The sequence below is a fragment of the Micromys minutus genome, assembly GCF_963924665.1.
Source record: "Micromys minutus genome assembly, chromosome: 18".
Lineage (NCBI taxonomy): Eukaryota > Metazoa > Chordata > Mammalia > Rodentia > Muridae > Micromys > Micromys minutus.
In genome coordinates this window covers 951,447-1,095,625 of record NC_137953.1, presented here as the reverse complement: position 1 = coordinate 1,095,625, position 144,179 = coordinate 951,447, and the positions used below count along the sequence as shown (strand labels likewise).

The following is a 144,179-nucleotide window of genomic DNA, read 5'->3' as shown; positions in this document are numbered from 1 at the left end:
GGCTACCAGGGCTCCTGTTAGTTCTCCGTGCTAATCTTGAGTGCATAACTCATACCTGGAGAGGCATGAGAAAATCTTGTTTGTTGTATAGTTACATGTGTGTTGTGTGTGTTTATGTGTCTGTGTTGTGTGTCTGTGTGTGCTGTAGTGTGTGTGTGGTGTAGTATGTGTGTGTATATTTGTGGTGTGGTGTGTCTGTGTATGTGCGTGTTGTGGTGTAGTATGTGTGTGTGGTATGAGTGTTTGTGGTGTGGTATGTGTGTGTATAGTGTGATATGTATGTGTGGTGTAGTATATATGTGTGGTGTGGTATGTGTGTGTGTGTGTGTGTGTGTGGTATGTGTGTGTGTGGTGTGGTATGTCTGTGTGGTGTAGTGTAGTATGTGTGTGTGTGTGTGTGTGGTATGTGTGTGTATAGTGTGATATGTATGTGTGGTGTGGTATATATGTGTGGTGTGGTGTGTGTGTGTGTGTGTGTGTGTGTGTGTGTGTGGTGTGGTATGTGTGTGTGTGATGTGGTATGTCTGTGTGTGATATGGTATGTCTGTGTGGTGTAGTGTAGTATGTGTGTGGTATGTGTGTGCTGTGGTATGTGTGTGTCTGGTGTGGTATGTATTTGTGGGTCATGTGTGGCATGTGGAGTACATGTGTGTGCATGAGTCTATGTGCATGCTTACAGGTATGCATGCATGTAGAGCATGCAGAGACCAGCCATGAATATCAGGCATCATCATCATTTTTCTCATTTTTTTTCAGACAGAAAGTGTCACTGTGCCCGGAACTCACCAATTGGACCAGACTCACTGGCGGGTGAGCTGCCTGCCAGCGCTGTGGTTATAAGCTGTCCTTCTGTAGGTGCTTGTCTGGAAGTTTCTTTACCAACCATCTCCACAGCCTTGACACAAAGCCTTACTCCAGAGTGTGACCTCGTTGTCATTGGTCCCCTCAGTCTGACAGCTCTGGATTCCTCATAACACCATGCACACGTTTTAATTATCCACCCCCCGTTTCTTGAAGTCAAAGGCCGGCTTCATCTGCGTTTGCACCATACGGGTCTGCTGTAAGACTTGGGGTTCACTGCTTGTGCCGTATCAAGCCAGGTCTTGTCACCCATCCTCAATAAACCAATTACAGGAGCCAAATTAATAGTGAAAAAGCAGGAAAAGGACACTCAATGCCTGGGCACTGGGAAGAGAAACAAGAGATCTGGCAGCCCCCACCCCACCCCATCCCAAGCTTGATTTTGTAAATCTTTCCCCAGGAGAGAAATCCCACCTCTGAGTGTCTCAGGGAACCAGCTGTTTTCTCTCCCAACTGGAGATTCTAGAGAAAATTCTGTTTCTTGGGGTTCCCTCGTTCAAATAGTCTGATAGCCAGATGGTGGAGGCCAAGCATTCCTCTAGGGTAGATTCAGTCAGGACACACAGGCTGGTCCTGATGTAGCAAGCGTGGGTGAGTAAAGGCAGTCCTGAATGGCCCTGCCCTCACAGGGCCTCTCTTTGGAGAAACCAGATAATGCCAAGTCCCAGAACGACGTGTATTCCTACGGCTGGTGCACTGGAAAGGCTTCCTTCCCAGCCCTCATACAAAGCCCCAGTGATAAGCAGAGGAAGTGTCTGGCCTCTGGAATCTCAGCTGCTCTGGAAGGAGCCTGGTATGCCCTTGGGATGCGGCAGCCACGGAGGAGGCTGCCACGGGCTCGAAGGAACGCATGTCCAGTGTTTGGTGCTGAAAGGCCGGAAAGAGAAGCAGAACCCAGGAAGTGTCAGGGCAGCCGATTCTCGGAGATGAAAGGGTCTACACCTCCATGGACTACGGGATGGCTGGGGCAAGAATGCAGGGGCATCTGACTGGCTCTCCATTTTTGAAGGAATTAGAAAACCTGCTGTCCTCTTAACCTGTCCTATCTGATTCCCTTTAAACTTTCACAAACGCCCATGAAAACAAATGTAAAGCTTGAATGGAGTGTCAGTCCTTTGGAGACACTGAGACCTTAGAGATAGCAGGCAAGGAGCCCACCTGTTACAGCTTAGCAGGGATTGGACTGGAAGAGCAAACTCCCAGAAGCAAAGAGCTGGCTTGTCTCCTATCCTACGAGAAGGAAAGGAAAATGTAGAGCAATAACTGAAAATGCCCTGACAAGCCTGCTGTCTATCCTTCCTGATCACGTGATAGTAGAGAGTCCCAGACCAGCTGGCGGAAGCTCTGGGGGCATTGCCTAAACCTTGCCTTGGTCTTGTCTAAAGAAAGAGCTGTTCACCCCACCCCCACCCGAAGGTTCAGCTTCTCTGTCCGATAACGAACATTCAAACATGAGGCCACCATGCAGAATTCAGGGACTGTGCAAAAGACAAAGGTGGAAAATAGGCAGTGTTATCAACCTCTCTAAAAACCTAGGGTTTGGGGCCAGAGAAATGGCTCAGTGCCTAAGATCACTGGCTCCCGGACTATTCTTCCAGAGGAGCCAGGTTCAATTCCCAACACCTCCATGGTACCTCACAACCATCTGTAGCTCCATCTGGGGGACCCTGCACCCTTTTCTGACACATAAAAGCAAACCACCCCCACACATTAAAAATGATCAAATGAACGCCATTGTCAGGTGCTAATTGCACTAGTCTGCCCCAGTTCCCAAGAAGCAGTGGAGAAATTGGAACTTGGTTTTAGGACAACCTTAAACAAGTTGAGAGGAAGATGGATTCTCACTGGGCAGCTGTCAGGCAGGTGGCACAGAAAAGGGACTGTGGGCCCTCCCCCAGGTGGAGGCGCTCCAGCCTTACTGAGCTCTGCTAGAGAACATCATCTACAGAGGTGAGCCGATGTTGATTCTTGTTTTGTTTCCAAGGCACTGTTTCGCTGGGCAGCCTTGGAAGTCCTGGGACTTTGTAGACCAGGCTGGCTCACAGAGATCACAGAGATCTCCCCGCCCCCACCTCTGCCACCTGAGTGCCAGAATTAGAGTCTTTCACTGTCACCTCCCAGTTACGATGTTGACTCTTACTGGAACCACCAACCGTGTGTAAGGTTACCAGAGATTTTCTCTGCTACATTTTCTTCTTTAGTGTTTTAAGAAACAATTCAGATATTTAATAATAAAAGTCTGGCTAAGGGCCAGATGGAGTGGTGAAGGAGATTGAAGAGTCTGATTTTTTTTTTTCCACCTGAGTTGTTGTCCTTTGCTGGAAGTAAACAAAAATTGCAAAGAACGGAGCAAAAGAATGCCAAGTGACTCCTAAGCATACCTACGGGCAGCCATTCCCAGGGACCTGCAGGATGCAGGGGCAGAAGTGAAGACTTTAGTTCTAGCATACTAATTACTGTGCTTTGGGGGAACCTACCAGAATTTTTCAAAACAGCATGGCCACAAATTAGCAAGGTGTGGCCCGCTGGGTGAGGTCAGTATCCTCAGCAGGGGACTCCCCAGGAAATGAAAGGTCAGTAAGGAGGAAGGAAAAAAAAGAACAAGCTACTCAAGTCAGTGGAGTATTTTGTGTGTGTGTGTGGGGGGGGAACATCTGCAAGGGGCAGGGTCCGTGTCTGTAAGAGCAAGAGCCTGCCACCTGCTTACCTGCCCACACTGTTACTGGATGGAAGTGGCAAGATGGGGAAAGAGGTTGAAAAGTTTCATCTTTTAGCCAGAGTTGGGCCTTTGCTGGGGGTGAGCAAGGAATGGTGAGCAGCAAGTCTAAGAAGGTCAGGTGAGCCAAAACCATATCTTAAGGTCGGCTGTTTCCAGGGCCCTGCAGGGGGTGGCCTGGAAGATTCTAGGCAGGCCATTACGGGGTCTCTGGCAGGTGTACAGCAGGAATCTAGCTAATCCCTAGGAACAATCACAGAATGCTAATTACTGTGCTGTCTAGTGGGGTAGGGTAGGGGAGGGCTGGAACTTCTCAAAGTAAGACAGCCATGACTAACATCCCTGACTTTTACACAGGAAAAGGAACAAGGGAGGGGGGTAGATTGGTCAGCTTTTGAGCTGGTTGGTACTTAATGTCAACTGGACACAACCCAGAGTTATTGGGAAGAGGGAACCTTGGTGGAAGAATTTCCCAAGTCAGACTTGTCTGTGAGGCATTTTTCTTGATTGCTAATTGGGAGCAAGGCAATAAGCAGCCAGCATTCCCCCACAGTTTCTGCTTCAGCTCTTGCTCCAGCCTTTGCCCTGCCTTTCTCAACAATGGACTGTGACCTGGAGAAGGAAGTCAAATAAACTCTTTCCTCTCCAAAGATGCATTTGCTAGTAGTGTTCGTTACAGCAGTAGAGACACAAACTAGAACTGTTCTTTCTGGCTGGACAGGAGTGGCTTCCCTTGTTGGGGAGGGGTGAGTCGGGACAGTCTCTGGTATTTGTCATTTTGGAGGAGGAGGATACTTTGAAGGGCTCCTTCCTCTTTAGCCACTAGGCCGGCTACTCTCTGTCTACCTAACGCTCTCCACTCAAGAGTTGAAACCGTACAATCACTTAGGAGATGGGCACTGAATCAGTCTGATCACTTCTGGTTGATATTAGGGACTGAGAGATTTACTCTTGTGACACCCAAGCAGTGGAGAGCAATCAAAGTGATCCAGACAGATAGAGCTGGATTGTGACAGAATCAGCCTAGTGTGACCGACTATAAACAAGAGGAAGAGACAAAATTAAAACTGCAGTTGAATAAATTATACCAGATTTGACCTACTTCTCTATAAAGGTCCAGAAATCCAGGTTTAAAGCTGCCCCCCCTCCCTTGATTGATAATGCTGTTTAGTCAGATTCTGTAGACTTTGTAAAGCAAAGAATTTTCAGAAACATACAAATAACAGTATATTTATAGTTATGAAAGGCATAGAAATCCCTTAATTTGATTAAAGCTGTGGTGACTATGTTTACTCCACTGAGCATGTTCAGAGCCATGTATAGTCAGGGGCCTGTATAGCCAGGTCAATTGTCTGATAGTTTTATATTGAGTTATATTGATAAATTATTTTGAGTTTGATTATACATTCTTGCTGGCATTTAAAACCATGTAGGTAGCTAAAATTAATCACTTTAAAAAATCATGAGCCAAGTAAAGGTCTGGTTTTCAGGGGAGGACACTCTGGGGCCTTTAGCCTTTTTTTCCTCTTAAACCAGAAGTTCCATCTTGTAAGGAGAAGCCAAAAGCCTTTGTTTGACTGCGGCTTCCCTTGAAAGAATGGAAGAATGTTTTCTTCAATGCTGATGTTCATGTTTTTAGAATGAACACCGATTAATGTCCCCCCACCCCCAGTGGGATCTTCTTGGCCTTGTTGAACAAGGGGACAAGTGACTCAACATAGCTATGCCCCACAGATCCATGGGAATTATTTAACCTTGGAGGGCAAAGGGCAAACCATTTAACCCCTCTCTCCAAGCATAGTGATTAAATGCCCGTGGCATGAGTTACATTAGTCTGGTAGTTTGAAGTCATGCATAATATCTAGATAAAGTTGGACAGAAATAAAAACATTTTTGAATAGATCCTGGTGAGAACTATGTGTCTGTTCTTGCGAGTGCTGCCTACTAAGAGTAGATCAATAGCTTATGATAACTCAGTTCATTTAAATTGATGCCGAATTAAATTTTGACCTTCAGAATGCTTCCATTGCTTGCTCAGGGTTTGCAGCTCTCCATCCCACCCTGCAAAACCATGAAGGCATCTTCCTACAAACATCTTCATGTTTATACGCCCTCAGGGTTCCCTTCTACTCACTGCTTCACTTGAATTTTGTTTCCTTTCTTGATACCCAGAGACATAGTAACAGCCTTAAAGACATTTAACATTATCATTAAAAGAGAACTGAATCCAAACACACCATAAATGTAATAAATTAAATGAGTCTTTGTACATTCCTGAGGGGGGGGCACAGAAAACAGAATACACATACACAAACACACACACATATTTTTGTTCTATCCAGTCTGAAGAATAATTTACCACATCTGTAAAGTTGAATTTATTTAAAATGAATATAAGTAGCAGATAGAGAGAAAGCATCTGTTCAAGAGCAAAACATATCAAACTGTTGTTTACAACATCCAACAGAATCAACCAACCCTTACCACGTGATGATGCTAGCTTAGGGTCTTGATTAAAGACATAGGCAGTTCCCTCCATGTGGAGGCTTTCTATGAGCCTCAGCATAGCATTTTATACCACCGAGATAATCAGTAACAACCTCCCTTGGAAACATTGTACATTTGGTGCCTCTTTAAAGGCACAATGGTTTTACTTTGTGCTATTTTCTTGTTCTCTTCCCAGTGACAGAATTGGGAGCCTCCTGACCCTGGGACTGGGGAGACTGGAGAACACTTTGAGATACAAACACCTGGACATGATATGGGAGGGTCAAATCATAGTTCCTGAAACAGCTTCTCTGTGAGTCACAGGTACATGATAATTTACCGGTAGAATAACTATACAAAAGATCTACTTCTCTGTGTAACAGATAAACAAGAGGTTACTTTTCCCCTAAAGGATTAGACAAGAGGAGGAATCCAGTGGTGTGGGCTGGAAAAGAGATGCTATTGAGTCCAGTGATGGACCCAGAATATTTAGCAGAAGCAGACAAAAACTGTAGCAAAGAGACTTAGAGTTGGGGGGAGAGAAAATTCTGTGTTAGACAGAAAAGGAACAGGCCTGGAGATGCTGGGCAGAGAGAGAAGCACTGGACCTGTGGGTCTGACATCTCCAGTGGCTCACCTGAAGAGGCTGCATGTGGCGGGTGGGTTCTGTGTTTCTTTAATAGTCCAGTAGAACCATCTTAGAAAACTGAAGGTGGTTTGGTAATCTGTCATGGAGGTCTTGTCTGACATAGGAAATGTATTGGCCTTGTTATGTGGTGTCTTACTCAGTGCTCTATCACTGTGAAGAGACAGCATGACCATGGTAACTCTTATAAGGAAAGTATTTCATTGGGGCCTGCTTACCATTTCACAAGTTTAGTCCATTATCAGCATGACAGGACGCATGACATCATGCAGGTAGACATGATGATGCAGAGTTCCAAGTTCTACATCTGGATCTTCAGGTAACAAGAAGAGAGAGGCACTTGGGCTGGTTTGGGCTTCTGAAACCTCAAACCTCACTCCAGTGACACACTTCCTCCCAAAAGGCCAGACCTGCTCCCAACAAGGCCTAATCCCTCTCTAGTAGTGCCACATTCTAATGACCAAGCATTCAAATATTTGAGTCTTTGGAAGCCATCCCTAGTCAACATACCACACACTGGAATAGAGACACCAGGAAAACATCACATACATGTAGAAAAAGACCACCAAGGAAGGTCCTTGGATGGCAAGACCGAGTGGTGCCCACTGGGGTATTTGGTAAGTTAAATGGATCCAGCAAAGGGAGAGAGCGCAGACAAATGGCTTTGAGCCCTGGTTCACCTTCTGGAAATGGGTTTGCTCACCAAGCAACAGAGAGAATAGTGAACAGGAGTCCAGAAGAAGTCAGAAGCTTGTCAGGGTGCAGGAAGAACAGAACTCCCGGTGAGGACATGAGCACAGAGAAGAGGGAGTCAGAATGCTGAGAGCAGGGTTAAAGGCTCAGCGAGGAGAGAAGGGGCCATCAGAACTCCAATAGTAGGGCATAATTCCAGAGGGGTTGCTAAAACGTGGGGAGTTGAGCATAGCCTAGAGGAGTAGCCAAAACACAGGCAGAGCAAAGTTGTAAGAATGCCATATGAGGGTGAGGAGACACAGCTGTAGATGGGCACATCTAAGCATCTCTGGGGATCAAAGGGAAGGTCTTACACAAATGTGGTCGCATACACAAAGAGGTAATATGTTTTATATTTAAAAGACGAAGATAGTTCGAGATGATTTTGGCTTTGGGTCTGTAACTGTTTAACACGTTGCACTTGTCACCAACGTTTTGACCACCCAGGATTGTTGGTGTTTTAACGTAGATGGAACATGGGGCATTCTGTCTGATAGTGAACTTATAAAGAGCAGTATGTTCCAAAGAAGCAAAGGCGGCCGACGAAGGAGAGAGACTTGGTCATTTGGATTAGAGAAGACATTGAATCAGGTGTCCCGCAAATGGCTTAACTAACACAGAGAGTCTGGGTAAACAGCTGTATCAGAAAGGCCCAGGGCTGTCTTTATTTGTAGTCTCAGGAAAATCAAAATTAGACTTTTTTTTTAAATCACTGAGGAATAACCCAGTAAAATTTTAACATCTTGCAAACATAACAGTATCCAAGAAATACACAAGTCTGGGCCTTTCTGTGTAAGCTGGAAGGTACCACAGTTTATTAGTGCAGTTGTTTAGGATTACTTTAGAGGGTGAAGGTCATAGGCATGATTTTTTTTTTATAATGGGTCAGATTCCTACATAGACATAAGTGTTGTCCAGTAAAAAAGATCTATGATTAGACTATGTGACTTAGTGATAAAACAAAAAACAATATTTAAAGAAATCTATTATAGGCTTTAAATATCTCATTTAGTAAAAGTCCTAGGGTTTTGTTGTTGTTTTGGGGGTTTTAAAAATGATTTATCTATTTAATGTATATGAGTATCGCATGTACACCTGCATGCCAGAAAAGGAGATCGAATCATTATAGTTGGTTGCAGGCCACCATCTGGTTGCTGGATTTGAACTCATGACCTCTGGAAGAGCAGTCTCTTAACTGCTGAGCCATCTCTCCAGTCCCCTAAATCCTAGTTTTTATAAGTCAGTTTTTGTAAACATCACTGAGATTCGGTAAACATTATTAAGACGAGATCAATACTTAAAGAAATTCTTATTATTATACATAACTTTTCTGTGGATGTAACAGAATTATGACTTTGAGTGTTAAGATTAATTAAGCTAAAACTAATTGTAAGCATTCTTCATAAATTTTCACATAAAATATTTTACAAAAACCATTTTCTTATCTTTAACCATTTATCAACTATGTGCCTTATATCTTTTAAATTTTAATGTTTTGATTTTTGCATACAATTATATATATATGTATATAAAGTAGTTGGCTTAAAGACCAATCATATTTTAAAACAGTAATCTTATTAAATTAATTTATTATTAAATATTAAAATATATTAAAACTTAATAAAGCTTATTTGAAACATATTTATGCTTAACAGTCATAACCCCAGACCAAAGTAGTCAATAAATATACCAAAAAACTAAATCACCTTCAAATGTTTGTATACATTTTTATATATACCAACCCATGTACATCCACATACATGTGCTGGAATATTTTTGTCATGTTTTTTCATTTTTTTATTGTATGTACATTTCAAATGCTATCTGCTTTTCCCCCCTCTCCCCTAACCCTCCCCCATCTCCCATCCTCCTCCCCCCTCCCCTTGCTTCCAGGCAGATGCTCCCTCTCCCAACCACCCACTCCCACGTCAGCACCTTGGCATTCCCCTACACTGGGAAAACTTACCTTCCCTGGACCAAAGGCCTCTCTTCCCATTGATGCCAGACACTGCTATCTTCTGCTACATATGCAACTGGAGCCATGGGTCTCTCCATGTGTGTACAAAGGTTGGTGTTTTAGTCCCTGGGAGCTCTGGAGGGTTTGGTTGGTTGATAATGTTGTTCTTCCCATGGGTTGCAAACCCTTTCAGTTCCATCAATCCTTTCTGTAGCTCCTTCATTAGGGTCCCCATGATCAGTCCGATGGTTTGCTGTAAGCATCCTCCTCTGTCTTGGTATGGTTCCGGCAGAGCCTCTGAGGAGGCATCCATATCAGGCTCCTGACAGTTAAGAGCGCTCTATGATCTTAACAGCTGCCACAGGCTTGCAGCACATACAGTTTACATATATGTTAACATTTGGCTGTAGCACATCATTGATAACACATTGAAATAACATGATCCTGTTTAACCAGTTAAAGAGTGAAGGCAGGTGTGACATGAAGCAGCATGTGGGTCCTGGGCCAGAGTTTCACTGTATAGCCACCTCTGAAGCAAGGGTGGGGTCAGGAAGACAGAAACGTGGCTGAAGGCATTCCCGCAGGCTGAGAAGCAGGCAGTTAAGAACTCTGCAGACTGTATGTAAATTAGTTTTTTAAAAATAAATACATGGAAGTCATGGGGTTAGCAGTGACAGGGGCTTCCTGTGTGCTTATCATGGCGCCCCCCTGGGTGGGTGGAAATGGACTGAGAGAAGCTGAGAGTGGCTTTGATCTAAAATTCAGGCTGGGGAAACTGCACCAGAGGTGCTGAGTTTCTCCAAGGGAGACCTGCTTTGACAGAACTGGTCTGATGACCTTGATCTAAGCTGTCACCCCTCAACGTTCTCTCCCGTGACCCCAACTAGAGGCCAGTAGTGCACCAATAGTGACCTGGGTGGTATCTTAGGGTTGCTGTGGCTATGATGAAGCTCCAAACCCAAAAGGAATTTGAGGAGGGAGGGGCAGCCCCTCCCACTAATTAAGGAAAGCCCCGCAGCCTGATCTTAAGGAGGCATTTTCTCAATTAAGGTTCCCTCCTCTCAAGATGAATCTAACTTGTGTGGAGATGACATAAAACTAGCCAGCACAGGTGGGTCTGAAGCTGAATGGTGGTGTGGGTTTGTGTGGCTTAGTTTTGGAGATTTCGGGTATCTTTCCAGGTTGACTCAAGTCATGAACACTGGATGTGCACTGGTTTGTAAATGATTTTGCTAAGGTGGTTATGAAGCTCAGAAAGTGAGTTTTGTAACTAAAAAAAAATTTTTTTTTAAGTAGTGCCAACTTTTGTAAAGTTTGAAATTCTTATTATTGTTTTAAACCATTTCTTTTTTAAGAATCATTTATTTACACATATGTAGCTATCTTCAGATGTACCCGAAGAGGGTATCAGAACTCATCACAGATGGTTGTGAGCCACCATGCGGTTGCTGAGAATTGAACTCAGGGCCTCTAGGAAGAGCAGTCAGTGCTCTTAACCTCTGAGCTATCTCTGCAGCCCAAATGTCTTATGAACTTAGTACTATGTGCTTACCACTCCCTGCAGAAGAGGCACACCAGCCGAACCGGCTTTATCCAGGAGAGGCGCACATTCATCACCTGTGAAGTGCAACATCTCTCACTGGGCCTGGTGCTGGTCTGTTTTTAGAAATTCTGGGAAGATGTCAGCCCCCTGCCCCCCCCCACTCCCCTTCAGCCTGATTTCCACCTGGAGCCTATGGCTTGTTGAACAAATCTTTCAGTACCCTACCATATTCCTTCTTTGTGATAGGCCCTCTTAGTGCCCTATCCAACCATCAGCCACTGAAGGTACGAAATTTAAAAATAAATTGGTAAGAAGCATAGGTAGGGGAATATGAAATATGAATATGAAATGAAATATGAAATAGGTATAGGTCTCATGCTGATACGTTCCAGTAGATGTTCTTACTGTGCGTCTGTCCAGCCAGTCTTTGTAAGGAGATCCATCTGGTAGGATCCCTTGGGTTTACTAACAACAGTCACCATGTGATAAAATACCTGAGTGTGACCACTTGACCGCATCCTGCGACCAGTAATACCCTTACCAAAGTCCTGACTTTCTACCTTATCACGCTACAAGGTTTGCATGGAAAATGTGTGCTGGCAACCGCTTTGGAAGCTATCTTGGAATTCTGGCATTTGCCCTTGCTCTTTTTTCAACAGTACGAATCATTCTTGTTGGTCATGGGTACTGAAGGGTGATGCTAAGTCCTTCCAAAGCACTCTGGAAGAGCACCACGAAGCCGCCCATCGCTGCTATCAGACACCGCGTGCCCTGTGAGAGGAGATAGAGGGAGTGTGACAGGGACCGGCATGCTCACAGTGACTAAAATTAGTTGCCAATCTGAGATCTCATTTCTGCCTTCTTTGGAATCATACACAGTTTTTCCCATACATGGTTCATTCTAAAAGAATCCCCAACCAGAGGTCTAAATGTCAACTATGCTGAAATTCTGATGGTGAATGAAACTCTCCAAACAGACACTGTGGAATCTTGTCACCACTACCAGAAAGAAGCCAAGGAGAGCCATGGCCATATATTGGAGAACAACCTGAGGTCTGGCCTTGTAAAGTGATGTTGCAAATGCTCAGGCATGCTCTGCAAGCTGATTTCCACCTCGACTTGGAGTCCTCCGACTATCACGTGTCAGCAGCCCCGTTTCCTTGGAGGTCAGAGTTTAGTGTTAGAAGCAAAATGTAGAACTCTCTGCCAGCCACTGCTCAGAGGTCCAGATGAAGGCAGGGTCCCCACACATTTCATGCCTAAGGCTTTATAAGGTCCCTGCTCTGCTGGGGTGCTGTTCTAATAACACTCTTTTCCCCACTAAGTGTCAATAACCTCGATAAATGTTTATTGATGTCCAGCTATTTTTATGATAAGAAAAAAAGAAGATACAAGTTAAGACCCTATTTTACAACTATTTCTGACAGTGTCATGTTTCCTGACCCAAGGACCCAATGTTGCCCCTCTCCCTCTAAAAACCTTCCAAGAATCACTTCAAAAATCAGTGGGATAGATGGTTGCCTTAGGTGGATCACAGTTCCATTTGGAAATAAATGGGACTTACTGTTACTGAGTTAATACAGAAGTGCCAAATGTTACAAGTGTATATAACATTACCACCCACTTTTATTTTCCTTTTAAAAGCAAGGTCCCCCTGCATAGCCCAGGTTAGCTTTGAACTCATGGCAATCCTCCTCTAGCTTCTGCCTCTTGGGTGCTGAGATTACAGGCAAGAGACACTATACCTAGCTTTGCTGGAGCTGTTGATTTCAAATTTTCAAACTACCAGCAAACACTGTATATTAGAATCAACACTCACCATCTGAAACTGTTACTTAAAGATTTTGTGCATTATTTTTATCTTATGTGTATGAGTTTTGCCCAAGTGCACCATGTATATGCAGTTGCCCTCAGAGGCCAGAAGAGGGCATCGTATCCTCTGAGACTGGTCTTACAAATGGTTGTAAGCTACCATGTGGGTGCTGGGAACTGAACTTGGGTCCTCTACATGAGCAGCCAGTGCTCTCAAGTTGCTGAGCCATTTCTCTAGCCCAAAGAACCAGAAAGTATTAAAACCATTAACCAACTACTAGATTTACCATGATAGTGCTACCCATGACTTTTGTCACTTGAAAACAACTCCTTGCGTGGACTCCTCACTGACTGAAATCTGGTTTATCTGTTAGACATCAGCCACGTTCTCCAACCACTAGAAGGAGTAACTGCTAATCTTATCTGGGCACAATTATCTCACCTTGTGGGATCTGGGGACTGGGCAGTTTGCAATCTCCTGTCATCAGTGTTATGAATGTCTGAGGCCCTTCCCCAATTTTCTGTCGATACTGGCTGTTTTACTCACGTCTCGTATTCAGGAAAAGACAGGCAGGTGGGGGCAGTGTTTCTCCAAGTTCCTGAGACTTTCATTTCCATGACATCCCCCTCGAGAACACAGCTGATAAGGATTCACTGGAGCTATGGCTTGCCTCTCTCTCACAGGTACACGGCCAGCGTAAGTGAGACCCTTATTAAGTGATACTTGACTTGTCTATATGGTCAGTTGGTCATAGTTTTTTTTTTAACGTTCTAAGTGGTTTTCAAAGGCATCCAACTCATAATTTAAAGCCTGACAAAAGGTCTAGAAGACATTCAGTTTAAAACAAAACTTCTCGTGCCGGGAAAATGTTTTCAAAACTCAAAACTGAGCAGATTTCTATTCTCAGCCAGAGTGTTCAGAATTAAGCCATATCAGAAGTAGTGTTACTCCTCTTTCTAGGTGACAGAAGCTACAAGAAATCACTTGAATGGATCAAGGATCCAGGATTCTGACAATGGGTGTCACAATCTGAACAATGAGGAGACCTAGGTGGGGCTGTCAGGTTCTGACAACGGGTTTTCTGTAATACTGTCAAACTGGCTTCGTGTTTGTTTGTGTTCATTTCCTGGGGGGTGAGTGAATAATAATGTATCTGGAGATTCAATTTCCAGATAAAGTAGGGATAGCCCTTTGCCACCTGAACAGCCAATATTAAAGATATTCCAGACAACCTCCCCTGGCCCCAGAGTGAACTCTCATTGGGATGCCAGGGATCCAGTCCTTATAGACATGTCTTTCTGTGGAATATGAATGTGTGTCCTGTGAGTACACAGCCAGACCCCCAATTGTATTTGACTGGAACCCTGAAGAGAAACTGCTAGATCCTGGGAAACACTAAAGACAGAAGATGCTGTTACAAACATTGACCAAGGATTGTGAGGTAGACATTGTACTGGCTGGTTTTGTGTCAACTTGACACAAGCCGGAGTTATCACAGAGCAAGGAGCCTCAGTTGAGGAAATGCCTCCATGAGATCCAGCTGTAAGGCATTTTCTCAACTAGTGATCAATGGGGGAGGGCCCAGCCCACTGTGGGTGGTGCCATCCCTGGGCTGGCAGACCTGGGTTCTATAAGAAAGCAGGCTGAGCAAGCCAGGGGAAGCAAGCCAGTAAGCAACATCCCTCCATGGCCTCTGCATCGGCTCCTGCTTCCTGACCTGCTTGAGTTCCAGTCCTGACTTCCTTTGGTGATGAACAGCACCGTGGAAGTGTAAGCTGAATAAACCCTTTCCTCCCCAACTTGCTTCTTGGTCATGGTGTTTGTGCAGGAATAGAAACGCTGAGTCAGTCATCGACCATGAAACATCTGTGTATAGGCTGTTGTCATTCATAGCACATCAGCAGCTAAAGGAAGACACTCCTTTTCTGGAGATCTCTCTCTCTCTCTCTCTCTCTCTCTCTCTGGTGTGATGCAAGAGGAGTGAGAAAAGTAGCTCTGAGGGAAACAGACACCGATCTTCTGAGAAGAAACCCTACTTTTCCTGGGCCTTCACTTCCTTCTCCCATGTTCATAGTCTGCTCCTGAGCATGGAGTGCTCAGCTTCCATACTGAGCAGACAAGATACTTGGCACCACCCCTGTGGTTTGCAGGGCCCACATTTGCTACTGTGCTTCCTAGTTGCTGAAATCCAATGTTAGAACTTCAGTGACTGTAGGGAAAGCTCTTACACACACACACACACACACACACACACACACTTACATACATAGATAGAAGGGGGAAGCTTCTGACAGGGAGTACTTAATTTTTTCCCTATATATTAAATTTACTTGGGGGACGTTATGCTTTAAGACTCTAACCCTAACCCTAATCCAAAAGTGTTAGAAGTTCTACATATCTTGAGTTTGTTTTTCACTAAGTTGGTAATTATTTTTATTGCTCGAAACTTCCCCACCAACCACTTTTTAGACCACAGGTTTTCCAATTTTTATCTGTTAGAAGTCAGTTAGGGGCCGTGTTTCTATATTTACAAGCACCTTCTCAGCCTTCAGCAAGCCCTTGGTCTCTGAGTCAGAATCCAACCCCTATTATGTATCCACTAGTGAATGTCTTACGGCTCTTCATTGAACCATGGTTCCTCTGGGTGCAGAATAATATCGCCTTCAAGAAACCATGAGAATTAAGAGGCCATGCATGTAAATAGTCCAATGCACAGCCAAGCACATGCAGTTGGTGCTTAATTCAGCACAGCCAAGCACATGGAGCTGATGCTTTCTGTTAACATTGTAGCATCTCCACTGTTCCTTCTCCACCTGTTTTCACTTGCTTTTCTCAATAGTTTTACTTCCTACACCAAGCCCTGAGTACTAGAAATGAGGTTTCTCAGCTTCTCTTATTGCTTCAAAAGGTGCAATAGTTACCTCCTATATTCCCCCTCCACTGAGTCAACTTCACTAGGGTACAGAGCATGTGTAGCAGTGTTTGGGCTTTAGGGTTGATGAGATGGGCTCAATCATTTATCTTCCTCTCCCTGGCTTTTCTATAGCCTCCCCTCCTGATTTGTGGAGATGACCGCAATCCTGAGGTCACAGGTTTGGAGGAGACAACAAAACACAAAGCCTGGATGGCGGTGTGTGCCACAGAGCAGGACTTGAATGAACAGAAGCCTTCTACTGTAAGGTTGGCTGGCACTGGATCATCTTTCCTGGCATCCCTGTGCCACTGTGCACAACATAGTGCAGGTGCTTGAAGAACATTTGTTTGAATGGTGGTTAGTGAATGGCAAACTGTTGACTATGATAAGGTTGCCTCTGGCTGAGGCTCAAGATTCCTGGCCTTCTTGAGGCTGTTTAACCTCATCAAGGTTCCATAGAAGACACATTATGAAGAAGCGGGTGCCCTGGGCAGTCATTCTGTTTCTGTGAAGGTTTTCCCCAAACATAATGTGGTCTGCTGATATCCTGAACCAGGCCATACAGTGAAATACCTATACTCTGGTTGGAAGCAGCTTCAAAGCTCAACGCCAGGGGACAGAAGATGTCTCAATGGTTTTTTTCCCCCTGAAATAGTGCTTCTGTCCACTTAAGAAGACAGAGTTAAAGAAAGCACAGAAAGAAAACTAAGAGATTCACCATAACTGTCTTTGGATGGGGGGGGTGTTCCTTTCTAACTGTAGGAAGGTCTACCCTTGTTGTCACATCTGCTACTTGAATGACCAGGATTTGAAGAAGACAAGTATTGGCCAGTATTCCTAAACACCATCTTAAAGAGAAACAGCCAGAAATGGAACACTGGTAGTTTCAAAGGTACACTACCAAACAAATAGTAGACCAACAACTGACTGGACTGTTGGATCACAACGCCTGTGTTTGCTGACCCCAGAGCATCCACTGGGTACCAGCCTCCTCCCTGGGTTTCAGGGGTACATGAATGGAGCACAGGCCTGCCCTCAAGCATTCTGTGTCATTTGAGAAGACGGACATTCTAACCTTATCGCATGGAAGCTGATGCAACTCAGAACTATGTCAACCATGCAACAGAGAAGGGTCACTCTTGTGTCTGGAATAATAGATTGAGAGTAAATTTTGGAATCTTTTTTTTTAATCACATATTTGGTCACTTGGCTCTATCACACACTGGGCTGGGAGGTTTCATCTTACTAATCCAATGACCTCGGAGTAACACCTTAGAAGACTCAAGCAACTGCTGAAACCTCCATGAATAAAGTCGACCCCTCCCTCCCACACACACATGATGGAACGGCTGGGGCATGGCTTCACTCTCTGGCTGCCTATTTAAGGAATTCTGCTGTTATCATTCACAGGAATTCCTCTTGGGCGTTGTTATCAAGGCCAGCCCTTCCAAGTGCTCAGCAATAATTAATGACGAGTCTTAAACATAACCATGAAAGACCATTTGCTAATAATTCGGAGGCACTTGTGGAGGATCAAATACATGATCCTCTGGACACATGTAATGAGTTAGACCAAAACAAGGTGACTTGAAGACTCTTCTTTAAAATCTACCTCGTCACTTCCAGATCTGCATTCACGCTGCTGCATAATCTGAACCATTGCCTTGTAAGTCATGTTAGAGCAGACCCTGACCTTCTTAGCTCACTTTGGGAGGAAGGGGGATAAACTGCTTGGAAGACATTAATGATTTCTTTTAAACCCAGAAAGCTGTTCTATAAAAGGATCTGTCATCCCAATGTTACTATGAAATTATATATATATATATATATATATATATATATATATATATATATATGTATGTATGTATGTATATTTAAGCCATAATTTCAAGAAACTTTCCCCCTCTATGCACAGCATTTAACAAAGATGAGTCAGATTTCATTTTGATTTGACACACAGTGCTCTTCAGCTCCTGGTTGATTAAGACCTTCCCCGAGAATCCTTTCTTTTAAAATGTGTCCAGTGAAAGTCATCAGGAACTCAGCTGCCCACAGATAAGACAGGTCCCATTTATTTCTCCGCTCGTTTCTCTCTTCCTGTGCAGTGTTAGAGGCTAGCCAGACTGACCTCTAAGCCAGCTTTCAGAGGCTAATGCTTTTTAATTATAACAGTTGCCCCAGTGAATTGTGGGAATGGATAACAGGTTAATCTGTGCAGCCCACTGTGGTGATACCACCTTGGGATGTGGTATAGATCTACTTGAACTGAATCTTTCCACGAGGATGCTAGTCTCTCAGAGTTGCCCATCCTATAACACATGCAGCTTGACTTGACCTCGTAGCTCTGTTGACAGGAACCACTGCTGACCCCCCTAAGTCAAGATGTCCATTGTTCTTCCAAAACTTGTATTCGATGAATGCTATGGGCAATGTGGTTTTATGCTGTAAGAAAGAAAGGAAAGAAAGGGAGGTGAGGAAGGAAAGTGGCCTCCTATCTGGCTTGTTCTCAGGTGGAAATGGTATACTTGGAAACTTATTCTGCATGAGGAAATAGAACAGTCCAGCGTCCATTCAGCCTGGGGAAATCACCTTAGCGGACAGTACAGAGAGTGCTCTAACTCACATTATCACCCAGTTTTATTCCCTTAGAGCCCAACCCTGTGAACTATCAGCTTAACATGAGTGGTTTAGAGACCTGGGAAGAATTGGTGGTAAGGGTGTGACCCCAACATTCTACAACTATAGATAACCCAGGCATGTCATCTAACCTCAGAACTCAGGTGTTTCCAGAAAAAAGAAAGAAAGAGAGAGAGAGAGAGAGAGAGAGAGAGAGAGAGAGAGAGAGAGAGAGAGAGAGAGAAAGAGAGAGAGAGAAAGAAAGAAAAAGAAAGAAAGAAAAAAGAGAAAGAAAGAAAGGAGAGAGAGAAAAGAAAAAAGAAAGAAAGAAAAGAAAGAAAGAGAAAGAAAGAAAGAAAAAGAAAGAAAGAAAGAAAGAAAGAGAAAGAAAGAAAGAGAAAGAAAGAAAGAAAGAAAGAAAAAGAAAGAAAGAAAGAAAGAAAGAAAGAAATTGCACTTCAAACACTGGGGCTCGGATTGCATACGCAGAGCACCTGGCAGGCCCTGCGAGGCCCTGCGGTGATGGTGTGCTTTAAAAATCTCGTCATTCTCAAGTGTAGGCTCTCGACAGATCCTCGAGAAACTAATATCAAAACAACTCGAAGCTTGCTCATTTCCATCCCTAAAATGACTGCCCGTGCCTAGCTGAATCCTTCAGATTTTCTCTCAGCTGCTTTTGTGATCTGGGTGTGTGCCTCAAAGCTGAATGGCAGCTTATCTCTCTGGGAGTGTGGAATAAGTCCTTAGCAGCCCCCGGTGTTAAAGGACTTGACTTATCTTGGTGGTGGCAGAACGCCCTGGCAGCGTATGCATCCCTGTCGTTGCTCTGTGTGCCGTTGCTTAGCGCAGCTGTCAAACACCTCCAGTGTGCTAAGAGCTCACTGATGGGCTGTCTACTCCAGCCCTGGGATATCCTGGTCAGTGGGCACTTTCATTCTTAGCATTTTTTTTTTTTTACTTAAATTAAGAAGCATATTTGAAGGGAAAAAAAAGAGTGCTTCCTCTAACAAACAAGGATGTCCGTTAAACTGCAGGCAGTGCCTTCTCCTGCTCCATCCCTGGCTGAGCATGCGCTCCTGAATGAACGCCAAGCATAATCAACTTGATGTAAAGCACGTCCCTGCACACCATTCCAAGGGACGGCTCCATTAATGGGTGTTTGGAATTCAGGCATACATTCCCCCCACCCCGAGATGTGACCTTCCTTTTTCCTTCCCTCCTTTTCCTTTTGAGAAAGAGGGCGAGGAAAGTCATTCCTGTCTTTGCCGTCCTCTAGGGTTGAAGCAGCGCCAGATGTGAGGACAAAAGAGACGTTCTCCTGGGACTTCTTAATATTCAGTTTATCGTTTATAAAAGCTATTGATCTGAATTTGCTATTTGGTGTAAAGAATGGCATGGGCAATTGATATTTCCATTAAGTGATTCCTTATTGTTTATCAAATGTTCATTGTTCTCTCATTGAGCCATGGTATCAGCTACATTTTAACCATTTTTTTAACCTGTAAATCTTTCCCCAGGCTCTTTCTTTCTGTCTTTTGATCTATACCTTCAATGTGGTGTTGTTGTGAATGTCACTGAGTTTTGATAGATCTCAATATTTGGCTTGACTCTCCCACCTAATTTTCTCACATCTACCCAGCTGTTTTTAATCTTGTTCTTCAATTTCTCCTCCCTCAGGAGTCTTGGGGGTTGAAATGGGAGGGTGGGATGGGAGCAGAGATATTCACCCGGAGTCCCCAAGTCAGCTAACACTTGCTGGTAAGGACATTTGTCAATAAAACCTTTGTTAGGAAGAAAAGGCACCGGAAATCTAGTCACAAAAACAATTGGACACTGTATAAAATTGGGAGTTTTACCTACTAGCCAATAACTGTATTCCTATGTTTGTTTGTTTTTTTTTTAATTTTTATTAGATACTCTGTATTCCTGTTTGTTTTTGTAGAATGTAATGCAACATGGCAGCTACTAGCTGCACAGATTGAATAATATTAAATGGTTAAAATATTTAATAGTGTAGCTATTGAAATACCAACAGTTGAAGTACAGTAAAAATTAGATTAACAAGATTAAAATACAATTCTGGCACTCTAGCTGTGGTTCAGAATCCAGTATCTGGGCATCTCAGGGACTGCACTGATAGATAGAAAGTTCTAGTAGACAGAAATCCTAAAGAAGGTCTTGAGCAGAATAGCAGACCGTTCATGATAGAACTGGGTAGAACATAGAAAAAGGAGCTCTGCTAACAGTGAGCAAGTAAAACCTCATGTTTATAAAACTGGCAACAATTTAATAGTGAAAATCAATAAATAGCAGTCATATCTGGGCATCCAACTGTGTGTGTGTGTGACAATATTTGCTGGAAACAAGCGAAACACATAAAAATGAAATATTTCAGCTGCTATATGCTAAAATAGACAAACCCACCATATATCTTTTTAAATGTCTTTATTATTACAGGACATTTGAGATGTATCTCAAAGTCTTAATCATATCTGAGTAAATAGTCAGGCTAATGTCTCGCTCTTAAGGTGTGATTCGAGAAAGAATGGCTCCAAGAACCTCGAGTCATCATTAGAGGGCTGACTCCCTTGGCCTCATGTCTATCAGGGGATATTTACCGTATTTACCAGCTGTGTTGTTTACAGTCTGAGCACGATTCACAGGGATGGCAGAACTCGTAAGGATGTTGTCCAGTGTAGCTAGTCTTGGACTAAACAAGTTCTTTAAAACAATAAAGTTCCACACCAGATCCTTTGGACTCGTAAACGTGTGAAACTAAATGCAGAAGATGTTGCATCAGCTTAAAAGCAGGAATTTTAATTGGTACTTGATTTCCTTAGACTACTATAATTTTATGGCTGGCTTAGCAGAAGTGATATTCAGCTCATGATGAATGAAATATAACACACTCCGAAAGTTTGAGACCCAAAATGATAAGAATCAGTTCATAATAGAAAAAATAATCAAGACAGTGGATCTGTGGAGATATTCAGCTCCTTTGGAGTCATGAGAATCATGGGGAAGAGATTTCTAGAGAAACTTACCTGATAAAGAGACACTACAACAAAACTAAATGCATTACAGGTGCAGAAGACAGAGGTGATTTCTTTCTGCGTGCATGAAGCCCTGCCTCTTCCTCATCCACGCATCATGGGCATGGAGTGTAAGAAAGAACCTTCACTGAGCCTGTAATTCAAGATGGCATAGGTAGTGGGGTGGAGCTGGGCTCATTTTCCTAGTATATCAATCAAGCAGCTGAAGATATAACCGTTGGAGAAACCGTCAAAACCGTTGGCTTATTACCTTCTCTGTTACCAAATGAAGGGAAGCCAGTGAAATTCCTACTGCATGTTTTTCTGCCTGGGTTGTGATGGGCTCTGAATTGTGGTGTGTGTATCCTCTGACCTCTGACCTTTGAAATCAGTGCACCCAGGAACTGGAGTGCAGCCACGTGTTCCCGGGTCCTGTGGCCATTGCATGTGTGTGCCTGCCCTTCAGAATTGTGGAGTGTGCGTTGACATGTGTGTATGTGTGTGAAGACAGACAGGTGCTTGTCCTGATCAGCACATGATACAGGAGAATTGCTGCAGTACTTTCGGGAACCTCATGCTACAACTCATCAGCGGTAGAGCGGGCTGAGGGTCTGAGACTCAACATTTGTGCACCTCCTCAGGTTCATTTCCAAGTTCCTGTTTCCAATCTGCAATCACCATTTTGCTATGTGAGCAGAAACAGCCATTGAAGCATTATATTTCAAACAACTGCCTAACAAATGGGCAATCGGCAGTGACTCAAGATATGATCCTTCCTAAGACAGCTTAAAATTAACTGTAAAAATCTAGGAAAGAGGAGAAAGAATCCAAGGGTGACTAGAAACTTGGGGAGGTAGTGAGGATGGTAAATGGGGATACATTAGCTAGTGTATTAGGAAGAGTGTAGAAAAGCTTAACCAAGGGTCTAAGCAGGTATTCTAGCACACCAACAGTGTAGATGCTGTCCTCAGAACACACAGAAGGTTGCCTGAAGGCAACGCACTGAACAAGCAGAAGAGATTCCATTATAATTGTCGCTGCAGGAAATAACCCCTTGGAGCTGTCTACAGAGTCACTGTGACAGCACCTTGCCTCCTGCTGCCACCAATTAGCGTGGCCTCAACAGTCAGCCTGGTTGTTACTCCTAAACTGGACACACACTCAATTATACCAGCCCCACAGCCCACCCCTTACCAAGATGCTTGGCATTTTTTATCTGTTTAGTAATGCCATTTGCTAAGCCGATGAAGCTTTGGACTTAGTCTTAAAGGTGAACTTGGCAGAGGTTTGGGTCTTGTAAATAACCAGTATCAGAAGCATAAGACCTGAATCACACGCAGGTACCTGCGTCCTTGCTGACGACCCTGTACAAGTGGGCTGGGGTCTGGTTGCTATTTCTATCTGTTCCTGGTCTAATCAAATCCTGGTTACGAGGTCCAGAATTTTTTGTTCTACAATAATTAGACTGCCTGGGCTTAACTTGAGGCTTCATGACTGCACAGGTTCTGACCAGCCATGGGACCTCAGGAGTCTGTGCACCTGACAAGGATGGAAACAGGGCTGTCAGACAAAGCACATTAGGTGGTTTCTGAAAAGTTCTTCACTACAACATTCTCCAAAACTGATTGTAATCAGGCCCTGGCTAACTTCAGACTGACCGTATCTGTTAAAAAAACAAAAACAACAACAACAACAAAAAACAACGAAAAGCCCCACGACATTCGTTTTTTTCCTTTTTCTAAAAACAAATGCTTCAAAATTTGTTTATGAGTCATTGATGTCTACTTAACTTGAAGCTATTGACTATTTAGTTCATCTTTGGACAGGTAAGCCCCCATCACTTGAACCAGCATGCTTCACTAATAATACGAATTCTGTTGATTCTTAACATCTGTCGCGCACACACACGTGCAAAACTGAATCCCATAATCCCAGAATCCAGACATTCCTACCAAAGGAAGTCAGATGGAAAGAAAAGTAGCAGAGCCTTTGCAAAGACAAAATTGTCCTATCTCTCACCAGTGTCAGAATGTCGAAATGTTTACAAAATGCTCATTAAAAGAAAAAGGGGTTGCAAGATAAAAATTAAATCTGGTGTACAAGTTTACACTGGGGAGATAAGGGAGGCCCTATAGGGGATTTTGCTATCCAATTACTGCAACCTGACTTTTGGTGGGGGGAGGGGGAAGGTTGGGAGGAGGGGGGAGGAGGGGGAGGGGAAGGCTGAGGAAGAGTTTCCATAGTTGTGTCGTGTTCAGTGACACAAGACATTTACACTCCGCTAGATAAAACTGCCAGTCACAGCCCAGGGGAGTTAAGCCTTTCTAGGTTGGACAGGGGAGCTGAGCAGAGTCATGGGTTCCCTGGTTCTGCCGCTGAGTGCTGTCTTCCTTCTGGTGGCTCATTTGGCTTCTGGCAGCCCCATCATGGGCCTTGAGCAGTCGCCTCTGGAAGAAGACATGCCCTTCTTTGATGATATCTTCACAGAGCAAGACGGCATCGACTTCAACACGCTGCTGCAAAGCATGAAGGACGAGTTTCTCAAGACGCTGAACCTGTCGGACATCCCTGTGCAGGACACTGGCAGAGTGGATCCCCCAGAGTACATGCTGGAGCTCTACAACAAATTCGCCACAGACCGGACCTCCATGCCGTCTGCCAACATCATCCGGAGCTTCAAGAATGAAGGTAGGCGGGCTGCCATTTACACCTATGAGACTTTGGCTTTGCATTTTCTCGGGAAGAAATGAGGGAAGTGTCCATGTGGGATGATGCGGGAGAGGGTGCATTCGTGGAAAAGCACGGCTCAGACATGGTGCAGCGAGTGTACCACACAATCCTCATGGAACTCCAAAAGATGCCGTAAAATATCTACTGGTGAAAGCTCACAAAATGCTCATCAGGTTCTTGATGTCATTTTACTCTGAACACCACATATCAAAAAACAAAAACAAAAACAAAAAACAAACAAAACAAAAAAAACCCATAAATGTTGATCTGTTGTTTCATCTTTTCTGCCACTTTCTAGACAGGACTTGGTTTCCATCTGGTGTTGATGAGATTTAGTCAACTATTCTTTAGATTACAAAATGATGGTTTGTTCCCGCTCTGGGTGAGTTTCCATTTCTGACTTCATTTGGTCAGTGTCCTGACAGAACAGAACTGTGTTTGTGTTGTGTTGGTTAAGCCAGGTTCCCATATGAAGCATTGCTTATCATAAGACTCCAGGAAGTATGCAGGTCCCGCTGATTGTGGCTGTGTCCTCATGGAGAGCAATATACATCTTTCAAATTATTTATTCCCCTCAGATCTTTAAGTGAGCCATCAATCTAATCCTAGGCTTATGCATCATACACAGAAAAACATAACATTGATGGTGGAGACTGGATAAAAGAAAATGGTTCTTTCTTATTTACTAATTATGCTCTTATAGTCACCGGATGAGCAGAAAGGAGATTTGAGCAGTTTTTGCCAGACACTCTTGGAAGCAGAAGGCAGTGGCTCAAAATGGACTGCTGAGAGCCAGCTGCTTTGGGGAGTGGTGAATAACTAATCTAAGTGATTGGAGCCCCCACTTCCACCTGTAAAGCAGAAGCTGCTTGGCCCAGATGAGGGAATCACAGGCGGCCATAGGTAAGAGAGGGCTCATGGTTAGAAAATGCTGGACAAACCATGGTGACATTCAATGAACTACTTAATGTTCTAGGTGCTGGAGTGAACACTGAGTGCTTGTCCCTCAGACACCAAGACAGTATTTGCCATTAAAATTCAACCTATGGCTGCCATTTCTATTTAGCAAAGCATTTCTGGTAGAAACAGCTAACTGAAATTTCAGATTCCTTTGGAGGGAAGTCTGGAAGAAAAAGAACAACCTCCTAAGGAGCCTGCCTCAGATTCCTCCTCTGAGCCATGGTCTAGCTCAGGCACGGTAGGAATGTGGTCTAGCTCAGGCACGGTGGGAATGCATTATTCCACTTTTGTTTCGTGCTTCATCCATGAAAGAGCAAGTGATAAAGATGGGGATGTAACCTGGTCTACCATTGCTGGAGATCCACGGGAAAGGATCAGACTTGGAGACAGGCAGCCACTCACTTCTTGCAACTCTGCCAGTCTAGAGGAAGCCTCACATGGCAGAGGACCTGTGTTCCCTCAGCAGGCTCTCCCTGCTGGCTGAAGTCACATGCTCAACTTCTATGTTTGTGCTCTGGAAGGTGAAGGCCCAGAGGACTCCAGACCTGATCTGTCTTTGAACTAGTGTCACATGCAAGGTGGAAAATGTGACTTCAGTTCTTGTCCTGGCTCTATCCCCATAATTGTCCAGGAAGTCAGATATGCATGCTGTGGTTTGATTTCTTCTGGTGCAAAACTAGTGTAGATCCACGTGTGCACTGTGGGGGTCATTGTAACAGTCATACAATTTACAGAACATCTGGCATGTGAAATCTGTCGAGGACATTATTTTTCTTGCCCTGAAATGTGACTCCTCCATGATCTATTGTCACTTGTGCAAAGAATTGTGGGCAGTTTTAGTTAGTTAAGGCTTGACTTGTTTGTGTGTGTTGTGCTCTATTGTCTTATTTTAAGCTGGCCTTGAACTCACCGTGTGGCCCAGGTTGGCCTGGAAATACTCCTACTTAATTTTTTTTAATTGTAAACTATTAATTTATTTTGAGACACTATTTTACTGTGTAGACCAGGTTGGGCTCGAACTTGCAATCCTCCTGTTCAAGCCTCCTGAATGTGAGCTTATTTTTTTAAAAAGTGTATCTTCACTGAAGGATGGTATATAGATGTATGCATATATTTAACATGTATCATTTAAATGCTTCTGAGTGAAAACATCCACGGAAGCCCCCACCTCAGCCAAGACAGTGAGCATGCCCACTTCCCCCAAGGCTTCCTCCATTCCAGAGGGGAACTGCCTCTCTCATGGCGGAGTAATGAGCCTGTTCTCCCACTTTTGAACTTTTATGACAGCAAGTGCGTAATGGGAGAGAGACTTTCAGAGAGAGAGACTTGAAGGCATCAATGTCTCAAGGGGGAGGCCAAAGGTAGAGATTGGAAATGAAGCAAGATGTCTTTCTTTTCAGGAATCAAAAAATGTCCTCAAAGTTCATCATTCAGAGAAAGATGGCGTTTTTTGGTTTTATTTAAGTGGCAAAGTTACTAATCAAATGGGATGAAATATTCATTCAGTTGATCAATAAATATCCCCTGAGCAGCTGTGGCATTCAGGATACTGTGGGAAATGGACAGGAGCCATGGCTTGATTAGGATGTTAAGTAGTGGTTCCAGTTGCCCTGACCACACCTGTGAAGTTAGAGCGATCCCATAAGCCAGTAACCCCAGCAGCACTGTGAGCATACTTCTAGTTAGCACCCAGAGGAAGCTATGAACTATGTAAAATAACTACATATTTTATCTATGTAAGTTTAAAAGCCCATATGACTGTCAGCTTAAGGGCAAACCCTTCAGCTCTCTTGAGAGTGGGGTATAAAGTAATCAGCTGAAGAAAGATGTCAAGCACAACATGGATCAGAGACCACTGAGGTCACGAGTTGGAAGTACAGTTAGGAAAAGGCTGCCGAGGACGACAGAGGACGCTCCATTGCAGGTCTCAGGCATCGTTGGTGTCACAACCCTCAAATACTCTGATGTCAAACGCATCAGTGCTTGTAAAGGTAAACGACCTGGAGCACATTGCACAGGAGCTTTGGGTTTTTCTGCAAAATCCTCACGTCAGTTAAAATGTTAGTATCAGGCCAGGCATGGGGACACATGCCTGCAATGTCTCCCAGGAAACAGAAGCTAAAGGATTGGTTTGCAAGTTCGAGGCCAGCACTGCTCTACATAGTGAATTACAGACTAGCCAAGGCCACGCAGTGAGATCTTGTTTTAAAAACAAAAAGTCAATATAGAAGTATTTGAAGATATGGTTCTGGTATAAAGGACCTTTAACAAGCTATTGTGTGAAGATCTCAGGTGGTTTGTGTGTGCTGAATTGCACACTGCCTGCTAGTGAATGTCACTAAGGTAACGTGTCTACCCTAAAACTCACTTTCTCTCTCTCATTCTCAGAGAGGACTACACACCCCAGAACCAATCACTAAGACTCCGTCTCGTTGTTCTGTTGACCTTGCTAAACTTTGTTATGTAGGGGAAGGGTCAGCAAACTTCCTCTCTAAAAGTCAGAGAGCTCATATCTAAGTCTGCTTCTGCTGGGTAAAGTGAGCCAGAGACACTGAAGTCATACCAGAGCAGGACTGGGCTCTGGCGGAGTTTTCTTTCCAAAGCGTGTGACAGTCCCAGTTTGGCCTGTGGGTCAAAGTTTAACAACCCCTGGTCTGTGGAGATCTGTGAAGACCAAAGTCCAGCCAACTTCATGGAGTTCACCACCTGTTACAAAAATAAGCTGTGAAGTCTTTAATCATGAATAGTTTGAGAGAACAATCTCCATGATCCATTTCATGGCTTGTTACTGGCTGGAAAAGCAGAGGGCTTGTCCACAGCTCCAAGATTCCTTCCAGTCCTGTCCCTGTGTGGCAGCTCATCTGGTGTCTTAGTGACGGTTTTCCTGCTGTGAACAGACACCATGACCAAGGCAGCTCTTATAAGGACAACATTTAGTTTGGGCTTACAGGTTCAGAGGGTCAGTCCATTATTGTCAAGGCAGGAGCATGGCCACATCCAGGCAGATATGGAGGCATGGTGCAGGAGTCACTGAGAGCTCTACATCTTCCTCTGAAGGATGTTAGCAGAATACTGACTCCCAGGCAGCTAGTATGAGGGTCTCAGTGTCACAGTGACACACCTACTCCAACAAGGCCACACCCTCTAATTGTGCCACTCCCTGGGCCGAGCATATACAAACCATCACATGGAGGCAAGTTTATTTCCTTTTACTATTTAAATAAGCGACTGCTTTATTATGAAGCATACTGCAATCCCGTTTTCTCATAAGTATCTTTCTTTTTTAGATCTGTTTTCTCAACCAGTCAGTTTTAATGGGCTCCGGAAATATCCTCTCCTCTTCAATGTGTCCATCCCTCACCACGAAGAGGTCGTCATGGCTGAACTGAGGCTGTATACGCTGGTGCAGAGAGACCGCATGATGTATGACGGTGTGGACCGCAAAATTACCATTTTTGAGGTACTAGAGAGTGCAGATGGTAGCGAGGACCAGAGGAGCATGCTGGTCTTAGTATCAACAGAGATCTACGGAACCAACAGTGAGTGGGAGACATTTGACATCACAGATGCCACCAGACGTTGGCAAAAGTCAGGCCCATCAACCCATCAGCTGGAGATCCACATCGAAAGCAGACAAAGCCACACTGAGGACACGGGAAGGGGACAACTGGAAATAGATGTGAGCGCCCAGAATAAGCACGATCCTCTGCTTGTTGTGTTTTCTGACGACCAGAGCAACGACAAGGAGCAGAAAGAAGAACTGAATGAATTGATCTCCCACGAGCAGGGCCTGGACCTGGTCACTGACGGTCTCTTCGGCGGGCCCGATGAAGAGGCTCTGCTGCAGATGAGGTCAAACATGATCGATGACTCCACCGCTCGGATCAGGAGGAATGCCAAGGGCAACTACTGCAAGAAGACTCCACTGTATATCGACTTCAAGGAGATTGGCTGGGACTCCTGGATCATTGCTCCTCCTGGGTACGAGGCCTACGAATGCCGCGGCGTGTGTAACTACCCTCTGGCGGAGCACCTCACGCCTACGAAACACGCAATTATCCAGGCCTTGGTCCACCTCAAGAATTCCCAGAAAGCTTCCAAAGCCTGCTGCGTGCCCACAAAGCTGGATCCCATTTCCATCCTCTATTTAGATAAAGGTGTTGTCACCTACAAGTTTAAGTATGAAGGAATGGCTGTTTCTGAATGTGGCTGTAGATAGGAGAAGAGAGGCGCCTCGTGGCTTATTTAATAACTGCGAATGTGTATATTTTGTGTTCTATTTAATGAGACTATTTAATGAAGGTGTACAGATAACAGAGGTTGCCACCTTAGGGAACCGGGCAGGTCAGTGCACTGTAGGAAATTTGTATTTTGCTGTGCAATCCAGCCCCACCCAATTATCTTCTTTGGACTCTCTTTACCCAATGATACCATCTCTAACCACAAAACACAGGCCCGAACCACTTGCCCTTTCTGTCAGCTTGGAATGAGCCAGCCCAACAGGAAATAGCATCAACACACAGATATTTTTGCACGCTCATGCAGGTGCACGTGAACTTAGGAAAATCTTTTTTGCTCAACAGAAGCAGACTCTGTTCGTACATGTGAGTGGCTTCCTCCAGTATGTATGTATTATAGGGTATGGAATTTAGGCCAAGAAAGTTCATATCGGGAGTTTAACCATCTAGCAAAGTATAATTTTCCAAATGTTCTGGGAATATAAATGTAGTTCTTTTCCATTGTATCTGCCATGGCTCAGAGCAGCAGGCTTGATGAACCCGCTGCAGGTTCAAGATGTGAATGGGGTTGTCAAATAGACAAAACAAAATGCCTTGATAAGCAATGGTTCCAGAGATACCCTTGCAAAGTACGGGCCCTGAGCCATGTACTCCTGAGGTCAGTAAGATGGGGGGAGAGGGTCTTTAAGGGCTGTTGTTCCCTTAGTCAACAGGACGCAAGGCCCCATGTGCCAGTCCTTAGTACTACAAAGGGTTATGGAGGTGGGGGAAAGGAGGGTGCAGATGTCCTCAGGTGTGGTGGTAAAGCCGTCACAATTCTAATGGAATCATTACATCTTTTTGGACAAAATAAAAAGATCCTAGGCTAAGAAGACTCGAGAAGGAAGCTGTTTGAAAATATTTCTCACTTTATGATTTCCTTCCTTAGCTGGCCTCCTCTGCCTTTTCCTCTGTCCTCTTCCTTTTGTTTAATTTTCTTCCCATCATGCCTCTTGTCTTCTTGTCTTTTTCTCCTTCCTTACCCACGATGTGGGCCAGGAGGAGGCACCAGACTTGATACGACAGAGGTACCTGAAAACATTTTTCCTCAGTGTGAAGTCAGCTAGCAATCTGACTTCTAGACTTACTTTGGAAATTTAACTTGATCTGATTTGAGTTATGTAACTTTGTGCTGCCTTTGTCACGAAGAATGCAGAAGACCTGAATCCAAGCAAATATACTCAAGCCCATGAATTAGTAGAAACGTAGGTAGATGGCTCAAACATTTGGGCTTGGACTTTGAAATCAGTTTTGATCTTGGAAGAAATCTGCTAACATCCCCATTATTTTCTCGCTGCCCTCTTTTCCATTTGAAATCCTTGTCCATCATCCAGTAGGTTGTAAGCACACTGAGACCCTGGTGCTAGCCCTATTGGTTCTTAAGATCCTCGGCTCTTAGGAGCTAGAGCAGGCAGATCCTGAGTCACCATAGCATCAGCAGACAGGTGACACAGTGACTCACACAAGAAGCAGAAATAAAGCAGGAATATGGCCTCAATATGTTGCCCAATCCTACCCTATTGGTTATATATATATTAATGCCAGGCTAGCTATCAGCTTTCTTTCCATAAACTTTGGGCTATTCAGATTGTTCTGTCATGGACAGGTATTTCTCGAATTGGGACTTTAATTCTATATATCTAGTCAGTCAAAATACACATTCTCAGAGAAGCTGTTGGCCTGGAAGTGGAGTATTTTGATCATCAATGAGAACACAGCGAGGGCCGTTATGTTGTCTGAGATGACTATTCCACTAAGAAGCATCCGTGTTAGCCTCATTCTGACACCACGTGTTTGAGTGCATGCAGGAATCTGCACATGCATGGCTGGCAATGGTTAGCCATGCCAGCAACCCCGAGGGAATGGTACAGCCTTCATACTCCATGGTACACACACACATTCATACTGCACGGTACTACGGATCCTTTCTCAAGGACACCATCACAGATGTAATAATAAAATTTCAGCTTAGCAGGAATAGTTTATTCTAAGTTCTAGTCACAGCTCAGCTTTGTAATATCAATAGTTTAGATGTGTCATGCGATGCCAAATGGCTTGCAAACTCCAGGAAAACAAGACAACCAGGTCCTCAGAGCTGCAGGATTTCTGGCCACAGAATACCACTGATACTAGAGGTGTCAGCTCTTGTATCCTGACACACCCACTGCTGCTGCCCGGGCAGCTCCTGGAGAGACTTTGCTGAGCTACTGAAGGGAGGTGAGAGTTGAGGCTGTCTGCTTACCCCACATGCTGCTCCATTACCACAGCGCGAATGTAAGCAGTTCTTTCATGATGGTCTTGTAGAAAGGTGTGCAGATAAACCACATGTCGGATATTCAAGTGTTGCTGTTTTCATTATTGTTATGAATTTGCTTCCTTATCAGAAAGTGGAGTGGCAAACTCCATAAATAGAAGCATTCTCCCTTCTCCCAGCACCTGCTGGCTGCCCTTCCACTCCCCGACTTAACCTGCAGCCACAGAATGGGTAGGTTCTCAGGAAATGGAAATGTGACCGATATACTTCTTCAGTGACAGTTCTTCCACTATGGCTTGCCCATACAGGTCTTGTTTTCTTTTTCTTTTTTATGCTTTGATGGAAAAGCTAGCAAATCTAATGATTCTCGAGGGACACCTCCGTAGGGTTACTTGGCAGCAGCACCCCACCTCCATCTGCAGGTCATGTAAAAGTTTCTAGGCTTCTTACTATTTATTGATGAATATATTTATTTTTGTAATATAGTGTAGAATATTAAATATTTTATTTTTATGTGTGTGACTCCCTCTTGAATAAACTAGCCTTTTTCTGCAGCTCACAGTGTACCCTTTCCAGGAGTGTAGCTCACTTAGAATTTACACCTATATGTCCTCCTCTGCTTTTAGCATCAAACTGTCCTGCTATTTTAAGGGATCCGGCCATGGCTTTGTGTATTTGTGTCTTGTGGGCAAACTGTGAGCCCCTCCCTGTATCTGCTGATTTGTAAATAGCAGAGTTTACCTGAAGTACAAATGTTTCCAAGGCATTTTGTCAATCACTGACATGGCATCCCCTAAGTCACCACGGTTCACTTTATCGTGAGAGGGAAACTGTCAGTCATAAGTGAATGTGATTGCTACTCCATTAATGTAAGTGTGATTTAATTCAACAACTCCCCCCACACAAGAAGGGGTCTCTTTCTGAAAATACTCAACTCCCTAATCCTCCAATCCAGACAAACAATTGTACCAAAAAGTCAATGTAGTGGCTCCTCAGAGTGGCCCTTTCAGCACCCCACCCTTTCCAGTGGAAAAGTGTTAGTCTGGGAATTTAATGATGGAATGCTTTTTAAAAATGGTTACCAGAGTCTTATCCTTTATATATTCTTCCAGTGAAAAATATGTTCATGTGAAGAACTTTATATATCAATTTTCCCCAAATTCATAAAGTGCAGAAATGTGTAGGCAAAATCTCTGGTCACCTCTTTGCAGTGCAGTTCAGGTCCCCTTCCGTCCCTGAGCCCCACTCCCATCCACTTAACCTTCTATAGAGCATGTGTGGTAGGAAAAAAAACACTGGTTTACTGTGTGTGTTTTCTTGTTCCCAAAGACATTTGATTTTCCACGTTGAGCAGAAGGATGGGAGCTAGCACTTTATAATACCAGCACATGTGGAAACATATCTATTCATAAACACCCGTGCAGAACGACCATCTGTACAAGAACCAGTCCATGTCTGCCACACATGCACATGGGTGTTTGTGAGATCCTGACCTAGTTACGGTGGGGAGATTGATGCTAGCTCTCACCGGGAAATTAGTTGATACCGGGACACACTGATTCAGCTAAGTAGTCATGTTCTTCAGTAAAGCAAGTTCACCATTCATGTCCAGATTACTAAAAGTTAAACTAAAATGAACATGGAAATAAATATTTTATACTGTTCATTAAACAAATGTGTACAGTAAAGTCATCCTGTTAAATAAAATGGAAAATTATTTTGACAATAATCTTCAGTGGTTTGTTTTTTAGATGCAATCCTCTCCCTCTCTTCCACATCCGTGTGTCCATGGAATACAACTTCTTGCTTAATTACTAGAAAAGGATTTAAAGCAAGCTGCACTGAGCTTCTACCTTTGCATAGTTTTCTTGTTCCATATGATCCCGTGCAAACTCCAGGAATACTAGCAACAGAGGAGGAAACCAAATTGGCTTCTCCTTGCTAATAATGGGGAAAAAAATACTCCTTTGAATCCCACAATGAATTCGGAAACTATTTGGGTTAAATTTGATCTTTACTGAACTTCATGTGATCTTGGGTTTGAAAGGGAGTTCCTTCCAGCCAGCTGGTCTGTTCTGCTCTCTTGACGGACATCGAAATACAACCAACTTCTCTGCAAACATTAGTTATAAGGAGTGTCCTAACATTGCTCCTCTGTAACCAATAGTTTGGGTCATTGAGTGTGAAAGTCACCAGGGAAGCACAAGACTTGGGGCTCCCTCCTAAGTGTGGGCACATGAAGAAGGTTGGTGGGAGTTCTAGAGGGGAGAGCACTCCCATGGCAGCCTGCAGGGCTGACAGGGCAGGGAGACAGCCTATGGAAGAATACAGGTCCTCCCATAAGACCTTCTGCCTCTCTTGAGTGGACTCCAAAGCCCTGGCATCTGCCTGTGACAGGAAGCCCTGCCCTTGTCCTCAGTCCCAGAAGGGAGAGAGCGGAGTGCTCCTCAAGGGCTTGGGCTAGGCCTGGACTGAAGGGGCTATGGAAGCTGTTCTTATGACTTGGCTTTGAATTCTTTAGCAGCCTATACATTCTTCTGTAAATAATTCCATTTATAGATGCCTCTCACGGTGTGGGGCCTGAAGCTTTTCTCCACATGTGGTCTGACCTGGGCAAGGTCACTCTGACAAGCCACTTCAGTCTGGATTTTTTTTTTTTTAAAACCGAGACAACTAGGATGCTCTGGACAGAAACCGAGTGGCAAGCTACTTTACAATATAGCCTATAACAAAGTTCGAGAAAATTGTGTTCAGAGCTCGTGTGTGTGTGTGTGTGTGTGTGTGTGTGTGTGTGTGTGTACACATACACATTTGATCATATATTAAAACCCTGAGAATAATACTTGTATGAACTGTTCTTTGTGGGGTTATGAGAAACAAGATGTGGAACCCCAGACTGTGACTCTGGTCACGTGGACAAGAGCCCACTTTTACACAGAAGTGGCTCTTTGTAAATAAGGGGTATATTTGGAGGTGAGAGCTTGGGCAGTTATAAATGGATTATGTGATTATCTTGGACTCGTTGTCCTCAATGGTCAGCTTACAGAAATGGCTCCTGCCCTTTCCCTTCCTCAGTCTGTCCATACAGACCTCCTGCATCTCATCTATGCTGAGAAAGCTGGGAAATCCATTTTTACTTTAAAATGATACTCTAAGGGTGTGACAAGAGTTTAGACCACGTGGCTCCAGTTAAGATTTTCTGATGAGAGGCAGAAAACAACATGGTCACATCAAGAGTGGTTTCACATGGAGAACACTGGCTGATTACCTTGAAGGGCCCCGGAATGTTTCTAGTAAGCCTACCTTCTAATTATTATTGATGCCTAAATGTATAACGGCCTGATTAATTATGTGGAAACATTGGAGGAGTCATTCTGCAAAACAGACAGTTCTGTTTAAAGGTAAAAGTATAAAGAAATAGGCAACACAGGACTGAGGGGCTGTGAGGGGTTAAAAACAGAGAGCCCTGAGGCACTGTGTGTGGGTGCTGCTGAGTGGACCAGAACCTCTGAAGGATCAGAAATAACATGTTGTGTTTCTTCTCCTCTTCCTCCTCCTCCTCCTCCTCCTCCTCCTTCTCCTCCTCCTCCTCCTCCTCTTCTTCTTCTCCTTCTCCTCCTCCTCCTCCTTCTTCTCCTTCTTCCTCCTTCCTCCTCCTCCTCCTTCTTCTTCTCCCTCTCCTTCTCCTTCTTCTCCTCCTCCTCCTCCTCTTCTTCTCCTTCTCCTCCTCCTCCTCCTTCTTCTCCTTCTTCCTCCTTCCTCCTCCTCCTCCTCCTCCTTCTTCTTCTCCTTCTCCTTCTTCTCCTCCTCCTCCTCCTCTTCTTCTTCTTCTCCTTCTTCTCCTTCTCCTCCTCCTTCTCCCTCTCCCTCTCTCCCTCTTCCTCCTCCTCCTCCTCTTCTTGTTCTCTTCCTCTTTCTGCTCCTCCTGCTCTTTCTGCTCCTGCTACTCTTTCCCCTCTTCCTTCTCCTCTTCCTCCTCTTTCTCCCTCAGTTCTCTGCTATTATCTGACTTTATCAGTTACGCCCCCTCAAATGATGCTTACTTCCACAAATCTGTAAGGTGATTTCCCTTTCTCTGAGGCATTGAGGAGCTATGCTGGAGACCGGACCAGGCTCCCTTCCCTTTGTTCCCCTGTAATACCTAAGGTGTATGCAAAGAGACCTGTGCCCTGTGGCAAACTCAGGGGAAGAATGGGAAGGACGGGAGGAGTGTTCCTCAGAGTGGAAAACCTGTTGTCTAAAAATGAATCGCAGCATATCTTCCTGAAATAGCCAAGTTCATCCCTCTGTTCCCCGAAAGGAAGGATGCTTTTCAGGCAAGAGACCATCTGTTGCAAGTGTTTAGAGAACACTCTCCAATCTCTGGGAATTTAAACTTCCTTACACCCGGTTCAACTTTTGATAAGGAAAGGGCGCTAACAGGATGGGAACTGAGTTACTATATTAAGAAATCCAGGCGGAACAGAAACCAGCCCCCTGAAGTTATTTTGTTTATGATCCGTCTGTTTTAATTAACATAATATTTACATGAGACAGGCCTCTGATTTTTTTTTTTTTTTTTTTTTTTTTTGGTTTTGGCTGCAACTGTCACATGTTTTATTCTTTCCTTCTTTTTTTTTTTTTTTTTTTTTGAAGTTTTTGCCTTTTCCCCCCTTTTACAAATGCTTGTGAGAATTAGTCGTAGCCTCAAAGCTTAACATTTCGGCTTGACGCAGTGTGAGGTCAGACGTCGGTTCCAAGTGGCTAGTGAAACTTGGACCTAAGATAAATGATGTGTTTTTACTATAAACACTCCTCAAATATTGTACAAGGCGTACTTATTCTAAAAGTCTTCAGTGTTTATACCTCAAGTTCAGATTTAATTGCACGTTTTTTATGTTTTTTATTTGTGGGATCTGGCAGCCTGAACAAGACTGCTCAGAAGGCTATAGGAAAGAAGATTGCTTGTGCATTCCTGAAGGGCTGTTTGGAGGACCCACAGTCAGGGCTCAAGGCTAAAGAGCATCTTTGCCATTAGAGGTTGGGTCCTGTTTTGCCGAAACAGTACAGACCCAGGAATTCCTGACACCTTGTGGGGTTACTTCACATCATTTCAAGCTTCTCTCCTTAAGGAATTCTCCAGAAACTTGCCTGCCAGTGGCCCTAAAGGCTGGTTGTTGACCCCTGCCGTGTCCAGCCCAGATTCTTGTGTACCGACATCCGGTCTTGCCTGTAGCTGTATCTCATTACCGTTACCCACCTCAGTATCACAGACCACACCCAGGAGGCTCATGGATGACAACAACTATTCCTTCTGCTTGTGAACCTTGGGTTAACTCAGTTGTGTGGGGACTTCTCTGAGATGCCCTTGGTCTGATGGTGGCAGGGATACCATTAAGTCAAAGGTACCTGGGGTAGAGTCTTGGGAGGGGGGGTCTCCATTTTTTTTTTTCTCACTATGTTTTCTCGGTAAGGACACCTTGGGACTAGCCCAAAAGCTCTCAGAGTATATCTTCTTCCCCAAAGGCTAGGCAGTACATCCCTTCCAACATTCCTTTGGGCAAGTGTGAGACTCAAAGGGAGAGAATGGAACTCTGCCTCCTGCTGATGGACAAGTAGATGAATTCTCGGATGTCTGTAAAACTCAGTCAGGAATTAGGAGATCTCTAAAAGACTGTGACAGGCACACAAGGCATGCATGTGAATAAAAGAGTCCTAAGGTCCTACCATTGGTCCAGATCACTACACACACACACACACACACACACATTTATTATTTTTCCTTTTTGGAAGTACAAAATTATCATCATCATCATTATCATCACCAGTATCAATTCTAACCGCTTTCTCCCTAACAGCTTTAATACAATGCCTCAGCCTCGTGCAAACGTGGTATTTCAGTGAAGTTTTATCCTGATACCTGCCCGATCGATACCTTACTTTCTGACAAAAGTAAGAAACAATGAACTCCAGATTCTACGTACTAAAATTCTCATTTCCCAAAACTTTTGTGAATATGCTTGAACAAAATGGCAGGTATTAACAAATAAATCTAGGCAAATAATGTTCTGTTTCATGTAGGATCCACACAGTGCCATTGAATGCCATCTGCTTGAGGACCTGCAAAGCAAAAAGCAAAGTGCTTTTGAGACAGCCCAGGGTGTGGTGTTGAAAAGCTCTGTGTGAAGAAAGCAAAGGCTGAAGGCTGTGTATCCCCCAGGACGTACAGTAACAAGTCCCATGATCTGTCACCTTTGGTTTGTTGTGGTTCACCATGACAACGTCTTATCACTGACAGATGTTTTGGGATCCAGAGCTGACACTTGAGGAAGTGGCTCTACTCAACTAGCTTGGCAAACGGTGACTGGATATTAAAAGTCACGGATAACAGATCTCTGCAGGGCAGATATTGAGGGGCCCTGTAGACAGCACCCCGTGGCCATCCCAGTGACACTGCTGGGAATCTGGTAACTCCACTGCCCCAATATCACCAATTAGATGCAGTCAATCAGTCACCTACAGCTGTAGCTAATCAGCTACTTACAGCCAAGGCAAATGCCTTAAAGTTACCACTTTGGTTACTACACAGATGTTTAAGGTTAGTGCGTGGAGGGTGGACCTAGCTAACTCCAGCTCCGGTGATTCAGTCCAACCTGAGGTTCATGTGTCAGATTCGTCGTATGCACTGCTCTGAGACTGTGCAATGGTCTTCCTCTCATGAATTACAGCTCCCACCCCTTCTTAGACCGTCAAAGGATCCCAGGGCTCGATAGACAACCCCAGGAGCCAGGCAAGTAATAAAAAATCAGGAGCCTGTGTTCGTGGGCCGCTGCAGAGCATGGGTGTGAAACTCATTCCATCAAGTAGAATTCTGCAGTGTACGAGAATGCTTGATCGCTTGCTCGCTCATTTGCTTTCTGTCTTATTGTTTGAGACACACATCCTCCCCACTGTGTGATTCACTTTTCTGTTTGATTCTGAACAGAAACTGACAATCAGGCACTGGGTGGATGTTTCCTGACTTCCCCACCCCATTTTAGGCAGTTTGTCTGTGTTCCCCATTGATGTGCTACCAACAGTATCCTTAAAGCCTCTGTAAACCTGCTCAGAACCTCATCCTACCACAGACACAATGGGACTTCCTTTAACCAGGTGTTTGTTTGTTTGTTTTGAGCTAATTTGTGAATTGGAATTATCAGAGGAAAATTTTTCTTTTTTTTCAATTTAAAAAATTTTTTAATTAAAATACAATTATATTATTTTCCCCATCCCTCCTCCCTCTAACCTTTTTAATCATCCTTTAACTTTACCCTGAGGGAGAATTTTCAAAGTAGTTTCCTGATTATGCAAGAAAAATCACTCTTGGTCATGTACGTATCATATGGAGTGGAAAGTTCTGAAGCACTTTCTTCTCAGGGTTCTTCGATCCTTAAAGAGTTTGAAAGTTTTGAGGATTATTATTTCCTTTGATATTTATTATGCTAAGAGCTAATTTTAAAAATGTACTTATTAATCTATACTAACAAATTCATTGCATATACACATAAATAATTCATTTTCGTAACATTAAATATGCAAATCAAAGATGATGGAAAAATAAGATTGGCATTGTTTCACAACTTTGCAAATCTCATAAATATCCGGCTGGGAGGCAGCTAGGCTTTTCCTCTGTGGGGCAGCATCCAGCACCTGCAGTTATTTTGAATACACTTTGTGAAGAAAAACTGGCTGCATATGAATTTAAAATTGGCAAAAGGAAATATTTTTGAAGTTGGCTTAGTTGCGTATCCTCTTCGATGATAAACTGAAACTTGAGGACAGTCTCAGATGCCAGCTGCCAGGCAGAATCTCAAAGCTCAGCAGTGAGTCCTTAGCATTTAGTTACAATGAATCTCCTTGAATCCAGAAACACAGCAGGGAGTCCTTAGCATTTAGTCACAGTGTATCTCCTTCAGCCCCTTGCACTATTTTACGCAGACTGATTCCAAACTATCAATTATTGACAACTGTAAATTGGTCTGGTTACCAGTGTCTAAATGCTGACACATTTCCTTATGCTATCATCACATTTTATGTGACATCTGGAACATTCCACTGCCAATTCTGTGAGAGAATGAAAGCAATAAAAGCTAATTAAGTCCTAGCATTGGAACGAAATTCAATGTGAATCTATGGACCTTTCCATAAAACTTAGAAGTCTTAGAGGGAAGTCTTTGGTGCAAATGTAGGCTGTCACTGATAGCTGAGTGGCCATACAAAAATTCTTCATTTTCCCGTAGTTTAGTTTTCAGCTCTTAAAGTGGAAGCATTGGACTTGAACCCATGTTTACCTACAGGAACAGGGTTGGCATTTGAGACAGAAACAATTGGCGTGAAGACCTGCCCCTCATGTTATTCTGGTTTTTAGTGTTTTAGTCTCCTTTAGCAAATAACACTCGCCCAGCCCTCACATGGGACAAACCCAGAACCCTTGAGAGAAACCTCAGAGGTAATGTCATCTGTTGCTGTGACCTGGCAGTTCCAAGTTTATGTTACTGCATACTTCAGAAGCTGTTGCTATTAAAAAGCGGGGAAATGACAATTTCTCACATTGTTGAATGTTTCTTCTGTTCTCCCTGTGGGTTCTGTTGGGACGTTGTTATTGGTATTCTTACATATACGTGACACGGACAAATGTTTGTGACCTCACAGAAAGTAGCAAAATTTAGAAGAGCTAGAGGTAGGATTAGGAAAGGAACAGGAGAAAACCCTCAAATCTCCAGGCCACAGTTTTACAAACTGAGGATTCTTGAAACTTATAGTACTTGACAGTATTTTGTCCAACACCTTACAAGGCTCATCTTACCAGGTTGGTGGAAAGGGAAAGTGAGATTCCCTACCATTCCAGAGCTTTTGTAAACATGCAGATGGCCACACCTCCAGGCTCATTCTGCCTGTCCTCCTGTTCTGAGGTAAGGGGCTGCACGGAGGAGCCTGTCTGTTCTTCTTGAGCCCTAGCATGCCCCTTCACAGCTGCATTACCTTGTCAAGAGAATACAAGTGTCAGCCTCATGGGCAAGTGTGCGGGATTAATGGTGATAATCCTCAATGGGAGTGTGAGCCAGTAGGGAAGGGCCTCAGTAGCCCACCTCACAGCATCACCAGTAGGAGCCTGTTCTCTCCTCTGAAGGCTCTGATTACTTCAGATTTATGCAGACGTTTCCCTGTGATATGGTTTTATTCTTTTTCCACAGGAAAGGGCTTATCATACATTTGTTCATTTGTTTTTGACAAGGTCTCATGTAGCCCCGGCTGACCTCAAACTCATCACAGCTGAAGGTGATCTTAAATTTCTGAACTATAGCTCCATCTCCCAGTGTTGAGGATGGAGCCCAGAGTTTTATGCTTGCTACTCAGGTGAACTAGCAACACCCCCAACTTGACTGTTGGTTTTAATGGAATGAGCTTCTCCATATAACTCCTTCTCCCTCTTCCTCTCTCCCTCCCTTTCCCCCCTCCACTTGTGTGTGTGTGTGTGTGTCAGGGTTCATCAGAGTCCTTATTGGACATTCCCAATTATGGCAAAGACATTTCAGCTTCATGGAGTAGGCACTCTGGAAGGGCAAGGGATTGCATTTGGAAAGAGACACAAGAGAAATCTCTGGTATTTTCTAATGACTACTGGGCCATTTCTTGTTACTGTCTGTTCCCACTTAATGTGAACAGCTATTATCTGCTATGTGTTACTATTACTACAATGTTTGGCTCAAACATACAGAGCCAAGAAATCATAAATGGGTTCCGTTAAAACCACAAGCCAAATAGGTCTTTCCTGCCTGAGTTGTCAGTTTTCTTGGTCTCAGCTATGCAAACACAGCTAAGGGCTGTCGTAGACCCCCCAAGTAAGCAGTAAGAAAATGTGGGCATGGTTCTTGGAGGAGTGATTTTGCCCCTCAAGCCTCTGCTTCCTTATCCTCCAGAAATCGAGTTTGGTTCATGGTTCCTTTCTGTTTCTTCTTGAATCCCCCCTTTGGTGTCCAGAGACATTTCACTTCCATATCATAAAAAAAAAAAAAAAAAAAAAAAAAAAAAAAAAAAAAAAAAAAAAAAAAAGAGTGTCAGGGTTGTGGGAAGCATGGTGGCACCCGTGGGTTTATTCTGGACCTCCATGTGGACCTCTTGGCTTCCAGTTAACTCATAAATTTATACAGAAAATTGGGACCGGATGTGGCTATTCCTTTAGTGCTGCACAGATGAGGGGAAATGACATCATGGTGAGAGAGGATGCTGCGGTCTGTGTTTGCACACACGGTCTCAGAGGGCTCCCTGGTCTGTTTCTCCTCGAGGTTCCCCAGTTGTCTTGGCACTTGGCACTCTTTCCCCAAGATGCTGTATGTCCAGTGTAAGTGGGTTTTGGCTATTGGAAAGTGACTTTAGATTATTTTTAGCTCCCTTGGAGTATGCAGATTTAAGTATTTGTATTAGATGTGGCTTCAAAATTCATCCAGTTTCATTTTGGAGAGCAGAAAACACTTTCACGGCAGGCTGCTGGCTACCAGAGCGTGAGCTGACTACCAGGCCCACACGTTCTGTGGGAAACCAGATACACTATACAACTTGAGGCATTTGCCTAAAGCTTCAGTTCTGCCCTAAGGCTTATGCTGAACCAGTTTTTCCATCTCTCACACACCACTGCAAGCCCAGGGAAGTGCCTTGTAGAGTAGTAGCCAATAACTATCTGCTTAATGGATAAATAAATTAATATCAAAGAATAAAATATGTTTCTTCAAAAGTTATCCTGCAAAGGACTGCTGCTGTTGGACTATGTCAGTGAATCTATGGGACACTTATCCTGGTGTTAAAAGTAATGAGTTGGCCTCAAAGAAGTTGTTGGCATCAGGTTAAGGTGTCCTATTGGAAAATGCTGTGTTTATTTCCAACATGCAGAGTATTTTTAAATTGGGTACATGAAGAAGTGAATCACCTGGTCCTCTCACAGAGGCATGATTCTTTCCCTTCCCTACTGTAAGAATTCCTTCCATACCTGTACAATCTTTCCTGTTTCCACACGCTCCAAGTCTCTGAACCCTGAGGCCAGACCAATTCTTAGGCACGTAAGCCTCTGCACCTGCCCAGTATGACACGCTACACGCTAAGATTGATGTGTGTCTTCCCAAATACATGGTAAGTTTCTTTTTACTGCCCAGTGTTCTTATTTATTGCCTTGCCAAGTTCTTAAAAATAGTTTGCCTAAAGTTTGAATCCCCTGAGTTAGAATGGCTGGAGATGCCTACATACCTGGACTCGTAATCTGAGTCAACTCAGCCTGTCGGAGAAGCAGTCCCCTCTTCACAGCACACATTTAGGAGCATTTCCCACCTGACTTCTAGAGCCAGACAGCCATGGGTCAGTGACTTCAGACCCAGAGACTGCCTGTTGTGGCTCAGGTTCTTTGTCCATCCCTGTCCCCAAATTTCCAGACGCCCTTAGTGAGAGAGAAGGAAGGTGGGAGGAAGAAGGGAGGTAAAAGGTTGAGAAAAAGATCTATTCTGAAGTAGCATGGGGGGCTGAAGTCTGGAAAGAATGAGTTCCAGAAATGCGTCTAAGTAACAAAACCGACTGGCTACATGAAGAAACGGTCCTCTTGGGAAGGAAGGTGAGGGAGATTCCTGCTGGTTCTGAACGGCGATTCTATTGACCAAGACCGATGAACACGTTAACCGTCGGGGTGTGAGTCTGAAATGTCCTTCCTGGGCTCATGTTGCTTATCCCATGGTTGATGGCGTTCTTTCATGGCGTTCTTTCATGGCGTACTCATCACATCCTGCCTTTTTCACTCCTCCCAACTACCATGGAGGAAGCAGTGACCCAAGCAGGTCATTCTAGTCCACAATCCCTCCAGGGTGTCACTGGCTGTCAGTGAGGCCCATTTCCATAAAGGGATCCTTTCTGTTTTCATGCCCTGAGAACTCATCTGCCCCTCCTCCCCTGCAGTTTCTGTGGACAAATGAGGTCCCCTCTTCTGCATTATATGGCAAGCCTGCCCCAGAGAGAACACAAAGGGTTACTTAGTACGCCCAGCCATCACAGCAAGGGGTGATGAGACAGAATAAAAATGATTAAGATAAAAAATAAAAAATAGTATCTGACACTTACTAAAGCTCTTAGTAAGTGCCAGGCAGAGTTCCAAGGGTGACACCTTGCTTAATCCTCATGACAGCCTTATGAAGTGGGCAATGCAGAGTCCCTGTTTATCCCTGCTCCTTTGCTAAGCAAGCTCAATTTAGTTCACCCCCATGGCAAGCCAAAGGAGCCAAGATTAAACACGCAAAACCTACTGATTGTGAGAAGGATACGGAGAAGAGGATTTTAATATCCACGAGGGGGAAATGTAGAAGACAAGATATGAAAGGCTGGGGGTGTAGCTAAGTCGGTAGAGAACTTACCCAGCACACAGGAATCCCCCAGTCCAGCCCCCAGCACTAAAAAAAGGTGGTGTACACCTGTAACCCCAGCACTCTGGAGGCAGAGGCAGGAGGATCAGGAGTTCAGGGTATCCTCAGCCACCTAGTGAGTACAAGGTCAGCCTTAGATATGTGAGATGCTGTCCTTTTAAAAAGTTGTTTCTGGGGGTATACCCCTAAACATGGAGGCAAGCCAGGAATTTCTGCCCCTTCCAGAGTAACCATTTATCCTCTACAGTCCTTGGCCTGACTCCAGCTCTTCTCCACATTGCCTTTGACCCACAGTAATAGCTCTCCAGCTCACCTTCTCCCTCATCAGCACCAGCTCATCCTTTCCATGGGTCTACCATGTAAATGGAAGGAAAAGACAATGACTCTAGAATCTGGTCTATAAATAACTACCATTGCCGGGAGCTCTTGTTGCACTCTGTGTGATTTCTCAGACCTGAGGCCTAGGCTAAGCATTGCCACTCCTGTTCTCTGTCCATCTTGCTTTGTGTATGGTGCTTGCAGTGCTGGTAGGAAGGCCAACAGAGCTGGTGAGATGGCTCAATGGGTAAAGGTGCTTCCTTCCCATGCCTGCGTGATAACATAAATTTGTTCCTCTAATCCTGCCATGAAAAGAGAAAGCAGACAGCCAAAAGCTGTCTCTTCACCTCTACATGTGCTCTGTAGCACATATGGACACATTTATGTATATGTACAGGCATGTACAGAAGCATGTAATAACAATAAGGTAAAATTTTAAAATGTAGTGCAAATTAGCACCGTGTTCCTGTAAGTTTGCTCCAGTATAGTTTGGGAATCCCCAGCATCATTAACATTCATGAACCTAGATCTCTACAGAGGACCAAGTCTAATGCAATGACATAGACAGACACTGTCTGGGCTTCATAGGTTTTATAGGTGAGTAATGAGACTAATGTCAGCAAGATAATGGTACTAATAAACACGTCTGCATCTCTGTTCTTCAAACCTAAGAGTTTATGGATGGAAGGTTGAACAGTGGCTCCACATGACTTATGCCAAACTAGCTGCCAGGCCACAGGACTCCCGAGCTCATACTGCAGGGGATTAGCCACTGGCCTCTTGTCCTCTGTTCCAGGCTGACCAGATACCCTGGCTCGGGATTCCAGCTATGGCCTGAGTGTGCAGCATGGGCCAAGAGTTCCCCCTAGTGGTGGTGGTAGTTCTTGCATTAATCAACTGTAGGAACATAGCTCCTAAAACAGCTCATTAACATGGGTCATTTCTCCCTTGTATTCAGTCCCAATGGCCGGCCAACTGAATGGTGCCTCCTACATTTAGTGTGGCTCTCCCCACCTCACAGCCTGAATGACAGGAAAGAGTACTGGCTAGTCTTGGTTGTCAACTTGGTTGTTAACTGGAGTTAACCAAAACCTAAAAATGGAGAACACACCTATCAGGGACTTTTTGCTTCACTTGAAGTAGAAAGACCTACTTCTATGAAGTGGGAAGACACACCTTTACTACAGATCTTGAAACAGGAAGACACACCTTTAATCCAAATCATGAGACAGAAAGACATAACTTTAATCCAGATCTTTTGAGGTGGAAAGACCACCTCTAATCTGGGCTATGTCTTCTGCTAGCAGCCTACATAAGGACCCAGAAGAAGGAAGCTTTTCCTCTTTGCTCACTTGCTCTCACCTTTCCTGGCATTAGAGCCTACTTCTTTGGGAATCCAGTCCATACTGAAGACCAGCTGAGACACTCCTGGACTTTTGTACTTTCCACTGATAGCTGCCCTTTGCTCAATTAGCTAGACCACAGCCCGCAAGCCATGCTGATAACCCTTCCTATCTACAGAGATCCATTCTGTAAGGTCCGTCACTCTAGAGACCCCTGACTAACATAGAAAGTAATGGCCACCCAGGCTCTCTCCAGACTCTTCATGTTGGCCCGTTTAAGACAGGCTTGGAGCAAGTGACCCATGTTGGGCTTGAGCTCATCTGGAGGGCCTTTCTCTTTCAGCTCTATCACTTTGTCAAAGACCATGGGAGACTGCAGTGTGTGGCCACTCTCACAGAACAGCATTGGTGCCGTAAAGCAAGGGAGAAAACTGCCTCCATTTGGTGGCGGGTCTCAGTTGTGACTGTGAGCTGAGGCCAGCTTTGTATTCTGGAAGTACTCCTCAGCTCCTGTCAGTGGGTTTCAGTCCACAACTAAGGTTTAGAAGGAAAGAATCCTCAAAAGATGCTAAGAATCTGAATTGAGGGTTGTAGGTCCCCCACCTCCCCTTTAAAAACACTGGTCAGTACATTTTATGTCTGCCTCAGGTTCCCAGTCTACTGACTGAACAGGCTGGATTAGATACACCCAGGAGTTAACCTGCTTCTGAGCTTAATCTTTTCCTGACTGGGGTACAAGTACCTGCAGCTAGACTCCTCAGCTTCCCTGTGTGCTACTTTCTGGACATTGCCCTGAAAATCTGAGCCATAATTCCCATCTCTGGCTGCAGGTAGATGCCAGCCGGGGTTGTCACAGCTGGCATTCCACCCTGAGCAACCCCGCCTCCTTATGTAATGTTTTTAAAAGCCAACCACTTTAGTTACAATATCAACCTCTGAGTGTTCCCCGGCTCCCCGGTGACCACATGACCTGGTCCTTGCTGGTATCTGCACAGGGAGCGGCAGAACTCGGATGTTTACCCAGTGTAATCACATGCATCTTCCCACGAACCCGTGGAGCCCAGCCAGCAGTTGCTGAGGCATTATCCTCTTTGTCCTCCTTCCTTATCAATCTCTAGCTGTCTCCTGAGTATCATTTCCCTGGGCGGAGCTTAAGGAAATATTCATCAAACAACCAAGTGAGTTTGTTCTTTGCATCCTAGTGTTGTGGGCTCTATACTGGGAATGTTACACTTGCTCTCTCCAGACCCCCGGCCTGCCCAAATCTTTACCAGGAAGAGATTGGTCAAAGGCAGGTGACATTAGCTATAACTGAGAAAACAGGTAATAGTGCCTGATTCCCCCTCTAAAGAGTCAATAAACTCATTTTCATTTTGGTGAAGTAAAATAACAATAACAGTTAATAATCTTGACTCCTCACCATACAAATCCACACCCCTAAAAGCGTCCCATAGCTGGAAACTTTTGCTCTCAGGCTTTCCAGACAAGTTTCCTCCACTGGAGGGTAATTCGGGTGGAACGCAAGCATAAACCCTGGTCACATAGCCATGTGCCATGAGAAAGATTCACCTGCTTCAGGCAAGAGGTGCCTTTAACTAATTCTTTTTTTCTTTGCTGTTGGTATGTATGTATGTATGTATGTATGTATGTATGTATGTATGTATTTGATGTGCATGGGTGTTTGCCTGCATATCTGTATGGGCAGTATATGTATATATGGTGCCCTTGTAGGGTGTCAGATTGCCTGAAACTGGAGGTACAGGTGTTTGTAAGCCACTGTGTGAATGCTGGGTCATCTGAAAGAGCAGCCAGTGTTCTCAGCCACTGAGCCAACTCTCCAAATCCCCTTTGGCTTCACAGATTGTTAATAGCCTTGCTTGGTTTTTGTTTTCTCTTTTCTTTATTTGACTATAATGTTCTCACCCATTTTTCTTTCATAAATATTATTTGATTCTGGTTCCAACAGTCCAGCCTCTCCAAGCAGCCCCAAGTTGGTTGGCACTGAAGAGCTAAGTATCCTTTTCTGCCCATGTTCCAGAGCTGACCAGAGCCATCTGACCAGGCAAGTCAGCCACACAGAAACCAAAGGACTGAGGCCTTGGCCTAGCTCTGGCCTGGGGTCCTGAGATGTCACACACCTTTAATGTCTCCTTTGGACCTGTTCATGCACTGGAAGATAGTTCACACTTCCCACAGTGGAATAATACAGTCCTCTGAGCACGCACACGGTTGCAAGTGTCCTGGCGAATTCCTGCACATTCTTATCTTCCGTTTATTTGCTGAGGATTGCAGCACATCCCCTCAGATACCCTGTCCATTTTAGGAGGTTGTCCTGCTTCCTGCTCATCAGGAGCATGAAGAAATAGAGTTGACTGTCCCTGCCACAAGACTCAGACCCTCAAGCATCAGTCTTTGTCTGGGGCTTCTCCATTGATTTCACAAACTCCTTGACTTCTTCTTCCAAGACCCTGTTCCTCTTCTCAACATCCTCCCGGGAGCGCTCCACATTTCGAAGGCTGATTTCCAGGGCCGCAAATTTCTTCCTCTCCCTCTCCAGTTCGTCACTGAGCCTCACCACCTTAGCCCAGACATCATAATTTTCCTTCTCTAGGCTGCAAGGAAGGAAAGCAAGGGACAGCAGAGTATTAATTCTAAACCTGTTCTTCACAGCCCTCCACCCGTGTTCATGACCTCTTGTTCATTTGCCTTTCTGAGGCACAAGGTGCCAGTTCAGCCATTGCCTCTTGTGTATGTTCTTCTTTCCAGGAGAAGACCTTACAGAAAGCCTCAATTCCCAAAGCACCCAGAATTCTCTTTAACACCCTGGTGACCCCTCCTGGGTAACTGTGTTTCATGTCAGTTTTATTGTATCATACACACCTTTAAGCAGACAAAATATTTGAAAGAAGAAGCTGTCTGTAATATTTCCACCTCATAGCACCTTGCGTTTTGCCTAGTTCAGCTAAAGCTGTGGACACTCCATATTCTAGGTTCTCAATATCTCTGCACACGGTGCCTCTCTACTCTGCTCCAGTGGGTAGACATCCTGGGCCAAAGCCCTTCCTAGCCAAGACCTTCCTGGGACCAAGATTCGGAAAAGCGAAGGGAAACATACTTTGAGGACCAGGGGTCCCACTATAATTCTAAATCCTGCTCAAGGTAGGCGAACTTTATGCTTCCTGAATTTTCACGACGTTCATTGCTACTGTCGAAGATTCTAATACAGCCCCAGATGCCCTCCCAAGCTATGTGGAACTAACTCTTAGGAATGAATGGACGCAGTCTATTATTCAAGCCTAAGGAGGAAATTTCTGATCTGTGGGTGCAATTCAAATTGTGTGATTGGAAACTTGCTTCAGAATTTCATCCTCTGGCATCCTCTGGGTGCTTGCCTTCCTCTCCAAGCTCATCCTGTGAATACTACTCCCCCTCCTCCCCAAGCTCATCCTGTGAATACTACTCCCCCTCCTCCCCAAGCTCATCCTGTGAATACTACTCCCCCTCCTCCCCAAGCTCATCCTGTGAATACTACTCCCCCTCCTCCCCAAGCTCGTCCTGTGAATACTACTCCCCCTCCTCCCCAAGCTCATCCTGTGAATACTACTCCCCCTCCTCCCCAAGCTCATCCTGTGAATACTACTCCCCCTCCTCCCCAAGCTCATCCTGTGAATACTACTCCCCCTCCTCCCCAAGCTCATCCTGTGAATACTACTCCCCCTCCTCCCCAAGCTCATCCTGTGAATACTACTCCCCCTCCTCCCCAAGCTCATCCTGTGAATACTACTCCCCCTCCTCCCCAAGCTCATCCTGTGATTATTACTCCCCCTTCTCCCCAAGCAGCCTTCCCACGATCATCAGCAGACATTTTCAACCGAGCCCATGCCTCAGGTTCTGTGTTCAAGGGCCATGGCTACCGCCATGTGGATTACTCCATCAGAGCAGAGATCACCCCGTCTGTCTTGCTTTTCCTACAGTACTTTCCCCCATTCTTCCAGAGCCTCACATTATAGATTCAGTCTTTCTCTCAGCCTCTCATTCCCTCCTGGCTTGGAGAAAGTGGGATGCTCCACTGAAATGCCTTGAGAACCGACTGGCCTGGGTTCAGGGTTCAAAACCCAGCACCGAACTAATCAGCTGTATGGCCTTCAAGAATGCTTTGATACTTTTGGAGCCCCTGATTCTTCTGATAAATGGGGTGCTTCCTATGTGAATTGAATCAGAAGGCATTGCCAAGATGCTAATTTCCCTGCCTCTGCCATGGATGGGCTAATGGGTGACTCAGAGACCCTGACTGGTATATTCAGGAAAAGCACACATCTCTATGGTGGTCAGTCCTTTTCCTGCTCCTCACTGACATTCAGGCACAATGAGAGCCTTTTCTGGGGCTGATTTGCTACCTGATAAGATGTCACAGAAGTCGTATAACTCCACAAATGGTTGATTTCAGGTTACCAGACAAAGAACATTTTGCTTGAGGGCTATCCATATGGAACAATGGATGGAGACTCACAATGGTCTTTCATTCTGGTACATAAATCTTAATAAAAGTATCCATAAATATGAAAGTCCATTATTCTCATTATGACAAGTTTCCTGTGTGTCAAGTTGGACAAAGTTGCCTCTTCAAGAAATAAATTGCCAGGGAAGAAATATGGGGAAGGGACCACAACAATGACAAACATGGTATGAGAATCCTAAAGGTGCTATAGTGGTGCACACACACCTAAGCAGTAACCATCAGCTAGTTAGCCGTAAGACCCACCCAGCAAGAGGGAAACCATGCCTGGTACAGAAGCCTAGCTAACTGCTGAGGGCTAATGTAGTCATGGATCTTGGAGGAAAACCTATAACCACTACTTTACTAAACCAGCATAGTCCCTAACAACAATCTAATGTGTCCTTACACCCACAGGTCAGAGTAATCTTCAACCCTCTTCAAGGAGCCTTCCCTCTTTGAATCGAAGACTATTACAGAAAACCACAACCAATCAGAATACAGAGTTGTGGGTCCTAACCCCAGTGGATACAACTACAGAACATTCCCACACCTAATGTTCAGGGAACATTGTGGAGGAAGGAGCGGAAAGATTGTTAAGAGCCAGACAATCAGGGAGTTTGCTGGGGGATCCTGTTTCCTCCCACTCAGAAGCTAAAGCCCTAAAGCCTCCCCAACATGGCTGCCCAAATGTAAACATGCCAAGATGAGTAGAGGAAAACTCACAAGACCTCAACCCTACACAAAGAACAACAGGTCAATTGTTCAGTACCAGATGGTCAGCCCTGAAAGCATACACCAATAGGGAGCATTAAGAAAACTTCCCAACTAAGTTACACATATTCATCCTTAAAGGTACATGGGCTTCATATTTACATTCCCATGGATCTCATCAGAAGCATAGGATTTTCACTAACTTACCTGTCTCATCTCTCTCCCCTGGTCCTTAATTAGGGTTGGCTGCTACAGATTGTTCTGTCCCCTGAAATATTTTATACTGTGACATTTTGGAAGGTGGGGACAGTATCCTTCCTTCTAAACACAGAAGTCAAGTGCACTTGGCCCTCTGCACATGACTTACTTTTTAATCTGTTCCTCATACATCTGCTTCTGGGTTTCTATTTCCTTTTGTAGGTGCTGAACCATCCTCTGCAAAGAATCAAGGTCATCCTCGCCAGAGTTCTTGTTTCCAGACTCCATTTCAGAGTCTGTGGTGATAAGGGCATCTCTCTTGGAGTCACTGGCAGGGGGAGAGAGTGCACCTGCTGGATTCCCTTGAGGCCCTGGTGGGGTGGGGACATTATCATAGGTAGAAGTCCTCTGGTCATTGGAAAGGTGGTGCAAGTCTTGAGACATAGTTCTCCGGTGCCCTTCTCCTGCCTTAGCCTCTGAAGATGAAGACCAGAACTCATTTTTAAAGATTTCCAGTTTGCTGCTAGTGGTGCCTTGGAATGCAGATGTCAGGAAACACTTCCGGTTGGGGAGTGTTTGAGTCCTTTTACGGGATTGCATCTTCCAGTCTCCCGCGTTTCCCCTGGAGGCTTTTCCACTGTCTTCCTGATGCTGGTCACCTGGCTGTGGTCCAGTGGGGCTGGTGGCATCAGGACTACTTGCCTGGAAAAGATAGCCATGGATGGTACATATGTTTTTTTGTTGTGTTTTGTTTTTTTCTTTTTCCCTGTGTGCCATGCTCCTAAAATAAGGATTAGAAATGGGGAAGGAAATGTTTCCTGGTCACACACCTGTGATATCTTCAGTATATCACCTCAGTTAATTTTCTGTGTGATAATTTGCCAAGTTAAGGATATTACAGTTAAGGGACTCTAGCCACTCAAGATCTGGAGAGGAAGCATGGACTAATGTCATTTTCTTGATTGGTGTGAAAAGTCCTAAGCTTGGATCCTTTCACGAACTTAGGAAGTTTTGTCAGCTGTGACTCAGAGCCCAAGACCCATAAGAGAAGTTCAGTAAACACTGAATGTATTTCCATGACCTCCAAAATTAAGAACAAAAACCACGCAAACATGCTGCTGCCAGTAGGCTAAGTGAAAGCCAAATAGCAACAGCAAGCTGGCAAATGCGTTACAATGTTTCACTTGTGTTACAATGTTTTACAGGCAGTAAAGGGCTCCTACTGCAGACTCCCTGTATTGTTCCAAGCTTTTGACAGAAAAGGAAAAGATCAATGATCGGGAAGAAATGCACAAGCACTTCAAGGGGAGATTCAATTTGCCAGAATCTAGAATCACTGCAGAAATGATCCTTGGGGTGTCTTCGAGGAATTTCTAGAGTAATGGAGGTGGGAAGACCCACCTTACCTGTGGACAGAGCCAATCCTGGACTGAAGAGAAAGGAGAATGGGAGCGGGGCAACAGTGTTCATCTCTCTGCTTCCTGACTGTGGATCTGCTGTAAGCCTCCTCTGCCACTGTAGACTGTAACCCCCAACCACACCCTGCCACGAACCTTTCCTTTCCTTACACTTCTCAGCCAATTCCTTTCTATAATTTTGTGCTTTTGAAACTCGAGGTTGTATATAAAACCAAATTGAGAAGAAAAAGAGAACAGAAAAGAAAACACTTTCCACATAAGATGGGCAAGTCAGGAATTGGGGTATCTTCTAGCTAATCCCATACTTCAGTTGGAACATGTGGTCCTTCAGTGGGAATAAGACCTGGGACATGAAGTCCTGCGCTGGAGTATGCTAGTGCTGATGCCTTGGTCAGCCTCTCTTGCCTCAGATTCTCAACCAAAGTAAATGGGTGACACATTGTCCCTTGGGGTTGGGGTATGGACTCCAGAGATGATCCCCTTTCTTTCTCAGCATAAATTGTTGTCCTGGCATTACAGGCCACTGTTAAAGGAGCAGCACCTTGGCTGTCAAGGACTGTGGGTGACTGACTAACGAAGCTTCAGTGACTTTACATCACAACTCAGTTTAGAACCATGTAAGATGCCTGTGGCCGTACAAAACCCATTTTAAACAAAACTACAACCACACAATTTATTGCCCGCCCCATCTTTAATGGCATCATAGGTATCTTTCTTGGTCAACTAGAAATTTGAATTTTATTACTTGGCCCCATTTTCTTTTAAATCAAGCTGCTATTAAAAAATCTACAGATTCTTTTAAAAAAAAATTTGTTCCCATAAATACATGAAAATATTTGACCTTAGTGAATTGTCGCCCTCTAACAGTCTACATGCTGGAGACTGCAGAGTCTGGTGACTCTGCGAACGTGAGCTCCAAGCCTTCTTTCTGTCCAAGCAAGGGGCTGACATTGCCGAGGCAGTTTATCAGGAAACGAGGAAGGTTACACAGACACATCCCTGCTCTGAGGAAGGAACCACGTTCATCATTAGCGGGACACCCATCTGTCCCTCTGGACTGCCCCTCAGAATGTTCAGCAGCTCTTACCCAAACATATGCAATCCTGTGTTTATTTTCTTTGTCAAACTTCCCTGGATTTTTGTCTTGGAGATGATTTTAGTAAAGACCCAAAGGGCCAGCCTATGGACAGTTCTCATACATGTCACTAGCCCAGGCTTTCCCAATGTATTCTGACAGGTCATTGCCAGCTCTACACATGGCCCCAGCATTACCCATGGCGCCTCAAACTATTGCCTCAGAATGACCAAACTAAAAGAGTCTGAGGGTCAGCATCTTACTGTGTTACTGAAGCTGTCTGTCCTAGAAAGTGGTGGGTCTTCAGTGGCATCCCATCCCACAGAGCTTCGGGGCACTGGAGCCTTCTTGGCATCATTTTTCTGGGCAGGGGGTGACAGTGGTACATCCTTAGACTTGGGGAAGAGGACTTCGTGGTCTCTGATCATCATGGTCATCACTCTTTGGATCTGAGGAGTCCCTGAAAGAAAGAAAGAAAGAGAGAGAGAGAGAGAAAGAGAGAGAGAGAGAGAGAGAGAGAGAGAGAGAGAGAGAGAGAGAGAGAGAGAGAGAGAAAAGATTTGCCATGCTGGTGGGCAGAGTTGGAGCCCAGAAGCACTTAAGGGTTGCCACTCACCAATATGGTATTTCCACATTGGCCTGAAAACCACAGGCTTTGTTTGCTCTACAAGTCTACCCCCTTTTAGTTGCTTGGGGTGGAATATTTTTAGTGAGAGGATGAACTAAAATAAAGATATATAAGGGGGTTAAGAAACAAGCCACTGAGGACACTTTCCAACCATGTTTCCTTGGATCAGATTTTATCAGACAATATTTGTAATAATAACAGGCCAAGGCAGAGGGGGAGAGGATGTCTTTCTCTTCTCCAGTGGTCCTCAATATGATCTGTCTTGCTCCTGAAGCAAATGGGTGTCAGGAACCCTTCCTTCCTACATTAGCATGCATGAGTCTTCTTGGCCAGAACCATTGTTTATTGAGCCAAGACAAAACCTCAGAAAGCCTTTCAGCCTAGCTTTACAGCAACCTTTTTTTGTGAAACCAGCTTGTAAAAAAACGAAACCCTGCTTGCTCTACTTGGCTAAGAGTATGTCAAAGTCATAAAAAGACTGGGAAACTCTAGTTAATTGGCTTGAGGTTAGACTGCTGTGCTCTGTGACCATCCAGCTGCTGACCTCATGGGGGCTGTTAATTAAGTCAGTAGAGGTAGGTGGGCAAGCTCCATAAGATGCAGATCAGCAAACAGACTCTAGGGGCAGTGTTCTCATTGTCACTCCCAGCAGGCAGCTCCCCCCCACCCACCCACCCAAGGATCAGCCTTAGTACCTCTCATGATCACAGCTGGGTCTTCAACCTTCGACCTGATGAGGTTCACTCCAATCACAGTGGCCAGGTTGTCTACACTCATCTTGTTGACGGCACAGTTCAGCTGGATTTCATGTAGAAATCTGTGGGAAATAGGAAATCCCATCTTAGACAATGGAAAATGCCGAGAGAGAGAGAGAGAGAGAGAGAGAGAGAGAGAGAGAGAGAGAGAGAGAGAGACAGACAGACAGACAGACAGACAGACAGACAGACAGACAGACACAGACAGACAGACAGACAGACAGACACAGACAGACAGACAACAGACACAGACAGACCCTGGACCCAGCGGTACATTTGTTGAATTCTAGCTCTGTCCCTGCCTGGAAGTTCACAAACCAAAAAGAGATGAGCAGCCATGGACTGTTCAGTTGCTGGGGGGATGAGTAGGCTGGAGGTGGAAAATCTCATAACGGGTTGCTTGGGAGGGAGAGGTTACTTTAAGAATTCAGATGGGTGATTTGCCTTTATCACTTGCTTCTCGGTTCCCATCCCATCCATGTCTCTAGCGAGGAGGCCTTAGACACAGAGAGCAAGTCCATGGCGCCTCCTCATTCTCACCCTCAGACTGGAGAATGAACGTCTCTTACTCCCAGCAGCTGCTCAGTTCTACCTTCACACATCAGAAGCCTGAAATACTTAGATTGGTTGGAAAAACAAAAATCAACTGAACAGACCAGTAAAGGAATTCTGGATATTTTCAAAAAGCATTTAAAAGTGGGTAGACTGAAATTCCATAAACCTTAGGTTATTTATAAAATTTATTTCATAAGAATTTTATTTACAAAAAAATGGGAGAAATAAAAATTATATGTTTAAATGATGAAAATTATGAGATTATGAGATAATTTATTTATGATAAAGGACATGCTTTTTGTGGGTATAAAACCATTCTCCTGCAGGTTCACTGGTGTATGAAAAGCTCCATCAGAAGATAAAACACCCAGGAGAAGGAAGGCATCACTGGACAAGGATTAGCACGTAGTGTTGGTCTTTATTTACAGTTCTAGTCTCTGTGTTCTCCAGAGTAAGTCAGAGTCATCTTTATAACTTGGAAATTACATCTCAGTATTTTTGAAAAAGGCAAAATTGAGGTGTGTGTGGGGTGAAGATGTCCACCACAGCAGATCTGGGGTGCTCCACCTGCAAGGTGTTGCCACATGGACCCCACACAGTAGGTTCTCAGAAAGGGCTTCAGGAAAATATAAATGGTGGCCTAGGATGAATGTCTCCAGGGTGCTGGTTTCAGGGATAACAGGTGTTTCAGGTTCTCTTGCATGACCTGGGACAGGCTGAAGGAGAGAGTACATGTATTCTGTGGGCAGGTTCTTAGGGCTCCTTATGAGCACTCTATCCCCATATATGCAAATAGAGTTGAGCTTCTACAGTTCTGGACCAAAATCTGTGACCTTCGAAAATGTCCTTTTCTAACTGGGTCTTCTTTTCTGGTATGACTGGAAACCCGTGGCTCTACACCTGGAGACTCACCTGCAGATGTAGCTCAGGAGGTTGTAGTTGTCACGGGGAAGGGTGGTAAGCTGTTTCACTAGCTCCTGCTGAGCCTGGAAGAGATTTTTGATACTGGTAAACAAACCTGCCTGCTTGTCAGCAGTGAGTGGAGAGGTACAACCGGTCTATCTGTATAGGAAGACACTTTGGTTGTCTCTCCTGTTCCCACAGTTTTGTGAGTTAAAGTATTTGGAAGTAACTATGTATTCTCAGGAAGTTGAAACCCAGACTGATCTTGAACTCCAGTGGTGAACTTCGACTTCTGATTCTCCTGCCTCTACTTCCGGAGTGTATGCTGCCACAGCAAGTCTGTGCTCATCAAAGAATCAGACCCAAGGCTCTTTACGTGCTAGGCAAGCACTCTACCAACTGAGACATAGTCCCAGTTAGCATATTTATTTGTACTGTGTGTTTAAAAAGTATTTGTAACAATGTCAACCACCCACTCCTGACCTCCTGACCTTGAGTTCTTTTAAGTTCTGACTATCTGATAACTGATACTCTCAATAATATTTTCAATGAATGAAATGCAACGATCCAACAAACAATTAAACCACAGTCAAATACCTCAGAACTGCCTTAGAATTAGTGAGCAAATGGCTTTGCTGAGAGCGTCTGGGAAGTGGGCCAGACTGGCCGTGCTGGAAGGCATACGCTGGGATGGGCAGCCCAAGTTCTACAGTGGCTATAGATTTCAGATGTGGCCATTCAAAGATCCTGTGTGCCAGGGACAGAAAAGACAGGACTCTTTGCTCTTGCTGACCACAGCTGCCTGCAGAGTCTATGGTCACCCTCTGATGGCAAATGGGATGACTTGTAGCATAACTCTTTTTAGGTGTTTTTCAAGTCTTATCATTCACAAAGGAGATCCAAAATGCCCCTGTAAATCAAGGGTTTTCATATCCTCTGTCCACCCTACAATACCCACAACTCAGGTACAGATGCCCACATCAGACTGTGCAGCCTAGTATGGTTGTTGGCTGAGTCACTGAGGCTCCCTTCTGATCTGTTCTCTTCCTGTCCTAGCTTTGAAAGGTGGATCAGTCTCTCGTGCCAGAATTTTTATGACCATGGCTCCCACCCGCAGTCAGACCAGGAAATTCCAATAACTATTTTCTCACTGGCCCAGGTGCCCTGTGACTCAGACTAAAATCACAAACACCAAAGAACAGAGAAGAAGCTGCTCCACTACAAAAATAAAAACCTAAAGTAGCAAATTAGTTTCATGTGCCTTCGCTCCTCCGAACAACCCTAGGCAATTCCAACAACTCGGTTGAGATTTGTGCTGTTCCTCACAGTAGCTAATAGCTGCGTGTTAACTATTTAAATATAAACAAAATCAGTGATTTGACTCTTTGGTATATTAGCCTTATTTTGTGGACATGATATCACCTGTGGCTAGAGGTTAGTGCACAGAACGTGATAAGAGAACACCGCTATGAAAATCCTATTGGCTTCCGCTCAGTCTCATAGAGTATGCACGAGGCAGTTATTCTTGGCTATCAACCCGACTGGGTTTAGAATGACCAGTGGATACATCTACAAGAGTGTTTGACTGCAGCAGAAAGGCCTTCATCTCTCTCTGATTCCTGACTGCAGATGCAGCGTGACCAGCAGCCTGTGCCCTGGCTGCTGCCATGCCTCCTCTACCACCGTGAACTGTACCCCGATGCCGAGCCTTCCTTATGTTGCTTCTGTATGGCATTTTGCCACGGCAATCGAGCAGTAACTGATACACTGCGTAATTTACCAAATGGCAGAATGGTAGTTAAGTCCCAGTCCTTAGTACTGTTTGACCGGTGAGAATGGCACCTTTGGCCTGCCGCAGCTGCTGTGGTATCAGTCTGATAAAACATCCTACCGAGGGGTGTGGCCCCCACTAAGTAAGGCAGTCAGCTAGAGAGACACCAACCTTCGCCTCATCTGCATTCATGAGCTGTCCACAGAGCAGGAACCCCTCATACTGGCTCCAAGGAACCACAGGCTCTGGCAGGTCTCGGAGGTAGAGCTTTAACAAAGAGGCCACCGTGTGCACATCTGTGTCCCTGAAAGAAAACATGCTCTACTTAGAGGACAGGGCCTCCCACCCACCCAAGGGACCACGGGTCAGCACGAACTAGAGAGGGACAAGTTACAAAGGACCAGAGTCTGGTAAAGTTGAATCAGCCCCAGACACCAGCTTCCAGGACAACTCTGACTCACTTCCCTGTGCTTCCACACAGCTACCTCAAAGGTAACACTAAGGTTCCCCTGTCATTACAGTATCTTTAGCTGCTTTGATCTTTTCTGCTTTCTTCAGACCACTGAGTATCTTACAAGTAGTGATGTCTAATTAGTCTCTGATTGTGTGTGTGTATATGTGTATGTGTATGTGTGTATATGTGTATGTATGTATGTGTGTATATGTGTATATGTATGTGTATGTATGTGTGTGTATGTGTATATGTGTATGTGTGTATATGTGTATGTATGTATGTGTGTATATGTGTGTATGTGTGTATATGTGTGTTTGTGTGTATGTATGTGTGTATGTATGTATGTGTGTGTGTGTTCCTTCATATATCTGTCCATTGTTCTTTTATTACCCAGCCACTTAACCTGAAGAGCCTACATATGTAACTTTGGCCCAGCCTGCAAATCCGGCTGGCGCCTGCATTGCAGAAAGATTGCATTTATTCTGCAAATAGAGAAACTAAGTCTGTACCCACAATGTATCAACGTGTTAATTAATAAGGGAGTGTATTCTGAGAAGTGTGTCATTAGGCAAGTTAGTCACTGTATGATGTTCATAGACCCAGGTGGGACAGGTTGGTCTACTCCTAAGCCACGTGGAAGTACTTTTGTGGTCTGTCAATTAAAGCATTTGAGGTAGTGTGAACATAAACACTAAGACTTGAGTGTGTGTATGTGTGTGTGTGTGTTGTGTGTGTGTGTGTGTGTATGTGGTTGTTGTTGCTGTCTTTGTTTCTGTTCTTGGTTGCCAAGAAATTTGACTTTGACTTGCGAACCACTCCGACCCCACCTTATCCCATTCTTACCTCCCCGAATCCCTTCCTCCCACCCCAGCTCTGCAGCCTGTGAACTTGCTACCTCTGAAAAAGGACACAGAGCGTCACAGGCAACTATCTGTACTCTAAGGTAGGAGATTTGGGCTGGGTCTTAAATATATGTATAGTGATTATAGCAACAGACATAACAGGGGTAGTTTGAAGATTATATTATACAGTATTATTAGAAAGCCCAGTTAATTTTGATAAGGATGACGTTGGCAGTGCCTGAGCTTAGCTGGCTAACTGCTTGCTCTGGTTTATTGGGTCTCAACCATCAATGTCCTCTTTCCTGGGTACTTCTCTAGTTCCTCCTTCTCTCACTTCCCGTGGTTATCTCTAGTTGTCATTTTTACCACCAAAACAGTGGAATTCATGCTGATTCCTGTGTGTTGGGAGCACCACACTTTGATAGTGCTGACTCCAGGGTCACTCTTAGGGTCTAAGTCTCCGGGACCATCCTCCACTGGCTATCCCTCCAAACCAAAGGATCAACCTTAAGTAATGTATGTTCCGAGTTCTGAGACAGCTTAGTTAGCCCTGCCAGCGTACCTTGGAGTCTCATATGTAACATGCAACATATCTGTCTGTCTTCACAGAGAGGCACAGGGACATGAGGGTGAGTACATAGATGCTGTGACAAGAAGGCATCCAAGCTTAGTAAAACCTAACAAGAACATTTTAAAAAGCTGTCCATGTATGTGTATGATTTGTATATTTATGCATGTTTACATGCATGTGGGCACATGTATGTGCATGTTCCTATGGAGGCCAGAAATTAGCATGAGTGCCTTCTTTGATTTCTTCCCACCAATATATATATATATTGAGGCAGGTTCCTTCACTTGAACCCCAAAGCTCAGAGATTTGTCCAGTCTAGCTATCCAGCTTGCTCTGGAGTGATCTCCTGTCCCAGACTCTGAGGGGCAGGAATTACAGACAGTAATGCCCACCTTCCATTTACTGCTGGGGATCTGAATCACACCTTCATCTTTTCTTGTATGGGAAGCTCTTTCTCCACAGATTCATCCCCCTAGCCCTGCAAGGAGGCTTTAACATTTGCACCCCTCTACTTGGGGAGAACCATGCACACTAGCTCTTCTGAACCCTAAACATAATTTTTTATGCTTCAATGAGATACAAAGGAAGTTGTAAAGCCAAGAAGCCCCTGCCTAGCATCTTGGACATAGGACCAGTAGGCACCACCTCAATCTACTACAAGGTCAAACATCCATCCAATGGTCTGCTGCTATTTTCTTCTGCTGTCCCTGAGCAGAAGAAACATGGGACCCTTGCTTAGTGAGATACTAGCTAAAGCTATAGGAAAGGTTTAACTTATCACACAGCTATGCCTGTGGCAAAAGCCTGCGAAGCCATGGTCATCTATAGGTGCAGGACATACTCGTTGAAGAAATCTTGACCCTAAATATATTGAAAATTAGCTAAATGAATTCCAGATTCTTCTCCAAATAAGGTTTGTCCACTCAAGCAACAAATGGAGCCAGGAGTTGGCTATAGAAGGACTCTGTCTCTGTCTCTCTGTTTCTGTCTGTCTCTCTCTGCACCTGTGTGTGTGCCTCTGTGTCTGTCTGTCTGTCTGTCTCTTTATGCACATGTGTGTGTGTCTCTGTGTCTGTCTGTCTCTCTATGCACATGTATGTGTGTCTCTGTGTCTGTCTGTCTCTCTCTCTCTCTATGCACATGTGTGTGTGTGTGTGTGTGTGTGTGTGCGCGCGCGCACTTTCCCCGTCCTTCTGAACTCTGAGTTCTATGGGAATTAAAGGCCTCAGTACCACCACCCACACTAACCTGGCCGAGTTTAAGCTGGCACTGAAGCAGTCATTTGGAAAACCCCAAAAATATTGTGTTTCCTTTTGGCATACAGACTTTACCTTCTAAGCAACATTCCACACACATCTTTTGATCAACTGCAAAATAGTTGAAAATTAGGAAGAAAACGGGATATAGTGACTTGAGTGTACTGGAATAGGTTTGCTTATAAAACGTAACTGACTGCACTGTTCAAAGGACCCATAACTTGCCATTATTCCAACGCTAACTATGATGCCATTTGTATAAACTCGAGAAATTAACCTATAGTATACCAAGGGCAGGAGAGATAGCCCTGCAGCGGATCAAACTAGGACCATGACAGAGTGAGTATGAAGAGAGACAGACGGCCTCAGAGACGCTTCAGTGAAAAACAACAAAGAAAGACGGTCTCGGTTGGTGAGCAGAGAGAGGCTGAGAGGGAAGATGAGAGGCCTGCTCATGAATGACACAACCTCCCCAACTTTTCCCTCTGTACTCAATGACGCCGGGGGATTTCAACACCCGTAAACTGGGTAGCATTCAGGACCATTGTACCAACCTTGTTTGGTGAGCTGCTAATTGGGTAGGAGTGGTTGGTCTTAAGCCAGCAGTACATGTGTGTGCAGGGAACTAGGTACTGCAGGCAACGGAGCATGCAGTGTGTGGTGGGTCTGTACCAGCTAAGCGTGGCAGAGGACATCCTGCACCTGGGGAACGAGATGAACCTCACCAGCTATGCTCCAAATAGGGCTGGAAACATTTGATGAGGGTGAGAGTGTGTTTGTGCTCACACGTGCATGTGCACATGCATTACAGTCAGAAGGTTCAGAGCTGAGTTCAGAATCACATATGAGGATTAGTAGTTCTAGCCACATCTGGAATGGTGAAGAGGACACAGATGTGGTGATCCTCTCTCACACGATTACGTAGCCAGCGCTGTTCTTCATGTTCTGCATGACAAGGATGTTCTTAGGTGAAGCCTCAGCTTTTCCCCATGTTCTGCATATCCTGAGATTCATTTGGATCTACCCAGAACATACACTTGCATAAATCATCCGCACACTCTCCTTACTGTGCTCAGGGCCCCCAAATCCAGAGTATCGAGCAGAACAGAACAGATTCCTTGTTCTATTGTGATCTACAGCTTCTGAATCCCCTCTGGAGGTTCCCTGGCTCTACTAGGTCCTTCCTCCCCAGCCTGCTGGGCAGAGGCAGACAGGACAGACGCCTGGAAGGACAGCGTACCTGTCAAAGGAGGGCCGCTCCCCCGCATCGAAAGCGTCTCTCAGCTGCTTCACTAGGTTGTCCTGCCCTGGCAGGCGGAAGATGCCCTCCTCACTCACACCGTGCTCCAGGATGAACTCGGAGCACTTCTCCACCAGGATGGGCACCAGGTGAGGGCCGAACTTCTGCTCATAGGCCACAGTCTCATCCAGACGCTGGCCAAACACCGCTGGGAAGAAGAAATACAGAGTCCGTGAGTTATTCTGACCTTCGTTAGGGCCATGGGTAGTTGGGAGCTTTGCGCTTTCCTTCTGTTAAAAAAAATATCATCGTCATTAGTTATTACCATCACCATCACTGTTAGTATTTTACATGTATGGGTGTTTTTCTGCATGTATGTCTGGCCACCACATGCATGAATGTCCTTGAAGGCCAGATGGGACCCGAGTTACAGGTGGTTGTGAGGTTGCCTTGGGTGCTGGGAATGGAATCCAAGAGTTTCTCTGAAGAATATTTGGTGTTCTTAACCACTAAGGTATTTCTCCAGACTCTGTGTGTGTGTGTGTGTGTGTGTGTGTGCGCGCGCGCACGCGAGCGTGCTGTATTTACATCATTTCCACCCCCACTCCTCTACCTCCAATTCTCTCTATGTGCCCTCCCTCAAATCCATGGCCATTTCCTCTTTAGTTATTTCAGACACACAACACACACACACAAGTGCACCTGCCTGAGCACACAACACATCCAAATCCATTAGTGTGGCTCTGTGTATGTGCTTAGGGCTGACCATGTGGGGCTGCAGAACCTATCAGAGAGCGTGTCCCTGGGAAGGCTGATTCTCCCTCCCTCGTTTGCTATTGATTGATTGCCAGTAGCTCTTCATCTAGGGGCAGATTCTTGTGAGATCTCCCCCATCCCCACTTGCATGTTTATTCAACCATATTGTTGAGCTTTCGTGGGCACCCAGTCCCTGTTATACACAACAGACAACACGTCTCCCAGCAGAGCGCCTGGTCTTCTGGCCCTTGCGATCTATTGTCTTCCTTTCACCAGTTCCCGGAGCTTCAGAGTTGTGATTTAGATGTGTCAGTTGGGCTTGGGCAACACATCGTCAGTTGTGTCTTCTGGATTTGGGGACAGATGTGGACTTCTGATAATCTCCCACTGCTGCAAAAAGAAGTTTCTTTGCCAAGGGGTGAGAGCTACTCTCATCTGTGGGTACAAAAGTGAGTAGTTAGGTTGTAGTTACTTAGACACCAGATTGGTTTAGGAAAATGGCTGGAGTAGATTTTCCTCTAGGGTCCAGTACCTCATTGCTCTTCAGTAGTTGGCTTGCTTTAAACTATCAGGCATGGATTCCTCCCTATTGAGTAGGTCTTCAGTCCAATTAGACAACTGTTGGTTGCCCCCAATATGTAAGAGCCATTATTGCATTGCACCCTTGGGAATGTCTTGCCAACCTGCTCACTGTTGTGGCTTCACGGTTGTGCAGAACTACTGATTGCTTTGCTCCTTTGGCAGGTTGCACAACACCTTGTAGTACTAAGAAAGCTAGTCCAGGGTGAAGAGCTTCCTAGTCAGTTCCAGACCAACACTACTAAGTCTTATATCTAGTGTGTGTGGTAGTGTCTTCTGCAATAGGGTTTTAACCTCCGGGAGGAAACCAAGAATGGTGCCATAGCTTGTATTTGGGGAATCGTTTCCACTGTCCTGACCAACAGCTCAAAAGGAGGTTTCTATGCCTGGCAGTGGGGATTTTGCTAGGTACTCTATGAATCTTGTGGGGGAGTATCATTGATGAAGGAGAAACTCAAAGTGGTAGGATTGATATTATAAAGGATGTACTAATAGGTTTGCTTAGGGGGCATTCAGTCACACAAGTACAATTTAGATATAGGAGCACTGCCTCCAAATTACCCCTCAAATAAGTAGTATGCTAACCAGGCCTGTTAGAGATGTAAAATTTAGGGTACTAGGATATAAATGTTTATTCACTAGGAAGAACCAGCCATTAGGCCCTATGGTGGTTTGAGAGAGAATGCCCCTCATACATTCATAGATTTGAATGCCTTGTTAGCAGGGAGTGGCACTATTTGAAAGGTATGGTCATGTTGGAATTGTGTCACTGGGGCTGGGCTCTGAGGTTTCAGATGCCCAAATTGGGTCCAGTGGCTTGCTCTTCCTGCTGCCTACTGACCCCAGTGTGAATCTCTCAGTTCTCAAGCACCACGTCTGCCTGCCCACTACCATGTTCCCCACACCTTGATGACAGTGGACTAAACTCATGAAACTGTAAGCAGCACCTAATTAAATGTTTTCTTTTATAAGAGTTGCAGTGGTCATGCTGTCTCTTCACTGCGACAGGTCAGTAGCTAAGATGTGCCTCTAAGGGGCTACTCGAGATGGGCAGAGCAGGGCTTATACATCATTAAATCCTGGCCCATGATTAAGTATCCTGTGCTCTTATCAGGAAAAAAAAAACATAATTCTGCCAGGTGAGCAAGATGACCCCAGGTAACAACTATTTGAGAAAAAACAACACCGGTGTGCTTAAAATAATTCTGGCCATATGTGATATCTTTGCTGAGTAAATCTCCTATCTGCCTAAACAGCCAGACTCACAATCTCCTGTCTCTGTTTGAATTATTTGTGGTATAACCTGGGGTTGGGACCTGAAAGAGATTTAAGGATGTCATTGAGTGCTAAATGCATAAGCCTAAGATGTATATAAGCTACTAAAGTCTTCTGTTGGGGGTTGACTCTTAGCTGGTCACTAGCTCCAGTCAGCCAAGCACTATTAAAGAACTCTCCTTCATCTCTGGTGTGTGGATTGATTTCTCACTGAGAAAGTATGTTACTTCCATTACCCTACAACAGACAGGCCAATGCATCCCAGGGCCTCACCGCCTGGGCATGGCTTCTGAATATGCCCTGCCCTGGCTACTGATCTGGCAAGTTTACCAACACCTCCGAGGCTCAGGGTGGTTGGCAGTGAAGTGAGTGAGGTAGTGTTGTCGCCTCAGGGTGGCTGTCAAAATGAAATGGATGAGCAGAGGTAAAGCAGGGTACTGACAGGCCTCTTGGCATACGATGCTCAGCAGAGGTCAGGCGGAATCTCAAATATGTGAAAATATGGGTCAAAAATGGAGACTGGCAGAAAAGAGTCCCGAGAGACAGATCAGGAAGCAAAAGTGATCCATCTCTTGGGCCTTGTTACTGTCATTGCTCTAAACTCTTTAAAGGTGACACAGAAAAGAAAGAACTGAATTCTGCTGGCATCATGGAGCATCAAAGGACAAGAGTCCATTGCTAGATTACCTCATACCCAATTAAGCCATTGTGGCATTTCTTAGAACTTAGATTGATGACCCTCACTATCAAAAGCATAGCGACAGCAAACACACTCACTGGAATGTCTAAACCCAAAGGCATAATATCTGATTATTGTTGAATTAATTAATTAGTGCTTGGATAGATGAGTGCAGATATTTCATGTTGTCAAAGTATATTCTTGGGGCAACTTTCTGCATGTTAAACTGGGGGCAGGGGGTGGGTGTCAAGTGGTTTGACCCAATGGTATGCAAATTGCTTTGCAAAAATATTTTTCCAAATTACACAGCCTCCAGCAAAGCAAGAGTAGGCGAGCTCCACCTCAGCCCTGTCAGCATCGGGCTCCATAATTTCCCACCCCTCTGCCTGACAAGATTAGATCTAAATGAAGACAGCCTCTGCCCACGTGTATTTCCTGCAGGCTCCCAGGCTTCTGTGTTCCCTTCAGGTTCAGAGGGTGATGACTTCAGCTTTGTCCAAATCTGTGTCCTAGAATTTGGGAAGTCTCTTGGTTCTCTGCCTGAATCTCTGGCTGTCCTCTATCCAGACACTAGTTAATATGGATTACATCTATAAAGATCTGTATTGATTCCTGATTTCTGGTGTCCTCCTGGCCTCTGCCCCAGTAGCTGACATTTTCAAAATTCTCTGCTGCTTACTTTTCCAGCCCACTGGTCTGTCTGAGCACCAGTGCCCTGGGTTTGAAGTCTCACACCTCTTCCCCAGCTGCTACAGCAGTGTTTTTCTACTGGTCCCAGTGCCTGATGGCTCTCCCCCCCCCCCAACCCTCCTGATATCTGGTGCTGGGAGTGACAGTATCCTCTCTAATCCCAAATCTGCCGGGATTTTGCCTGTTTGACTTTATTGCATCTCAGTGCTGGCCTGACATCCACCTGCCATTTTGTATGAACCACTAAGATGTATTCAAATGCACATCACCCTGATGGTTCTAAAACTTGGTGCTTTCCAGGTCCTATGTCCTCAAAAGCTCTTCTCCCTCCCATATCTGCCCCCTTCTCTGCCTCCGGGATTCTGTTTGTCTTTCCTGGGCTTTTTTCCCGATATCGCTGTCTCTGCCAGGCCTTCTTGCTCTCAGGCAGAGAGACCACATTCCCATTCTGGGTGCCTTTCTTCTTCTCTGCTCACTCCACCAGCCTCACATTGGACTATCATAACCTTTGTATCTGTCTGTGTTTGGGCATGTGACCATAAGCTCCTGTGGTTGGAAACACTGGGAAGGTTTCTTTCCTTCCCCAACAGGCCTGGCACAAGGGTGGCCAAAAGATTTTGCTGAATTACTTGGTAGTTAATATCTATCAACAAGTGCTTTCCAATAGCTCACAGTTATTTCAATTTCGGCACTTCTTTGGTTGAAACACTAGCAGTAATCTATCTCATGGAAAGTAATCCAGCTCCGCCCCCCCCCCCAACAGTCAAGTGTCCTGCAAAGGCTGACACACAAGGTGCACAAAGACCTTGTCGTTGCCTCCTATTAGCCAGCTTCCCAGTATGAACATGAAAAGACCATGTGATAAACAGCAAGAGAATCAGAATGTTGGAGACCACGTGGAACTGGGTTTCCATTTGCTGTGAGAGGAGCTGGGTACTTAGGTCCAGCACACTGGAAGATCATATGAAAATGATCAGACCAAAAACATAGACCGTCATGCTACACTGGGACATTCTCTCTGAGAGGTACAGAAAGCCACTGTCCGAGGGAAGAGCAGATGTCTTCTGGAGCATGTGTGAGCACAGGTGGCCACTAGATCCCTCTGGGGACAAATAACTCAAATGCACTGGGAGCAGAGGCAAGTTTGACTCCTCTCTTCTTATGTGTCTATCAGCGGCCTCTCTCCACTCTCTCCCTCTGTGTCCACTGCCTTCCCTCCACTCTCTCCCTCTGCATACACCGCCTTCCCTTCACTCTCTTCCTCTGCGTTCACTGCCTTCCCCAGTCTGCATCCGTCAATACTTTCACGTTGCTCCTATCAGGATATTCACATCTCAATATTACTTTTCTTTCTAACATCTCTGTTCTGTCAGCTCCCACAACCCAAATGTCTGACTTTGTCAGGCTACTGAGAACTTTGAAGGTGTCATATCATACAGGGACAGTGCTGTATCCTAGAATTGTGCCATACCCAGTCTTCATGAGACCTTGGCTCTGAAACTCTGCTTTTCCTAAGCTCAACCCCGTTTGTGCTCACTTTCCTTCCCCTCCTTCCTCCTTGGTTTGAATATGCCTGGTACAGGGAGGGACACTACTAGGAGGTGTAATCTTGTTGGAGTAGGTCTGGCCTTGTTGGAGTAGGTTTGTCACTGTGGATGTGGGCGTTGAGATCCTCATCCTAGCTGCCTAGAAGTCAGTCTTCTCCTGTTTGGCTTCAGAGGAAGATGTTGAACTCTCAGGTCCTCCAGTCTCATTCCTGCCTGGATGCTGCCATGTTCCCTCCTTGATGATAATGAACTGAACCTCTGAACTGTAAGCCAGTCCCAATTAAATGTTGTCCTTGGCCATGGTGTCTGTTCCCAGCTGTAAAACCCAAAGACAGCAAGTCAAGTGACCCCTTCAGGAGGGAAGTAATAACCTCCTCGTGTTCCCAGGGCCCTTCTTCTCTGCCTTTCTCCTCTGTAGCAATGTTCCTCTCTGTTCTTCCTCTACTTGCTGCTTTCCCACCTCGTCAGCTCCATCCTTTCCACCTTTCCCAAGGCTTACTCTTTGTGTGATAAGATATGAAGAGTCAAGCGCATCTGGGTCATTGCCAATTTATAAAGAATAACCCTTTGCCTCAGTTCTGCGAATCGGCCATCCTTGCCTCTTCTTCACTCACTGCTGCCCTCACGAAGTATCTGTTTCCCTCTGAAGGGCATTCCCTCCCCCTCAGACCACTTAGTTTATTTTATCTCTCAACCATCACAGTTTATTTTCTACCACTCTACTCTTTGCTTCAAAACTTCTCAGTGATTTCTGATGCCCTCTCAGTGACAAACCCTCCCTTGGGTGATCCATGCCTCCTGGTCTTCTCCAATCACCGATGGCAGTGCCTTTCTTTTAATACCTTTTCCTGGACCTACAAAATTCTCATTCTCATCCCGATGGCTCCCCTGAACCTCCTTTCCCTGTCTCCACACATCTGGATACCACCTAAAAGTAGTAACCACTACAACTGGCTCTACTCTCCCTCCCTCCTCTATTCCCCAAAGTCCACATAGACGAGTGATTCTTCCAATGTCTTCTTCAATCCACGTTCCCTCCTGTTTTTTCTTTAGTCTCTGCTTCCCCCTCAGCATTTATACAGTCAACAAAGTGCCAGGTGCCATGAGACCACAAAGTTTTTGACATCAGGTACCTAACCCAGCTGGACCAATTCGCAGGACCGAGAGCATCAAATTGGAGTTATCCCTAAACACGCTCTCCCTCCAAGTAGACCGCCCTCCTGAAACACTTTAATCTGATCTATCCTCATGGCCACTGTCTGTATTACCACAATCTGGAAGGAGAGACAATTGGGTTTCTTGCAAATTTCTTCTGCTGAATTCACAAAATCATTTATTAGAGTAAAAAGTATCCTTGTGCTTAAAAGCTCTCAAGCTGATGCCCTGCCTCGTATGCTCCTGCAACCCAGTCTGTCCACATTTGGATGTCTTTAGAGAGAAGATGGAGCCCTCTCTGAACCCTCAGACCTCCCAGGCAAGCCCCTTTTTTATTGCCTCTTATGTAGTTCTGCGATGATTTATTTAAACAGCACTCTTCCAGTGGGCTGCGAGCGCCTCAGAGACAGACAGCCCGTCTGGTTCACCTTCTATTTTTATCTCCTGGCACAGAGACTGCATTAGTCCTCAGGAACATTTCACCTGCTGTCTCCCATGCTTCCCATTCTCCACACTACCCCTCTGGTCAGCATTTCTCCAAGTCTTGTCTTTACCTTTGCTTCCAGAATATAAAAAGCCTGGATATAGGGACAGAAACAGAGTCAGTCCAAGGACCAAAGCCAGAGAGGCCAGTGAAGGAAGAAGATGGTGTGGCAGGTGCCCACGCCTTCAGGGAACCTGGGCTCCATAGTTAGGCTCTTCGCAGCAATGGATTGATATCTAATCAATTCATTCACAAGAATTCATTGTCACTCTGAACCAACCAACAGAAATGCTTCTGTCTTAACAATTATAAAATTCAACTTATTACTTATAATCACCATACGCAGTATAAATTTCACTACTGCTAAATGCAATACAAACTTCACAGCAATTGAGTGGTTTAATTTTTTTAACTTTATCATTTAAAACTTACAAATAAAACTATCACATTCTGGGCTGGGGAGATGGCTCAATGGGTAAGAGCCCTGACTGCTCTTCCACCAAAGGTCTTGAGTTCAATTCCCAGCAACCTCATGGTGGCTCACAACCATCTATAATGGAATCTAACGCCCTCTTCTGGTGTGTCTGAAGACAGCAACAGTGTACTCATATACATAAAATAAATAAATAAATCTTAAAAAAAAAGAATATCACATTTTAGCTGGGTGGTAGTGGTGGTGCATACCTTTAATCCTAGCACTGGGGAGGTAGAGGCAGGCAGATTTCTGTGTTCCAGGTCAGCCTAGTCTATAGAGCAAGTTCCAGGACAGCTAGGTTTTCACAGAGAAACATTGTCTCAAACAAAAACAAAGGAACAAACAAAACTGAGCCCTGGTTAGTGATTTTTCTAAGATCTTATGTCAGTCAGTTGACAAATGCCAGTTCTAACTGTAGCTCACTAGGCAGCACAGGCTTAGGGTCCGGCTGTTCCTGAGCGTGACAGTTGACTGATTTAATTGAACTAATCTGAAGCTGGAAACAGAGAAGCCGGACTCGGGTTTAGCATTTGCCTAAAACTATATCCCTTGCCCCGGCCCTCTATGCAGCAGTTTAATCGGTTTTTATTAAAAGTCACTGGGTAATCAGGCACAGTCTTTTTTTTTTTTTTTTTTTTTTTTTTTTAATTAAGAAACCAAAACAGGGCCCCAGGGAGATAGGTCAGTGAGTAAAAGCATTTGTTATGCAGGCACCAGGGCCTAAGCTTGATCATCCATCTTAATCCCTTGAGGTGAAGACTTGTGAGGGCTCAGGGCTTACTGGGGAGCCAGCCTAAGCTACTTGAGTCCCAGATGTGGGAGAAACCTCATCTCAAAAACCAGGTGGCTGGCCACAGAGGAATGACAACCAAGGTTAATCTCTGAGTCCCGTGTTCATGCACTCAACACTCATGGGTGCACACACACACACACAGACACACACAGACACACACAGACACACACACACACATACATACCCATACACATACACATATACACATACACACACATATACATACTCATACACACACACACACACATATACACATACACACACACATACATACCCACACACACACACATATACACACACACACACATACATACCCATACACACATATACACATACACACACACATACATACCCATACACACACACATATACACATACACACATACATACATACCCACACACACACACACACATATACACACACACACATACATACCCATACACACACACATACACACACACACACACACACACACACACACACACACGTTTTTAAAAGGGGATGGGAATATAGCACAGGGCATTTGTCTATCATGCACAATGTTCTGGGTTTTACACCACAGTGCACTCTCCCCCAAAAGTCACCTTAATAATATCTGAGGTATCATCCATGTCCAGGGAGGATCCGGGGACAGAAACTTCTGGTGCTCTTCACACAGTGCTCCAGCTCGGGCTGTGCTATTGTGTGTTCTCATACCACCAGCAACCCCCAACCCCACCTCACTCCCCTCCTTCCTCTCCCCCTCCCCTCCCCATCCCTGTTTCCCCACTCCCACCCCTGCACCTTTCTCCAGTCCCCAGACCTGTCTTTGAACAGAAGAACCTTGTCCTGAATAGCCCCCAGGACAGTGATACCTCATTCTCATGGATGACAGAACTGTTCTCTTTCTGTCTTCCGTGGGTCAGACCCCAAGATCCCTCACTAGAGTGGCTACAAAGCCCCAGGGCTCTTTTAGGGAAGTGAAAATGGCTAGTTCAGCCCTTGCCCTCTTGCTCCTCCTCTGTTATCTCTGAACTTCTCTGAATGCCTCCGGCAGCCAGACCCGAGCACAGCTCCTGTGCTGGCTTCACAGTCCCCGGGGACCTCCGTCTCAGATGCATACCCTATCCTGACAGGAAAGCAGAGAGCACTGGAGCAAAGGCTCAGAATGGGAAAGAAATACCTTTCTTTCGGAGCTTAGGGGCTTTCTTCCTGATGTCCCAGCAAAAGAGCAGCGCCAAGGTGGGAAAGCCACATCCCACTTCCCAGTGCGGCATCCTGGGGACGTGAGGCATGGTTGTTTAGCCCCTGCCTCTGAGGAGCCAGTCTAACCTCTCCTCCTGCACTGTGAAAGCTAACTGTCCTTGTTGGCTTCCAGATCAGCACATGCTTGCAAAGGCTGCTCAGGTTCTGACTCCTGGGAGGAATCCTAGGGATGTGTCAGCACCTGCCCAGCCCTTTCCCAACACTTCTCCCTACTCACCTTGACACACAGGAGGCTCCCTTGGCTTTCAGAGAGTAAACATAAAGCTGTCAGAGCACAATAAAAATAAGTGCCTCCTTTTACTCAGCAGCTAATTGTCAGCCGCCATTCAGGGGACAGCTCCGAGGTGGGTTAAAAGAGAAAGGAAGAAAACTCCACACGCAAGCGTTTACCAGCATTGCGCCCGTATATCAAGCTGTCTGGCAGGAACACAGAACAGCACTTAGTCTTTATGAAGCCAGCCCACCCTCTCCTGGAAAGGCTTTCAGAGACACGCATGGTTCAGGCAGGGTCTTCTGAGACAATGACTTCAGAGGTAGGCTGGTGGGTGAAGCGAGCTAGCTTCTGCCCCTTCTTGTCAGGAAGATAGAACAGACCTCCTGCAACTGACCCCAGCACCCTAGAGACCCTCACAGAGATCCAAGCAAGAAGACCCTTGCCAGTGAGGGCCTGTAGTCTCACACTGCCAATCAAGTATCCATTACTCTATCATTCCTCAGCCAGGGCTCCTCTTTGACACCACCATCTCCTGACACATGGAATTCACACCCACTTCCTGGCAGTGCCATTTCTAGATGCTGTGCAGACCTGTTTGATTCTCCCAACTCCGCCACCACCCCCTGTACAAGCTGCCACCCACCGCTTTGCCTGGGTGACAGCTTCATTTCTGGTCTGCTGCCTTCTCTGTAACTGGCTTCCTCCAGCCCAGGCCATGATGCAGACAGCAGCTACAGTGATCTTTTCAGGATCATCTGACTTTACCGCCTTCTTGCTTGAAACTTTCTCCTGAAAACCACCACTAGCTATCTCTTCTGCTACCCTGACCCCCACCCCCACTTTCACCTTTCTGTCTCAAGACCTTTGCAGCTGCTGTTCCCTCCCATCCAGGCACCATTCTGCTTCCTGCTTTTCTGTCTGGTTCACCTCCCCTGGCTATTTGGGGCTTGGTGCATCATTTCTAGTCCAGGGAAGCCTTCCTCAACCTTCTTCATAAAGATTTACTTTGTTTCGTATGTTTCTTTTTCTGTAATACATTTCCACTTCTATTTTATTTAGGTTCTCATTCTAGCCCAGCCAGACCTAGAACTCACTCTGTAAGCTTGCCTCAAACTCACAGGGATCCTCCTGTCTCAGGTTTCAAGTGCTGGAGTCACATGTGTGAGCAATCACACCAGCTTCACAGTGTTCTTCAAAGTTAGAATTTTGTATTGTAACTTGGGGCTTTGAAAGTTAATTTTTATGTCTTTTGGTAAACTTTCAGTTTCTTGAGAGAGTGACTGAATTCTCCTCCCCCGTGGGGAAGACCAGTGGATCTTTCTCTCTCCCTAGTGTTGGCATGTGATCAATAAAGAGTTTTAGAATAAATGAATAAATATGTGTCTTGCTTATATTTAGGAGTTGAGATATTTGGTAGAAATAAATAAGAATTATCAGGCTTAGCTAGAAAGACTAGGTCACACAGAAGTCTTCTTGGCAAGTACTGCACATCCCACACGTTGCTCTGAGCTATGGATTGTGAAATCGTGTTCTGAAGCATGTGAAAAGAACGTTAAGGCCAGAGGAAGAAAAATTCCTTGAGGCTCATAATAAGTAGATACGTGGCATAAGCCTCGGGTTGGCAAATTCACAAAGACGCTTAAACAAAGGAGCTGAACCCTGTCTCCAAACTGGAGCAGCAGAGAGGATGAAACTTTATACTCAACTGCTGTGCCCTGAAGCCACTGAGCAAGCATCCAGAAGGAAAGGAAGAACAGTCAACAGAGACTCCATCTGCAGCCAGGACTGCCTGTTCCCAGGGCACAGAAACCAGATTTCCACCATGAGGACCTGAGGGTGTGAAGTCCATGCTGAGGGGAGAGGAGTTTGGAGGATACAGATACACTGCGTGCACATACACATACACACACACACACACACACACACACACACACACACACACACACCCTGAAAGTGGGACCTGGAATAAACTGTCAGAAATATGCCTCTGTTCTCTTTTCCTGCTTATCTTTGCAAGACTTTGAGATGACATCCCCAGCCTCCAGGATATGGCCGCTCTGGTCTGTCCATCCAGCTGGTCCTTTGTAAAAACGAGGGACCCCTGAGAAGCGAGGAGTCCTAGAGGCCACCTCTGCAGTTGCAGGAGCAGAAAACCATGGCTTCTCCCCTTTAACACTGGTACTCAGGTGGGCACAGGTGTCTCAGGACACTGTACTGTGGAAGGCCAAGCGTTCCTGTCCAGTTACCATTCTGGCTAGTCTCCACGCTTTCACTGGATTTTCTCAGAGTATCTTTGGATCACAAAGAATGTCAGCAAGGCTTGCTGTTGACATGCTCAGTGGGGAATAATTCCAGATGGAGCAACTCACTTTACTGAGCCCTTTCTTGGCTAGGCATTAGCCAATGGCAAGAATAGCCTGGGAGAGTGGCCCAGAGTGTCTCTGCTGTGGAAGCCTCTTCCTTAACCAGGTCATTTAACACAAGTCATTTACTATCTCAATCCTGAGATATACACACTCACACAAACACACACACACTCAGACACACACATTCACACACTCATGCGCACACACATACTCAGACACACTCAGACACAGACACACAGAGACACACACACAGACACACACTCAGACATACACATACACACTCAGACACACACTCATAGACACACACATACACAAACATTAAGACATATACACATACACATTCTCAGACACACACACATACACACATACACTTGATCAAGCCATGTAGAGGACTCTAAACAGAACATAATGTGCAAGAGCCCTAAGGTGGTCTGGAGAGATGGCTCAGCAGTTACGAGCACTGACTGCTCTTCCAGAGGTCCTGAGTTCAAATCCCAGCAACCACATGGTGGCTCACAATTATCTATAATGAGATCTGATGCCCTCTTCTGGTGTGTCTGAAGACAGCTACAGTGTACTTATATATAATAAATCTTTTTAAAAAGAGCCCTAAGGCAGGGGCATGCCTTTGATGGATGAGGAGGCTGAGGATGACATGGATGGTGTTTCTGGAGTGGAACAGGCATGAAAGAAGAAAACACGGACAGAGAGCCAACTACAGGAACATTGCTTTTACTTTGAGAAAGGGAGGGAAGGAAAGGGTTGCACACAAGGACCTTGAAAGGGCAGCTGTCAGGCTCACTCTGATAAAGTGACCTCGGAGTAGCAGAGGGAAGATATGGCAGCTTAGTGGGGGTGGTGAGCAGGGAAGATTCTTTCTTGGCCAGGCAGAGGAGTGGAGGGAATGATAGGCGGTCAAGAATAACGTGGGAAACATAAAGCTGCCCTCGGATTGGTAATGTCACCGCTTTTCAGGAGGCCATCTGAACTGACCCCGCCTCTCTCCAGACGGTCTCCTGCGGGTGGCCATCTACTCTTGCAGGGCTGAGGTTCCCTGGGAAGAGCCAACAAGTGATGTCCTGGACTGCAGTGAGGCTCTGTGGTCTGCAACCTATGCTTGGTCCATGGGAACAAGTTTTCTAAGAACTGCTGTGTGATACTTGCCTTCACTCCCTCACCTGTATCCAGTAAATAATGGCTTGGAGAAAATATAGAACCGTGTATTCATTCTACATACATATTGTATCCCCAGCTTAGGGTCAACTGACTTCTAAGAAAAACAACCTAATCAGTCTTACTATACTTTGGACTCCTGAGGTGCCTTGCTACCTATTTCTCCAAGGCTCAGCCATGCCTCTGACTCAGGACAACAAATGTGCATGTCAGATGGTGTGACTAGAAAGAAGACCATTTGCTGAGAGTGGTAGGTCCATGAAAGCAACGCCCACCCCCAAAATGATGCCAACAACATGCAGGTATAGACTGGTACTGAAGGCCATAGCTTTGTGTGCTATTCTAAGTCAGTAGGACCCTAGAAACGATTTTGTCCCTTTGAGACACCTATAAGAGATTGAGCAAGACAAATGTCCCTCGATCCTTGTTAATGCTCTACTCTCTGCATTGTTCAATGAGCAGAGAAGCAGCCTGTGTTTGGGACGAGAGATCAGAACTCTTCAGCCTCAAGTAAATGACAGTGAGGGTCAGTTTCCCTTATTTTACTCTGTGCTGTTGCCACATGCCCAGGACTTAGACTCAGTTTCCTTCTTGGGGTGGTGGCTGAAGCTTTGATGAGAGGAACCTTTGGATATGAGGACAGAACACAGTAGGTCAGCGCAGTAAGTCCCATGACCCCTGCCGATGGCAGAAGCCCTTCAGTGAAAAAAGGACATGTCAGTGGGCTCTTGACCTTACAGTCTGGGCTTAAGGAAGGTCATGGTGAAGCTATTCCAGACAGGAAAGGCACAGGACCAGGCTTTTGCATGAAACCACAAGCTTTCTGTGCAAGGGGGCAAATGTTGGAGACTCTGCCTTGACAGCCGTGCTCTCATTCTAATGGCTTCTTTCTCAACTGAGGCACGGGAGTTAACAGTGGAGCTGCAGAGGCTGAGCTGCTGGTGTAGGGGTATGTGCGGGGCAAGTATGGGCATGAGGTGCTGCTGGCTGGTCGGACACAGGCAGGCGTGCGAGGGAAAGTCACTTCTCGGTTCCTGTCCGTGGGAGCCCCATGGCAGTCCCTGCCCTCAGTCTGTCTACCCAGAAATCCTTTCTGCTCCTTAACATCACTGGACATGATTTCTACCCAGCAATCCTTTCTGCTCCTTAACGTCACTGGACATGATTTCTACCCAGCAATCCTTTCTGCTCCTTAACGTCACTGGGCATGATTTCTACCCAGCAATCCTTTCTGCTCCTTAACGTCACTGGGCATGATTTCTACCCAGCAATCCTTTCTGCTCCTTAACGTCACTGGGCATGATTTCTATTCTGCATTAAGACAATCCCCTGAATGACTCAATAAGAGCCTATGATAGACAATGGAGGGATGGCTCAGCAGTTCAGAGGCAATTGCTCTTGCATAGCGTGAGATTACGGATCCTGCATCCATGGGTAGCCTACTCCCAGCAGCTACAGCTTCTAGACATCTGGTATCCTTTTCTGGCCTCCACAAACACCACATATATATGCGCACATGCACACACACACATTCACACACATACATATACACACACATACACGCAAATAACAAAAATATTTGATATTAACATAGAATAATTAAGTTATAAGACATATAAAATCGCATACATTCTACCCTTGTCTTTCAGAAAAAAAAAAAAAAAAACGTACATGCAACCCTGGTTGGAACAAAAGAGCATTAAAATTATTTAAATGACTCTTTTTTTCAATTTTTACATAAAATTATTTTGGTGTTCTTATAATTTCTGAAAGAAACTGTTGGGAAATCGAATCAATATTTAACCATGAATGCTCCCATAAATGAGCTCTAAAATAAGAGACAATATCAATAATTGATTACATATTTATAGTTTTCCTGGAGTCAACACAAGTAGCTCGTTTTTCTAAAATATGTGGGAAGTGGTATTTTGTGGACTTATCCATTGGCGCTATTTTATGTTTTTATAAAATGAAGACAGCATGCCAAATTCACATTTGTTGATTTCATATATATTCTGCATTAGGCTTTTGTTGTTTGTTGTTTGCAGTCAGACAGTTGCCAAGTGTGAAAATATTGCGAGACTGCTCACTCAAAGGCCTAAACGCAAAATTTATCACACATCTGTAAGACCAGCAGCGGTTCCTCCCCGCCCCCCCAGGGCGGCTGTCCTTCTGTCCTGACCAGCCTTGGCTGCAAATCTTGTCATTAGCCCTCTTAGGTACATAATGGACACACGCATGGTGCAGTGAGAGTTACAGACACCAGGGGTGCAGAGCAGCTAGTCCAAGCTCTTTGTCTGAAATAGTGTAGTTTGGCTAAAGTGGAGAGAGCCCTACTTTGTGGTGTCAGTCCTCTACTGTTCTATTCGATCCAGAGTTGGCTTTTTGAGGTGATCTAGGTGGATAGGTAGATATGTAAAAGCCTCTTTTCCTCATACTCAGCAGAGGACCCGGCCAATGGCCCCAGGGATTCTTTGATGTCTCCTCTCTGAACACTGCTTAGAGATCTGGTCTACAACCAGCTTCTTCCTCCTCTGAGACCTGCTCAGAAAGGGTTGTGAGAGTTCTTACCTCCAGAGGGCGTACCGGCAACTCTCCTGAGGAACTTAACCCAATCCTCCATCTCTACCTGGGAGCTGGCCATGAGGACATAGGAGTCTTGTCCAGTGCGGTTCTGGTCACTTGAGGCTGGAGGAAAGAGTTTCGGGTTGTAAAGTGGGAGGAGCCAGAACCGGGGGAAAGGGGCGAAAGCTGAACCTGACTGGTAAGCACCAACAGTAATTGAGTTGTCTAACCTGACTCAGTGGCCCTGGATCTCGGTCCACTTTTGTGGCTGTGACCAACAACATATTTCTATTGACAAGTCACTGTGTGGGGGGCTTTCAGTTACTCTGGCTTTGGTAGAAAATGACTTCCACAGAAGACAGAAGCTATTTGCTACTGACAAGAAGAACAACTGGGGCATTCAGTTAGGTATTCAGGGAGACTTCTGGTCTCCATACTCACAATGGATGCTTCCCAAGACAGACTGAGCTCAGCTGTCTGCAGAGCTGGAAAGGAACAGAAACCCCAGGCAAGGGGGACAGAGGGCACTAGAGTACCTGTCTCATAAAACTGATGTCTCCTGTCACTGGATGTTCAAACCACACAGAGCCTTGCAAAAGGTGGGTTTCCAGTTACAGGGTTCATGGAAATGGACAGGACCCTGTTTACCATTTCACTTTAAACTTGGGTTGAGTATAATGTAGCAAATGAGCTTTGGAAAAGATAAAGAGGAGAGAGGTGGCAGGAAGGGACAAAAGTGAGGGGAAGTGACAAAGGAAAAAGTGAGGGAGGGAAGGAACCTGACGTCTCTCTACATCTCCTCGCAGACAGAAATCTGCAGACACAGGATTTGTTTGAGTTGGTGAAGGTTTTAGTGGTAAAGGTGTTAGAAGGGACAAAACACACAGAAATCCCCTCAGTAACAGGGTGCTGATGAAGCCCGTTCTTTCTGCAATGCCAGGTCATCTCAAGAGGGCCAGCCTGCTTCAATGTCCTAGGGGCCCAGCCTTAGATTTTCCTGCCCAAACCAGCTTTCCGATCCCTTTGCTTCTGACCTCCACCATTTAGCTTGCTATCACCACGCCAAGCATCTTTCACCGTCTGAGATGAGCTGATTATAATCCAGCCTGTCATTGTCTCTTCTCCATAAAAGCCTTGCCTGTGGGTGTGTCCATGGGTAGAATTGGAAAGAAAAGAAGCTCAGGAGAGAACCAAAAACTGTCCCTTTGAAATGGGGGTGGGGGGTTGTGCTGTCACCAACTTATTAAGAGTTATTAAGACAGAAGCCCAGAGATGCCAGGTCTCTCTGCCCAATAGGGCCCAGGCAAACACCAAGCAAGGTTGCTGCTGTTCTTCCTCCCTGTGGAAGTCCTGCTGGGAAGAATCTATCTGCTGTTCCTTGCCACAAACACACTTCTCTCTGCTGTACTGGTTCCCGGAGATCCATGGGAAATGCCTCCTCCAGTCAACTTCCTCTGATGTCTCGTTGCAGGAACCTCCTCCCTGGTATCCTGCTCTGTCCTCAGCCCTATAATTTACGTTTTATTCTCAGCTCAAGTGAATTTAAACATGAGCCATGTCATGCCGCAGTACCTAGAACTTCCCAGTGGCTTTGTGTCCTTCTAGCATGGAAGTTCAATTTCTTATCATTGCTGAGAAGTGCCTGTCAAACCTCTCCACTCCTGCAATCACGTCACCTGACCACATCGGTCCAGTTTGAATTCTCTGACCTATGGGAGCTTGGCGACAGTGCACTGGCCATCTCTGCCCTTAGAAAGGCTTCCTCCAGATGAACACTTAGCTGTGTCTTCATAATTTTACCCCTACTCCATGTTCTCAGTGGTACACCCTTCTGTCTACTCCACTACCAATGACAAAGCAGTTACCTTCATCCTGCCTCAGTCAGAAAATGTTCTCTCTTTGCATTGATTTCTTTTTTGTCCCATCAGGAAATTATGCAGTTCACCCTTGCTCTTTAGTATGTGGCTGGGCGTTAGGTCGTATGTGGCTGTTTCTGTCCTTTTAGTATATGTGCTGCCGAAGCGAGCACAACTGTTTCTGTTCTTTGGTGGCCACAGACCCTACAACTCACTGACTTAGCAGATGCTCAACAATGCTGTTGACAAATGGCAGCATCTCCTGAGGTGCCATGTGTGAAGGCTGAATGAGATGTTACACAATATCAGCCCCCACACTTGTTGTCAAGCTAAAGATGGGGGGGAATGGGGAGGGAGAGAGAAAGAGAGAGAGAACACACTTACCCTCAACAGCTGCCTGCTCTAAGTCAAAATCAAAGGCACAACTACAAGTACACAATATGTGTGCCCCTGAATCTTAGGCCTCTGAGAGAGGGCCTTGATTAAACCTCCCATTTCTTATGGTGGTATGACCTTCAGTAAGGGGAGGCAAGGAGATGAACTGAAGATTTTATGTATCTGAGTCCAGGCTGGAAGGAGCATTGGAAACAGCAGCGCTATGGGAGCAGAGGCTCCTAGTTGGGGATTTCTATGTGATCATTTGTCCATATGAGGGGTTCAGGTAGAGGAAAATACTGACAAAAATAGTCAGAAATAGACAGAGACAAAAGGAAACACAGAGAGGACAAAAGATAGATAGCAAGAGGGGGGAGGGAGGGAGAGGGACAGAGAGAGGAGAAAGGCAGAGAGTAAGAGAATGGGAAGAAGGGAGAGAGGCAGGTAGAGGGAGAAAGGAAAAGGGAGGAAGAGGGAGGGAGGGAAGGAGAGAGGGGAGAAGAGAGAGACAGAGAAAGAGAAAGGGAGAAAGGGAAAGGGAGGGAGGGAGAGAGGAAGGAGCGAGGGGAGCACCTAACAGCTTCCACAGGGACACACATATACACACGCACACACACACACACACACACACACACACACAGAGAGAGAGAGAGAGAGAGAGAGAGAGAGAGAGAGAGAAGGTGATGATGAGAGACAGGCTGGGTAGTTTATGGGGAGAGCTCCCAACAACTCTTCAGATGGAGCCTTCCACGGAACTTTGTGGGTAGAAAATGCAGCCGCTTGGACACACTGTGTGGACTTGCACTGGGACCATCTCAGTGGGAGAGGGATAGGGTTTTCCTAGACAGGGTGGGAGGCAGGAAGAGGAGGCTGGATCTTCAGATTAGAATATAAGAGAGAGCCCATGAAAGCCACCTGGATTTGTTCCTTTTCTTTGGTGGAGAAATAGTCAGGATTTGTCTCTGCATCACAAGTCCCTCTAGATGCGCCCAATACAAACATCCGCATGGCGCTTACGGTGCACTGACATCAAGCCAAACATTTTATTTGGCCACCTCCATTTGATGGTTGCTGCCATCCTTGTCCTCATGACAGATAAATTAGAAGTGTCAGGGAGACGTTAGAGAGGCCAAGGTACAGCAAGAGGCATGGCCGGGATTTGGGTGTGAGCAGGTTGGCTCTAGGCAGAGCACTTTTGTCCTTTGCCACATTACCTTCTCCACCCATGTGAGCAGGGAAAGGTTTAAAAGAAAGGACCTCATGGCCTTCCATGCTGGGATCAAGGCTGGGGCAACCAGAAGGCATAGCAGAACCAGCATTCCTGGCAGGGCTAGGGCTGTCTCATAGCAAGAGACAGGGAGGAGGGAAAACCAGCCCCAGTATGTCCTTCATTTGAAACAGGGACCTTCCAGCATACAGCCCACACACACGTTTAAAGTTCTTGAAAGCTGAAACTTGCATTTCTCATTAGGTCCTGTTGGAACATATGGGGCCACGGACATCTGATCGCTGCACCTCATTCAAGTGACAATCCTGCCACTCAGAGCATATCTCAGCTGTAGTATCCTGCGATGTGTGAGCGTGAATGATAGGCGCTCATAGAGAGGTCCCAGAGCCCCATGCTACAGCTTCTGTATCCAACCAGACTCCTGGGATTGCATCAGATGGGCCCCCATTGTCATGAGTGACCCTTAAGCCCTGGATGCTAGCTGGTCACCGGGGATAAGCTGCCTACCCCTATGAAAAGCCACTGTGAGTTCACAATGTGGTTGAGCAATGGACAGGGAACCTTGACTTCTAGGCGTGGAATGGAAATGCAGGCTTACCTACCTGGAATAACTTCAAAGACAAATTTCCCAGCTTCTTCGGGGTTTGTGGCGATTTCTTTGACTGTACTTCCTGGCAGATGCATGCAGCCCTGAAAGATTAAAGGTTACACTTTTCATATGTGAGCAGCTATGTTGCTAGGAAGTAGTTAAGTTGGGGGAACAAATGGGATGTTAATGGTGGGGTGAGGAGGGGGTAAGCAGAGGCACATGAAAGTGGCTTTCGGTCTGAAGGGCACCCCTCTGACTCGACTCAAGCCTTGGCCAGAGAGAGGGGCAGCTGCCTGGGCCCAGGGCAGCAGCCAGGGCAAGGTCCTGACTGGAAGTGTCCTATCAGAGAGCCAAGACACTTACATATCAAGCACACACAATGCTCCAGGATTGCACTGGGCTCCCCCCCCCCCGCCCACAGGGCATCCTCAGGGGACATGAGCTGCTATGTCTGCCACTCCTACCATCAGATGAGATGCAGTTTGGGAGCCACTGTCTGAAGTGACAGAGCCAGAGTTTTCCTAGACAGTTACCCCATTTTCATCCTAAGTTGTCACCATTCCAAACAGTCTAAACAGAAAACCAGCAACCACGAAAGATCTGAAGAAATGGAAACCTGAGGATTTTCTAAAATAACATCCAAAGCCTGGAAGAGGAATGCTTCCTGGGGTCTAGGAATGGAGATGTCTAAGAGAAATAAAAGGGAGAATAAGAAGAAAGAAGAGAGAGTGGGAGGAAGGAAAGGAGGGAGAGGGGAGAGAGAGAAGGAGGAAAAGAGTGAGAGGGAGGCAAGCAAGGAGGGAGAGAGGAGGGAGGGGGGAAGGAGAGGCAAGCAATGAGGGAGATGGGGAGGGAGGGAGAAAAGAAGGGAGGAAGGAAGGAGAAAGAGAAAAGAAAGACAAGAGGGAGGAGCAGAAATAAAAAGGAGAAGAGACACCCTGTCTATAATGGGGAGCACAGTGATCCTGCCTATAAGGGGAGCACTGTGATCCTGCCTATAAGGGGAGCACTGTGATCCTGCCTATAAGGGGAGCACTGTGATCCTGCCTATAAGGGGAACACTGTGATCCTGCCTATAAGGAGAGCACTGTGATCCTGTCTATAAGGGGAGCACTGTGATCCTGTCTATAAGGGGAGCACTGTGATCCTGCCTATAAGGGGGAGCACTGTGATCCTGTCTATAAGGGGAGCACTGTGATCCTGCCTATAAGGGGGAGCACTGTGATCCTGTCTATAAGGGGAGCACTGTGATCCTGCCTATAATTGGGAGCACCTGATCCCTCGTTAGTCTTTAATCCTGTCACCTGCAGGTCCTCACTGTCTGAAGACCACCTGTCTCACACTATGATCTTCATGCCATATGGCTACTGTACTAGTTTAGGTTATAGTGCAGCTCCAGAGGGAAAAACCAGGTCCTTTTTATTCTGGAAGAAATGCCACCAGGGACAGTAGTCAGTTTCAGAGGTACCTCTCTAAACTGTCATTTGATAGCCCAAATCACTCCATCACAAAGTTGTAAAAATGAAGTGTTGGTATTACCACATACATGGTTATTATTGAGCAAGTGCCAGGTGTCAAACTGCTCACTGCTCCTAACAGTGGTGCAGATCATGAGACCTCAGGAAGAACTGTTTCTCCTGACTGGAGAGGACAGGAAACAAGGCTTAGAGAGGTTAATTGGCTGTCAAACTAATTAACCACAAGTAATTAAACAGGAAAGTAACGCTTTGAAGGACTGGACAGTGAGAACCCAGAATTCCTGACCAGAACCTTCCAACCAGACTTAGCTCAAAAAGTAAGAGAATTCAAGTCACTCACACTGGGCATCAACACCCACAGCAGACTTTCCTGTCCCTCGGATGTCATAGGCAAACTGAGGGTGACTAGAGGAAGACACCCTGAGGGTAAAGGTGGGACAGTGAGGAGGAGGAAGGGCCCAAGTGGTCATATCTACTGTTACCAACTTTGCCAGTTGGCATGGGTGGCCTCTGAGTAGAGATAGGCAAAGTTAGAGTGTGCTAGCTCCAGAGGGCAGACTGAGGCACATTCACAAGCTCTGCGGGCCAGCCTTCTAAGCACAGCCATTGCTAAAACCTACACTGTGTGAACACATGGAAAATGGTTTCCTGTTTTAAAGGATGATGTAGGGCTGGAGAGAGGGCTCAGCGGTTGAGAGTGCTTACTTCTCTTTGAGGACCAGTTTTTGGTTCCCAGTACAGGGACCCATAATGTCAACTCCATGGAGCCTGATGCCTCTGGGCTCCTTGGACACCTGATCCATGAGCACATAGTTCCCCCACATCGTTTTAAAAGTAAGGAGATAAAAATAGCGTTATCCCAGATTTGTCACTTCCTATTCTTTAATTCCTGTGGTGTGATTTATCTCTGTGGTAGACATTTTATATAACACTGAGCTCCTGGCATCAGTGACAATATGTGGTTCTTTGCACGTATAGGCGAGTACCACACACATGCCTGCTGCCCGTGGAAGCACAAGAGAAGTTAAAGTTGCAGACAGTGAGCCATCAGGTGGGTTCTGGGAATCAAACTTGGGTCCCATGGAAAAGTAACCAGTGCTCTGCTGAGCCATCTCTCCGGTCCTCGTGGGGTACTTTGAATCAATTGTGAAATAAATATTTAGACTGAAGAAATGGGCAAATTCCACACAGATGCAAACTTGCCATCAAAGAGCCTGTTGTTAAGCATACCAGCACACACTGACAGGAATGCCTGCACATCGACACGTGGGATAAAGGTTCTCTGTAAGGTAAGGGCCTTATACCCTCCCACTGTGTACTGTGTTCTCCCACATAGACAAGAGGACACAGTGGCTCGTTCATGAGCATTGTCTAACATTAATTATTACTGAGATCAACATTAATACATGTTCATGGCCCATTGCACTTCTTTGGTAAATTTGGCCACTTTCCTATTGGTTGATTTGAATTTTTCTTACAATTTTAAAATACTTTAAATATTAAGAACACTTATTTACTAAATATACACACACAGTTTCCCATTTGCCATTTGAAGTTTTCTTTTCTTACATTGACTTGTATTTATGAAACAAGCCAGTCTTTCCCCTGTAGCGTCCTGGTTGCTTTAAAGTACCAGCGCCCCCAAGCCCATGCAGACAGTCACCATTTTGTCTGCTATTTCTGCAGATGTGTGCTTCTCAGTCGGATCTTTACCCTCATCCAGGGATGTGGTGAAAGAGCATTCCTTGTTTTCGAGAATCTAGCCTGCAACTATAACTTCCGGTACTTCCCAGCTATTTGTCAGGACTCCCAGAAGTGGTAACAAGTGATAGTATGATGTTACTAAAACATGAAACATGATTATCTCTATTTTAGTGAGATAATGGGGATTTATAAAGATTGGAAGACAGCCACCACCAGCTCTAGTTTGTGATAATAATATGTGACCATCAACTCTATTTTCCAACTAAGAAATTTGTTTTTACATTTCAGAAACTTTTTACAATAGATTAATTGCCACTGTCATTGGTTCATTAAATATTCACATTGTAGAATAATATTCAACACTAAGGAACAATATTTGAGGCCTATTGCCACTTTTACTAAATCATAGCCTTATTTCACACTTACAGAATGTCTTTCTAAGTATCTGTGGACAGGGAATGCTGGGTTGAGGCAGCTATTTCTTGATGAGATTGTGAATAATTTTTGTATTTGTCCTAATCTCCTACAGTACACAGCGCAGCTTTTACAATCAAATGTACCCAGCAACACACAGCAAAATAAATCCTTTATAAGGAGTAGCCATCCCTACAATTTTTATTTTTAGATCTGAAATGAGTGTGTTAGTTTTATCACCTGTGCAGTTTCCTCGCTTGCCTTCTTGCTCTGATTACAAGGTCTCAAACCAACAAGTCATCCGTGAGGACGGAAGAACATTTTCCTACTCAGTCCCGGTCAGTCTCGAGAAGCCATGAATTTCTTACAAGGGAAGAGGCCAGGACCCACACACGACTCTTCTATCCCTCCTTATTAGTTTGTTCTTACACAGCAGGTTTTCATGTGTGTTTTTATGTTATGAGATCATGTGTCAAACACAGGCCAGGCAGTATTTTCCTGTTTTAAACAAGAAAGTAGGACCCACAAAAGGAACCAGTTCATGGCAGCGCCACGAAAGGAGCGCAGCATTCCGTGGGAAACACCTTTCGCTTTCTGCACTGCACGGAGACAAACCACCACCCAGCGGCCCTTTCCTGACGGCTTGGGTGGCTGAAGTGCCATTGCCTCTCAGAGTTGTTCTTTAAGAACAGGAAGTCCAGCCACCACACACAGATGTCCGCAAAAGCCTGGCTCGGTGGAGTCTCGGTGGCTGCTTCGTTTTGGTTCCACCCAGTTCGTCTGCTTAGCCACCCTTAGCTTCACCTTCCTGGTTGTCGGAACGCACTTTCTCTAGGAAATTCTAGTAAATTCCACCTCGCTTCCAGCATCACAGATTTGAACTCTTAAGTGGGCACGTCTTGGGTGTCAGAGACCCTCGTTTATGTGCGAGATACCACGAGGCTAATGGTGACCCGCCCCACCCTCGCTTCCCACCTTGAGCATCAGTTTAGGAAGAGCCCCAGGCCTGAGACTGGAGATCAAAGCTGTCTTGCAGACTTATCCTTGTCCTCACGGGGGACTCTGTTCTTCTACTCTCAAAGTATATCCTCAATTTGACTGCTGACTGCTGACCTTCAGCCCCCAGCTCCTTCTGGCACTCCTAGGACGGTAAGAACTTATCCGTATCTCCTGTGCCCTGTGCGCTCCGCTCGTGCTTTAGCGCACACAGAACTAACCGTTTACAGCAAGAGAACAGCTGCGTCCCCTCTGTTTAGAACCCTGCAGTGGCTCCCATGATGCTCGCCCAAGTGTTTTCAGTGACATCCACAACCTGACCCCTGACCTCGCTTCTCTGACCTCACCCTCCTCTGCTTCTCAGCTCAGGGGTTCTGTTCCCGCCACCAGACCCCCAGGGACTGCCCACACAGCTCACACGTGCCCCTGGAGCCTGTTTGGTTGTTCCCTGTGTCCAGGAGGCTCTTGTCCCAGAGATCCACCAATCAACCCCCTCCTTAGCATTGCTACCACCTGCATAAAGTCAGGCTGCACAACCCACTTAAGATAGCAACGCATCTCCCAAACTTCTCTCTCTCTCGACAGATTCTCCTCCATTATTTCTCACATAACCCATCTTTTCTAACAACTACACACTCCCCTTACTTATTGTGATTATTTCCTGCTCTGTTTAGCAGAACTTTTCCCTGTTTTACTCGCTGATTTACTTCAAGGGTCTTCAATGGTAACCAAGTACAGGAGCATTATACATTTGGAATTAAATATAATACTTGTTCAACATATATTTATTGAATTCCCCCCCCCCAAGTGCCTAAATCAGGTCTCTTAAGCTACCATGATGGCTTACTATCTCAGTGCCACCATTATGGTGTGAGACTGGCCTGGGGGTGCCCCAGAAACCACACTGTAGTAGTGAGAACATTCCTGCCATCCTTACACCCACAGAATGTAGAGAAAATCACAACAAGGTCACAGCACCGCCCCAGATGAAGAGTCTGTAAAAGCAGCCAGTGGGCCCCTGCCCGAAGCAAGCCCAGATCCTCTGGGCCTGAGGCAGGGAAGCACAACCAGCCAGTACCTGTGGCTTTGAGTCCTCTTCATCCTTATAGTAGTAGAGGTGCTGGGCTCTCAGCACAAAATAGCGCTGCTGCCAGTTTTTCACGATGGACCTCTGCTTCTTCAGCCAGCCCATCTTAATTGGCCTTTCCAGCGGGTTGGGAGTGGTGGGTGGGTGAAAGGCCGCCATGGGCTCCCCGGTCATCACGCTCCTCGACCGAGCTATAGAGAGGAACAGACAGGCAGGCTGACCGAGGGATATGAAGCACAAAGTCAAGAGCAGGGGTGGGGTGGGGTGGGGTGGGGGAAGGCTGAGAGGAAGCCTTGTTGTCCCCCACGGGGTCCTGCTCCTGAAAGGAGCCCCAATCAACGACCAGTCCAGCTGCCTCCGGCCCTGTGTGCTGCAAAGCGGAGATTGGCTGGAGCCTCTGAAGAGGAAGTGGCCACAGCATCTGACGGAAGGTGCTTCCTTTTCCTGCGTGGGAGTATCTGACGGGGGACAAAATAATGTCCCGCTCTGTGCTCAGAGTAAGGCCCACACAGCTGCAGAGACCACCGGAAACTGCCCAGTGTTTCTTCATGGTCACTCTGGGGGACCAGCCTGTAGCTTGGACCTCACTGCCCCCCACACGGTCTCTCCAGCAGACCATACTCACATGCCATCCCACAAGGGCTTGGCACCTCATAAAGTTTCTGGCCAAGTGTCATCTCGTGCCCTCCAGTCCTCTGCCCGCTGTGTATGCCTCACTTTGCTGGGCCAAGGGCTTTGGATGGTACAGCCGTCTTACCTTTCTAGTTAGATTGTCACCACTAACAGAAGCAGAAGCAGGACTTGAGGCCAGAACCTTCCACCCACTGCATGCTATAATTGTCTTTCAGCTTCCTACAGAGTTCTGACTGTCATTTGCTTGAGTCCTGACCTGCACCTCCATGGTGACCCCCACCCACCCACCCAGAACAACTGTCTCCTTCCTTCCTCCACAGTGACCCATTCGACACCCTGGTTTCCAGCCAACCCTTTCCCCTAACACCTGCCTTCTCTTTTCTCTAGCCAGCTCAACAGTGACCGTCCAGTCAGCTGCTGATTCTTCTCGAAGCCTTGACCTTGTGCTGGCATTATGTCGTCGCCGATACCAAGTGCCTGTGTGAGACTTTAGTAACATGGTGAAGTTACCAAGTTCTTCCTCATCCCTTTCATCTTACCTGACTATAGAGAGACCTGTTCTTCCCTTGTTTTTGACTGTTGCTTCTCCAGGCCTCAGTTTCCCTACTAGTTACACTGCTGATGATAGTCCTTACAGCATAGAATTGTGAAGATTAAAGAAACAACACACAGAAACCACTGGCCACACTCAGTTAAGCATGTGCTCACTCTTATTTTTGCTGACAGGTGACGATGTCCAGCTATAAGGATGGAGACCACCTTTGAGAGTGTCTTCAGTCTCTCTCTCTCTCTCTCTCTCTCTCTCTCTCTTCAAGGTCAGACTTCCCATCTTCACTCATTCTCACCCTGAGCACATTTAACCGAAAAACTCTCCCTGGTGCTTTTGATTCCGGTTTACCTGGCTCCTAGGCCCGAGGTTCTCAGCCCTTATCTGTGTTCACAGCATCCTTCCAAGCACCAGGACTTTACACAGGATGGTTGTCTTTTCTCCACCGACTCCAACTCTATCGAGAGCTGTCTTTGGAGCACTCAACTCCAGCCAACCACTCCTACAAACACTCTCTGTTCCTATGAGACATTTACACCTCCATTCCCTAACTCCCACTAGGGAACTGGAAGAGCTGCAGTGGGTGCCTGCCTGAGCCTTGTGTTGAACAGCCATTGGCATGGGAAAGCATCTAGGCAGTGGTGATGGAAGATAACTCGTCAGCTTGATGCTCATGCGGTTTGTAAAGGGATCATTTTGTATCAGTGTCTTGACACCCTCACCAAAAATAGAAAGAACCAACCCCACCCCCAAAATACCCTAAAACCTGAATTTCCAATCTTTCTTCTCAGCTATCTACTATTCCAGAGTCTTTCCCTGATCTGACCACTTTCTCCAAGGATCCACCAGGGTGGTGAGATGGTGAACAGGCATTGTCTGTGGAATAACAAGGGGGAGTAGATCTGAATGAAGGACTAAAGACTCTGTGCAACATTGTATCTTTCTATGTCAGGGTGTATCTTGAAAAGACTCAGCTGTACTAGGGAGAAGGTACACATGGGCAAAAGTGAGTGTGTAGTTTCTGGGAAACACTTTTGAAGAAGATGAAGAGTGGGGTAGTCAGTGGGCATTCTCTTCTGCTGGAACGACCTCGATGTAAGCCCATCCCAGTACAACCTTTGTGGCTGCTCATCTGAAACAACATCAGATGTGGTAAGAGGACCCCTTTCTTGTAGCAGAATAATGAAGACCATCTATATAACCAAATAAAGCCAACATGGAAAAGAAAAAATATTAGGTAAAGGCCACATGGTACCTAGGAGGGCTTAGGTCTCTTGAGTCATTCCCAGAATTCCATAAAACTTATTAGAATCATTGTGAGAGGCAAAAAAAGTGGGAGAAATCAGAAGCATCCAGAAATGGAACAGGGATTAGCAGAAACCAAAAAGACACCGTCGATTAGAGGGAATTTGACAAACACAGAACCCAATGGCTAAGGTATTCTTCTGTACTTAGTTCCAAGGAAATTCCATGGTTCTTTATGGTAAAAACGAACAATAGCCAGGCCCCAAATGATCACCCCTAAAAACATCCGTGCCCTGAAAACTGGCCTGGAGAAGGCAGAAGGACATATGAATGTCTGGCGTTCTTAAATATGGCCCAAAGAGAATGTGACAGTCACGTGACAAGAAGGCAACACAGTACCGAGACAGTGCCTAAAGTGACACCACTCCCCATATATTTTCCATATAGCCAGTGTTTCTTAAGTACCTGCTGCCTTCCTACCATCCTCAGCATGACCATATGTCTAGGTTCACCCCCTGTAAGTTGGAGCGTGTATATATTATATACAGCTGGAAGTTGATCCCAGTCAGAAGGAATAGTGCAGCGGGGGCAAGTGAGCCATCTAGGAGCTTCCTGCCCCTCTTAGCCCCCAGGCAGGCCTCTTATGGAGGATCCAAGTGTGGAAGAACAGCCTCTTGGGTCTTGGCTTTCATTCATGGTCTTTGTTACTTCTTTGAACAGTTCCTCTTCATAGTTGATCTGCAACCGTCAATGGTTAATTCCTCGTAATCTCAATGGTCACAATGACAAACTTTGCTGTGAACTGGTCTTCACACCCACTGTTAGGAATTCCCTCAGGGAGGAGGAATGAACTAGGCATGAGGCTTCATAGAAGGCTATAGGGGGAGAAGGGCAGGGGAAAATTCTATAAATCCCGGAACTGCAGCTGCTCAGTTTGTTTGTAGAATTCTCTGGAAAAAGAGCAGGTTGAGGGTTTCAATGAGACCAGAAATGCATCCTTACTCTAGAAGAAAGAAGATCAAGCCCCTGACTGGCACTGTGCTAGACAACACAGTGGCCACTGTGGCTGGGTGTGGTCAGTTAAATGGATTGAGGTAAATAGAATTAAGTAAATATACATTTACAGCAGCCATATTTCAAGCTCTTAGTAGCCAACGATGGACTAGTGGTCCCAGAGAGGTGGCCTTGGGTGTAGAGTGAGGCTTCAACCGTCTTCTGAGAAGAAATAGTCATTGCATGTGACTGACAAGGGAGGGCTATAAGAAACATGTTGTACAATTAGATTGTCCATGCCTAGTCTGCAGTGAAAGAGAAACAAAAGACATACTGTGTAGCTGGGTCTGTAGTGCGAGAAGAGAACAGAAGGTGTACCATGAACCCCAGGGTTTATTTCTGCAGCAGAAGTGAGCTTATTTTTGCCCCAAGTTGGAACAAGAGAAAAAAAGGAAGTATGAGCAGAGAAGTCACCTCAGAGACACTGTGACTTCCTCCTCATCTTCCCATCTGCTGACCCACTGACCTGAAAAATAACCACAAACTTTCCTAGGGGCCCCCTCTGCAACATCTCAGCTACATGCTCTCCGGGCGCCCTGGTCGTGGCTCTGGATGTGAGGAGAAGCTTCACATGGAAGGCAAGCCGAGAAGAGCTGCTGGTGTCTTCTCACTCTGAGCTGAGCATCCCTGTGGAAACCTGTCTGGTCAAATTAGAAAGGGGAGGAGAATTCCTATGGCTCTCCTCCACATCTCTCTAATAAGTTGCAGACCCCTCTGCCTGGTTGCCTATAGGCACCGGAGGGGAAACTCTCAAGTTTAGCACTCTGCTAGTCAGACTCACCACCTTTCCCACTTATTATTTACCAGCCCCATCTTGTACTCACAAGCGTTGTCCCAGCCTGCTTTTCTCTGGCCTCTATAGATGGAGTCCTGTGACTGTCTCTGTGACTGACCCAATAGATTGTGGCTCCTGCAATCAGCAGAGATGAGACTGCTGATACCGTGACCTTCTCGGGTACAGACTTACATTTGTCTCCTGACTCCAAATCTCCCATGAGCCTCCATGGCTCTCTCCTAGAAGATCAAGCCTAAATACAGTGCCCAAATAATACCTGGCATCTCTGTAGCTTTTCTGTTCTTCCCCCACATCCAACCTGCAGAGCAGTGTGTTCCTCTCAGTTTTCAGTGTAACAGGACAAGGATGCTGCCTCTGTGTTTGTCTATCTCTACCCATCTTATATCCTGGCCCCCAGTGCAGCCTCCAGTGAGGAGCCAGCAGGATGAGGTAGAAAGGTACAAAGACTTCTGGGACAGTGGTCATGGCTGAGTCTCAGTCTGCTCTACGGTTCAATTCTTCCTCTGTGAGACTGTGTCAGAAGCACTTTGTGGCTGACGAACCACAGGAGTTAGCAATGAAATGGACGCCACACCTCACGCCATAAACAGTGTTAGGACTGAGGAAAATGAGAAGGAAGGAGAGAGTTGGAGATAGAAGGCTCATAGGATACCATGCCATACAGTATGCCAGATGTACCAGATGGGCCTGGATTAAGAAGGTATTGGTTGGAAAGGACCTACTATGAGATGCCTCTGAGAGTGAACACACAGGCTGAGTGCAGAATGAACAAGAAGCAGTCAGGGGTCTCTGTGAGGCTTGGAATTTGCATACCTTAGCTAAGCTAGTCTCCCCGCTACCCACACATCCCATATTGCTGAGCTCTCCACAGACAGCAGGACAGTGTCAGATCTGAGCCCATGCACCCATGCTACAGAAACTCACAGAAGATCAATCTGCAGAGGTGACAGGTTCTGGGATTAGAGAGCCGGTGCCACCCAGAGACGGTGCCACACAGAGTGCTACAGAGTGAATGCCACACATTGCGATACAATTAGAATACCACACGGTCAGAACTCCTTGTCGCCTATTATAAGGGGTCTGGCCAGCAGATAGTCATTGGTGCATATTTAGTGAATGAATTTAAAAAAAAAAATTTAGGATGCATTGGTAATTACCATCAAGGGGCTTTATATTTGTAACAAGTAATGGCTTTTTTTCTATTTGTGGAACTTCTGAATGTGTTCACTTGGTCCAGTGCAGATGATGGCTGGTGGAAGGATGAATGCCTACTCCAGTAATAACAGCCAGTTACTTAACACATAGCAGTTCCTTACAAGTACCTGCTACGGTACAGGCCTTCCACAGACCTGGGCAGTATCTGAGTGTGACCTCCGCTTAAAAGCAAGGTTCTGAATTGCAGAGCTAGAGTGATTCTCTCCAGCCAGAGATTTTAAAGCCAGATATCCCTACCAGGCTACGAGAACCATAAAGGAACATCATCCTGTGGTAGAGAGCTGCCCGCATTACAAATCAAAGCAGATACAGAGTAAGAGAGTGTGCAGAGGACAGACAGCCCATCCTTCATCTGGGTAGAAGCAAAGCCATGAGGACTGACCACAGGAAGCTCCCAGTCCTTGCTTCTGCTGCTTAACACAACACTTGTTGCTGAGTGATTCCCTCAGATCAGACACCACTTGGTGTACAGTTCTGAAGACTGCACACGGCACCAGTTTCTGAGCTACAATGTTACACAGTGAGAGGGCTAGAGGAAGGAGCAGGCAAACCAGAGAGGGTTGGAGTCACTTTTGTAACAACCCAATCTCCAGATAGAGACATAATCTCCATGTGACATAATCTCTTGTGAAGCCAAGACACTGCTGCACTGCAGAGCAAATCCCTAATATGTAAACTTTGGGGGGACAGACTCAAGCCATCGGTCCCCACCCAAGCTGCCTCAAACATTATACACAAACAACCTCATGTTTCTACTTCCGCCCAGTGTGCCACATGTGACGCTCACCGGGCCTTGAAAAAACACTGTCAGAAAAAATAGTACCGAAACCTCAAACCTACCACCCAGGCTTTGTTGACGCCAACAGGAAGATGGACATATTAGGTAATCCTGCTGGTTTTACCCTCTCACTGCCCAAGCTCAGTAGAAGAACCATAAAGATGCCGACTGTGGGCGTGGAGTGGGAAGGAGAGTGCTGAGCTAACCCAGCTCCATTCCCCAGGCTGAGAAGAAGCTTCTAGGAGCACCCTTTGAGCAGCAAAGCCCTTGCTGCCTCCTGCTGCAAACAGCCAAGGAAGTAATGACAGTTGCATCTTCAGTTTGGTTTGAAGAACATCACAGAGGAGCTGTGAGACTGGAGGTCTCGCGGGGATGTCTGTTCTGTGCTCTGAACTCACACAGGAATCTTCCCCAGACACTCACCCACCCTTGAGAACAGACCTACAGATGGTCTCCAATTGCCCATCTGCCCATCCTCACTAGCCCAGGACTGGAGTGCGCCTCACTTGCTACACTGATAGAAATGTCTTTCATGTTAGTCAGGTGACCATGACAACTAAAAGGAGCAGTGCCCACCTCAGAAAGGAATTTGGTATAGAGAATGATGAATTCTGACAGAAAAACCCAGGTGCAGATATTGTCTCTGTGGTAACATGGGGGTTGGTGACAGAGAGAGGAAGTGTGTGTGTGTGTGTGTGTGTGTGTGTGTGTGTGTGTGAACTAAGGGGAAGAAGAGAAAGAAGACAGAGGTGGGGAGGTGTGGAGATGAGGAAGGCCTGGCTCTCTGCTTCATTTAGCACCTCTAGAAACCCAGACTAGGAAAAAGCTGCAGTCTCCAAAGTCTTCCTGCCTCCAGAAAAACTCTCCTCAGTCTATGGAGCCTCCTGGGACCCCTCTGAACTGTTTCCATTTGGGGGCTTTCATGTTTCCTAGGACTGTAGAGCTCCACTGCCTCTTCTGGGTCAGCATTAGTCTGCTACAGCGCCCTAGTGCACTCTCTCTCTCTCTCTCTCTCTCTCTCTCTCTCTCTCTCTCTCTCTCTCTCTCTCTGTCTCACTGTCTCTCTTTGTCTGTCTCTGTCTCTCTCTCTGTCTCTCTCTCTCTCTGTCTCTCTCTGTCTCTCTGTCTCTCTGTCTGTCTCTCTGTCTCTCTCTGTGCACATCTCTGCATAACAGGAAACCAAGTGTAATAACAAGAAGCTTGCAGAGTTGTGAGCACTTCCTACTGAGCCCTTGCCTCTTCCTCAGTGCAGACAAGTGGAGATTTAGCAGTGAGTGACAATGAAGCAAAGCGGGCAAGGTGGCCATGTCTCTGGCTGTCCAGAAGCTACCTGCCTTCCCAGCATGAATATGAGGAAGAATGATCCACATCTGTGGATATGTGGGAAAATTAGAGCCATGACTTACCCAGTGACAAGAGAAAGAAGAGCTATGCCATTACCCAGCATCAAGATTAGCCATTCTAGGTCAGGGGTTTTGCTTTATACATTCATTAATAGTGTGTTAGGGTGCTTGAAGTATTTGCATTTTATACATGTGAAAACCCTACCTTCCACGGGCAGAGTCCCTCCAGGGAAACAACACTCCAGGTCCATCAAAACCTGAGTCCCAGAGGCCACAGGCCTTTGTCCTTCCTCAGACATTGCTTTAGTGAGTTCCAGGGACCACCTCTGGTCTTTAGGGAGATTAATTTTTACCTTGAACTCTACCCAATGTGCAAACAATACTTTGGATATGATGGCCAATGAGACAGCCTCACAAAAGAATCCTATACCCCACTAGAAATGGAAATAACTTACCTATGACCAGAAGTCTGATAACCTAAGATATTGATTAGTGTTAAGCATGACCAAAGCAATGTAGTTAAGAAATACAGTATCTGCCTTTCCAGAGATGCTTACTTTAGCATGAAGCAAAGGGTTACTTTGAATGTGAAATTAGCTTTAAAGTATCTTAGGAAAGAAGAAAGAAAGGAATAGATTCAAAGGCAATATTAAAACATAAACATTAAATTTCAAACATGGAGTGCACAGGAATATATGTGGGGGGAAGCACACTCGCTATTTCAAGATTCTATTAACACCCCCACCCCACACCTGGCATGCCACCACAATTAGCCACTGCCCTAAATTTCATCCTGGCTATTTCCCCAAGTCAGCACTTCAGGACCCTGTTTACTACTCGCCCTTGGATCCCTGAGACGAGCCAGAGGTCAGCTTTCCCGCAGAGGAGGTGGACCTGCTTCCCTCCCCTGCCTTCATCATTTAGCTGGATATAACTGGATGAGAAACGGGGAGCACTGTGCTCCTGGTATGAGGAGAGTGCTCCCTCCCAGTCACTCTGCTCAAGCACAGAGGCCCAGGAGGAAACCCAAGAAGGAAGTTCAGTTGTGTGTCTCTGACAGCTTTCCCTTGAAAACAACCAAGGTTATCTCAGGACAATAAGAAAGAAATCTGAAAAGTGGGAAACAGAATCTGAAAAGTGTAGGTGAGGGGGGGGGGATGGGTAAGGAGGGGAGGGGCGGTCACTGCACACAAAATACAAAGGAAACAGTGGAGAACAAGAATAGTCTCCATGGGCTGGAGAGGTGACTCAGTGGTTACAGCACTGACTGTTCTTCCAGACGTTCTGAGTTCAATTTCCAGCAACCACTTGGTGGCTCACAACTATCTGTAATGGAATCCAACACCCTCTTCTGGTGTGTCTGAAGACAGCTACAGTGTATTCATATACATAAAATAAATAATTCTTTAAAAAAAGAATATTCTCCACATGGAAAAGGAATGATTTCCAGTGACATTTATAACACTAAGTCCTTTATATACAAAGACCAGAAAGTTAGATCATGTTGCCCGTCTTCACCCATGCCAAATGTCTAGAATATTCTGTGAATGCAAGGATGCTTAAATAACTGGTTTACACTATCCATGGTTGAGACACGTTTTGGAAAGCTCCATGTTCTCAGAAGACTGTGAACTTGTATTCCATACATTTGACACCAACCTCATTGAAGACTGGAGGACTCCATGTTGGGTGCTAAAGATGCTGTGTTCTGTGGTGAAGCAGTGGAGCTCAACACATCTACAATCTTGTATTTCTCCTTTCCCTTCCTTCTGTTATGTGGTTTGTCATATTGACATTGAGTTTGTTACAATTTAATTAAGAATAATGGTTTGTGTTTTGTTGTGGTATTTTTAGCTAGCTTTGATTTCAGGGTAAGGCTGGCTTATAAAACAAGCTCTCTCTCTCTCTCTCTCTCTCTCTCTCTCTCTCTCTCTCTCTCTCTCTCTCTCTCTCTCTCTCTCTGGAGGAGGATTGGAGTCAGTCATTTTTTTGAATGGAGACTGTGATGGGACTAGAAAATGGTTCAGCAGCTAAAAACACTGGCTACTCTTCAAAAGAACCAAATTTGTTTCCTAGCACCCACCTGGCGGCTCACAACCATGTATAACTCCGGTTCTAGGGGATTTGCCCTCTTCTGGTGCCCAGTCATACATGCAGGCAGAACACTCTACACATATAATATGAAATAAAAATAAATATGAAGGCATAATACTTTGATGGAGTTCATGGGTCCATCAAATTTGACCATAGTTGTAGATTTATTCCGATATCTTAGCTCTTCCGGGCTGAGTCTCAGTAGTAGGCATGTCTGAGATGCTCTTCCACCTTCCTGTGCTCGTTACTGAGGGGGCTGGTATGTGACTGCTCAGTGTACTAACTTAGCCATGTGTGTGTCTGTGAAACAGGCACTCCCTCCTATTCCAGTTTTGTTGTCGGTGATTCGAGTCCTTGCTGTGGCCCCTCTGCAGATCCAAGCATTATGATGGCTGTGAGGACAGTTGTCATTACACTTCATTAGCATTCTCCAGGAATGTCCCTTAAAGTGTTCACTTTTAATCTACTCTAGTTTTATGTACACAGACAAGGTATTATTGGGTCATGTTTTCTTCTCCATTCAGAAAAAAAAAATCTCCCTTTTGTCATTGGCATTCAAAAAAATCATAGATGACGAAGGACGTAATTCTGTGCATTTGCTATTCATTTCTCACGTCCCCTATAGTATTTGGTCCTTCATTTTCTGAAGGATTATCTTCTTCAACTGAATTTGTACAGCAAAAGGTTTCTATTTATATTGATTACAATTGGAATTAGGTTTAACAGTCCAAACTTATTCTGTTCTAATTTTTATTTATTCCAGTTTATTAATATGCAAATGATGTTTTCAATGCCTTTGTCCCTATGTTTTCAGTTCTTAAATGCCACCACATTGCACTTTTATGTCTTGTAATTCCAAGAAAATTACAAAGTTTTAATCTTAAAAGTTTTAAATCTCTTAAATTATTAAGCAGAGTGTATACTTTATAAACCAAAATTACAATTATGTTAGCATCTAGAGTGATCTTTAACATTTTAAATTATGCAGAAATAAGGGTATAGTTCCACAGCACTGTTACAAGTTGCTTTAATAATTGTAAGTCACACACATTTCTTGAGGTCTATATGTCTTTGTTGTCTTTGAGTTATGGTTAGTAACCTTACATTTTGACCTTCAGGACCTCATTTATAACTTCTTGCAGGATGAGTCTAATAAATTCTCTTAGCTTTTCTCTAGGAATGTCTTACCTTCTCTCTTGATTTTTAAAAAATATGTTTTATTTATTGTACATGCATTTGTGTACACATGCATAAGCTTCATAGAGCACATATAAAGTTCAAAGGACAACAAAGGGGTCAGGTATTTTTTTCCACCATGTGGGTTCCAGGAATTAAACTCAGGTCACCTGGTTTGGTGGCAGTCACCTTTATCTGAGCTGAGTTAGTTTTGCTGGGTATAAGATTCTTGGTTAACAGTTCCTCTTCTTTCTAGAATGTTTAATTCATCATCAGATTAAAAGCTTCTAATAAGAAATTTCCCATGATCTTAGAGACTCCTTTATAGGTAATCAGTCACTTTTTTCCACCTGCTTTTAAATTTCTCTTTATCACTCTTTTCTGAAAGTTTGGCTGAAACCTATCTTGTGGGCCCTGAGCTCATCACACTTGTAGTCAACTCAGCAACTTGGTTCTTTATAGTCATATTCTTCATCAAGTGTGGGAAGCTTTCAGTTACTGCTCTTCAGACATCCTCTCTTCCCCTTTCTCTCTTCCCCTGAGACTCAATGAGTGTGTTTCTCAGTTGACTCATGTCCTACAGACCCCTTAGGCTCTGAGCACTTTCCTCTGATCTGGCTCATGTTCCTCAGACTTGACTATTTCAAACCCCACCCTTGAGTTTTGCAGATTCACTTTTTCCCTCTTCATATCTGGTTCCAAAACCCTCTAGTAAGATTTTCATTTCATTTATATGTGATGTTTTTAGCTTCAGCATTTATTTTCATTTCCTTTTACGTTTTCTATCTCCTTTTCATGAATAGTTTATGCTGGTCTATTTTTCCCCCTTTGAATGGGCTATACTTTAATATTTCTTCATATATTTTGTTATTTTGTTGTTCTTGTACAAAAAAAGTGGGGGAGAGATAGAGAAACAGAGAGAGGAGATAGAGAGAGAGAGAGAGAGAGACAGAGAGACAGAGAGACAGACAGAGAGAGAGAAAGAGAGAGAGAGAGAGAGAGAGAGAGAGAGAGAGAGAGAGAGAGAGAGAGAGAGAGGAAAGAGAGAACAAACTTAGCATTTGAACTTGATAACACAACTCTGGAAATCCAATTTTCCCCCTTTTCCAGGAGTTTCTGGCTTTTAAAATCTTGTCTGTTCTGAATATCACAGGCTATTTCTTTTGCAGAAAAAAAAAAAAAAACAGAGAAGTTCAAAAACTGAAAGCAAAGGTATGGACGTTTAAATGTTTCTGAAAGTCAATAATCAGAGAGGGAGGGCTCACACAATGCTGGAGTGGAACAGAATAAACAGAAAAGATTTACTGTTTGCCTGGTTTGCCTGGAGCACAGGTTTCTGTCTCCATCCTGGCTCTGGCAAGCAGCACAAGCTGCTCAGGGGATGTACTCCCAGCTGCCTGGCACAGGGGTGGCAGTGAGAGGCAGGTAGGTACTTGTGATGCTATTCTTGGTTGTCAGCTTAACTGTGCATGGAATGAACTATAAATCCAGACATGTAGGGCACCCCTGTGAGAGATTTTCTGCTTGGTTTGAAGTAGGTGGATCCACATTTAGTAAGGACCTTAGAGGCAGGAAGACTCACACCTTTGATTCGGATCTTGAGTGGGAGAAGACACACCTTTAATATGGATGCCATCTTCTGCTAGAAGCCTATACAAGAACGTAGAAGAAGGAACAGTTTTCTTTGCCTGTTTGTTCTCCCTTGCTAGCACATCCATTCTTCACTGACATTGGACCTTACTTCTTTGGGATTCCAATGTATGCAGAAAAGCAGCTGACACATCCAGCCTTATGGGACTGAGCAACTACTATATCCTTGGACTTTCAGCACACAGCTAACTATTGTTGAATGAGCTGGTCTGAAGCCTGAAGGTCATTTCTATAAATTCTTTTTATAGACAGACAGACAGACAGGTTCATTCCACGAGTTCTGTGACTCTGGGGAATCCTGACTAAGACAGTACTCATGTTCCAAGATCTTGAATTTACAAAAATTAAACACAATTTACCACCCAAACCTTCTCCTGTAAAAATGAAGACCCTGTGAGACACCAGAGTTTCAAGATAGTTGCGCCAGGTGGGCTCTAAGGCTTCTTCCTGGGTGGGCCTACAGATTTCTGGTGCTTCTGTCATTGGCCCAGTTTCCTCCATGGGTTATGTTTTAGGTAACAATTTTATTCAACTAAATCCAGCCAAAAATGGAAATTTGTCAAGAACTAAAACAGCTTATGTGTTGTACAATAAACTGAATCGGGATACATTTAGGAAGACAGCAAGTGCTTATTTATTGTGTGTGTATGATGAATGTGTGTGTGCAAATGCATATGTGTGAGCATCTGTGTACTTGACAGGGTGTATATGTGTATAAATGAAGGCCATAGGACAACTGTTCTCTCCTTCTGTAATATCTAGGTAAAAATCAAACTAAGGTCATCAGGCTTGTGTGGCAGGTTCAAACTAAGGTCATCAGGCTTGTGTGGCAGGTACCAGGGAGCCATCTTGATGGCAAGAGTATAATATTTAGATGTGAATGGAGAACGAGATGAGGGAAGCAGCTGTGCCTCTGAATGAACCATTAGTTTCCTTTGACTCTTTGCTCAGCCACTGCCTCCTCTCCTTCTCCTCCATGGTGTTGCCTTCTTACCCCAGCTAAGAACAAAGCTGGCTTAGAGTCAGATCCAAGAGGAGGAGGAGGAAAGGAGGAAGAGGAAGTTACACTTAAATTCAAGAAAAGCTTCCAAAAATATCCATTCCTTTAGAATGTAGGAAGATGTTCCTCGGTACAAATGTAAACAAACAGTCTGGTGCCTAAAATCTGAAATACCAGTTGATTTGTGAGTGAATTTTGTTATTTTGGGGGTAGAATATTTGGGGCACAAGCTTCCAGAGGATGCAGGGATATCCCAGAGGGCTCTGCCATAAAATATGTACTGGCCACTCCGTCTTAGAGATAAAAGATACTTTAGAAAATGCTGCTTTTACGATCTTTGGGAGGCCTGGGAACGAAAGGCTGAGGTCAGATGGGAAATCCATATTTGTTATGCCTAATTGTGGATGTGTTCTTGTGGGCAGTGCTAGTAAGGGGAAGAGGAGGAGATAGGGAAGGAGAGGAGGAGGAGGGGGAGAAAGGAAAGGGAGAAGAGGGAGAGGAGGGGATAGAGGGGAGAAGGGAGAGGAGGGAGAGAAAGGAAAGGAAGAAGAGGGAGAGGAGGGAGAGAAAGGAAAGGAAGAAGAGGGAGAGGAGGGAGAGAAAGGAAAGGAAGAAGAGGGAGAGGAGGGAATGAAGGGGAAGAGGGAAGAGGAGGGAGAGGAGGGGATGGAAGGGAGGAGGGAGAGGAGGGGGTGGAGGGGAGGAGGGGGGAGATGCTCTCAAAACTCATCCCTGAGAAAACAGGTCAATTTTTAAAATGACCAATATATTTGAACTGACACAGTCAGATGAAAAGACGCTATATATCACTAATTAGTATGATATGTAAATTAAAACCACAGTGGGGTACTAATACAAACATATTAGAATAAATACAGTAAAGTTTAAAGGCAGTCTTACAGCAAGGACTGGCAAGCAAGAAGCAGCAGGCGCTTTCTTAGGAGGCTGGTCAGACAGGAAATGGTATGGCCGCTTTGGCAAACAGCTGCTGACAAGTGTCTCATGCAGTTAAACTCAGACTTATCAGTGTTCCCACACCTCAGCATTTACCTCAGAGAGATGACGCATCATAGTCACAGAAAACCTCTAGGTAGATCTTTTTAGCAGTGCATAGTAATCTCTGTCAGTCAGAAACAACTCCCATGTCTTTCTTCTAGATGCGTGGATGTGAAGGGTGGTTTTTCTACTTGCTCTTCATAAGGACCACATATGTGACCCCATGCCAGTACATGCCCTTCCCTCAACCGTGAGGAAGAGAAGAGCAACAATAAATGAAATTCAAAATTCAATCCTACACTACTGCAATGTACTAATGGACTAAGGGAGAGGCTCCTGGCCACCTCCACGGGCTTCCACTCTGGGAGGCTTGCCGCCACCTGGTGGCTCCTGCCAGCATGGGTTCACAGAGGCTGCCAGCAGTGGCCAACTAGAACCTGTTGCTCCACTAACCAACTAAAAGCAGCTAAAACACTCCTACGAGCTTCTCCTATCAGTTATCATTTGCATTGATCCAGCCCATCGAGTTTGGACTAGAAAAACATAAGACAAACTAGGGACCCATGTCATGCTTTACCACCAGCCTGGTCTTTTCTTCCGTGTTCCCTAACATGTTAATATCCAGAACACACCCTGGATGAGAGATGGAGGGGCACTTGTCCACCTTGTAAGGGCTTTCTTTGTACTTAGAAACAGACAGCAGTGTTTCTAACCCTTGTGAGGTTATAAACCTCACTGGGAATTTTTGTATTCATATGCATTTCCTCATATGACCTCTTGGGGGCAGCACTCACTGGAACCAGCCCATGAGCGCAAAGGGAAAACCCTGATTGTAGGCCTGATATCAGAGTTACCTAGGAATCAGGTAAGCTTCTCAGAGATCACTTGGAACAGAAAGCAAACCATTCAGGCTTCTCTGGGCAACTGAGGACAAACATGTCTTCATTCCTATGGTCGGGGTGCAAGAGCCTGCACACCAGTGAGAAACAATGAAAGAGCCGTAAGTGGAACGCCTGATCTGGAGTACACATTGTGGTTCTCAGAAGCCTGCAGTCAGTTTGTGGGTAAAGCAGAATACCAGAGAAGGAAAGGGGGTACAGGAGGGAAAGGGGTGCAGAAGAGAAGGGGTACAGTCTCCTTCTTGCCTTGGATCTGTTGACACATGCATGACTTAGTGATATAGTCCCTTCATACAGGTTGAAGGACTACAGGCCCCCCCCCCCCAGCCAGTAGAGAGTGGCACTATTAGGAAGTATGGCCTTGTTGGAGGAAGTGGTCACTGGGGGCAGGCTTTGAGGTCTCAGATGTTTTATCCACGCCCAGTGTGGCAATTCTTTGTCTGCTTCCTCAAGATCCAGATGTAGAACTCTCAGCTCCTCCAGCACCATGTCTGCCCGCATGCTGCCATGCTTCCCACCATGAGGATAATGGACTGAACCACTGAACTGTAAGCCAGCCCCAATTAAATGTTTTCCTTTATAAAAGCTGCTGTGGTCACAGTGTCTCTTTGCAGCATAGAGCCCTTACTAAAACAGAAATTGGTACCATGGAATGTGGTATGTCTGTGTTTTTGTTTGGAGGAATGTGGACTTTGGGACTTTGGGTTAGAAAAGCAGTTCAACACTTTAAGTGGGGCTTTGTGGGCCATACTAGTAGGACCATAAAAGACACTGTTGCCTTTATCCCGTGGGGGCCCAGCTCAAGTGGTTTCAGAAAAGAATATGATTATGGTGGCCTAGAGACCATTCTAGTGATATTTTGGTGACGAATGTGGCTGCTTTTTGCCCTATTTGAAAAGTCTACTTTAGGCTAAATAGAAGAGTTCTGGGTGAACTGTGTTAGCACAGAAATTTTCAAAGCAGCCTAATATTGACTCTGGGATATTGGTTTTTAATGTTCACTCTTATAAAAATCTATAATGAAAAGGAATGAGCTGAGGGAGGGAAATTACATGTACAATTTGAGGAGAAATGGGTACCAGGAAGTGGAACGGAGCCGAGTCCTGTGTTTTGGGTGATAAAATCCTGACATTAAATGAAATAAAAGGAGTAGTGAACTTGGGGCAAGATCCCATTCAGCTAAGCCCCCAACACGTGAAAGGAATTAAAGAGAATTTAGAGCCATGTCTGAGGGCACATGCCTTTAATCCCAACAGTCTGGAGGCAGAGGTAGGTAGATCTCTGAGTTTGAGATCATCCTGGTCTACAGATTGAGTTTCAGGACAGCCAAGTTAGGCAGTAAAGGAAACCATCAAAACCAGAAAGCTGACGATGATGTAATAGAACAAGGGGGCCATGTCTGAGCCCCAGAAAGCAGCAGAACTTGGCAGATTTGGCCATGTTCTGGCTTTAGTGTCAAGGACAGAAGAAAAAGGTGATGGAACCTCCCTCTGTGACTAAGGAAAACTGCTGAAACCACACATGCATCAGGGTGTCCCTGTATGGAGGCCTAGAGAGGCCATTGTAAGGTCTTAGTGAAAGAGAGGCCTGGGTTGCCTTGGGGACCCTAAGATGTTGGAGACGTCAGAGCTGTGGGATATCTGCTGAGGAAAGCTGCTGATAGGAAGTGGGACGAGCTGAAGAAAGTGTGTTATAGTAGCTCAGTTCATTCACCCACACACACAATAGCAATTAATTTAAAACCTGTAAGTCTCTGGGTTTCTAGCTCCCACCCCAGGTCACTTCAGTTGGCATCTCTGGCATGGAACCTGGAGGTAAAGTTACATAAACTCCTAGAACAGCCAAATTTGCAAACCAGTTAATCGGAGGCGAGGCGGCGCTCATTTCTACAGCCTAAAACTCACTGTTGCTTGGTTTTTCTGGAGTCTGGAGTAATTACCCTGAACCATGAAAATGTTAATACATAGCAGGCACTGGAGTTCTCACAGGGAAAAAAAAGTATGTAGAGAATATAGGCTAGAGGTGTGAGAGAAGGGAGTGGGGGTTCATAAGAATGAAAGTCACTAGTTGGACTGGGATGTAGATTTATGTTAAGGTGATACATGATTGGACAGTGGAGAGGTAAGTAGAGAACAGGTAGGAAAATCAAAAGGAGCAGAGATTGAGGAGGAAAAAATCAAGATAGAGCTGGAGAAAGCAGACCTAGATTCTGGTGGCTGTAATTGGCGATAGATAGATAGATAGATAGATAGATAGATAGATAGATAGATAGATAGGTAGGTAGGTAGGTAGGTAGGTAGGTAGGTAGGTAGGTAGGTAGATAGATAGATAGATAGATAGATAGATAGATAGATAGATAGATAGGTAGATAGGTAGGTAGGTAGATAGATAGATAGATAGATAGATAGATAGATAGATAGATAGATAATATTCTTAATGGTTTTATAGATCCTTTTTATCTCACATAGAAGGGAAGTTTGCGTCTTTGTCCATTGGACATAATCTTATTGTATAGAGGGTTGTGGATTGAGAATTTAATATATAAACCTACATGAAAGCTATTGGGCCTTGGAGTAATGTTTGTGCCAGGAGGTGGAGGAAAGAAAATGCTGGGGCTGTCATAACCACCTGAGACAGAAACAGCAGGGCAGGCAGAGTGAACCACCTGGGAAGGGAATCATGTGGGGAGCGTGGGCTGTGGACTGAGTGATGGAATCCATGTGATTGGCTTCATACTAAAGCGGTGTTCACGGAGTGAGACCTCAGGGGACCAATAAAGAGATAAACCATCATTTTTAATATTTACAGCAACATGGGAAAGCTCAAAGATGACCCAGTTTCTAAAAGAACATGGAAAAAATATCAGGATCATATGTATAATTTGTAGGACTCGGTATAGAATGATAATACAGAGCCCCTTGTTTGAAAACTATGGAGAAATACAGACGGTGGCAAGAGAACACAAGGCCCAGCATGGGTCCGACACAGTGGAGCTGGGTGCACATTATGAAGCCCACAGTTTAGAAAGGAAGACTTGGTTGTGAATGGAACAAGGAGACTTTCGTAGAGGAGGTACCTGAGATGACCTGGCGGTAGAAGGTGTTACAGTTTCAGGCTGAGATGTCCTGATAGGCTGATGTTTGACTGCTCAAGCCCAAGCTATGGTACCATTTTGAAGGCTGTGGAGCCTTTGGTAGGAAGGGTATGCTGGGCACAAAGAGGTTCCTAAAGTTAGGCCTTTGGAAGCTATGCACACTCCTGGTTCCTGTCCCTCCCCCAATACTCTGAACAAGCAATGAGATTCCTCAGAAACCACGAACCAGAACAAACTTCCTTCACCTTGCTTGTTCTGTTTACAACACCAATGAGAAAGGTAACTTATGAAGAAGGCCACCCATTAATGATCTTTCCATGGGAAGATCCACACATGCTGACTGGCTGGTCTGAGTGGCAGATGGGGTGCTGAGGCTGGAGGCACCAACTGGGGACTGAGATGCCTGGAAAACTACTGACTCTGAGGAAGTATCATGTGGATGTGTGGGAGGCTCATCTGGGTAGGGAGAAATATGTGAAAATGTTCTGCTAGGGCAACATGCAACAGTGTAGGAATTGAGAGTTTAGCACAAGAAGAAACCCACTTACAGAAGTCTTAGGTGACTGTAAAATGTGAGGAGGAACTAGAGGAGCAAGGTTTTGTTGTCTAGAAAATCCCTCTTTCCCCCAAGCCATAACACTTGATTCTTACATTGCCCGCCTGTTTGAGACCACCTGGAAGAAACCGTCTCATCACTGAGGTGACTACCAATACTCTGGTGACCTGAACACAAAGCTAGATCTGAAACTTAGAAACTGGGAAGTCTTGAGTTCTTGCTTGGCTCACCAGCGTTATCCATGGCAGCCATGGTTGGAACCTTAGGAAGACACCTTCCCTTAACTTATCTTCTAGTTAATCAGCACAGGTAGTCTGGTTTAAGGATCCTAGCTGCAAGGGAGTCCACAGTCAGTTTTCCAATCTTTCCACCTGGTGGAAGGAGGCCCTGGTGAGGTGTCTTGAGTAGCAATCATGCTGTCAGCAGTAATAAACAGGCAATGGAGTTATTTTCTGAATATGCAGTTTATGCACTCCAATTAGGTCTTACCTACAAAACATACTGCGGCCCCTCCCTCTGCCCACATCACACCCTTCCCTTTCCATCCCCATCCCCTCTTGGTTTGTGTTTGCTTTTTTTTTTTTTTTTTTTTTTTGCCTCTTCATACACTGGAAATTTTCTTCCTGCTCTGCTCACTCATCCCCACCTCCTCATCTTCCTCTCCCTGGCTCACCCCGACTCCTCCTCTCAGTTGCTCATTACACTAACTCATCCTAACTACTACTACTACTACAAAAAAAAATGTTCTACGGCACCAGTATTTGTACCTCCTGAGGGTCACTCTTCTCATCCTCAGTAGTGAATCTGAATTGGGTTTTTCCTTAAATAGAGAACTAAGTCAAGTTGTCCATTGTACCCATAGCCCTCAGATTATGACTGTTTTCTGGATAGTAAGGAAGAAAACCAGTGCCCAGTTATAGATGAGCAGGGTAGGGAAGGCAGATGAAAAGAACATCCATAGACCCAGCCCCTCGAGTCTCAGTGCAGGGATTGCTTGTTCCTCTCATGCTGGAAGACTTTGATAATAAGAGCAAGAAGTATTCCTTGTGATCCTTGTGTCAACTGTAGGGCTCTGGGACTGAGGCCCTGGAACTGAGACTATCCAAATTCTTGGTTACCTCCTCGGTGTCCAAATTATCTTATGAAACCAAAAGACTGCCTTTCTATATATAAGGAAGCTAGAACCCTCCAGATCAAGCCCCTGTTCTGTCGTAATAACAGCAACTAGAGGTAACAAACTTAGACATGCTTTAGCTTCATTTTAATCCAATGTCCTCAAGATGAAGGAAAGTCAGAGAAAAAAACTAGCTACCCCACAGCATTTTCAGTAGTAGCTACCACATGGAAGGTGAGTCCTGATTCCTGAAAGATCTGAAAGTAAATGAAATAGGTAGAGCTTTGACTTCAGGGAACTTGCAGTGTACTTGCGCAAATGAATGAGATCATTTCAAGACTCGAGACCACACTGTCAAGAAGAGACTAAGGAGGGGGGATGCAGCAGCCCAGGCTCTAGAAAAGGCTCTTGGGAAAGATTGTGTTCACACTAGAGCTGAATGAGCATCGGACAGGACGTGGTAAAAATCTCAGAAAGGGCATTTCAAGGAGAACAGAGGCCTGGCCTTGAGAAACACAGAGCAGAGTGCTTCAGGAACTGGAAGTCCATGTGCCTGGGCACAGGCAATAGGACCAGAGATAGCTTGAAGAAACATATGACATGATTTGATTCTTTTTAATAAGTGCTGAGTTGGGCCTGGTGTGGAAAATTTGTTGCATGGAAGAGTAAGAGGCAGTGTCGAGGGTCAGAATTATTGGGGTTTTCAGTGTCAGGGGCAATAGAGAGGTCAGACCAGAGACAGGCTGGTGAGCCCAGAGCATCATGGTGGATTCAGTGTGAGAGGGGAGCAGAAAGGGAGAATGAAGCCAACTCTGGGTGTTGGGCTATAGCACATATGTGTATCATAGAGCCTCTTGACTAAAGCCAAGTAAAGTGGTTGGGAACAAAATCCAGAATCGTGTGTTAACCAAAGTAGGGGGAGAGAAGGCTCTAAGGCATCCAAGCAGACGACTGAACTATGCAGAACCCACACGAGAGATCACAGCTAACAAGAGAGTGGCCACTGTTGTTAGAGTCAAGCCACAGGAAGGTCTCAGACCACCTAGCTGATGACGCTGGATGAGTAGCTGACCGATGCACCAAGTCCTGGTCCAGGCCAACTTCACAGACATGCAGCCCGTGATGTACAGTCAAATGCAATCCTGCCCTGATGAATTCCTGCACCTGGGTTGATGCTCAGCTGCTGCCAGCTTGTAATTCTTAATGTTTTCAAACAAGAACCCTGATGTCACCCCATGAACAACCAGCCAGTACTGCCCTAGACACCTGAGCATTATGAGGTCTGGCAGAGGGCATACTGCTAAAATGTCTCAGAAAGAGTAGACACTGAAATCAAGGAGAGTCAGAAGATGTGAGAACAACTGAGCACTGAAAAGCCTGTTCCTAGGTGACAATGTCTGATGTCATCGAAAGGCCCGGAGGTGGGCAGAGCTGACAGTCATAATTAACTACCTTTGGCAACAAGAATTTGAAGCAAAAGAAAAGTAACTTTGGTAGACAGATTCTATGGCTTTTACAAATTTACATTGGAAACAATCCACAAAGTATCAACGCCTTAGCAAATAGTTATTGAGTAACTGTAGCAAGTTATTAAGTAAGTTCCTAATTCTCCAGAGCAGAATTAAAGCCTTTAATGGCATGAGCTAAGCCCCCAGGTCACTGTGCTGAAGCTTGGTCTCTAGGTTACAGAACCATTGAGATGTTCTGGGTATTAAGGATGCTGACTTACAGTGGATTAATTCACTGACCCCAGAAAATCGGCTGGACCCTGGCGAGCTGCGTCCTGGTGGAGGATGTGAAGAGGCCCCTGGAGGGCACATTTTGTCCTTGGTCTCTGCCATATTCCCCATCTCTCTCCTGCCTCCTGTTCAGTAGATGTGACCATGTTCGCTCAGCTACAAGCTGTCTTCCTTAATGTTTGGTCTCACTTCATAGCAAAAGAAATAACGCTGGCTGGTCATGGTGGCACACACCTTAGGCAAGTGGGTCTCTGTGGGTTTGAGGCAGGCCTGGTCTACGGAGCAAGTCCAGGACAGTCAGGTATGTTACACAGAGGAACCCTGTCCTGAGACAGAGAGACAGAGACAGAGAGAGAGGGAGACAGAGAGGGGGGAGGGGGAGTGAGGAATAGAAAGAACCAAAATGACCATAGACTGAGACATTCAAAACAAGAGATAAAATATGTATTTTTTTCCTTCAAATACCTTCTCTGCAGCAAACAGCTAACTGACCTAAAGCCCTTATAGAACGTTTTGAGGAGATGGCTTTGCCCTCTTCTGCTCCTCTGGGGTCACAATGTGCATCTTCTTCACCCATCAAGCCTGTGGTGGTGCTGTGTATACTCGACAGGTTTTCCACTCCCGGCAGTGCTAAAGCCTTCACCCTGGACTCCTAAGCTGTAGCACCATAAGATGCAAGTCCAGACCCTTTATCATTACTAGTCACCGGTAACTGTAGCACAGAGAATCCAGTAGAACCAGTAAGCCCAGCGGTTAGATTTTCTCCAGGATGTTCAGAGTGGCAGGCGGTGGAGTGAGGGAATGGAAGGAAGGGGTAAACTGACCACCACCATCCTGACCCATCTCTATACAAGGACTGGCTTCCCAAGTCAAGATCTCTCTTTCTTAAAGATTTGTTTGTTTATTTATTTATTCATTTATTTATTTATTTATTTACATGAGTGCACTGTAACTGTCTTCAGACACACCAGAAAAGGGCATCAGATCTCATTACAGATGGTTGTGAACCACCATGGAGTTGATGGGATTTGAACTCAGGACTTTTGGAAGAGCAGTCAGTGCTCTTAACCACTGAGCCATCTCTTCAGCCCATGATCTTTTTCTTTTCATTCAAGAAATATTTTAATCAGGAAGCTTACTTTTGACTTAAAACAAACAGGCCTTTACATTTTCCATTCATTACAATTCCAGGCATTCCAGGCCATAGAATTGATAAGCCTTGTGGAACTGGTTACTTGTAGAACTTTCGGGAGAAGTATGTGGAAGACAGATGAAGTGTCTCTGGACCCATAGAACATTGTCTGTGGGCGCCCTCTGCTGGCTGGATATGAGAATGCAGTCGGGATGTGGAAGGACAGGCACAGATGGCCTAGAAGGTTGCACATCAACATTTAGAGCCTAACAGAACAAACCCTGTGTTGGTTCTTTAAATGTTGTAATGACAGCCAAATTCCTATGCTATGTCTAAAATTATTTATGGGGTAGGAATCTTTCCTCAGATAAAAGACACTGTTGAAAATTTTTAAACAAATTGTATTCCGTGAGAAATTTCAGACATTTTGATCAAGTCCACCCTGCCCCTCCCATTCTCCCCACCCCCGCTTTGACTTGCCAGATTCATGTCTTGTTTTTTTTTAACCCACTAAGCTCACTTAGTGCTGCCAGAATGTGCACAGATGTCCAAGCATCTACCAGCACTCAGGCATATGAAACCAACGGGCTCTCTTTCAGCAGCCATCAGATGCCAGTAGCTCCTCGGGTAAAGGTGATACTTTATGAGGTCCCCCCCACCCAGATCCAGGCTGGAACTGTGGCTGAGCTGACTCTGTCAGCTTCACTGTAAGTTCGTGTGCGCAGCAGCGTCCTTGGCCTGCCAGAAACCACTCACGGCAGCCGTATTCTACAAGCTGTCAGAATCTTGAACTTTTTATCTCCAAGAGTCCTGAGCTGACTTCCCAGTACATAATAAACACCCAAGGATATGTGTCTATGAAATACATATTGGAATAATTTCTTGGGGAACTGATCTTACTTGGACAATTTGGTTACACTTCCCAGGAAGGGGAGGATGGTAGCCGTGGCAATGGGGAGGGAGGGGCAGAGTTGGAAGAACAACTGAAAAGCGAGCTAGACTTAGGATAGATACATAAGGGTGGGGGTTTTGCATGATTCTGGGGAGAGACTTGTGACAGATGTGGCCTCCAACATGTGAGCAGAAGGAAAGATTTCTTAAAGCAAATGGAAGAAGCTATAGCAACAGTTTCAAATAGGCTAAGAAAAGAATTTGGAAGGACTTTTGGAGCCTAGGAAGAATGATTCCTGGCTTAAAGATGTTTTCCCCAGCTCGGTTTCTACCCCCAAATGCCATAACCTTGTGAAAAAGTTCAATCTGATAAACATACAAAATATGAACAGCCCCACTCCAAGGCCAGCTGATAGAAGGGAGAACTTGAAATGCTCAGAGTGAATTCAGAGCCAAAATAAAAGATGAAATGTGTATTTCAGAAGGAACATAGGGCACTCAGGCTGAGAGAGTCTGGAGGTGACTGGTAAACTTCTATTACCGTTGATTTGCAGTTAGTGATGTAAGGAAATGTAGAAGTGACCGGATGCCAGAGATCCAGCAGCAAGGGATCTGGAATCATCTAGAAACAAGATCTGCTGAGGCACATTCGAGAAGGCTGAGGAGTGCAGGCAGGGCTCGTCAAAGCCTGTCAGTCCTGGGGACATAATCTGCTCAGTTTATGAAACTGTGACAGGTTTGAGGTTAAGGAAGATGCTCTTTAGAAAGGTGAGGGGAGATGTGAGGGCTGTGCTTTCCACATGAGAGACACAGCAAGCCGCCAAGAACATTTAAAAAGTCGGATAGGGTGAACATATTGGTTTGAGCAAAGAGATGAGCTGGTGAATGGATGATTTCACTGATTTGAATGTGCCGAAGGTGCCGCTGCCCTGTGGGATTCTAAAGATGGATGGACCTGTGTTTTCACTCAAACCTGGAAGAAATAGTCCTCATCACCAACGTGCTTTCCGGATTTGTCTAAGATCATAGTGTTCAGTTGCTACTGAAAAATATGAAATCTGCCCACCAGAGTATTGATACAGTGCATGTTCTTATATGGTGTCTTCAAAGAAAGGGGTTTATGACGTCTTCTCGTTCACATAGTCAATCACTTTCAAAGAAAACTAAATTATGATTGAGAACCAATAAGGTGAATATGCTAATCCATGTGGTCTATGCTAATATATGCTAATCTATGTTAATCCACAGCTTCCTGGAAGCAGAGATGGAAAGAGGAACATTGTAGGTCCTGGTACCTTATCAGGAGGACGTACATAGGATAAAGTTCTGAGCACTGGAAACTCAGAAAACTGTCTCATGTGAAGTTCTATATGGGAGCTGCTGGCACATGCCAATTCTTGCTTTCAAACCAGGAAACTTTCAGCAAGACTTGTAGTAAAAATAAAGCCAGAGAGTACTATACTAAAAAAAAGCATGCCCCATGGGCTTTCCCCTGTGAGTAGCCTAAGCAAGACTGTTGGTCTGGTCTGAGCTTAAAGATGAGGTTGTCTATAAACAAAGGACATAAATATTTGCTGAGCTCCTTATGTATGTGACTTTATTTCTCTCTCATAATACGTAGGTATTACAATTCTTGTCTGCAGAATAAGCCGTGAGTCCTCGATACACCGCCAAACCATCAACGTCATCCAAGACCAGGCCCTTTCCACACTTCATGCCTCACTAGCCCCCTTCCAGGTCTATCAGTCACCAGGGGACAGTCCAGCCCTCCACAACTCTCACACCCCTGCCAACTCTTCCAGGCAACTTTGGGCCATCCTCATCTGTAGGTAAAGAACAGAGTAAAGTACAAACTGTTGTGATAAAAAGCTACCGAGCTCAGACACATCCACAGATACCAGTTCAAAGGAGTAAGCTTCTCTGCTGAAATGGTTCGGAAAGAACCATTATACCCTCATCCCAGAGATTAGCTGACTCCTGGTGGACCGGTGCCCGGTGCCAGAAGTGGGGAGAGCAAGCAAAGGGAAGTCAGCTGAAGTCTGCAGTGGGCATGCTGTGCTTGGGAAACACAAGAGGGGCGGCAGAGGCCAGCAGCCGCGGGGTCACATCACAAGCTCATCTAGTCTGGTGCCTTTCTTGAAAAGGGAACAATATAAAATATCCACAAGATGCTTCACAGTAAATTAACCCAGGATGGAACAGAAGTCTGAGACTCGCTGAAGGATACACACCTAGATCTTCTCAGACTGCAGCTGCAGCCCCACGGAGGTCCCAGCGACTGATATGAGAGCCACGGAAACAGTAAAGGGTTTCTGAACATGCAATGACCGAAAGTTCATTCAAACTCAAACACACGGTGAATGTGAGGTGTCTGGCACTCGCCAACTTTGTGTCCCAGGATTTTACTGCAGTCCTGGTTCCGAACATACAAGGTGCACACTTTGCACTGTGCCTGACATCACACAGCACACACTGTCAATACAATGCCTGGCTCAAAGTCAAGACTGTCACAGGTTACTCACTGTGGGATTTTATAACACACAAAAATGTCCACTTCTGTAGTAGCAAAATGATTCGATTAAAAAACACTTTCCACCTTCGGTCTTCAGCATATTAGTATTGAATTAGTATATTTGGGGGCTGAATTGAATTAGAATCTTTGATTTAAATTTTATTTGAATTGACTTGGGTTTTATTTAAAAGAAATTATGTCATGAATTTTGGCTTACAGTTGGGGCAGAATTTCTAGCAATTTCTAAAATGGCCCTAAACAGCTTATGCCATGTTGCTTTTATTTATATATATATATTTTTTCTTTGTGGGCACCAGTCTATTATTCTGAATCAAACATATTAAATTGTATCCACAAGATAGAATAAATATAACTTACTGTCAGTAACTGAAAACTTTCTGTATTTTCTAGATTATAAGTCTAAGCAGTTCATTTAACTTATTTTTAAATTAACTTATTTATTTTATGTATATGAACACACTGTTGCTTCAGACACACCAGAAGAGGGCATCAGATCTCATTACAAATGGTTGTGAGCCACCATGTGGTTGCTGGGAACTGAACTCTGGACCTCTGGAGAGCAGTCAGCGCTCTTAACCACTGAGCCATCTCTCCAGCCTGTTTGTTGATTCTTATTTTGTGTGCATGAGTGTCTGCCCGCAAACATAGGTAACCAGCCACATGGCAGAATGTAGGCTAGAATACACGGCTGATTTTAAGTTCTGATCTACTCAGAGAAGAGCCTAGCTATATGGCCAAGACATTTGTAAATATATTTTGAGCCTGGGTCTCATTTCTGGGGGCATGGGGCTGGGAGGAAAAACCAGACCTAACTTCTACAGGTTCCAGAAAAGTAGACCAGCTGCCTTTACATCTGGAGCCAAACCCTATGAGTGATCTTTTTTTTTTTTTCAAAGAAAAGTGATGGTGTGTAAAGGGAGGAGGCAAATCAGCTTTTCTCTCTGTGACTTTCTCATCTCAGTTCCTCCTGGGGCTCTGCGAAGCTGCCACTGCCATCCTCTGTGCCCTCTGCGCCAGAACCCTTCTCAGTGGCTTGTGCCTTACTGCTACGTCCATGATATCCCAGCCTCCCCGGGATGCAGTTGCCCTCAGCTGCTATGGCCACAGCTAGGGCCTCCAAGCCTTTTGTTCCCTCCCACATCATGTCTCCTGCTACCTAGGTGGTCCCAAATGGCACCATGAAAATTTTTCTTCCAAGCTATCCTGCATGTGAAAGGACAGTTGTCACCAACACATTCTTCCCAGGAGATCCCTGAATCCTCCCCCTCTGCATCTCTATAGATCCCCATGGAGCCCTCCCAGTGGAGGGCTTTCATCCATGAAGATGCTTTCTGAAACAGTCACGAGCCAGACAGATACACGGCAACACCATTCCTGTTAGCTAAGGAAGGCTATGTATGCCCAGGCCAAAGGCTCTCAACCCAGGCTCTATTTTAAGAGACTTGGCTTCTGAGAGCCACCAAGCTTGTGGTTCTAATCTAGCTCAGCTCCTAATCTAGCACTAAGGGCAGACTGCCCAGTGTCTTCAGATGGCACTCCGTGTGCGAGCAGGTAGAAAACGTGCCTTCCCTTTACCACTAAAGTTGGTTTTCTCCCTGCTGCTGCTACAAGAGTCCCAGAAGGGACATATAGCCTTTATTCCTCAAGTGACCAGAAGGCTCTCTGGCCTAGGCATGTCCCGTATTTAACAATTTAAAGGTAAATTGACAATAGCCTTGGGACAAATTGTTTTACTTAACTAAGGGACAATAAAGTGACTAACCTCTGTAGAGAGACAGGTGTGCCCCCCCCCCCCAGGAGTGCCTGTTCCGCATCAGTAAAGGAAAGAGTGTTTCTAACCATGGCTCTGCTGCCTGTCTGGGAATCTTCAGCTTTGGGGGGACACTGAGCTGTACAAGGGGCATAGTGACAAGAACCACAGACAACAGACTACCTTGTCTCAGACCCAGGATGGTCCGGATTAGCATGTGTTCAGTTTGACAGTTAAGTGTTCTTCACAGGTTTGTCTCTGATCACCTCACTGGGGAGCAGCATGAGGACCCTGGGGCAGGCTGGCCTGGCACCCGTGGAACAATGTACCTGGGAGGGACCTCTGCAGAACAGCAGGGGCGGGTCCTAGCTGAGTGGAGTCTCCTCGGCTCACATGGGCTTTGGAGCCAGCTGCTAAGTTGCTAAAGGAGCATGTGTTGTGTGAAGACCTTGGCCAATTTGCTTGGTCAGGCACTTGGGAATGGGCTGCTAGCTTTAACGATACGGTTAACACCTGTTCTTAATACAGAACATTTGGAATAGTAATCCATCATGTGTGAGGACATCACACTGATAGCCTTTTCCTATGGTTAGCCAGTGTTAACAAACCTTACATGCTTTTGATGGTTTGTGTGTATCTGAATTTGTTTTGTTGCCCATTTGATATATAACCACATTCAGATGCTGAGATAGGACCTTCATAAATACTCTTCCCATCCTTTCTCTTCCAAAAGAGCAATAACCCTGAAATTTTATAACGATCCAAATTCTTTGTTTTTCTTTATAGTTTTGCTGCAAGCATGTGCAGTTTTTAAACTTAATATGGATGAACGTCACTCTATCCTTCTGAGAATTCCAATATCGCTGCTCCGTTACGCTTGGGCATAAACTGGTTAGTAATGCCTCTGCTGTTGGAGAGTGTTCCGTCAAGTGCTGGCCCATCCATTCCCTTGCAGATGAGCACACAGAACCTGCGTGTTTAACCCATTGGCAGATTTGTGAATTGATCAGGAGAGCTCCGTCAAGCCGTCCTCCACAATGGCGGCATGGTTGGTTTGTGAGACCTTCCCACCCTGTGTCATGGATAACCCTTGGAATTATCAGGTTTCCTCAGCTGATTTGAGTCCATGGATGAGAACGAATATCCCACAATGCTCCTCATTTTCGTTCCCTGACTAATAGGATTAGCGGTTGCATTTTCTACATTCTTTCCGATGACTCCTAGGCATCTTCTAGACTAAAATGGGTGGGTGACATTTGTTAGCTGCTGCATTTGTTGAAGGTCGTAGCTCAGCAAGCCACACACCTACCTATCAAGCAAACAACAAAAACCCAGGACAGCAAACCATCAGAAGCACGCAAGGAACCCCACTCAGTCTAATTCTAGGCTTGAGAATCTAATGTGGCGATTTTCTATATCTCTGAAAAAAAAAAAAAGCTAACATTTATTTTCTCATTTCCCATTTTTAGCTGAAATACGGAAGGCGAGAGAGCAGGGTGCCTTACGGTAGAGAAGTGGGACAGTTACCAAGGAGCAGAGAAACAGATATTCTACCTTAGAATTGAATCCGGATGAGAGTTAGATATGCATGTTCCTATGGGCAGGAGAGACAGCTCTTTCCTGCTTCACATCTAGGAACTGGCCTCAGCACACAGTTCCAGCTCTGTTTGGAAATGTGAGCTCCTGATCACCAAAATAAATGGCTTCTCTGGTTACTTTCAGTTTCATCTCAAAGCCCTCCTTTTTCTCTGACCTGCTTCCTATTTGTAAGTTTTCAGTGGGCTATTTATTTTAACACACCAACCACCATGAACCATCCGGCCAAAACTTTCTTCTAAGCAAAATCCTTCCGTGCTGTTTGCGCGTGCAACCTTCATCTGACTATGATCAATTTAAAAACAAAATTTAATAACAGAAGAAATATTAGGTATTCAGGCCATGTCAATAATCCTAGCACTAAAATAAAGTAAGTGGGTCTTTATGAATCTAAGTTTCTAATAGCAAGTTTCAGGACAACCAGAGCCACAGATTGAGAATCCATGGGGGAAAGGGGGCAAGAAAACAAGGCTTCAATATAATTACAAACAATAGATTTGAAGCAATATATCACCACTGTTACGGGAAAATGGTATGAACATCTCAAATTATCCTTAATAACTAACTAAAGTCTATCTTTTTTCAACTTTCCTGAGTTCTCTCACGTTCTGTTCCTTAGAATACGGTTCTTATACTTCGAAAGCTTCTATCCTCTCCTTGTCTACTTTGAACTGTAGGTAGCTCCTCATTGGCTTCTGGGCTCACAAAATGTGACGCTCCCTTGAATTCATCCACAGGTAAACCTCTTCAAAATACTCCAGTCTCTGTCCTCTTACTGAAAGCCATTCAACAGACAGATGACTTCCCCTGCCAGAACCGACTCTCCAGTGACGTGAACAAAATCTCAGTTCTGTGCCCAGCGCACAGCCTAAGACCATCCGACGTTCCCTTGACCCACGTAGCCCACCCTCAGAGAGAAGAGAACCTGTCCCAGCATGCAGGAACTTCACAGGACACATTCACCTGGATGCACACTTCAGCCAAGCTCTGCGTTGCTGTGTGGTATGCTGTGGTGTGCTTTGGCCGGCTGAGCTCCCACAATCCAGCATGCAAATAGTGGGTGCTCACCCATAAGAACCCCCGAGGAAAGATCTGGGCCCTGGCCTTACCTATTTTCGAAGACTCCGCTTTCAGGTTGAAATCCCAGTTCCTCAACTTCAGGGACATTTTGCTTCCGATTTGGGTTAGCAGCCAGTCAAGTGGCCAGTGTGTCACAGGCTGCGCCCTTCTTGCTTTTCTGATCTTCCCTCCGGCTCCTCTGCCTTCTCTGCCTAGTGAGTGCTTTGCAGGTACTCTTACGTTCCGGACCGATCTGCCCACGTGTCTCCTCTTTTCTCTCAGATGAACCGTTCATCCATCTGCCACTCGGGGACGGCACCCAAACTCTGCAAGTCCCACCCACAATCCCCCAGGGGCTGGCACCCTGCTTTTCGTTCAGATTTACCAGAAATATCCCAGTTGATACGCCTCTTGGGAAGCAGAGCCCCTGCTCGGAAGAATCTCAGGCCTTACCGAAGTTGTGATAAACAACTGCTTTTTTTTTCTTTTTTAACTGTCTGCTTCCTTGCACTTTGAGGAAGTGGGCGGCTGTTCAGCGTTGTAGCGTTATGAGCACATTTTCTTCAGAAGACGTTGTTTAGAATTTTTCTGTAAAGCTAGTGCATGCTTGTGTTCTAAGTCTGTGGTTTTAATTAAAAAGAGAGAGTCCCAAGTTTCTCACCATGTGCCTCAACTCCTGTGTTCTCCTCGCCTCAGGCTTTTGGTGTCTAAAAGCAGCCAGGCAGGCAGCCAGTGTTCGGCCCAAGTTACCATCTTTCAAAATCCCTGCTGTGTGAGGACCACACAGCTCACACCTGCTTGGGTAAAAGGTTTCCAGTGATTCTCCACCTGATGCGCGCAGGGCTGGGATGCACTCAGTGGGTACGGTGATTCCAGTCAGGCAGAACCACACAAGGGGCCACTGCTTTCTCCCCTTTGTATGTGCTGCGGTGTTTAAAAATAACTCAGTTTTCCTCCCCTTTTAACAGAATCTTCCTGGGCCTCCACGTCTTCTTCAGAGAAGTGGGATCCTTAACAACTGTGGGGTAAAGCGTTGTTGTAGAGCCGATGGCACTTGTTGGGATACTGTAAACCCCACCCCACAGTTAACTGGCAACTGCCAAGTATGCTCCGTCCCACAATTACCTGACACTATAAGGGGGTTGTTTGCCCCCTCCTATTTTTCTCTCTTGGCCTCTTGCTCTCCGCTGCACCCCTCCTCTCCCCATTCCCTTCCCCTCTCTTTCTTCACGTGCTCATAGCCTGCCTCTGCTTCTCTCCTTCCTCTCTCTCTCTCTCTCTCTCTCTCTCTCTCTCTCTCTCTCTCTCCCCCTCTTCCCCCTTACTACCCTCTTAACTACCCTCGCCCTGAATAAACTCTATACCGTTGTGTGGCTGGTCCCTCAGGACGAAGAGATTCCCAACATGGGTCCCCCAGAGGCATTTATTTCCCTTGCCCCCTTGCCTCGCCGCACCTCCATGGGGCAATCCCCATCCCCCTCTTTCATCTTCTTCCTAACAGTACCCTGAGCATTGATTTGACCTTCATTCTATCTAGTTCGGTTTGTGGCAGGCTTTTACATCTTTAACTGGGTCAGCTTAAGCTAGCGGTTAAGTGTCTAGGCCCTCGAACCAGACTGCTGCGTTCAAATCCTAAGTTCCACCACCTTCTGGCTGGGTGACTTCGAATAGCACCTTTTGATTGTTTTATTTCGATTCCCACATCTGTAAATGCAGCAATTAATAGAGCGACTTCCCGCTATGAGGTTTCTGCAGGCCCCAAGCATTCTGCATAATCATCACACATGCCTGGGCTGTTCACTTCAGTTCCCCTGGATAACTAACTGCTTCCCCTCACCTCCCACAGGCTGTCAGCTGATGACCCAGCTTCCGGTTCCCTGCCATTCTAGCCACCTCCCCCTCTCTGCGGGCTCAACTTACATCTCCTTTTTCTACTTTCTCTCGGATTTTTCCAATCAATATTAGCATTACAATGTTTTTCACATCTGCAATTATATATATATATATATATATATATATATACATATATATATATATATATATATATATGTATATATATATATATATATAGACGCCACTTTCTCATTTGGCTATAGCCCATTTCTGAGGGTTTTTTGTTTGTTTGTTTGTTTTTTAATAAGGACTGTAGAACTTGCTGTGATCTTTCCTCTTTTTCTTTCCTGGATTTTTCCCATTGAAGCTCTTGCCCCCCCAGGACCCTATAGAATGGCTTCTCAAGGACACCAACAGCTTTTCTGTCACTGAACCAGCAGGTTAGGTATCCACCCTCACCTCACAGCCCTGTCAGCAATAAACATAGGTAGTTACTGCCAATTTGCAGTACTCTGATCACAATCCATTCGCCCTTCAGGGACAGTGACTAGCCTGATTTTCTCTTTATCATCTCAATGAATGTGGCTGCCCTAAGACTTTAGTTACCCCACAAAGATAATGGCATAGAATACACACACACACACACACACACACACACACACACCACATCACATCTATAAAGTATGGATGTTTCTAGAATAAGCTGTTTTTGAGTTCCAAGTCATGAATCTCGTTGCTGTCATCTCCAAGAAGCATCACAGACCAATGCAATGTGAACGCCCACGAACCAATAAATGTATATAAAGCCTCCCTGCTCATCTTTCTCTGCTTCCATTTCATTGGCCAACACGAGTCACATGAGCAAGCACACTGTCACAGAGACAGGAAGTACACGTGGCAACAAGAGAAAAGGGACTGCTTAGCTTAACCAGGCTGCCACCCAGTGCCACAGGAGTGTTGGATTCCTTAACTGTGGCTCAGGCTCTTGGGGACTTTGGAGTCTCTGATCTACACTACTTCCTGCCTGACCCAGCAGGCTGTTCCCTGTCTGACAGCCCCCCTCACCCCCAGCACCATCCTGATAGCAGCTCCACAGGGAACCTAACATCAGTTCCAGTCCTGGGACATTCAACTTATGAATTCTGACAACACTCTAAAGGTGGCATTTAGAGACACATAGGGAACTTCCTGGACTCGTTGGGGTGAGTTTCTGTGAGTCTTGGAAAAACATATGACCCACAGGGAAGTTGGTATGCACACTCAGAAAGTCAGTCAGCAAAAGCAACAGCTGTAGAAAGGCCGCTCATGGCAGTCCTCAGAGACTGGTGCCTGGTATCAGCTCCTGAGGGGAAGTAGAAACTTGGTGTGGCTCCTGCTGTGTGTCTCTGACCTTTAGAAGGTGATGAGCCGGATGTCTAAGAGTAAAGACTGAGTTAACGTCAGCAATAAGGAAAGCAAACACCCATGCGTTTGCCTACTAATCCTGACCATCTATTACAACTGGAGGAAAGTCCAGGAACAAGCAACTTGGTTTCAGCCTCTCCCCTGCCTTTTTCTCCTCTCACATCCCAGATGCAGCCAATAGGGAGGAGAAGCCCAATTCAGTGACCAGCTAAATATATCAGAAAAGGGATATGCTGAGGAAGAAGTGGGGGGCTGTGAAAGTTCATGTGGGAGGGGTATAAGTGAAACTGTGCAGAGAGAGGGAAGGCTTCCGCAGCCTCTTTCACACTCTGACTTGACAAATGTGTCAGGGAGATGGGAAGGTTTCAGAAAAGACCGGCTGTGGAGGTTCAAGCCTGTAATCTGAGCTCTGAGGCTGAGGTGGGCAGATGCCCCGCCCCCACTGCTCTTCAAGAGTCAGAGCCTGTCACACACACACAAACACGCACACACAAACACACAAACAAGAAAAGGAAGAAAGAAAAGGAAGGAACGAAGGAAGGAAAGAAGAGAAGGAAAAGAGAAAAGCTGGTGGAAAAGGAAGAGGAAGGGGGAGACTGAGGGTTATAATGGGCTCTAGAATAGCAAATGCACTGTCAGATCCTCAGTGAGGGTAGAAACTTGGTGTGGCTTCTGCTGCACATCTCTGACCTTTAGAAGGGGTGCGTTAAAGGAAAGACAGGCTGGGGCCTGCCGGCAGAGTGGGGAGGCTGCAGACAGCGTTCAGAGTGAGAGGGAGTAAGAGAGAGGGCTGCACATGGAGAGAAGGGAAGCCACAGATGAGTCTGCTGTGGGGACCAGAAGCCTGGAGGGTTACACAAGAAACAGAGCAGGCACAACCTTGACTCTGGTGACAGGGATGGTGGCAGCTCCCTCCACAGAGAGGGGATGTGCAAAAAAGACAGAAGTTTGATGAGGGGTCAGAGATTAGGAACTGTGGACTTGGTGTGGTGCCAGGCACAGAAATGGGGTATTCTCATAAGCTATGGTGGGGACAGTGGCGGCCAGGTCTGCTTGGGGGCCAGGGTAGCTTCCCTGGAAATGCCACCACAAGAGCGGTCAAGAAGCAAGGGAGCAGGGAGAGACACTGTCCACAAAGGAAAAAAGACCAGCAGTAGCTATTAAAGCACGCCACCTGACCTCCATGCACAATCAGGGAAGCCGCAAGCATCTGGAGTGTGTGTGTGTGTGTGTGTGTGTGTGACTGGATTTACTTATTTACTTATTTATTTATTGTCAAAAAAGATCCCAAGGTCTCACTGTGTGACTCTGGCTGAACTGCAACTCACTCTGTAGACCAGGTTGGCTTCCAACTCACAGAGCTCTACCTCCCGCTGCCTCTCAAGTGACAGGGTTAAAGGCATGCACTACCCTGCCCAGCAGGATGACAAAACTCTTAAACATGCCATGCCTGTCCCTGTGATTTTTGATACCCTCACCAAGTTCCTGACACTCAAGATAGCAGTAACCATTTCTATAGGGTTTCACTCTCTGTGTGATTGTTTGCCATAGGTCTGGTTTATGAGTGAGATGTGGTGAGAGCTAACGGTTATCCCTAACAATAGGAAAGGACAACTATGACAGAACTATGTTCAGGCCTTGCTAATGACTGACAGCTACTTCAACACAGCACATGGGCCAAGCTGACCTTGCTGGTCCCTAACTGGCCAAACCCTCACACTCCTGGGAGGTGGGGACAAGGGTCCCTGTAGGCATGCACTGCTGTGTTCTTTGTAAGAAAAGTGAAAGCTCTGTGCCCACAGCTCACTTTAAAGTGAACAAAGGCAGCCTGGGGTGGCATGTGGTAGGACCTATCTCTGTGGATGTTAAGTCCACCCACTGCCCCAGCTTCATTGAATCCCACACCTGTCTCCTACAGGGGTCAAATGCTGCTCCTGCTTCGTGAGGACCTTGGGCAGTGGGGGACACAACTTCAGATGCAGTGCTGTGTTAGGGGCTAGCAGCTGCATCCGTAACCTCGAATTGAAGGCTGCACACCATCTGTCTTCTAAAATGTGTCGGAGATGCCAAAAACCAGTGCTTTTTCCACTTGGATTTCAGCAGGCCAGCTTTAAGGAAGCTGGGATTCTATGTCAGGAGGCGCAAGGCTTCTATTCCCTTTGGCTAAATGGAAAAAGACCATGTTGCAGAGTAAGATTTCTGCCACACTGGGTGTCCACTGGGAATAGCCCCCTACACACACACACACACACACACACACACAAATCCCATCCTCAACAGATTTTTGACTTGCAGGTTTCTCCCTCTCTCTCTCTCTCTCTCTCTCTCTCTCTCTCTCTCTCTCTCTCTCTCTCTCTTTCTCTCTCAAAATTTGCAATGGTTCAGTGAGACTGTGCCATCTGCAATTCACCATACAACAAATACTAAGTGAATTTCCCCCCCTGGTTCTGCAGGCTCTGCCCAGGTGCTGAGAATGCATTCATCGGTGAGAGGGCAAAGTCTCCTTCCTTCCAGGAAGCTTGTTGTAGTGAGAGGAGACAGGCAATACATCAAATGACTGAGTAGGAGGGTGTCTTAGCCAGTTCAGAGGGCTTATGAAGGTGGAGACTTGCCAGGACGGGGGGGGGGGGGGGGCAACGTGGCATTTTAAAGTAGCTGGATGGTGAAGTCTTCATTGACTAGAGAGCACTTGGGAAAGCCCAGAAGGAAGAGAGGGTAGACCTAGGTGAATGAACCTTCTGGCAGAGCAAGGAGCAGGCACCCTAAAGACGTGGACACGGGCTGGAGTGTTCAAGGAACAATGGTGAAAGCCAGCCATGTGCCTAGAGCAGAGAAAGGGGAAGACCTGTTATCAGCCATCTTTCAACCTGGTGGGTCTGCCATCTCCTTCTGCGTATTTGGCTGGGGACCATCCATTCCACACTGGCCCACCTTAGTAAAACAAACAGTATCAGTCCTTACAAAGGCTGGAACCAGGTGCCAGAGAGCCAGCCAGCATTTATCTGTGAAGGCTAGCCTCTCAGCAATGAGTGTGACCTTATGCTCCCCAGAGGGGCAAGGGATCTGAAAAGCCACCGGAATAACAAAAACATAAGGAGGCTCAGGATGCATCAGTCATCACAGTACACCCAACCTCAGACTGCAGAGACCTGCAGAATCCCTGCTGAGACCAACACGAATATAACTGAGAGATGAAAGAAATGTCTGGTCATTACGAAATCTAACCTCCTTACACAGGGAACCAATGTTGTTTTTATAGAGTATTAGGAAAAGGAGGATGTCCCGGGTTTTGGCCCCAATGTTAGTTAGAAGATGAAGAGAGTGGGGTGAATATGCCCCATGGAGGTGCATAGAGGCATGAGGGCAAGGGGGATGCCTCTGGGGAACCCGTGTTGGGAATCCCTTCCCCCTGAGGGACCAGCCATATGATGGAGGTATAGTACAGAATAGAGTTTATTCAGGGCGTGAGGAGGGGAGTTAAGAGGGTGGTAAAGGCAGAGAGAAAGAGGAGGGAAAAGAGGAATAGAGAAGTAAAGGCCAGCCATAAGCATGGGGGGGTGGGGAGTGGAGGGGGAAGGGGGAAGAGCAAAAAGCAGGAACACAAGAGGGGGGGAGGCGGCAAGCACCTCCTTTTTCAGTCAGGTAACTGAGGTGGAGCACACCTGGCTGTTGCCAGGTAACTGTGGGGTGGAGTTTACAGAATCCCAACAATACTGACTAGAAGTCCCACATAGGACTCTGATTGACAGAGATGTGCCACTCCCTAGCTAAGGGGTTTGTGATCCGTTTCACAGGGGGGTCACACATACACTTCTACTTAGCCTGCATTCCTTCTGGAGCATACATGCATGTAAATAAGCATTGGAACTGCCAGCAAAAACAAGAAAGCACAACCTGCTATCACCTTTGACAGAAAGAGAGAGGAGGTGTAGGTCCCTGGGGGAAGTTCAGACCAAGAATGCCTCTCCTTGGCATAGAAAGGAAGGAGTTTCTGTGTGTCAGCCACTCCTGAGTGTCTGCACCAAGTTACACTTGCCCTTGTATACATTTGCACAGTGCTTTGCAAAATTGTATTTGAGCACCACGAGCCCACAGGCAATCTGAAAAGGTTGGGAGTTCAGGAGCCTGGGGTGGGACCAGAAACTAGAGACCAGGAGTCTGATAACACACTTCTAGAGCTCAAATTCTATGCCCTCCGTTTACACCCTGCGGGACACAGGGATGCTGACAACCATTCTAAGCGTTGCTGTTGTCTTATGCAACAGTGAGTTGGTTAGCTGTTAGGAGCAGTGGTTGTGGCCCTTTGAGGTCAGACAACCTTTTCACAGGGGCCGCCTAAGACTATCAGAAAACACAGATATTTGCATCATAATTCATCACAGTAGGGAAAATTACAAGTATGAGTTTGCAACAAAAAATAACTCTATGGCTGAGGGTCACCATGACATGAGGAATTGTATTAAAGGGTTGTAGAGTTAGTCAGGTTGAGAGCCACTGTTCTAGAGCTTCCTGGGTGAAATTCCACAAAAAGCACTAAGTACAGCACTTAACATATTAACAGGCTTTTAATGCACAATGGACAAGGAAATAGTACTAATTGGCAAAATGTTGAATCACGAAGATCCCTTTGAGCTCCATTGTATAAGACTTCCTCCCTAGCAACCTCCAGCGTGCCGTCTCTGCTCTAACTGGGGGAACGCAGTTTGCCCTTCCTTTTTCCCTTCAAAGCCACTCTGAACCAGATACAGAAGGCCTAATATAAGAAAGAGGAAGGGCGCTGTCTGTTCATAAAGCACTGTAGTGTTGAGGTGCTGAGGTGGTGGCTACTTTTAGACCACAAACCACTGGTGTGGTTTAAGGCTCCCCTCCTTGCCTACCCAGTGACACACCCAACTTGATTGACTTGGACATACTGGGTGGGAGAGGATGTGAGCTGTCAGGTGGGAGAAAGTCAACCCCCGCCCTCTGGCTCCACAGAAAGGAAATGCAATATGATGTTTGGAGAACTGCAGTTCTGACAAAGGGTCTCCCGTGATCTTGAAATTTGGATCCTCCTGCTAACCCTTCCCAAGTGCAGGATTGCAGGTATACAGCACCAGATCCAGCTGAGTCTTGAACCAAGAGCCTTGTGATGCTAAGTGCACATTGTACCAAAGGAGCTACATCCCCAGTCTCCAGAGAACGACCTTGGTGGATTTTATTTTTTGTTTTAGTTTTAGTTTTTGGTGTTTTGGTTTTTTAAAAGATTTTTGCCTGGGGGGAAAACATATATATGATACATATCACATATAAACATATATACATATATATTACATTATCATATTATCACATGCATGCCTAGTGTCTTTGGAAGCCAGAAGAGAGTATCAAATCCCCTGGAACTAGAGTTACAGACAGTTGCAAGACACCATGTGGGTTCTGGGAACTGCACCCAAGTCCTCTGCACAAACAGCGGGCACTCTCAGCCCTATCTCCAACCCCGAGAACTATGTTGTAAAGACAAATCTGGACTGTTCATCGGCGACTTTACTATCCTGAGGTCATGAGATTCACAGCGAGGCTCAGCCAGAACAGGAAGTTACAGCAGCTGATCCCAGAGCTGATATGAAACTCTGAGGTTTGGAGTTGAGTAACTGCACACAGGAGAGAGCGGCTGGGGGAGGGGGTGGCAGCGAGCTAGCATCACAGGCCTGCAGGACAGTGCCCCAGCTTCACAGACACTCCTCTCCTGCTCCTGTGTGTGATGAGACGGATAATACTGTTCTTCCTGCTTTACAAATGTGGATAGAAGAGCAGTTTATTGATAGGGCAAGTCAGAAATCTGTATTCTGTTGGAGAAATAATAGTTGGGGGCCCCTAAAAATATCTAATGTGATCCCTTAAACATGCAACATGCAATACAACCTAAAAGGAACAGAATTAACTTGTGATTGTTCATTCTGATTAAAAAAGAAAAAGTGTGTTTTGGTCATTTTGATAAAAGAGTCCCCCCCCCCATAGAGTTTATCCACTATGCAAAAAGGCTGTTTATGAAGTTTGAAGTGGTCGTCACATTGAAACTCCTGCTCATCTCCATTTGAAGCATAACTATTTCCCCTGTGAACCCTAAACTGAGTCAGCTAAAGCTGTTCCCAAGAAGTTTCAGGAGTGGGTCTAGATAGATGTGCTCAAGGAAGAGAGGAAATAGCAATGAGACTGCTGATTCACAAAAGGGTTTGAAGAGGCTGCAGGGATAAGTCGTTTGATAAAGTGCTCGCCACACAGACCTGAGAGCCTGAATCCAATCCCCAGAACTGTGTGCAAAAGCTGGGAGAAATGGTGTTCACTTACAGTCCCAGTGCTGGGAAGGCAGAGGCAAGTGTATCCCCAGAGCTCAGTGGTCAGCCAGCATAGCTAGCATAGTCCTCTACAGACTAGAGGAGGACTTTGGCTCAAAAACCAAGAGGAGCAGTTCCTAAGGAACAACGCTCACTGCTGTCCTTCATTTTCATGTAGTCCAGGTTCCCAACCCGGGAAAGAGTGATGTCCACAAAGGGAAGATCCTCCCATTTCAATGAATCTGGTCAGGATAATCTTCCACTACATGCACAGAGGGTTTTAGGACTTTGCCAGGAAAACACACATACAGACACACACACACAGAAACACACACACACACACACACACACACACGATGATTTCACAGCATGGTAGGGGCTTGCGGAAATGAGTAAACTGAGGATACAATGACGACCACACACCTCTGGATTGTCCTCTGGGCCCTGATGGTAATTGTGTGGATCTTAGTAAAGGGGAACGGGATAGCTAAGTATGGGAGTACGAGGTATGAGGCAGAAGACCCGAGGGGTGCCAGAAAGGAAGAACAAGACAAGGAGTGTGGTAGATTTAGAGGCTGGAAGTGAGAAAAAATGCTTCCCACCTTGTGTTCTCCAGAAGGAAGCAGCCCCAGTGACACTCACCTTAGCCCATAAGACCAACTCTGAACATCTAGCTTCCAGACCTACCAAAGAATAAAGCTGTGGCCCAAGACATTCAGTTTGTGCTTATGTTGACACAACAAGTAGACGCTCGTGCAGCCTTATAAAGTTATCTTGTTTCAAGGGTCCCTGAGGCAACTTCCAGCAAAATCCTCTCCAATTTTCTTCAGAACAAGTTTGTCCTATGCTTGTGACATATTTACTTTGTGCCAAATTTAAAAGCTGGTGTGTCTGTCAAGGGGGAAGATGTAGACAGTGAGAACTGAGATTCTGTGGCAAGTGTGAGACTTTGAATGAGAAGCAGACCCATAGGTACACTTGTACCTGGTGGCATCTTGGTGCTGTTTGCTGGAACGATGGAATTGTTAGGATTTGGTGTTTTCTGGGGGAAGCATGTCACTGGGGTGCTTTGAGAATGTATAGTTTCACCCCACCCACTTCTAGCTTGTACTCTCTGTTTCCTGTGTACAGACAGACTGAACCAGTTTTCCATTTCTACCTGCTGCCCTGCCTTCCTTGCCCTTATGGACTTTAACCCTCTGGAACCATAAGCTAAAACAAACCTTATCCCTTAAGTTGCTTTTGGCCGTGGTGGTTTATCACAGATTTAGTGAAGAGCTACCCAGCCCTACACCCAAGTTTCTCTGTGCATTTGAACCATTGGGTTTGCTAGAAGGAGGAGGAAGGGAAGGGAAGGGGGAAGGGAAGAGGGAGGAGAGGGGAGAGGAAAATGGGGAAGGGAAATGGAGGGGAAAGGGGAGGGGAGGAAGAAAGGAAGAGAGAGAGGGAGGAGAGGGAGAGTTAGAGAGAGAGAGAGAGAGAGAGAGAGAGAGAGAGAGAGAGAGAGAGAGAGAGAGAGAGAAAGGAGATTCTATTCAAGAAGTTGAGTATGGCCTGTGACTGATTATGACCCAAATAGCATGACATCATTGGTGCCCAGACTTACCCAGGCTTCAGAGGGACACTGTCAACTGTATTGAAGAACCACATCTATCAGATCTTCTCTTTAAGTCCCCAGTTCTCCTCTGTAAAACATCTACCTGGATGTCAAGTAGTACTTGCAGCTAGAGGTTAGCTGTTCCCTTCTATTCCCATCAAATTAGCCGCATGGATCGCCCAAATGAATTAGCTGTATCTGATGCCCAGCTAAAGCATCTCCAGGTAGAATCAATTACTTCCCATTCCAGTTCAATATGTAAACCACTTAAGCCAGTGAATGTGAGTGCAAAGAAGATGGGGGGGGGGCTCTTCCAATGAAGTCCAGGGTAATAGCTTCAGAAAAAGAGAAGAAATGCAGATCACTGTAAAATAGGTTTGTCACACACAGGTAAGAAAAAAAAAATCTCCACACATGGAAGTACTTAAAAAGTGTGTCTCAATTTTCACTCACACTTTAAAGAAGCTTCCTGCCATCACCTCCTGAATGCAGCTTGTACGTGGGAAATGGTAAGAGTGTGCATCTGATTTTTAAGTTAAACTGAAAGATTGAGTGATTGCTGTCAGCCTGGGGCAGGGATGTAAGCTGAGGCTACACAAAATCTGCCAGGCACTGATTAATCTCTGATCTTTGGTAGGAATAGAGGCTGGGGCAGGGGGCAGGGGGGACAATGAATTGGCTTAGTTGTACAACTAATAAAAACCTTCACGCCTAGGCCCTGAGTCAGATCTGGAGTCTCTGTCCTTTACATAGGTGGCCTTGGCTACACATAACATGGGAACATAAATGAACACATATCCAACTATAACAGAAGCACTTAGGGAGGCACACAAAGAAATGATGCTGGGCTGCCAAGGACCAGCCTCGGTTTGAAGTGAGGTTCTGAGGAAGGGGTGTTTGAGAGCAGCAAAAAGAATGACTCAAAGTCAGTCATGGGGTACAAACTTTGTGTTCTCCAGATAGCTCAGCTCTGAAGAGCTGAGTCTCTGATTTACATATCATCAATCTAGTCATTTACCTCAGGTTCTCTTTTGTTTACCCCCCTTCAGCATTCCATGACCCATGATTCTTAGAAAGAGACAGCAAACATTTTTTTTAAGCATTGGCTATGAATTTAGAGATCCGCCTGCCTTCATAAGCACCGACAATAAGCAGGCTGGGGGAATTCGATCCTGAGATGACCATTCCTATCACAGCCAGGGCCCAGACTAGCTCTGTCCCAGGCTGACTTAGAACTCAGAAATCTGCCTGCCTCTGTAAAGACAGTAAACTTAGCTGGATGGGGTCTTGCCCTATGATCACCACTCCCCAGATCTCTTTATCTTCTTCCTTAATATCTTTCTGACAAGCACTCATAGGGCAGCTGCCTCTGTGCTTTTAGCTCCATGAAGCCCCTCATGTAATTCATACTGCATCCTTATACAACCTTATACGTAGTTGAGAAATTATATATTTTTTGAACTTATGTTTCCAGAGTTTTTTTACCACAGCCTTAAGGGCTCAGCACTCTACCGTTTTTGCTGAGACGTTAGAGACACTCTCACCTTCCAGACTCATGCTATCTCTGATTGTAATGGACATTGCGTCTCTGATTATTATTAACCTTGACAGAGAGGACATTGTCTGGCCCAGAATATATTTCCTGATTTAATATATATATATATATATATGTGTGTGTGTGTGTGTGTGTGTGTGTGTGTGTGTGTGTGTATGTATGTATGTATGTATATGTGTATATGTGTGTATTGTGTATGTATGTATATGTGTCTATGTATATATGTGTATGTGTATATATGTATATGTGTATATATGTTTTATATATATATATATATATATATATATATATGTATGTATGTGTGTGTGTGTGTGTGTGTGTTAGTTATACAAATAAGCTTCATGCTCAGCAACTGTCAACACTCATGGAGGCCCATGCCCTGCTGGCTCTGTTCCATGGGCCTGAACCATGTCATGTCATCCCTTCTGTGACCATGTAGGACTCTGCACTGGACACAGAATGCCATAGATTGGGAGGGGGGGCAGGATATCCATGTGTTGCATAGCTTCAATCAAAGAGAAAAGAAGGCTGAAGCAAAATCTTACTGGGTTGAAGGAAGTTTGGGCCCAAAACTCTATAGAGTGTGTGTAGCTATTTGGCATGTTCCTAGAGACTATTGAGGTGTCTTTGTGGTGTGTAAGGGTTAAGAATAAATATTTTGTGGCTCACAGCACTTCCATATTCACTGGAGGCTCTGCTCTTTCTCAATGATGTCATCTTCCCTTCCTCCAAAACCAGTTACCAAGGGCAGTATCACAACGCAAGCAAGCGACAAACTGTGCCAGCTTGGCTGAGCAAACTGTACTCCTTTATCCAATTCCCCCCAAGTCTCACCTAAATGGAAATAAAGAATAAGGAGTAACAAGGACTTAAGAGGCTGAGTCTGTGATTTGGGGGTAGGATTGCACTGAGGGAGGGATACTGATATCGGGAGAGTAGCCTAGTTCGTGGCTCAGAAAGGGCTGTAACATGGAGCAGAGTCAGAGATGTCTCTGCCCTTAGAAATGAGAGGGATGAGTGACTAAAGCCGAGAGTGTTCTTTCTCCTAGCTGCCTCTTCCACTCATTTATATGAGCTTATAAATGTATTTACTGTGAAACAGACCTAGACTGGAGTAAGTATGTCTGCCCCACCTCAACAGCCATTTTACACCCCTAATTCCATCACAAAAAGCCCAGTGGCTGCTAAGCATCTATGTAGAGATACATCTCAGGGCTTTAGGAAACCAAGTCCTTTTCTGTGGGAGCCCTGGGTGTAAAACAGTAAGTTCATGCTCCAACCACAAGCTAGAGAGCAACTCTTGGCAGTTGCTTGTTCATATACCCAGAGACAGTGGAACCCCAGATGAGAATTTTATCATGCAAGTTTATGCTGACTCCTACCTATATTTCACATTAGCCATATGATATGGATATAACACACACACACACACACACACACACACACACATACACACACAAAACCTCAAGTGGTATGGCTACCATATTACTAATTTTAGGAACTTTCAGATGCCATTTCAGGTCAACTAGTTTAATATTCTAGCTCTCCCCATGATGCAGAACAAGAGTTATGTTCTCAGCCAGGCAGGAAACCAGCTAGACTAAGGTGGGATGTTCGGGCATCATCCCCTACTACCCCTACCAAAAGCAAGAAGCCCCCACAACAATCCCTCTCACAGAGTCTCAGTGACCAGAATAAGATCACATGCCCACCCAGAAGCCAACTGTTGGCAAGAGAAATGATTGTTTGCAGGATGAAGAGTTGTTTGCCTCTCACACTGGAGAACAGCATCAAGGTCACTGGGTGACCTCTCCTCTCACCTAGCATGCCTGAAGCCCTTAGTTTAATCCCTAGAACCCAACTCAAAAGCTTGGATTGCTAGCTTCATCCCAGAAGTTCTGCTGAGGCTGGAGGAGACAGTGGGTTGGCATTCAGGTGATGCTGATGCATGGCGCAGGTCTGAGAACTGTATCTGAGCAGGGAACCAGCTGTGAAAGGGCCCACTCTCTTCCCCGCATCTCAAAGAACTAATTTCCTGCCACAGGCTTTAGGTTTCCACGGTGTGGTGCACACTTCCGGCTCTCGTGCTTAGAGCTTAGTCATTGCTCTTGGTCAGGGACACTGTTTAACAACACAACAGCTGGATGCTGAAGTACTCGAAAAAAGACCCTCTTTGGAAAGGAAAACAGAAAGACACTCTGCTACTGTTGTATGTCTCTCTGAGTGGATACAATCTTTCTTTTAATCTGTTTGGTAGAAATGCTTTTGTAGCCAGGCATTACTTCACATGTCTTTTAATCCTAGCCCTTGGGAGGCAGAGGCAGGTGGATCTCTGAGTTTCAGGACAGGCTGCTCTACAAAGCAAGTTCCAGGACAGACAAGACTATACAGAGAAACCCTGCCTAGGAGGAGGGAGGAGGAAGGAAGCGGGGAGAGGGAGAGAAGAAAAAAGAAATACTTTTGTAGTGCACATTTTCTTAATAAGAAATTTTTCTCTCCCCTTTTCTTTTTCTTTGAGTTTTTCTTTATATCAAGGCCAAAGATACAGGTACAGCTTTTGTAGGTCAGAACAAGTGTTCTTACAAAGATTCTAATGATAGAGTTAGACTCATCATAATAACACTGAGAAAATACTGACTTAAGATGCCAAAATTTGTCTTACAAAGAAACGCCCCCCCCCCAGAAAAATACTTTGAGAAAGTCTAGAGAAAAAATTCACCTCTATGCCTCCCACAGCCACCATGAAGGTCAGTGCCGGGATTTTTGGGGGCGCTGAATAACCTGCAAACAAGGAGTAGCATTGGACACACACCTCCTTCCCCTGTGACACCAGAAGCAGGGAAGGAAAGGGAGAGACACAGTGTCTCTGAGAGGGACAAGGAAGGCTGCAGCCTGTGCAAGTCATTTTGTTGTGGTGGAAACTGAGAGGCTAAGTTTCAAGTGTGACGTGAGATGGTCCAGACAGCTCACAGGGATACGAGAGTCCAAGGAGGCAGAGAAGACTCTACCTTTATGCTACGCAACACACAGCAGAGGTCTGGAAGTTTATCCACCAAATGCCATTCTAGCTGTCTTCTACCTGTATAACAAGTCTGTATGGGGAGGGCATGCTGCAACCTGGTGATGTCACCAGTCAGCCAGAGGAGTGTGACCTGAAAGGCCCTGTCATCTACTTGCTGCAGAGGTATCTGTCTGGAAGGCTGCAGGGTGGAGCATCCACTGTGTCCAAAGTCACCAGGCCTAGAAGATACTGATGGCTAACAGTTCACTGTGTGCTCAGGGGAAACAACTCTGAGAGCTCTTGGGCTGGAGTTCTCCCATACAACTAGCCAGAAAAGCTAAATGTGACCTATTGGAAGAGTTTCCAGTGAGTAAATAAACACTGTAATTGCTTTCAGGCAGGTTTGCTCCATAGTCTCTACGTTCTTACAGTCTGAGGAGCAGAGACTGACTCAGATGCAACTTAGGTTCCATTAGGCTCTGGTTATTATTCACTTAATACCCAGGAATGAATCTGTGGACCCACCATTAGCACAAAACTACATCATTACTCTATTTACCCGGGAATTTGATGTATTCTGTTCATTAATTTCTTCTAACATTGTCTTTTTTTTAAAAGAGTATTTCCCTTTCTGTTTACAGCCACGATACTTGGTTACATTTTTTTTCATATTTTCTGTGTCCTATCCTCTTTTTTCATGTCTCAGTTACTGGTTGGACTGTTTGAACCCAAACATAAAAATCAACTCATGCAATGCATTCTGGGTAACTAGCTGCCTCCTTTGCATATCTGATGGCTGGCCTTGTCACAAGACTTCCAATGAAGCATCTCTCAGAAAGCATAATGCTATTACCTTTAAGAAAGCCATTGTTTAACTTATTAGGGGAAAAGCACGTTGGCCATTTAGTCTCATAATCCAAAGTTCAATTGAATTCTATTCTCTTTGTCTCCAAGGAGGCTCGTGAAGTAGGGCAGACGTCCATGTCAGCTGACCTATATTTCATTTGTCTTCCTGACCCTCAGGGAAGAGGACCTGGCAAAACAAGGCAAAAGTGCCATGGGAGCACTGGCCAAACTATAGGACTTCTGGGCTGACTCAAATCTGTTACAGATTATAACCGTGCAGAGAAAAGTTTTCTGGGTTTTTTTTTTTTTTTTTTTTTAATTAGCTGTAACTGCTGAGACTATTTGGCAGAAGGAAGACTCTTGCTTCTTAGCTCCCTCTGCTGGACCTTCAAGCACTTGTGCTTTTTCTGTCGGGTTCCAGGTTTGGTGCCACATAGAAATCAAATCGGGGTCCACAGCGAAGAGGAACATGAGTCTTCTTCACTTCTCAGGGACCCAGGGGCTTCAGGTGAAGGATGATGACCTTCTGTGGAGGAGGAATTGTAAGCTGCATCACTCAACCCTACAGAAGTCCTGGTGTCCTTCCGGTCTACAGCACTCCTGTGGGCATCTAAGCTAAGAGGGAGCTTGGTAAACACTGTTCCTTCAGCTCCCACCTCCCCAGGGAAACACCTTATGGGTGAGTCCTCTGCAACTCCTCCTCTCAGACACCACTTCCCAGCAGTTCCTCTCTAGGTGCCTTCGGTTCACTGGAAGTACCCAAGTGTGTCTGAACCCCACACCACAGACACCAATAGAAGACCTCTTTCTTCTCCTCTCTCCCATCTACAGCCGCACCCGCCACTGCCTTTCCTATTCTGATAAAGGTTTGCACCAGTTAGCAAACCGTTCTCCCCCAAAGGATCTTAGAAAACACCAAGCAACACATCAGATGCTCCAAGTGCAATTGACATCACTACATGTAAATTAATCTTATAGGGCTTCCTCACCAGAGTGGTGAGGTGCTGGAGTCCTGCGTGGCCAATATCAAGACCAGGGAAGGCCAAATAATTTAGTCAGGAAATTAAAAGTAATTTAGGGAAACAAAAAAAATTTTTGAAAAATTTACAAGAAAAATATTCTCATTTTCAAGGGATGATCATTGTTAAAAACGAGGAACTGAAAATGAGATTTAACTTCAGGGTGTGCACGATGTAATCAATCACAGAATTATAAACCCTCATGTCTAGTTTTCAAATATATTTATATTTCTTATGCTTATGAGTATTCTCCCCACAGGTATGTCTGCCCAGGACATTCATGCCTAATGCCTGGGGAAGCCAGAAGCTGGTATTGGATCCCCTGGAAATGGAGTTACAAACAGTGGGTGCTGGGAATTGAACCTGGGTCCTTTGAGGAAACAGTTGGTACTCTTAACTGTTAAAGTCAATTTTCCAGCCCTCTTAAGTCTTTCTTTCTTTTTCTTTTTCTTTCTTTTTTTTTTTTTTTTTAAGATGTAAGAGGAGTGTGCACACTAATTCATGTTGTTGGAATTTGGGGATGGAGTTTGAGAGATTTTGTGTGCATGTGTGACTTCATAGTAATTCAGAGAGGTTGCCCTTACTTGCCTTTGATTGTGCCAGGGTTTCCACACACACCCCCTGCAGTGATCAGCCTGGCTGCAGACATACCATCCTTTTCTTTGCCTGCTCTCCGCACTAGCATCTCCTCCTCTCCTGCACTTCAGTTCCTCCCACGCCCATGTGTTCATCTCTCAGATGGCGTTGCTTCCTTATCCCAGGCATCTCCTTCAGGTTACTTAGAATATTAAAGCTCTATTCCCCAGCTGTGTACTACAGCTCCGTCTTTTAATGGAAACCCAGCATCAGCTGTCTGGGGGATACAGGCTAAACTAATCTAAAGTCCTCAGTCCCACACCCTTGAAATCCAAGTCAGCTCTTTATGATTTCTGTGAATCTCTATTGTTCTCTTGGGGTGCCCACTGGGTCCTGTGTGGACGTTGATTCAGACTCAGCACTGTTTCTGGACTTTAGTAGAATTTGCTGAAGCTGTGAAGGTTCAGTCCACAGCACCTCTACCTCCTGTGCTTCCTCACACTTTCTTCCTCTCTGAGGAGCAGTTTCACTGGCTTTGAAGCCCAGAAGGATGGTGTCCTCTCCCATAATCAGCAAAGTGCTCTGGAAGCAGTTAAAGTGCTCCAGAAGCAGCTAACGATGCTGTTCTTGCAGCAGACAGAAGTGAAAGAAATATACATTTAGGGCTGGAGAGGTGAATCAGCAGTCAAAAGCAGTGGTTCCTATTCTAGAGGACCTGGGTTTGGTTTCCAGCACCCACTCAACAGCTCACAACCTATAATTCCTATTCCAGGGGATCCCACATCTTCTTCTGACTTCCATGGGTACTGCACTCATGGGCTACACGGCTTTGTATGCACCCAAAACACCAATACACTCTCCCCTACTGCCCACACCCTAGGCGATGCCCCTGATTCACTAGGAGAAGTTCAAGGTAATACAAATTTCATCTTTTAAGAATCGACCTTCTTACCCTACCAGGAAATATTCAAAGCATGCCCTCTGTATCTTCCGTGTAGTTGGAAATTATTTTTTGGGAACAATCCTCAGCACTCCATCTAATGCTGAGACCTCTTTAACCCTTTTGTAGCCATTCTATGACCTACATGTGCACACATATATAGATATAACTGTGTTGTGTGTAATACTTTATCTCAGAGTTAATATTTAAGATTGGAATGGCAGCCGGGGAGATGGCTCAGTGGTTAAGAGCACTGACTATTCTTTCAGAGATCCTGAGTTCAAATCCCAGCAACAACATGGTGGTTCATAACCATCTGTAATGGGATCTGATGCCCTCTTCTGGTGTGTCTGAAGACAGCCATATATAATAAATAGATCTTAAAGAACAAAAAGGAGCCATGAACCATATAGAGAGAAACAGGTGCACCATGAGTGGTGACCTTGTTTCCTGTCACCTTCCTCCCTCTGTGACCTAAACTAGCATAAGTAGCCATGGCTGGTGCAGATGGGAAGAAGGGGGGTGGGGGTCCTGAGGGATGGTGCTTCTGAAAGCTCTGTGATTAACCAACTTTCCCAGAAACTGACACTCCATTCCCCCAGGACCCTGACTGCAACATGCACCACGATTCTTCTTGTAGTAACCGAAAGAATGATGAGTTGCAAGGCCAGAGTCTTCTTCCAAATCTAAACTAGCTATGTGAGCCTTGCCTCACTAATCTCCTAAGATGCCCCTCAGTTGAAAAGCAAACAGGCTGGGCGAGCTGGACTCTAAGATACTTTCCTGGACAGAATGTGACATAAAAGCATTTCCATGATCCAACATTTCCAACGTTTAAATATGGTAGTAAGCCAGCAGCAAAGCAAATAGCTTGTTGGCTAAAAATGGCTGCCTGCAAATGTCACTGATAAACTTGGTGTTCATGCTAAACATATATTTCCTTACAAAATTTCGCTTTCCCGCTATTTAAAACATGATGCTATCTCAAGCAGTTACAGCATCAGTTTGATTATAAACTTTCACAGAGAATACAATTCTAGTTTCTGATGTCCATTCTGCCCATTACTAGGCAGTAAGTGGATTTGTGGGATTTCTTCTAATTCATTCAGTTAATGAGTAGAAACTAATGGCATTGTTTTGGTGGGCCAGCACAATGGCTCAGCAGTGTGGAAGGAGAGGCTTGCCACCAAGCCTGATGATCTAAGTTCAATCCCTAACAACTCCATGGTTGAAAAAGAAAACTGTCTGACCTCCACCCATATGCCATGGCAAAAGGGCTCATGTATGCACATATGCATGCACACAAACATACACATAAGTAAACATTAAAATTTTTCATTGCTTTGGGATACATGAACAATGTAATATTTTCTAACCATTTTGTGGGGGGGGGGGAGTGAGTGTCACATGAAAGTGACAAACCCATGTTTCCTCTGTCTCGCTGTAGTGCAGCACAAAACCAACTGGGCTCTGGGAACACAGGAAGGGTTCATGACCTAAGATGAACGGAAAGGACACAGAGCAAATGCTGGAAGGCAGTAGAGTTGTGATTGGTCTTATTTTTAAGTGGCTGCCATAAGTCTGACTGTGCGTTAGCATGTTTCCTACCAAACGCACAGTAGCTAAGAAGTTCGTGTGGTGGGACAGGGACGGGACACTTGTGGACAGTTGCCCTGATTGGCTTTTCTGTTACTATGGACAAACATTCTGAACAAAAGCAACATGGGGAGGAGAGGGTTTATTTGGCTTGTTCTTCTAGGGTGTCCATCACCGAGGGACCTTAGGGCAGAAACTCAAGCCAGAAATGTGGAGGCAAGAATTGAAGCAGAGGCCATGAAAGAATACTGCTTACTGGCTCGTTCACTGTCTCATGCTCAGTTAGCTTCCTTGTACAGCCCAGACCCACCTGCCTATGGATGAAACTGCCCACAGTGGGTAACCCCTCTCCCACCAATCATTAGTCAAGACAATTCCTCACAGACATGGCCACAGGCTCACCTGATCAAAGCAACTCTTCTGTTGAGGCTATCTTCCCCAATGACTCCAGGATACAGCATCAAGTTGACTGACAAGAGAGGCATGAATGGCTGCCCAAAATAGCAAGCATGTGTTACAGGGGAACAGGAATCCAGGAAGGGCTGAGGGAGGAGGAGTCATGTACCAAGGAGACAGATTCAATCACTGAGGTGCAGATCTACTGTATTGCGCAGTGGCAAGCTTTTTGGGGGGGGGGTCTGTTTTGTTTTGTTTTATTTTCCCATTTTTTAATTGGCTAATTTATGTATTTACATTTCAAAATTTATCCCCTTTCCTGGTTCCCTCTCTCCCTCCCCCTTTCCTCCTTCTCCTGTGAGGATGCTCCCCCTCCCACCCACCCACTCTCACCTCCACATCCTGGCATTCTGCTACACTGGGGAAATGAACTTTCACATGACCAAGGGCTTCTCTTCTTATTGATACCAGACAATGCCATCCTCTGCTACATATGTGGCTGGAGCCATGGGTCCCTTCATGTACCTTTTTGGTTGGTATTTTAGTCCCTGGGAGCTCAGGAAGGGGGCTCTGGTTGGTTGATATTGTTGTTCTTCCTAAGAGGCTGCAAACCCCTTCAACTCCTTCAGTCCTTTCTGTAACTCCTCCATTGGGGCCTCAATTCTTAGTCTGATGGTTAGCTGCAAGCATCTTAATCTGTATCAGGCTTTGGCAGAGCCTCTCTCTCAGGAGACATCCATATCAGGTTCCTGTCAGTAAGCACTTCTCGGCATCAGCAATAGTGGCTGGGTTTGGTGGCTGCATATAGGTTGGATCCCCAGGTGGGGCAGTCTCTGGATGGCCTTTCCTTCAGTCTCTGCTCCACCCTGATAAGCAGATACTAGTCCAAAAGTTTGGAACACCCAAGATACAATTCACAGACCATATGAAGCTCAAGAAGAAGAAAGACCAAAATGTGGATGCTTCAGTCCTTCTTAGAAAGGGAAACAAAATACTCAGGAGGAAATACAGAGACAAAGAGTGAATTTTTTATTCAGTCTTTGAACCAGTGGGGAATCAACAGGAGGTCTGGAGTAGCCCACCACCCCACTGGCACTCGGGGAGATGCCTGGTCACCAGCACTCAGGTGGACTGCCATAAAGACATCCTGGGCCCCACTCTGAGGTTGCACCAGTCCTTTGGGATCCTTTATTTTGTGTCATACCGTATGCCAGTAGACATGGATACTCATGCTACTAGAGTGGTATGGAAGGAAGCCTTCCTCACAGTCCTCCAGGCCCCATATGCAGTGTCAAGATCATTTTGTGGCTCACATGAGACACTGCACTTTTTCTGGGAGACCATGACTATAGAAAGTCACAGAGAAGGATTACAGAAGACATCATCTTGCAGGAGATACCATGCCACGCAGTTTTGGTCCTCATGGTCTTGGTAATGTATTTGTTATACTTTACCATCCCTGATGGTGACAACTAGAATCTCCTTGAGGCTTTCGTTGGTGTTCCTTAGCTAATAGCACTGCTGAGGACGTTTTATTGTTCTTGTTAGACATTCATACCTTTCCTTTGGGAGCACTGTGATTGCACGCATCACCTGTTTCAACTGTGACATTTCAATATTGTGTATAACTTCCTTTGATTGTAATCAGCCCACTATTGCCATGCCTTAGGCTCCTCTGCTCCCAGACACCGCCCATAGGTACCTGGATTCCACATATGAGAGAAGGCACATACATGATGAGCACCTTCCCAAGTCAGATTTATTATGGTTACTATGATAATCTCCAGTTCTATCCATGTTCCTGCACACACTTTTTTCTCTTTGTTCTTTGAGTCTTGTTCCACACTCTCTGTATCTGTTCACATGTTGATGGGCACTTAGGCCGGCTCCATTTCTTAGAGAGCATGTTTCAGCTGCCTCTGCTGTCTGCTGACTTTGATTCCAGTGGGAATATACGAGGGACAGGAAAGCAGGATTGTGTGGCACTACCACTTTAAGTTTCTGTGAAGCCTTCATACTGATTTTCACCATGGTTGCACAAGCTTACATCCACACAGCAGGATTACACATTCCTCTCCCCACATCCTTGTCACTGTTTTCTGTTTTGTTGTCCCCATGATAACCACATTTTGATCACTAATTTTTTTACTAGTGGTTTTTATTCTTGTAAAAAAAAAATCATCTATTCAGTTGAGTTCTTGATTCGTTGATTAGGCTATTTGTTTAGTGAGTAGTTCTTTTAAAAAAGCTCTTTATGTATATGGTGTATCAATACCACATTGTTTGAATAGTTGACAAGAGAATTTTTTTCCCATTCTGTAGACTGTCTCTCTAGATATGCATTTTAGTTTAATTGAATTGGATGCTCCTGACTGTTACTTCCTTCACTGTTGGAATCTTCTTCAGAAAACCTCTGTCCCTGCTTCAGACTGCAAGGGTTTGCCCATGCAGCTTTAACCTCATATTTGTAATTAGGACTTTGATCTACTTTTAATTCATTATCATGCACACTGAAAATTAAGGACCTCTCTTTATCCTCTTACATGTATGTTCCCGGTTTTCTTAGCATCATCTATTAAAGAAGCTGCCTTTTATACAGTGTATATTTTATATGCATGTGTGTGTGTGTGTGTGTGTGTGTGTGTGTAATAAATGTCTCCCTTTCCTTTTAAGGATTATGCTTAGCTATTTTATTCTTTCTGAGACTGTTGTAAACAGCATTGTTTTCCTAGTTCCTTTTTCACTACTGGGGTCATGGTTGTTATACAAAGAAAGCACAGTGACTTTTTTATGTTATTTTGTATCCTCCTGCTCTGCTGAATGTATCAGGTCTGCTGACACCTTGTGGCTCTTCTCTAAAGTCCTCGAATCTTCAAATGGGAGTAATCTAACCTCTTCCTTCTTTACAAGTCTCATTCCTGACCTTGGAGCAAATCCTTCAGTTCAACCCCATTCAGTCAGTACCACCATGGCTCTTGACGACCACTCTGCACTCAGACACAGCCTCAGCAGGTCTCAGCTCGTTACATGGAGCTTTTCTATGTTGTGATACAACTCTATATGCTCACTTTCTTCAGGAGTTTGGCACAAGTTTGTTGAGTTTCTTCAGATGACTTTTCTGCTTGCTAAGCTGGTCCTTGATTTGACTTATTGCTGCATTATAGATATTGATTTGTACTTATTGAAACAGTCATTCATCCTGGAATGAGACCAACCTGTTTGTGGGGTTCAATCTTTTAAGTGTATTGACAAATTTAGTTTGCAAAATTTTTGTTGAGAACTTTTTCATCTATGTTCATCGAGGAAAGGGATCTTTATTTTTTTGTTCCTATCTAGTCCTTGTCTGGTTTGGGCAATGTTGTCTTTGGAGAATGGGTTCAACAGGATCATTTTCTCTTTCCATCTTATGGGCATGTTTCAGGAATGTTGGCATGTTGATGTGGTAAGCTTTGGTAGAAAACTCCTCCCACCTGAAGTTTGCTTTGTTAGGAGAATTTGCTATCACTTCATTGACTGTTTAAGAAATACTTTCTCAGTTCAATTTTTTAAAGGTCATCTGAATCTAAAATTTTATTCAGTTCTAGAGTTTCCAATTTATTGGAGTATAAGTTTTCCAAATATCCTAATGATCCAATGGATTTCAATGGAATCTGATGTTTTATCATTTTTTTCATCTCTTGTTCTATCGAGTCTTTCTTTTCCTTTTTAAAAATTATTTATTTATTTAGTTTTATGTATATGAGTGCACTAGAACTGTCTTCAGACACACCAGAAGAGGTCACTGGATCCCATTACAGATGGTTTTGAGTCACCATGTAGTTGCTGGGACTTGAACTCAGAACCTGTGGAAGAAAAGTCAGTGTTTTTAACCACTGAGCCATCTCTCCAGCCCCTTTCCTTTCTGTTTCTATCTTGGTTTTGGATTTTTCGATCTTGTTAATCCTCCCCAAAAATCAGCTTATTAGTTCCCCAGTCCTTTCTACTTCATACACATTGTTA

The 144,179-nt window shown here is 45.3% G+C and overlaps 2 protein-coding genes across 3 annotated transcripts; one reads left to right on the top strand and one right to left on the bottom strand.

Moving 5' to 3' along the window:
- Positions 1–23,671: 23,671 nt before the first annotated feature.
- BMP10 (bone morphogenetic protein 10) lies at positions 23,672–29,226 on the top strand (the record flags this gene model as incomplete). Its single annotated transcript, XM_080931866.1, has 2 exons — positions 23,672–24,005; positions 28,295–29,226. The coding sequence occupies 2 exons, from the start codon at positions 23,672–23,674 to the stop codon at positions 29,224–29,226; spliced, it is 1,266 nt and encodes a 421-aa protein (XP_080787992.1).
- An 18,400-nt stretch (positions 29,227–47,626) lies between these two features.
- Positions 47,627–119,208, bottom strand: ARHGAP25 (Rho GTPase activating protein 25; the record flags this gene model as incomplete). Of its 2 annotated transcripts, XM_080932450.1 has the most annotated exons (11): positions 47,627–48,224; positions 51,189–51,721; positions 53,776–53,972; positions 54,836–54,957; positions 56,363–56,436; positions 58,296–58,428; positions 62,488–62,695; positions 78,491–78,607; positions 82,546–82,633; positions 88,203–88,402; positions 119,151–119,208. In XM_080932450.1, the coding sequence occupies 11 exons, from the start codon at positions 119,206–119,208 to the stop codon at positions 48,011–48,013; spliced, it is 1,944 nt and encodes a 647-aa protein (XP_080788576.1). In that variant the 3' UTR covers positions 47,627–48,010. The 2 variants fall into 2 exon arrangements, with proteins under 2 accessions (XP_080788576.1, XP_080788577.1); XM_080932451.1 differs by lacking the exon at positions 78,491–78,607.
- Positions 119,209–144,179: the final 24,971 nt, after the last annotated feature.